This window comes from Tympanuchus pallidicinctus, unplaced genomic scaffold (assembly GCF_026119805.1).
Source record: "Tympanuchus pallidicinctus isolate F22 unplaced genomic scaffold, pur_lepc_1.0 scaffold16, whole genome shotgun sequence".
NCBI lineage: Eukaryota > Metazoa > Chordata > Aves > Galliformes > Phasianidae > Tympanuchus > Tympanuchus pallidicinctus.
This window is the reverse complement of record NW_026294679.1, coordinates 31,011,903-31,156,081: the sequence shown is the minus strand read 5'-3', so window position 1 is coordinate 31,156,081 and position 144,179 is coordinate 31,011,903. Positions and strand designations below refer to the sequence as shown.

Below are 144,179 nucleotides of genomic sequence, written 5' to 3'. Positions count from 1 at the left end.
ATTTGACCTCTTCTGGTTTTTCTGAAAGTATACTTTATCATTGGTACAGAGAACACAAGTGTCTCTATGATTAACTAAAATGATATCTTGTGCAAGCGATAAGAGCTAGGACTACATGTTGATAAACTGCTGGAGTGCTGCAGTGCTGCAGGTCAAGAGCAGCTGAAAGGCACAGGAGAGGAGTCCTGAAGAAATGGAAATTTCAAGTCATAAAGCTAGTAAATAGTAGATGGGTCTTTCTAGTAGTTGAATAATTAAAAATGAAAACATACCTGCTTTCCTAGTTGCCTGCTAAATTATGTAGCTTTAAACCTCCATTTTCTCACAGTGACTTTTTAATATTCTTTCCTGTAACAATTGAACTAATGCCTGGTCTGTAGGAGATGCAGAATCTCCCGTAAATGTGACTGCGTGCCACACAGAGGAAGTAGTAGGCACTGCCATTAACTGGAAATTTAAATCTATCCTTCTGACCACTTCTAATAGCAAGAAGCCCAAATCCTCCTTCGCAGCCTAGATTGAAATCCCTAAAGATACAGTTTTTCTTCATTAAATATGGCTATTTGGGTTAGGCACATGCCTTGATTGTCTGAAAGAAGCTGAATATTTTTCTTAAGGTCAAGAATTACATGAACATCTAGCAGTAAAGTGGAAAAAACAAGAGAATGAACACAAGTGGGTCGGCATCTTGTTGCAATGTTTGGAGTGTTGGATTTTTAACACCTAAGAACCAATCTCTTAGGCAGGAGAGCATTGAACGGGGCTGAGGGGCAGAGGGAGTTTACTGCGCTGCTGGTGTGTCTACAATATATGCATCGTCTGGCCTTGAACTATTCCTCACTCTCTCTGAGAGCTGTTGATTACAACCACTCAGCCTTTATTCTGTGGGGTTTGGTTTTGTTTATCTGCTGTTGGGCCTGCAGTCTGTCTGCAGAAAGTGTAGTTCTTGAGGAAAACGTGAGTGTTGAACTTAAAAATGTGTATAGTTAGAGATGTAGGAATGTTGCATGATTTACGTGGCAATGGTCAAAGCACAGAATTTTACAGTGCAGTGTCTGAAGCACAAAGCTGCAAGTGCATGGTAACAAACATGTTGTTGAGGGAAATGACAGCTGATTTTGAAACAGAGATTAACAGGAAAAAATCCAACCCTTCTTTCTTGAGGAAAAAAAGGGGATTTTGGATAATTGAATTTGACTGAGGAGGGAATACAGGAAGGGTGGGAGGATGGCTCTGAGGCTGGCAAGGGGCAGGTAACCAATGCTAAAGGCTTATGGTTGATGTTGTGCACTGTGGAGCCTTCAGGAAGAATGGCTTCAGAACCCTATCTGAAAACAGCTAAGAGGAAGAGTATGTTTGTTTATCCTAGGATAACCTGAAACAGATCAGTGAGATAAGTCAGAAGAAAGCCAGCCAAATGCAGTCAGGGAGAACATATGTGCTGGAGGGATGACCCACAGTATGAAAAGCTTCTTAGTTGAAGTCTGCTAAACTTATTCCCGTTTTGAGGGCTGGAAAACAGGAAGAAAATTCACTTTGAATATGAAAGAATAAAAATGTTTGAAGTTTGTGCACAAGGATGGACATTTCTACATTCTTGATAATTTAAGTATGATACAGTGCTGAAGGAGTAGGTCTGTTTGTTACGCTAGCTTTATATGCTGATCTTGAGCCTGAGCTTCCAGGTATCCTGACCTATCCTGACCCCTTACACAAAGTAGGTATGCAATGCTAGCATGCAGGTTTACTAGTCAGACTTGAAGGAACAGGAGCAAATATGCTATGCTCAAAAGTAAAGAGCAGTACACCTAAAAAGTAGCATGTGATGCATCTAAAAATATTTCACCTGCATGAACAGCAGTTCGTGTTTGGGTCACATTCTCTGTTTTTTCTTTGTAAACAAGGTCAGAAAGCTTGCTGGTTGAAATCAAAATGTGGCTTTTTCCTTAGGGGCTCAGTTCCAGCCAGGGCTGATTTCACCAAATACTGTCAAATGTGAGGTGAGTTGTTAGAGCTGAGAAACGTGCATTTTGACTCCACAGCAGTGTGAGCTGAGAAGTAATAGGACAAATGGTGACAGCTGAATATAAATTGACTGATTTTATTTATGGAAATGAATGTAGTTTCGTCTCTATCTCGCTAGCCCCCTGAAACCTAGCTCTCTGAATTGGTTATGAGTGATGTTGGTCTCTAAAGGTATTGTTGGTCACAGTTTCTATAAATCTTAACTGGCTTAACTTTACATTATGGTCTTGCTGTTTGCTTGCATCTGTAGTCTTGCAGCACAAAGTGAATTAAAGGAGCCCTTTCTGTTGGTCACGACGTGTATGGGAAGTAGGCCATAATCTCAGCCAAATAGCATTCAGTCTAATTTCCCTGGCTCACTAAATTTAGCTTGAAGAGCTGTCAGTAGAGGAAAAACCAATTAGACTTCACAGCAGAGAAAACACTAATTTCCTTTGGCTGACAACTCCTGCAAGTTTTTTTTTTTTTTTTTCTTTTTCTTTTTTTTTCCAGCTGGGTAAAAGAACAGCTGTGAATAAACAAGCCTTTGCACTGATATCAAAGCATCAGCTCAGCCCACAACTATTCCTGCTGAACAGTTTTTTGGGAGCGTAGGTGGAATTAGAGACCACAGGTGCGCAACAGTGATGAACATAGTCATTACTGTGGAGACCCCATCATGTGCTGTCATGAGAAAAGATGCTGGCCAGTGCTGGAGGTGACTTTGGAGTGGTAGGCTGAGCATCTCAAAAGGTTTGCTATTCCTGCTATCCGGCTGCCTGCCTGCCTAACTAGTAGAAGAATTTCTTCCTTGGCTTGGCAGTGCACACAGGCCAGGTGTCCACAAGGATGGGTCTCAAAGCCACCTGTTTGGCTGTGGATGTTTTGGTTGGCATATGAGCATTGCTGGATCATGCTGATGTGCAGTGAATACAGCATAGTTACATAGGGTCTGGAAAAGAGATGTTAGCGGGAGCACTGGGGAACCAGTCAGGAAACTGAATAGCCTGAGAGCTATCTGAGCATATGCTGGGGAACATAGCAAAGGCACGAACCGGGCTTCTCTGCGTGGACTCTACCTAAACAGGCATGGGACAAAAAGATCCCACACTCCATTGCCTGGACCTCATCCTTTATTTGCACCTGGTATGTCTGATTGCCTATGGGCCTCCACCAAGACCTGCAAAATCAAATTGCGAGAGGAGACTCTTGTCTCTGAACTCCTCGAGAAGGTCGGAGTTCCACCTAACATGGCCTACAGTGCAGTTACCATAGTTTCTTATTAGTCTCAGAGGTTCCCAGAATAAAAAAGACTCCAGTGGCAACTTGTGTAAATTCTGGCAGTTTTTTTTTCTATGGGCATTATCTGAAGCTTTTGGAGTACTCAGTATTACAGTGTGAACCTGACCCCACTGTACTCTCCATAGGGATGTAAAGGAGACCCTTGGAAGATACACTTGAGGTAGATCATGTGATGGATATGCTAAGAATATTCTTTTTCCAAGTTAGTAGCAGAAGATGGCTTTTTTTTTTTTATGCAGTGTAAGATACCACATAATGAAAAAGGAGCATTCTGAGCTCTAATACGTTTTTAAAAATATGGCTTTAGAAGATCTGTTTGTGCTTAGTGCAAGTAAGGCATTGCTATAATGCATGCCCTGTATTTTAAGCCTCTGCTCCAAACCCTGAGTTGCTCAGCAGTATCTGCTTATTGATACATCACTTGATTGGTTCCTATCAAGTATTAATTTTGTGCTTGTTACCAGTGCTAGAAGAAGGGTCAGATTTTAAAGGCGTGTAGGTAGACATGGCTGTCCTAACTTTTGGAAATTTGATTTGGGTAATTTTTCTTGTTTTAAACTAAAATACATTTGCCTGCAGTTAACTCTGCTGTATGAATGGTTTGAGCTCTGCTGCACAGAGGGTTGGCATTGCCTGGGCATACAGGATGCTGGCATGTATCTCCCAAGCTCTGCAGGGAACTTGCTACTGGGAGCTGCTAGTAGCTGTTCTGGGAGTAATAGAGTGATTATATCAAACAGTGCTGTTTGAAAGGGAGCACGCTCAGACGTGTTGACACCTTGAGAAAAAAATGGATGAACTAATGAAAGAAATATAACAGTGTAAGCATTTAGTTGAGATGCAGCTTTAGACTTCACGTCTACAACAGCTGCAGCCTATGCTAAGTAACTTGAATCTCTTCTGAGTGCTTATGGCCCTTTAATATTATGCTGTGCTCTATCGGTGTCCCAGAACTACTGAGATTTTGACTTCACTTGAGCAATTACTTAATTGCCTAGGAAGATAGTTATTATCGAAAGCTGCTCAGTTGTCATACTCCACTTAGAGGCAGATTATTTCACCTTTAAACATGTTGAGTAATACTAAGATTAGTTCCGCTGATGTCATGGGATCTAATTGTGGAGTAAGTTACCAACATGTGAGTGAAGGTGGAAGGCTTTGAACCCTTTGATCCAGTTACCTGAAACTTTTTGATTATCTGGAGAGTAACGAAAACTAAAATCTCAGAGTTGTATTTTAAATCCAGCCTGCATGTCATTAATTTCTTATGGAATGATCATCTTTAAAGGCTTACACTCAGTCTGTATCTAGGTTAAGAGTTGAGTCATAGCAAAGCATTCACAGGCCTGCCTATATAAACGCATCTTCTGTGTTGTCAGTACTGCTTGACAGTGCGGAATAAGAGGCATGTGAGCAGCTTTGCTTTGGTGCACATTGTACTGTCAATAGAGAATGACAAATTTTAATTCCCCTCAAAATACTTACATTCATAAGAAGTCATCATTTTCCAGTGCCTTCTTCAGTTTTCATTACCCTCATGATTTTCTGGTGTAATTTAAACAAACCTTAGTTTTCATGTGACTTCAAGTGTAAAGCATTGTTTGAAATAGAACACAAGATTTCAGGTCACCTACAGCGTTGCATTTATTGTCGAGCTGCACTTCTATATTTAAATGACCCTAAATTTGTTTCCTATTTCTAGCACATATATTTGCAGTTCCTATATGAGAGAGAAAATTAATCCTGTCTTAGAGATCGTATCTATCTATAGTTAACAAGAGCTTTACTTACCCATAAAAGCTGCAGCTCTCCAGGGTGGGGACAATAGAGAATAGTTGGTCTGTGCTGTGAGTCTTTGTCCTTTACAATCAGCAAGCTGTGAATAAGGGTGATATTTTATAGCTTTCCTGCTGATGAGCAGCCCACAGCACGCTTCACTCTTTTCTCCTTCTCTTTTCTGTGACCCTGCTTTTCAAATGCATCTAATACTCCATAATTACTTAATCCTCCACCACCGCTTGTGTTTCCAGTTCTTAGATGTCATTAACAGAAATGGAAACACAGCAATTATCATGCTGGGAAAGAACCTTTCAGGTTTTCAGTATAATTTATAGTGAATTTCTCTTTGCTGTCATTCAGTAAAAGTGATTTTTTAATCTAGTAAGGGACAGATTTTCAAGACAGTCCAGATGCCTTATTGGCATCTAAGTACACTGGCCATTTTAAGAAGTGTTTGGTTCCCTGAAGCACTTTCTGAAGTCCAGCCAAGTTGTATCGACACATGAAACTCACCTGGTGGGAGCCGAGCACTTGAAAAAGTCTGATCCAAACTTGTTTTGTTATTACTTCTGCTTTGCACTCTCCTTTCAAGCTTGTGTGACAGAAGCATATGGAAGTATTCTTTTATCTTTCGTAACGATAACGTTAGAACCTGAAGTTGCCATTTCTGGCTCACTGTTTTTGATCAAGTGGGATGTGTTTAAAATGTTTTGCATTTGGGGGGGAGTAGTTGTTATGGAAAGAGAACATAATATATTTTAAGCAATAGTTAAAAAAAAAATATGTTGTTTCTGTTGCCTTTTTTCAGCTCTCTTTATTCTATTTGAGAGTTGGGCTTCTAACATACAAGCCAGTTACAGGATGGCTCTCCCCAGGATCCTGTACAACCCCTGGCGTTGCTGTAGCATGAGTTTGAAGAAATGCTGTCTGCCTGCTAATGCTATTTAAAGATTGCTCCAACAAGCAGATTGAGCTTCCCAGTGTGGCACGATGTATTGCAGCGGGTTTACCATTGGTCTCTCAGTCTTTAGTGCTGTAAAACTTAACTGCACTGTGGTGCTGTGATGACTGTGGTGGTTATAATGCTGGAGTTGAAATTGCTGGCTGCTACAGATGGAAGGCAATCTGATAATGAATTTGGAGCCTGAGGATCCTGTTAAAGAGGTTGGGACTTTTTCCTGACTCTCTTCCTAGGTAATTAAAAAGCTGGTCTGTTTGGCTGTGAGGGGGAGGGTAAACAGAATGCATTTCCCCCCCCCCCCCCCCCCCCAGTCATAATGGGGTATCTTGCAAAGCTGCAAATGGAAAATTAAAATCCTAAGGTAAAGATATCTACGTTAAATTTAACAGGGGAAACTGGTTGTGTATGTATCAGTTGTTTGCATTGTCACAGTTGGGAAAAGTGTGTTCCACAGAGAATGGAGAAATACAGTACAGAATCTCTGAATAGTAGGGGTTGGAAGGAACTTTCAGAAATCATTGAGTCCAACTCCCCTGCTGAGGCAGGCTCCCTTCAGCAGGTCACATGAGTGAGCATCCACACGGGTTTCCAATATCTGCGGAGAAGGAGACTCCACCACCTCTCTGGGCAGCCTGTTCCAATGCTCCGTCACTCTAACAGTAAAGAAGTTCTTCTAAGCACATGTGTTTGGTGATTGTTTTAGAAGGACCAAGATCACTCATGGAGTAAGCTGTTTGTTCCAACCCAGTGAGACTTTCTGCCTGCTCAGGGATTTACAAGATGAACTGGTTCATGACCAGTTTTGGCTATCTTTCAGGTACTGCTGTTGTGTTTGGGGTCACAAGCTGTCGGTGTGGGCAGAGACTATGACCTTTCTGAAAGGCAAGGGAGGAGGGTAATTGCTTGCATTGTGTGGGCAGGCATGTTAAAGGGGGAAGCCCTTAAGGAAGTAAAATACAAAGTACTACAGGGAGAAGTAGGTGGTAATGCTGCTGTGGCATTACATATGCCAGAAGCATTCAGCCTGCATAGCGGCCGGTTCCAGTAACTTCTGAAGTTAATGGGAAACTTTAAAACATTTCAGGTAACGTATCGGACTCATGGATAGATATAAAACAGTTGTAATAGGGGGAAAAATAACACCTGTCCTTGGTAAAAACTGAAGGAAACAAAATGAGGTGCACAGTAAGTTGATGAAGACAAGAAATCACATCAGATAAACTCATCTACAGTGTTATTCATCAACTTGCTGCAGAGAATGCTAATGGGAAAACAGGTTCATAATACTGCACAAAGCACTGACAAGCAGCCAGATATGGAAATCCTGTCCAAACGAATTATGATTTTTATATGCAATATAATCAGTTACATAGATTACAGCAAAATAAGACAGGTGGTAATCTAGATTTGTGGAACAGCACTCTGAAAGTTAAAATATTCACGAAGGTAAAAGGAATGATCTAGAATAAATATGAGTGTTCTTCTTGATGAATGGATTGTATCTTCAGGAGAGAGTCAGCAACATATACCTGTGTTGGTCATTACACCAGGATGCCAGCAGACTTGCTGAGAAGGTCTCTTTACACAGGGAATACCGTGTTTTCAGGTATGATATCATTTTTCTTCTCTGCCTTTGAATACAAATGAAAGGATATTTTAGTCTGGTTCACAGGTCTAGTAGATGCAGTTATTTTGGGAAAATCAAAAGACTTTTAGTAGAGGAGTTGTCATTGGCTTACTCACTTAACACGATGTTATTTCTGTAACTATGATGAAAATAAACCAAAGGAAACAGAAGGGAAAGCAGAGGAGTTAGAGTGGAGGATGAGAACATCAGAGGACAGAGCTGGAGCCTGTGGTCATGCTTCAGCAAACTATGTGGAAAGGATTGGAAATAAGGTGATCTAGAACTTCCCTTTGAGACCCCCCTCCTCCCTCCCAGCAGACCTCTCATTCTCTGTGGGTGGGGCCAGATCCTGACCTTACAGGGCACAGGAGTAGTGGAGGTGCATATTGTCAGGCTGCTCGAGTGGCACATTCAGGGCTGCTCTTGATGTTGCTGTGTGGAAAAATGCCTTTCTTCTCAGCCTTTAGTGTGCCCATCCCTATAACAAGGATAAGACTTTTCCTCGCGCCCTGAAACACTGAGGCTGAACTGACTAGGCAGAAAATTAACTGGCTCATAGAGAATTAGAAATCTAATTGTGAATCACAGGAAGGGAGTTAAAACCTATGCAGTCTTAATGTGCTCTGCTCACTGGCACACGAGCTGTGCATCTGTGTGACCAAAGAAAGTGCAGTTAATAACTTGAGCAGCCTCCTTTGCCTGGGAATCCCTTATGGTTGTGAGTGTGATACTGATTTCCATTCCTTGATTCTACAACTATAATATACTGCATAGATGAAATTCTGTGTTGTCACTGACTGAGCGTGATATAGTTTCTTCAAACAAACAAACAAGAAATAAGTGTGCATTCAATTTTCTCTGGGTTTCCTAGCTATTTCTGAAACTGGGAAATGTCATATTGGCAATGATCTGGGGGCTTACTGAGCAAATCTCTTATCTACTCTGCATTCGCAAGATGTTTTATGTGTTTTGTGTACCTAGCAAATTTTATATTAGAAATAGATTTTTTCATTCATCTTGCCTGGTTCAGGAAGAAAATTATTTGCCTCATAACATGAGTTACAGTAGCAGCTGCCAACACACCACCACTTTGGTTTCAGATATTTTGTTGAGGTTTTGACATCTCTTTTTCTTATCTACTGGGAAGATTTTGGTGTATTTTGGTTTCCACAAAAATAATCTTTCACTGTGGTGACATCTCTGAAATGGAAACCCTGGGATTTCAATTAGAAGACCATGTTACACGTATACAGCTATGCGGGTAAAGCTGGTGTGGAAATGGGCAGATTCTATTCAGATTGATATCCGTTGAGAGTAGGGATTGAATGAAAATTCATCCAGGTACCTCAAAGACTTAAATAATATGGCCAGTGCAATGAATGTCTGACATACGTATTTAGACCTGTACTAGAAATGCTAAATCATGGCCTGAAGCAGTGATGGAGCACCTGCTGAGAAGGCAGGGCCAGCCCAGGTGCACACAATGCAGCTGAGTGACTGGAAGGGCTGGAGCCAGGATCCACCCCTTCCCAGAAGGGTTGGCAGGGGGAGGGGGGAGCGTATCTCTTGCTGGAGATCCTTGCTTACCTGAGGCCTTCCAAAGGTAAGCAGCTCTTTTTTCTTCATTTCTGAATATCTGGCTGCTGCATTAGGGTTCCTTCTTATTTGCTGTAGCCAAAGACTTTGCTGCCTTGCTGTGGTACTGTGGTACTTTGCATCCCATTATAGCATTACAGACCTAACCCCGATTATCTTTTCTTTATGATACCTGTTGATAAATACGAAATATTTAGGTTTTCATAGGACTTGATTTAGGAAAAACTGTTCTGATCAGCTGTAATTATGTCCATCTAAGCAGTAGCATATGCAGCACAAAAGGAAAGACTGATTATACTTTCTACCTAAGTACATTTCTCACTCAAGTTATTTCACCTGTTATGCTCAGTGAAACCACATCTTTGATTTCATAACTTGAGCCAGATAGCAGAAATTAATGCTAGTGAGATAATCAATGCCTTATACGTCACTTTTCAACTATCTAAAATTATATAAATTCTATTGTTCATTTTATGATGGAGATTAGAGGGATTTCTTCTCTGCTAAGACTAATTTTTAGCATCACTTGTTTTCTTCAGTCCTCAGAGAATAAAGTTTCACTTCCTTTAATATTCGCTAATAGCTGCTTATTTAGACCAGTTCTCCCTCAGTTTCGAGAGCTAAGGCTCAAGAGGCAGATTCAGTGCCAGCTGAGCAATTCTGACTAGAGGTGCTCCCAGATCCTTGCTTCATGAGAGTGTGAATATTCTAACATTAAGGGAAGGAAGCAAACATCATACAGCTCAACCATGTAAGAACTGACTGTAGTTCTTGCTAGGGATGTTGGAGGATTGAGCTGCTGGATTTAGCAGAAATCTAGAAGTTAAAGTGAACCCAGCCTTGGTTGTTATTTGTGGTGTTTCATGGATTCCTGATGAAATACTCTTCTGAATAGTTTCACGTATGAATTGCCTGTTCTTGAACAGATATCTGATGAGTAATAAAGCTATTTGGTAGCTGCTTTCTTTGGAGGAAAGGGCTTGCATATTATGCTGATGGTACTGAAAACCTCCTTGAAAACTAAGAATTTGCATTAGGAGTCAGTGCAGTTTTTTAAAAGAGGGCATGTGGCATGATTGAAACTGCAGGAATGTCTGACTTTGTAAGATACAGGGTAGCCTGTAAGATGCATTGTAAATCCACAAGAAAGATTTATTCCTTTATTCCTGTTGCACATGAACTCAGGAAAAGAAATGTCAAGAAGAGAATATGTGCAAGTGTTTATGTTACTCAGAACTGCCTGTGTTCTTCTGAGGTTGCTGTCGACTTTCTTCATCTCGTTCCTCTTCAGTGATGACAACATATTTTTAGATATAAAAAGTTTGTGATTATAAGGTTTCTTTTTTTATAGTGGAGTTGCTTATATGTATATATATATTGATTTACAATGCTTATATGATAAAGGAGTATATAAAGATGGAAACATACTCCAGTATATGGTGCTTTATTAAACATTAACCAAAGACCATGAAATGTCTGCTTACAAGATCAGGTGCCATTAATGGTGTGAGCTACTTCGACATAAATCTGGAAATTTCATCAATTTCTGGAAGGCCCTCATCATTAAATCTGGCCCTTGGTTTCAACTCCAGTTTCAGAGTTTCTGCCTTACCAGCACGTCATCCTTAAGCCACAAATGAATCCCTTTAGCAGAAGATTTTCTATGTTGCTTTTCCAGACTATTGTTTTTATATGGTAAAACATGAGATTTCACCTTACTAATCTAGGATACCTTATTTTTCCTTAATTTTATTTTCAGTTATTAATACTGTTAGCTCTTCCTTTCCCCCTCTGTTTTTAATGCAGCTCTGACTTTAAAATGACTTCCTATATCAAACATCTGCATCATCCTGCAGCTTGTTTTCTCCTGAATAGGCTGTTGAGTTCTGTTCCATGTGATGAATGTCTGTAGTATCGCTTGTAAAGAATGCAAATATTGTCCATGTTTCTCCATGATGTATTTTATTTTCTGAAAATAAAAAGTTCTAATGCAGCATTTTGGTAACAATGATAAAAGCTAAAGAAATACAGCTTCAGAACATGTTTGGAATCAAAACGAGAGGAAGTTGAAGTAAATAAAGTAAAATAAATAAAGGATATTTGACAATATCTAGGTCTTCAAGTCTTCAGCTCCTTGTGTAGAGTTTTGTAGGAAAGGTCTGAAGCGAAGTTGGGACAGTTCAAGTAGCTGTGTAACATAGGGAAGCCTCAAGTTTGCTTTAGTGCTCTACTTGCTAATCGTGGCCTCAAGAGACCTGGATATATGATATCTTTGCCTAAGAAGCCACCTGTTTACAGCATCCTGTTGATGTCTTGGATCTCAGCCTTGAGCCGATCTGTTTATTGATTATTTTTTTTTATATACTTCCGAAGATTTTATAGAGACTATGGAGTGACACAGCTTGTGGGACAGAGAGCCTCCTGGAAGTTTGCTATGCTGGCTATATGCTCCCTGCAGCTTCTAACAACATATATGCTTATTTTTCCTAAGCTTTTCATCAGAGTAGTGTCTGATGGCAATTCTTCAGTGACCTACAAAACTGGTTAATATTGCACACTGTAGCTAATTCCATTGATTTTAGTAGTGTTGCCTTTATTGTATCAAGTTAAGTGCTTGCTTCTGTCTGTATTTTCATTAACAGCTGGGCCAACAAAGGAAGGACTCTGATGGTGACAAAGCTGCCAGCAAATCCAATAAATCCTGGAGAGGGATAGAAGGCTGCTTTGTTTTCATTTCTCTAATGGTTATTATGATTATAAGGATTATTACTTTATATGATCAAAGTAAAGACTGAATAGAATTATCAGTCCATGTACTGCATTACTCTGGTGCCTTCTGGCAGCTATCATGTTTAAGTCGTCCTTTGTGCTATTCGGTGACAACTCCATTTGGGAACAGTCCGTCTGACTCCTGGGTGAGTATATAGATTCACAGTAAATAAGTCAGAAGGCACTGTTAGATCATCTTGATCATCACAGACCATTAAAAAAATCACCCAGTTATCCATGCAACATTTGTTCCCAAGGCTAAAAATAACAGTTCTATGACTTCTTTGAATTCCATAGGAGAAAATGGACTGACTTCACAGGAACTACTGGAGTACTCTAGCACTCAGGTATTGTGCTTAATTTGGTTTGCAAAGAGCTGGTTGTGGAGTCAGTGGAGAAAAATGAAAAACTGGCTGATAAGTTGGGCTTTAGCTTTATGAGTAATCTCACTAGGAGACTGATAATCATCAGGATAATGTATTCAAAGTTGCTGCTTGTATCAGTAAGATATAACTTATTGGATGGCTCAGTTCAAACTTAACAGTATTAATGTTAAAATCACATGGCATCAAGTGGGAGGGACCAGATCTACCTTGATATTTCAGACTGGGAGCCAGATGGCTGTTTATGCTAACGATTTTGAGACTTTGGGAATGACTGAGTACTCTGATGCCTCCCCTTCCATCAACTAATTTGATCTACTTGTGTGCTCTCATGAGGAGCAAATGAGCTCTTCTGCCTCATAGTTTTAGCTGAAAGGTAGAAGTGCTCTCAAGGGTGGTGTAAGACCATTTTCTATGGGAGGGCCAGCCTTGTGAATACACAGTGAGCTACAGAGAAAATGGTCATAAGATTGTGTGCCATCCTGACCAGGATTTTGGAGATATTAGAATAAATTGAAAGAAAGGTGTAAGGGTAAAAAGATAAGTTTCTTTGTAGTTTAGAACAGAAGAGTTAGTTAGTGAAGGTGTCGTGGATGGAGGAGATCTCTGAGCAACTCAGTTGTGCAGTTCTGGTAAGAGGCCTTTGGAAGAGAAGACAGGATTGAGTAGGATGGCAACTACTGATAGTGTGTAAAATTTGTTATGAGCCATTGGGTTCCTGAAAACAGGAGCCAAACCAGCCATGCTAAAAGGCATCATGGAGTTCCAGTCATTCCATCTGTAATGGGATTGTGCCTGCAGGCAGCTGTGTGCAACTGGGAGCTGGAGGCTGTAGCCATTACAGCCAGAAGAGAGCTCTGAAGAACAGAATATGCTAACAGTAGCAGCAAATTCTTATAACTGAAGTGCAGCAGCTAACCTGCTAACTGTCCTGCAGATTTCTGAGGTTGGCTGACAGCAGCTTCTGTCAGTCTGTACTTGACAGAAAATGAAAGAGATTTGAACTGCTGAGGAGCCATATAGGTAGCAGAGAGACAGGAGAGAAATGTGGAACAGTAATAGTTTATTATCTCCTTCCTGGGTGGCATACTTACTGCCCTATGATAAGCTACATAGGTACTTAAAGAATTTTAAGATGAACACACGGAAATAATCTTGTTTGGCAATTGGATATAATCTTATTTTGGGGAATCCCAGGATATCCTCTTCAGATGTGTAGGTGGCTTAATATGGCTTAGTGAAAGGAGAGAAGGGACCTGGACCACTAGCCATCGCCTGTTTGAATCCATTCTCACTCAAGAATGGCTAGAGAATTTGGCCAACATTGCCCCTTCATGGGAACTAACTTGTGTAGAACAGTGACAGTTTTTTCCAGGCAAGAATTTCTGTAGCAAAAACTTCCTCAGTCATGTGAGTAGGTTAGTCATTTTGCACTTGTGCTGTACAATATATGTTATGTAACACAGTGTATAACCTATGCATCTTTGAGTCACAGGGAATGTAGACAAAGGTCACCCTTCTGTTGAGTTAGAGTCAAAGTGAGATGCTACAGGGATAGCACAAGCCTCTTCTGCAGTAAGAAGTTCTGGGGGAATTTCCATGAGCTGGTCCTCTTTCTCTGAAGGAAGCTGTCAAAAGTGGCTGGAGGCTTAGCACAGAAAGCAGCAGTGGGGAACCCAGTGCAGAAGTTTGGAAGAAAGGAAAAAATAAGAGTGTGAAGAACCGCGTTGAGTGACACTGCTGGAAAAAGCTGAGGAGTTAACTGTTGTTACTGAGAGTATGCTGAGGGAAAAGAGGATGAGGAGAAATGTATATATATATATATATATATATATATATATATATATATATTTTTTTTTTTTTTTAACTTACATGTATATCATAAGAGACTGATGGGGCACATTCCCATTGTGAAACTTGGATCTGTCTTAATTTTGCTAAGAGCTTTGAAGCTTGTGTTTTCTCAGCCAAGCGAATGGAATACGGGCAGGAATGCCAGAGGTGCTCAATCTTGTATCGTGAAAATGATTCAGCAGGCTTAATCCAGGTTTTGTAGCTTGAAACTGTGGAGATGACTAAAGTCCAAAAAAAAAAAAAAAAAAAAGGAAGAAAGGTCCCAACAATGTTGAGCTGTTCTTTGTCCTACAGTGCATGACAAGAATGGAGAAGGTTTTAAAAAGGCTACGAAGTAAAAGAGAGCAATGTTCAGTTAAATTTGGTTCTGGTCTTTTAAACCTTTTGCCCTTTTGCCCAGCACCCAAGTGTCAAAACACGGAAAGGGCTGAATATGACCTGCAGCAGAAGGCTAGGGATCTTGTAGCAGAGGATTTTCTTTCTTATGGGATGGGCAGCAAGTGAAGCTGAAAATCACACAGCCTTTTAAAGAATAATACAATGAAAAAGTGCTTGTGGCTATATTTGACATCTGAAAACAAGAAGTAGTCTGACTTTTTATGTTGAAATATGTATTAAAAAAAATTACAAAAGCAACAAACAGAAATCATCACAAATGGCAGCTAGCTTGTGCTATCAGAAATATTGATCAAGTCCTGCAAGCAAAAGTCCCGTGGTTATAAGAAATCCTGTCCAGATTGCCTTGTTTAAGTCTGTAGGATCTTATTGCCTGCAAAGATGACAAGAATAAGAAGTGGCTTAAATTATCAAAATGCCACGTCCTGCAGGAAGATCACTCGCATGATGCCACTAAGGCAAGAAAATACATATGAAAAGCTGATGAGTCATTTAAATGATTAAAAATTCTCCTACCAGTGGCCTTCAATTATACCGGTAATCAATTTAGCTGCCATAATGCAGTGTCTAATATGATGAGAAGTTGATATGATATGACTGCTGCATTATACATAATGCGGATAAATTGTACCAGGGAGTATATTAAAGAAAATTAGACCTCACATGATACATTTTGATGCATTTACAGTTAGATAGAAAAAGGTGAATTTAGCAAACATCTTCAAAAGTTAATATGTATCTGAGAGAAGAAATTCACATCATTTAGAATGTGGTATCTCTTGGGTAGCTTATTGTAATGGATTTCATTGAAAATATACCAAACTCTGGAATAATTTAATATTGTAATTGGGTCATGGTATTCAAAGGTCTCTTGGGCTTTGCAGATACACAAAGTGAATAATTCATGTGAAGGAGAATACCAAATTCTTTCTTAAAGGAATGTATCCTGTTGTTGTGCAGGTGTGTGCCGAGGGGTAGGGAAGAGAAGAGCTGACAAAACCAGTATTTTTAGGAGGCTGTCTGTACTTAAAGTCCCACCTTGGTTTAACAGTTCATTACAAAGACTGTAGAGAGGTGATTAAGTAACTAGAGAAAAAGAAAAGATGTGCAGGGTCTTGGGAAAAGCCTGTCAATCCTGAGTTGAAAGGCAACCTATTCTGCTTTGAAGAGCCACGGATGGCCTCCCTCAGCTACAGAGACTTCTGCTGAGAAACAGATGGACTGACGCATTTTGTACTTAAGTAGCACGAAGCTGAACTGCATCATGCAGGGGAAGCACATGCTGCATCTAATACAGCGTGGTGTGACATCGGAGTCTGACATAAGCAAGAAAGTGTAAAGAGGAGAGCAAGGGGCATCGTGTTCTGCATATATTTTTAACTAAGATGTTCCTTGGAGACAGTTGCCCTTGGGCCTTTTAGTCTACTTAAGGCCAGAGCAGATCCCCGCAGACACTTACTGAGCTCTAATTGCTTCCTGAGCAGGACCTGCTGTCTGCCAACCAAGTACACCCTGCTCAGAGCTGAGGGGCTGACCTGAAAAACTTGGTTACTGTTTTGTAAATGAGATATAACTGCAACTGAATTAGACAGCACAGTGCAAGTGAGAGGACAGTGGTGCACTGAGAGCTCTGATTGGGTTCACTGCAGTGCAAGTGTTTTCCCTTCCTCTTTAGCCCCTACCCTGTGAGTTAAATTTTTCCACTGCTAGGCTTATGGGATGGGAGCTTTGTTGCTGCAGGCCAGCAGACCTTAGGGTGACTCTCTCAAAGAACCTTGACTTTTTTCTGTTTGGTATACCTTATTAACTTTCACTCAGAATAACTTTGGTGGGAATTTTTCATTCTCCAGTTGGAAAACTGTGATGGGACTTAACAGGTCTTTCATACATCTTGCTGTTGTGAGTGTATTAATAGCATAAACACGCCATGTTCTATATTGGGTTATAGTTAAAACAAGTCTAAGCTTAAGAAAGTTGACAAACTCGTGTTAACCTCTGACATTGGTGACATAGCTCAGAATTTCATATATCAACTATCAATTTGAAAAAAAAAATTGGAGTGCTGCCCTTTCTACCTGGCTTCTCAAATCTGATAAATTGTGCTGAACCATGGAGGCATTTTGGGCTCCAGTGTAATTGTGCATACAACAGCTGTAGCACAGAACACAAAAGGATAGGCCTGAGGTAATCTTGCTTGGTAGAATTGCTATGCTGCTAGGCAAAAATCACTGATGTGATGACTTCTGAAGGCCAAGTGGTGTCGCAGAGTGCAGAATTAACCCTAGGGAAGTGGTACAATGACAGATCACTTTATAGACTGTACCTATGGACTGCTTTCTCTGGATTAGTTTCCGTCCCTCTTCTTTCCCTATTGGCAGTGCTATCTATCTTTGGGATTGTCTATTTTTTGTGCAGAAGATGGAGTTTTAGGGGGGCTGTGGCATTGCTCCATAGAAATACCAGTCTTGAACCAGTGAAGAGGTGGTAAGCATACAGAGTAAGTTCATAGTCCAAAAAAACCATTGCTAGCTCAATCTGGAGAAGGAAGGCCTGGAAAACATTCACTCATCCTTATTCTATGTGATGCTTTGTAATGGAATAGCAGCTTCGGGGGAATGATCTGCTGAACGTTCTGATCCCTCTGCAGATTGTGCTGTAGGCTTCCAGCCAGCTTTATGAGTTTGTCCTGAGTCCCAGCTTGTTTTAGCCCTTAGAGGGAGCCACAGACTTGAATATGGAACTGGAGAAGAAAGGCACATTTTGTTACATCCTATCTCTGATGGAGGAGGTGGGGAAGGGATAATTCTCAATTGCTTATTTCTAGTTTTCAATTGGCAGCAATGTGCATACCAAATGCAAGACCTGTTTGTTGTGGTGAGTGCTCTAATGTACTTAATTTCCTAGTGATAGGTTTGTTCGTGTTTAGAAGGCCTCAGAAAAATATTAATTTTACCTTTCCTGTGTCACAGTCAGCTCCTTCCTGCACTATTCAGTTCCAGCTTCTTTTCTTCTCATTTTGATGCTGGCACAGTGGGACTTGAAAAGTACAGATACTGTGCACTGCTTCATCTTGGACAGAGGGGGGGGGAAGAAAAATGTGTTAAAGGTATGAAACACATACAAAGATTAAGACTGCAGAGTTCAGCACATTTTCATTGCCACATTTTTTTTCTTTATGTTTTCTTTCACAATTTCATTCCTTTCTTTATGGGTAGAGGTGTATTACTCCTGCATCTCTCCTCGTAGTATGTAGGTTATAGCTGAATATTTTTATGTAAATGACATGGCTAAAGTAGGTTAGGTAGCTGTGTTATAAAATCTGAAAGAAAATGCTCTTCTGCTGGTTCAGCATTCATCAGCATTGCCAGTGAGCTGTTCAGCCCAGGGAATAGAGGATGCATGTGCTTAGAAGAAAATGGAGGAAGAGATGAAAAAGCCCTGGCCAATTAAATACCTTTTTCTTCAAAATGGGGCTAAAACATCTTTCTGTGCTTCCTCTTCTTCCTTACTTCCCCAGCAGGTGAGTTCTAGTGACAGTGCTGAGCATTGTTTAGCCAGAAAGATGTTATACCAGAGGCTGTGTGTCTAGTCCCACAAGATGCTGTTAAAGATTAAAGGAATCTCCAGTCTAAAATTTTAAACAGCTCTGAGCTCCTTTCTGGGCTAGTAATAATTAGAGCATCAAGGTATATGGAAGTTATAGTAGGGTAAGAATTGCCAGCAAGGAACTGCACTGATAGTTATCTTCTATTTTGTTCATAGGTTCTTGAGATGTAATCCTTGTGTAATTATTTTAGCTTAGTTTGGAGTGTTGTGGTAGGGGTGACCAAGGTGAAAGGGTAATGGAGAAATCATTGTCCATATAAACTTCTCAGAAAGGCTGGGGCGATGAAGAATGCCCACAGTCAGTCAGTCTTTCTTCAGATCTCCCTGCTCTTGCCAGTCATTAATTCATCTATATCGTAATCAGGTCTGAGAAAGGACGGAAAGAAAAATCTTGTTTGTCAGTAGGAAGTTTAATTTCATGTTTTCTCTGAATAGCTGTCTTCTTCCTTTGAATTGTCTGAATCTGCTGAGTCAAGCTATTTCTGTGAACTAATCCTGGAAAAGGGAAAAGTTTTTAATATCAGATTTGGTGTCTCCTCAAGGTTGCCTTTTGAGTTTCAGACCTTGTAAGGTTTCTACATTTTCTCAGAAATCAGAAGAAAAGGTTGAGGGGACTGGACTTGTTTAGTTTGGAGGAGAGATGCCTCTGGGGAGACCTCATTGTGGCCTTCCAATACTCAAAGGGAGCGTATAAACAGGAGGGGGAATGGCTGTTTACGAGGGTGGATAGTGATAGGACAAGGGGGAATGGTTTTAAACTGAGACGGGGGAGGTTTAGGTTAGATCTTAGGAGGAAGTTTTTCACCCAGAGGGTGGTGAGGCACTGGAACAGGTTGCCCAAGGAGGTTGTGGAGGCATTCAAAGCCAGGCTGTATGTGGCTCTGGGCAGCCTGGTCTGCTGGTTGGCGACCCTGCACATAGCAGGGGGTTGGAATCAGATGGTCATTGTGGTCCTTTTCAACCCAGGCCATTCTATGATAAGAATACATGGTGATTTCTTAATGACAATTGAGACTTAGTTTACCAATTTGGATTATTTAAGGTCTGTTAAACTATATAACAAGATCAGTATGTAGTAGATTAAAAATTCAATTTTAGGTTTCCTAGATGAATGTCTCATATACTGCCAACAGGTTCAAGAGGTAGTCAAGAGAGAAGCAGTCCTTGCATCACTTGAATAGAGTCAGACATCTCTTTTAGATGTTATTGTTGAGTAGTCTGTGAAAAAGTCCACTTTTAATAATCATTAAAGGCTTAATGTGAGGAGAACATTAATGTCTAAAATGATTCCAATGGAGGAAGAGAATTTCTGGAAAGATTATTGCTTAAAAATGTTCTCTACAGGACATTCTACTAAGAATGTCAGGATGATCAGCAAGACGCAGGCAACAAGGCAGCTTTGCATCGTCTTCACCCTCTTACCTAGGGCAATAGAAGTCAGATTAAACTAGAGGAAGTTTAGTGGTTTAATTTCTGTACTTATATCACTTGCACATGTGAACTTAAAAAAAAAATTAAAAAAAAAAACAACACAAACTAATTCTACTCTTATTTGATTAGTGTGTTAGTGTTCTCATATGTTTTGAGTTAGTAATTTTCAGATAGTGGGTTATTCATGAAGTAGTTATTTCATCTCCTTGTTTTTGCTGTTTTTGTTGTGTGATTGATCATTAAACATTACTAGTAGCTGCAGAAAATTTGTTTGTATGCTGTTTTGCATCTCGAAATCTCCATCCTGAGCTGCTTCTGTAGCTGAATGCTGTTCAGAAACAGCTCTTGCTTCTTATCATGCTTAAGCGTACGTAGTCCTTGATGAAGAGTTTGTTCTTTGCACTGTGATAGCTTGTGATCACAATTTGATTTTTGTTCTGCAAAGTCAAGTAAAATAAAATTGGAAAGATGACAAATGGTTAGAACAGCAAAACTGCTTGCCCTGAAGCCTTTACAAAGGCGAGTCTTTTTCAATTAGTGCCAAAATGTGAAGCCACAGTTTCAGTATAATTGAATAAAAGCAGAGAAAGGAAGGCCAAATCCCTCAGGCTCTCCTCTTTCTATACCTGACCAAGAAAAATAGAACAAATAGAAGCAAAGTGTTTCTTTCTCTAGGTATTTTCTTGCCAAATTCTATTTCTTTAAGGAAAACAAAAATGTACAAACAAACAAAAGCCAAATAAAATTGAAGCAGTTTGTTTTACGAGACTAAACCTGCACGTAAGAGAGAACCTGAAGTGCAGAGTGAGCTGGACTCTGTACAGAGCAAACAGCTGAAGGCGTTCAAGGAGAATCTTTAGATTTGTGCTTCCACACAATACAGTCTCTTTACTTGAAATTTAATTTAAATCAGAAGTATTTTCTGCTTAAATTGTGATACTTTGTTTACTTCAAAAGAGCTTAACATGAGTAAACACAATAACAGTGTAAGTTTTTGAATACAAGGACCATGAAAGCCATGTAAGAGCTCAAGACATCTATAAAGTTATTTTCTTCATGAGGAAGAATGTAACGTATCTTGCAGTTAAAGGACAATGTTGTTAAAGGCAAGTGGAGCGGGTACACAGTTTTTTTTCTAAGTGAACTCAGAATTTCTTGAGTGTTTGTTTTAACTTTGTGTGACTGCATATGAATGTCACTAAGATAAGTGATGCTCCACTCTGCAGCATAAACAGCTGCCCCTGTAATTGGGAATTACCTGCATTAACAGGGGAAGAGAGGTCAGTGACTGAATACAGGTGGTTAGTAAGTTGTGTTGAGACTGATGAGTTTGTGTCCTTGCCTTCTAATACTTCCACATATTTCCTGGAGCAAGGAAAACAGGGAAGAACTCTGAGGAGTAGGGGAAGGAGGAAACAGACTCCAATTTTGTGTCCTCTCTGCTCAGGAATCGGTGCCAGGGGCCAGAGGCAACTCTCCAGGGAGGCACCTGCATGTGAATTTCCCTGGTTTGTTTCTCTGTGCAGGAGGAACGCATCATTCTGTGGTGTCTCTGCCCTGAGTCTTTGTACCATCGTTGTGAGAAGATCTTAATCTTTAGAACTTTTCATTTCTGGTTTGACTGAGGGCAAGCACCAGAAATAATTAGTAACTCAATACTAATTCATTAAGTGAGCAGGCATCTTCTTGTCACTTGTTGTGCATGCCAGTAAGGAACCATTGCAGGTGAGGGATGGGGTTAAGCATATTAGCAATAAGTGATAGTATCTAATTTGAAAAACGATACAGGTGAATGGTGGATGGATCATCTGTGTTCCTCTTCCCTTGCTATCTAGTACTACTGCAAATTAGATAACTTGCTTCTGAAAATTGTTAATGACAAGGAGTGGAAAAGTGCAATGACTGCTCTGGAGTTCTGCTCCATGGCAGTTCCACTGCCCTGTTCTGAATGCCACGGGAGTGGCACTCCAATCCCTCTGGCAATAGTGTGGGTCTTCCCTGTACAGTCTACCTTCTAGTGGTAGACCCTAAAAGAGAGATGTTGTGCAAGTATCATGAAATGGGATGCTACAGCCTGAGGTGTGTTCTTCATTTTGTTAAAACTCAGGATGGCCCCATCTTTTCTCTTCTTGGACAGTTTTCCCTCCTCATGGCGTGCTGCTGCTCCTTGGAGGAGTACCCAGGGAAAGCTGGATGTGGAATTCAGCATTTACTTTTCTTGTCTAATTTAGTGGTTCTTGGCCCTGCTGCTGAAACATTATTTTCCAGACTGTGGTAAAAACTCTGTTGAATAGCATAAGGTCACAATTTGCTTGAAGAGCAGCATTATATCTTTCTGCAGTCACAAAGCAGAAAGTGAATTGCCAGCAGGATGTGCGTGTTCTACATGAACTGCTGAGAACTACCTCTTGTTTAATTAATATTAATTTACTATTTATAAAGTGATAACAAGATTCTTGCGGCTTTTATTACATCTGCTTTTAATTTTAAAGACATTTTAATCACTTTGCATGACCATATTTGTCAGCACCAGGTAAATATGAGATGATGTGACCTACCCTATTGAGACCAGTTAACAGGTTACACTGGGAAATAATATGCAAACTCATTTCTCCTCTCTTATCAGAAGAGATCAGTTCCCGAAGTGACATAGATATTGTTGGTGTAGGTGATACCTTAAACCATGACATCACTTTAAACCCCCAGGGCAACACTAACACCCTTGGGAGTGCATTATCGCTTCAGCCGAAAGTCTCAGACTTTCATTATATTGAATTTCCTTCTACTCAAGGGAGCAAAAATGATGGGTGCAGTCAAGAATCCCTTATTTTTACCTGTTTGCAGTCAGGAACACTGAAGGGTCTTATTTCTTTTGGTCTTTTCATTTATTTCATCATCATTCTCCTTTCCTCCCCCCTCATTTCACTCGACACCTGTCACTACCTTTGTGGATGAGATAAGCAGAGAACTCTGTCAGTGTAAGAGAAGAGGAGCAGAATATGCCTGAAAGAAGAGGGACAGAGGAAGAAGAATCGAGCCTGTGCTGGGCTGGCAGATGAGGGAGAATTCCTTTGCTGCAGGTTGCTTTCTGGAGTGCTGTAGGTGGGATCTCCTCGTTGTACTGAAGGTAGTTGGGAGCAAGTTTCTCTCTTTGCTTTTGGAGTAGTCATGCTGCAGCAAATTTTGCGTGATATGTATATCGACCCTGAGCTCTTGGCAGAGCTGAATGAAGAGCAAAAGCAAATCTTGTTCTACAAGATGAGAGAAGAGCAGCTGAGGCGCTGGAAGGAGAGGGAAGAGAAAGCACGAATGGAGGAGGCTATGCTGACAAAAACAGCAAGGCGCAAACAAAGTAAGCTTGTAACCTCCTCCTATGCTTGTTCTGGAGCTGGGGAGATGGGCATGCAACTGGCTGTGATACAGCATTTCTGAAACAGATTACAAGGAAGCTTGCCAGTTGTCCCCATAGGCAAAACAGGCTTGGGCAGCAAAAACACAGTTCCTGCTCTTTGTCTCTCAAGGCTAATTCTTTCTCCAGGGAGTAATTTAGTGTGGGAGCAAGGGGAATTGTTTCAAAGTGACTCTTTCAGACAGAAATCACCGCTCCCATTTTTTCAGTGGTAACTGGAGATTACCAGGTCTCCCGCTACTGAGGCTTTTTTCTTTGCCTGCTATCCCTTTACTTGCTCCTCAGTCAAGTGGAAGGCAGGCTTACCTGTGCTGTTGAGGTTTCTTAACTTGGCGCTAATTGTTTACATGTGATTGGATCAGAAGATAGGTTCGTGAATTGGAGCTGCTTGGGAAGGGTTGACTATGAATAAGATGTTATGTAAGAACAGCCACACCATGTGAGTTTAGATGTCCAGCTATACAGTTTTGAATAGATGATAGAAAATAGGACAAAAAAAGAGAAATTGTGGGGAAAAAAAACATGAAGATGTGTTTTCATGGGATATTTAGTGAAGCTGCAGAGCTCCATCCTCAGTCTGCTACGTGTGCTGAATGTGTTGGCTGAGAAAGCAAGTGAAATTGTGGGGAATAAAAGAAAAAAATTTTCCACTTGGTCATTACCGAGTGTTTGATCTTGGGTTCAACTGGTTTAGAATAAATAGAAATATTTCCTTGTTTCTTTTGTGTAAGTGGCTTCCAACTCTTTCCTCATCTAGAGGATGCATGATAGAAAACTATTTTCTCATGAAAATGTGGTTGCAGCCATTCCTCACTCAGCAAGGAGGTGTCACAGAGATGTGTCAAACACTCCCTGTGAAATGCTAAAGATCTCATCCAATCTTTAAATCGATTTAAGTCTGAACATTCGAAATCACTAATAATCCTGGGTAGCTGATTACAGCTGCAGTCACTATGTAAAGCGTTGCTCCTGTTAACTATTTGCCATAGCAGAAGGCTTTGCTTTGAGCACCTCAATGCAGATACATTATTGGATTCAGTTGTCAGACTTCTTAAGAAGTTTAGAGCAGCTGAACCTTACAAAGTACTGGGTATATCCAGTCGGATACTTGGCAATTCAAACACTATGACTAAAGAAATTTCAAAGCAAAATTAGTTTTCAAGACTCACTTGAAGCTAGGGCCTTTGTAAAATGACTCCAGGGTAGGTAACAATGGTAGCCTAGAAATGAGGGGGGGAACATTAAGAACAGTCTATTTAGAAGTAGTGAGTTTGAAGTGTCCCCTGACAGATGACAAGGTAGAAGTTGGGAAACCAAGTTGTGTCTAATTTCTGTTTTCTTCATCTTAGTGTTCTTACAGTGAATATCTCTCCTCTAAGAAAGATGGCATCAGGATCGCTTCTTTCATACAGCACAATAACTTTGTTCATCTCAATTGATTTGTAGCTGGAAAAAAATATTAAAAATGTCTTTCAGATCCTTAAACCAAAACAGCTGTTTATCATCCAGATAATCTGCATTATGCTCATTCTTTGGGAAAGATGGATGCAGCAAACTCTAGCTGCAAAAATATTTATGTGATGATTTGTCACAGTGTTGACATCTAAATTTCCATATATAAACTATGCATTAAACCTGTTCAGCTTCCTACTACAGGAGACTATTTTCTGGGTAATTAATTTTCTGATTTATAAAGAATTAGAGGAGGAGGAGAGGAGCAACACAGTAACTTTTAGATTGCGTTTGTACTGACAAAAATGTTCACATTTGCCTAGAGTAAAATGTCACATCAACTTTCTAGTTTACATATTACCAAGACTGCTCTGAAAGTAGTGCCTTGTATTTTACTATGTTGTCTCACATTGTCAGAGGCAGATGCTCATAATATGGCATTAGGGCCACCGATACCCATTACATGTTGTTGCCATGAGACAGATGGCAGCAGAGGGGCAGTTTGACAGAATGGTGTCTGACATGGAAGGGCACAAGCAGCAAAGATGTGTCATTGAATTCCTCTGTGTAGAAAAAAATTCCAGCTGTTGACATCAGTTGTCACCTTTTGAACACATATGGAGACCAAACAATGGATGTGAGCACAGCGAGGCAGTGGGTTGTGCTTTTCAGCAGTGATGTGAAAGACGAGCCACATATCATACACAGCTGTCACACCACCAAATGAAGAGCATCTTCATCAGCTCATCCATGTGAATTGATAGATTATGACAAGGGAACAATGGATGGAGCAGAATCTTGGCTTCAAAGCATTGGAAACCATGGTGGCAATACACGGAAAGGGAAAGAACACCATATGGTATCTGTGAGGACCTCTTGAACTAATAGGAAGTTGCAGATGATAGTTGCCTGAATTATGTCATAAGAAATGATTAAATGTGGTGTTGCTACTATAAGCCACTGTCAAAACTGCAGTACGTGGGGTGGCTACATGGGTTCCCTGCTGAAGAAGTTCAAGACACAGCCCTCGGTGAGTAAAGTTATGTGTACAGTTTGGGATAGAAAAGGGGTGATTCCTCTGGATTCCCTGAAACCCACACAAACCATCAACTCTGACTGCTACACTGTGACCCTGACTAAGCTGAAGGCTTCAACTTCCAGAATGTGGCAAGAATAGAGGATGACCTTTCTCTTGCAACGTGATAATGCCAGGCCCTATACTGCTTTGAAGACTGTGGAGCACACTGCCAATCTTGGCTGAACTGTACTACCATGCCTGCCATGTTGTCAGAATTTGGTGCCTTCGTGAGTTCAGTCTATCTGGGCTGATGAAAGATGGACTGCATGGGCAATGTTTTCCTAGCAACAATGCCATAAAAACAGCTGTGAAACAGAGGGTCACTTTGCTGGTGTGGATTTTTACAAGTGTGACATATGGGCTCTTGTTCATTGCTGGTGAAAATGCGTAACTAGTGATGGTGACTGTTGAAAAATAATGCTGTGTAGCTGAGAATGTGCTCTCTCAAACATTGTTATTCTGCTCTGTGTATCTGTTGTAGTTTCCATGGAAATGAATAGGAGGCATTACTTTTGGAGTGACCTACGTACCTTCTTAAATTAACAATTTGAATTATCCTTTCGGTTTGACTGAAGATAAAAGCATACCACATCCAAAAGAACTGTACTGGAGAGCTGATCTTACAGAAGCTTTTGAGAGAGAACTATTGAAATTAAAAGTTGAGGAAGTCAGGCATTTGGTTCCACTGAAAATATATCTTAACTTTCATGATCTAATGTTTCTAATCAAATGGCTCTTCCATTTTTCTCATAGATAAAATATTTACTTATGAAACCCATACCCTGCCTCTTTGGGAGGGAGTAGGGTGAGGCAGTGCAAAAGGAATTGGTAATAATAAACATTTCTTCAGAAGTGTTCCAGAAGGTGCTTGGGCTTGAGCTGCAGTCCTATGCAATAACTGGTACAATTCTCCTCCGGTTCAAGAGCTCACCTTTTATTACTCTGCAAAACAAACAACAAATCAAAAGGGGTGCATTTCTCAAAATTTTGCAATGACGGTGAATGCGATTTTGATTATTTGGCATTACCTTAATGTCTCTGCCGGGAAGGTCAGCTCCATAATCTTCTCAGGCATGGAGCTGAGGCTCACCAGCCTGTAGTTCCCCGGTTCTTCCTTTCTCTCTTTTTTTAAAATGGAAGTGATGGTACCAGGGACTGCGCTTGGCAGCCATGACTTTTCAAATAGGACAACAAGATATCTGTGAAAATGAGAGTGCTGATGTGAGGTGAAGAGTGGTTACACAAACCTAAGAAGGTTTCTGGTCTCTAAGAGCAGGACTCTAAACTTGCTGGAGAAGGGCCTAGAGGAGATGCCTTGTCTGCTGCAGGCCGCTGGAGCCATTCCACTCTGATCTTCTTGAGCGTCATCCACGTCAGCTCTTTCCTGGAAGTCCTGGTTTGAAGTACAGCAAGCTGCACTGTGTAACTGACTTGCCATACAAGGCAAGATATGTTGTCTTGCAGAAACCACGAGCCCAGAGTTGGGGAAGAAAAGGGTGGCACTCATAGGTCAAATAAAAAGATTATTTTTGTTCTTGAGTTAAAACCACCCACAGGTTTAGGGGATATTGCTCAGTGTGATAACTTTTCAATTGTTGTGGAAACTAACTAGCCAAGTCCCAAGGCCTACAGTGATTTTTTTTATTATTTTTTTTTGTGGGGACAGCAAAGAACAGAGATTGTCTTAGATGTCCTGTTAAATGCTATGAAGCTTGATGTAAGTTGTTGAGAGAGTTTAGCAGTAAAAACAGTATAGCATTCTACATGAAATCAGTCTCAGTCTTTGTGTCTGAAGAAAATAATATTAGCCTTCATCAGTAACAGCTAAATCATACCTGCTTTTACGTTTGAGTTGGTTGGTTCATGTGTCTTGAGGAAAAGGTCACAATTGAGATTTATATCAGACTGAGCTAATGTTAAAGATAGTATTTTATTTTGAGCGTGAATGAAATGTTTCCATGGTCTTCAACAGCTTAAAATTCCTCCCTTTTTAAAATATAAATCAAGGTGTTAAAGGAATACTATAAAGGAGTCATTTCTCTGGGATGAAGTATTTCCTTTAGCTGACAGTGAATTGCTCTGATGCTTTTACTGTTTCTACCAAGCCTGTGTTTGTACTTTCCCTAGAATGTATTGGTAGAATTTGAGCATTGCTTCGGGGTCCTCCCAAAACAACATTATTTAATGAATTTATTCTAAGTTCAAGCAAGTATTTTGAAGCTTTTATTATGACTGATGGCTTTTTCTGAAAGAGCTTGAAAAAGGAATAGAGTTAGTGGAATTTAGAGGTTGTCCTCTATTTATAAATAATTCCTTAGCTGATCTTTCAGGGATATTTCTTCATTGTAATAAAAACAGGTTGCCTTTTCTCGTTGTGCTAATACCTCTAAGGGAAGCCTCTTCAAAAATTCAGGATTCCTTTGGGATTTTTTCAGCGGACTGACAGGCAGCTTTGCAATTTGCAATGAAGTGCATTTATGTCATTAGGTAGAAGCCCTTTAACTATTATAGTGGAGTTGGGACTAAGCGAAGAACGCTGCCAGTTTGGATTTTGACTCTTGTGCTATCCAAAGCTGTCAGAATACCTAAGGTGAGATTTCAAAGCCTATTGAGCTCTAGGAAGCTGAAGAGCAGCCATGTGGGAGGTAAGACAATGTGGGACTGCTGCTACTTATGCTGACATTTACTCATTGTGAACTGCAGTTCAGGATGTTCAGACAGGAGCTATTTGTAAACTCTGTTATTTACCTGTCTTTAACAAGCATAGCTGGGAGAAAATTAGGTAGGTTTATCACAGCATGGCTAGAAAATAATTTCTCCGTCTAAATGACATTTGTGTTGGAAAATCATTGGAGAATAGATGAAGCAATTTGAAAGCAAGTATTTCAAATGTCACAAATGGATCGTTGGAGGATAGATCACTGTTGCAGGTGAAGACCAGCAAGTACATGTTTCACTGTTTGCATTTAAGGGTGCGTGGATGTACACAGTGACATTCCTCTACATTTCTGAACTCAGGAACGTATTCCTCATTTGTAGTAAATCTTCTCTACATCCTGGTAATGCTTAGCTAAGGCTTGGCTAACACTACAGAGACATGCTCCTGGCAGCCTTCACTGTCTTGTTCCCTGTATCACTGGATCTAACCAAAACTATCAGACTTGAGTATTTCCAAAGTTTCTGGCTGTATGTGGTCTTGAATTCTATCAAGTCTCATAATTGTTTTGAATTCAGAGAGGACTGAAAATGTAATTAAAACATTCGAATAATTTTTATTAGGGATTTGAGCCAACTAATTTGAAATTGTTGGAAAAGCTTTGATGTAGCTTTCACAACATATATATAGTAGCCTGTGATGCGATGCATTGTTGTTAGTACTAGATACCTTGGGGCTCAGATACCTCAGCTGCTCAGGGTTCATGCCGAATGTGGCTCTGTACTGAGCTGTGCTTAAACAGTGGCTTCTAAATGTTTCTAGCCCCAGCTTGAGAAAAGTAAACATCTCTGACCCAGATATGTACCAGATGGAACAAATCCAGAGGGACTTCTCTGCCCTCCTTGGATTAGCCCTTGAGTCTGTGCTTTTTAGTCTCATCCTCTGCCCTGCAGCTGACTTCGCTGTTTTGCAGAAACATAAGAGCAGAATATTGCTAGCTACGTAGGTCTTATTTCAGCCAAGATTTCTTTTGCATCTGTGTTCGGAGAGGCTACTGGGTTAATTGAGTCACTGGCAGGGAGACAATTGCTGTGTTCCTTTGCTGATGGTTCTGCTGAGCCCGCCGGGACACAGAGGTGGTAGACAGGCTTTCTTGTACATAGTTGTGCTCTGGTAATGATACGAGGTTGTGACTGGTTGCAAGCTCATGAATACTTCATATGGAAATAGAGCAGCACTGCAACCAAGGGGAGAGTGAGGTTTCCCCAAGCTAATTCCGTATATTCTTGCAATTTGTCCCTGTTTTCAATAAAAGCACTGGGTTTTGAAGGAAGGATTTGGAAAATATAGGAAAATTTGATGAGTTCAAGTGAGTGATGGGTTTATTCAGACACTGATGATGGTTCATTAACTTCCCAATGCACTTCTGTGCCTTGATGATGGAAAATCTCGCTGTGGTGGGATACCAATGATTTTCCATCAGCCCTTGAAGTAGCCATGCAGACTTGCTTTAATTTATTCTGTGGTAGCAGGTAAACTTGGATGCTTTGTGATAGCTCTTAGTGAGAAATAAGCTTTTCATATAACTTTTACTGTGTATAAAAGATAATTGGGATTGGGAATCAGAAATTATAGTGCTTTTTCCTTTCTTTTTTTTCAATGAACGGAAAATAAATGAATGCTATTGATGTAAATGAATTCATAAGCTTCCTCTCTGATCTCATATGCATCTGCACTCTTACACCATTTCCAATGAAAGGGGCATGAAAATGGAGTGACTTGAGCTTGCTGCTAAACTGTAATTTGTAGAGTTACAGCAACGTCTTTAAGCTCTGAATGTTACTTCCCAGTTGAAAGTGGCAAAGCATAAAATTAATAGGCATTAGCGTGCTTTGCCCAAGGAGCCAAGAAAATATTTGGGGCATACTGGAAAGAGATCAATTAAGTGCTATTTTATTTTTCATTTGTTCACAGTATTCAAACTTCTGATATTGCAAACCCATTTTACCTTTGAGTGTTATGCATGGATATTTTTGCCACATTTGTTAATTACCGGAGTCTGATTTGGGTAACTGTCTCCTCGCTTTATGTTTGCTCTCTTGCAGTCACTCTTCCTTTATTTAATCCTGCAGGGGTATATTGCAGCATAATTATTTCCATGGCAACAGGCTGTAATTCCATAAACATAAGATTGGGTTTGTTATATGATCAGAAAGCAGCTGGAGAGCCATGAAGGCTCATTTTTCAGTGGTGCTGAGATCCTTGCTGATAGATTAATGTAAACCAGCTGAATTCTCCTGCTCCCCCTGCAAATCCTCCTTCAAATAGGAAGGCACACAACTCAGTGTTGGAATTGGACAGCATATAAAATAAAATGCTGGGGGGCTGCTTGAGCAGTTTAGAGTTTTTCCCCATTTTCTTACTGTCTCAAAGATTAGTTTGAAGCAACGGAGCTCTCAGAATGTATTCTTGGAAGAGATGGGTTTGTGGCCCTATGACTACTAGCAGGGGTAGACCACATAATTAACTGTAGTATATCTGCAGCTTATTGTGGGATTATGTTACTTTCATTGCTTTCATCATTAACACCTGTAGTGGAAATGCTAAATCATGGCCTGAAGCAGTGATGGAGCACCTGGTGGGAAGGCAGGGCCAAGCCAGGGGAGCTCAGGTGCACGCAATGCAGCTGAGTGACAGGAAGGGCTGGAGCCAGGATCCACCCCTTACAAGACCTCATTTGGCAGTGGAGGTGAGGGTTCTTTTGTTGGAGATCTCTGCCTACCCGAGGTCTTCTGAAAGTAAGCATTTCTTTCTGACAGCCTGTAGTTGTTGTGTTTGAGCAAATTTTTGCTTGCTGCAGCCTGGGACCTTGCTTTCTTGCTGTGCTTTTCATTGTGTTATACCACTTAGTTATTCCGTGTGTATTTTTATGGATCTACAGATGTTAGTATTCAGGAAAGTGCATTCTGTCATTTTATGTCTTTCAGAAGCATTCACAGAAACATGGATTGTCTTTTCTCCTTAAAAAGAAGGGAAATGGTGAGTGGCTAAGCTCAGGAAACTGATAGCTTAATATCCTCACCATCATCTTTATCAATGAGTTTCTAGTATATGTCTGGTACCTTATAAAACTGAGCACAACCTCATGTACTCTGCTGACTATGAAAATGCAAGCCTCTACCTTAAAGATGTAACAGTTGTTTTTTCAGAAAGCTAAGACTAAAATCTTATATGAAACACATAGTGCTCAGACTAGAGTATGCCACGCAAAGAACAACAACAGCGAAAGTAACCCCATGAACTGCATTTATCTCTGACCAACAAAGGCAGATCAGACCGATCAGTTTGATGTCAGCAGTGAATGCTCATGCAGCCTATTTCAAATGCAGAATAAAGCTCAGGAGCATTCTTCTAGTGCAGAGCGAGAGAAGGAATGCTTTTAAAGAGTGGGTCAAAAGATATTTATCTGACTACAAAGCTTTTCAGCTAGTGAGGAAATCAAGTAATTTGCTATTGCAGAGATCTGTAGCTTCCAAGTGGGAGAGCTGTGGTGGGAAACCAAACCTCAGAGAAACAAGGCTGTTCATTGAAATAGCAGGCTGTTTTGAGAAAGTGACTTTTTAGCAGACTTAGAAAGCCCTTCTGTGCTTCTCAAATTATAAATCAGTGATCTTTCCATTTCCTCAATCTACACTTGACAGAGCTTGTAATATTCCTTGTGCTACAAAGGCAAGGGGGATTACTGGTGCTCCTCCCTGTTTGGCAGGGCTGAGTGGGCAGGTGCAGGAAAGTAACAGCACAGCTGGGAGGCCTGACACCATGGGCCTTCGAACTCCTCCCATGAAAACCAGGGAGATGGATCACAAGTAGGAATTGTCAAGGGTGTTGTAGCTGTTAAAACAATAATGAGTGAGCTCAGAGGATGGAACCGATTCCAACGATATCCTGTTTGCTCTGATTATTGCTATTTTTAAAGCCCTTTAATTGCAAGCGTGTTTGAAAATGAAGCTAGATAAAACCGAACTCATTAAAAAACCAACTGTGATTCTCCTCCTCCATCCTGATCAGCAGAAGCGATGAAAGATGGGGAGACTTGTGCAGTTCCATTTGCTTTAAGCCTCAATCTCAGCATGGAAGCCTGAACTAATGCAAGCTGATCCCTCGTTTAGTATAAGTGTTGCCTGCAGCGGGGTCCTCCTCACAGGCCCCCTTCCCCTGATGGCTTTCACTCTTGTCTAATGTTGCTAATGTTCATGTTCTCTGGCAGTGCTCGGCCGTGGCAGTAATGATATCCTGCATACACTGAGGATTTCTTAAGGCAAGCTTAAAGGGCATCCTGTTGTGATGTACAGCCCAGCCCATGGTTGAGCTCCAGCTCAGTGTGTGAGGTTGGCGTTATTGCTGGTAGAGAGAGACTAGCAGTGCTTGCAGGTGAGACACTTGACTTGCTCTCTAGGGTGTTGTTTTATACTTACATAGCTTCTATGCCGTTTACTGAATAAACGCAAATAAATAGAAAGATGACTTGGTCATCTTTGATCAGTTTTGATTGTGTGTATGCATTTGTGTTTATAAGTGCAATTTTATGTTGCTGTTGCTTCAGGTTGTAGGTCTCAAAGTTTGCATTGTTATCTCTTTGTGCTGCAAATTTAGCACGCTTGATTTTGCATTTGCCTAGTGTAGGAGGTAATATGGAAAAACCTATTTACTGGTCTTATAGCAATATAGCTGTAGCTTCGGGAGACCTCAGTAAGAGGTGCTCCTCCATTGACAGGTTAAGAGAATTGCAAGAAGTAATGTTGATTTGTTGAGTTACTATAGAGTTGATGTAGCCAAAAAACATGATAATATTCTGTACCTTTATAAATTGTTGGTCTGAGCAGTAGAGCTAGAAAAAAGTCTTGGTGAATTATTCAGTACATTTTCCTGATAAGGTAATTCTTGCTTCTGAAATGCTTGTTTGTTTTTTTTCTGTCTTTCTCTTCTGGACTAATCTTGATGTCCAGTACTTCCTAATGCTAACTATTCACAGCCTGCCACAATCTGCAGGAAAAGAGAAGTATTTCCGTAATCCAGCACCAGGCTGGGACTCAAGAGATGATTTTATTTCCTGATTTTGTATTAGGTTTTGTTCCTGGGCTCAGATGTCTCTGTTTCTGAAGAAGAGAAATGAGATTCCCTTGTTGCTTTCTCACTTAGACTTCTAATTTATTTAGTTAGGACCTGTCTTTTCTTTTTAGACTTATTTGAGTTTCTCTATTTCAAATTCGTTGCATTTAGAAATAAATTATATGAATAGGATATGTATATTCTGAAAAATGTAACACTTTAGAAGTGTCTCAAAGTATAAATTATTTTAATATAATCAGCCCTCAAAGGTAGTAATTCTGCACTAGTAAGGCAGACAACGCTAGTTTCCTGAAAATATTGAGGAAAAGAGTTTTCTGTGCTCTCAGCTCATATCTTGGAGTTGGTTCTACAGTTTGAAAATGCAAGCTCAGTATTGTTGGCCCAAAAGGCCTGACAGTGACCACTGTGAACTTGATCTTGAGACTGCAAATGCCTCTTATATGGCAGGAATTCCATTTTCACAATGTCAGATCTTCTCCCTGAGTTATTTCTTTTCCTGACCACTCATATTTTTTGGTTGTTATTTTGTGCTAAGAAAGTGCAAGGTTTTATGATCAGATTGTGCAGTAAAGCCAATCTCCAACTTTATAGGGAATAAAGCTCTAGTAGATTTAAGGTATGATTTGCATGGGAGTCATTTCTTGATGTAAAATGGAGAATAGTTGAATTTGAAAGTTTTTCTCATGCTCTAAAGAAAAAGGTGAATATAAGTTTATGTGCTGAAGTTCAAACATAATAAATTTGTATGTGTAGAAATCTACCTGTTTAACACTGGAACTTCAAATTGCCAGATTTTTGATAGCTCTTATCTTCCAACTTGAACTATGTCTGTTAATATAGCAGTGTACGGTACTGCAGTATAGTACTTAACCTACAATATATTGCACCCATGTTTTTCAAAATGCTTTGTGTATCTATTGTCTGTAGACTTACAAGACAGATCTATTGTTTTAAAAGGAAGAGAGAGAACAATATCTCAGTATGGGTCTACAAATCAATTGTTTTAAGTGGCTCGGTAATTATGGTTAAATTGTGTGTCTGAGAAACATATTAGAATCACAGAATAATTTGGGTTTGAAGGGACCATAAAATCATGAGCCACCTTTTACTAGATGTGGTTGTTTGAAGCCCCCCACGCTAGCCTTGAGCACCTCCAGGAATGGCGCATCCACAACTTCTCTGCACAACCTGTTCCAGTGTCTTGCCTCTCTCATAGTGAAGATATTTTTTTCCTATTTCTAATCTAAATCTTCCTTCTTTTATTTTAAAGCCCTTAACCCTTTTCCTATCACAGCATGCTCCTTTAAAAGTCCTTCTTCAGCTTTCTTGTAAGCCCCCTTTAGGTACTGGGAGTCAGCCATCTCTTCTCCTGAGAGAAAAGGTTCCCTGAGCCTCTCTTCACAGGAGAGAGGTCCTCCTGCCCTCTGAGCATCCTAATGACTCTCCTCTGGACTTGCTCCAACAACTCCATATTTTTTTGGGCATGGGTAGAGGGGGGAGGAGCACAGTAGTGCAGGTGAGGCCTCATGAAGGTGGGGCAGAGGGGGATTATCACCTTCCTGATCAGCTGGCCATGCTGTTTTTCATGCAGCCCAGGACTCAAATGGCCTTCTGGACTGCAAGCATACGTTGCTTTCTCATGCTGAGAAAGTACCTGACACAAGTGCAGGATCTTGCACTTAGGCCTTGTTGAACTGCAGGAGATTTCCGTGATCCTACTTCTCGAGTTTGTCGTGGTCTGTCTGAATGGCATCTTTCCCTTCAGCATGTTGACCGCACAGTTCAATTTGGTGTTGTAACAAACTTGCTGAAAGTACTCAATCCCACTGTCTGATGACAAAGATAAAATTAGTGCTTGTCCCAGTCCTGATCACTGATGTCCACCTGGATGCTGAGCCATTGACTGCAAACACTGTGAATGCTACCATCCAGCCAATTCCTTACCCATCAAGTGGACCAGCTGTAAAATCCACATCTTCCAGATGTAGAGCCAGTATTCCTAGGAAATCATTCTGTACTTCTCAGGATGTAAAATGCGTGAAATGCAGTAGATGACAGCCTTAGGGACACATACTGATATGACCAATCTGTTCTTGGTAGATGTTTCTCAAATGTTGTGTAGAAAAAAATACAATGCTAACAGAACACAATAGAACCACAGTAGAATACATTCACATTTGTATCCTGAGACATAATCTGATAGACTGTGAAAGGACAAAGCATTTGGGGGTTATTGAAGGGAAACGTTACTAGCTTAAATTTTTCTACTCAATGAAGTTAGCACCATTACACCAACAGAGGGAATTCTTACAAATCACTTTTCAAATTTGATGTAGAATATCAGCTTTCATTGAGAGATTTGATATGTTTGTTGCCTTCAGTTTGCATTGTAAACATTTATGAGAGAGGCTTGGCACTGGCGTGACCTGCTGCTTACAGCCCTGCTTCCTTCTCTTCTGCAGTTTTCTCTCTTCAGTTTTTGAGATCTCAAAAATACTTTTGATTATACATTGGGAAACTTTAATCTGGTTAAGTGGATATTTCCCTTCTTGTAGAACAGCAGATAGTTAAAGATGGTAGGAGTAGCAAAGCTAATGAAGTGGAGAAAGTTGTAAAACAAACAAACAAAAAAAAAGGTAAAACAAAAAACTGCAAGTGAAGGTTCAGATAGGACCAAATTTATTTTAACTCCTACAAGATTGATCAGAAAAAAAACTAGCTAGGAAAATGTGGGCTGTCCAATTCTTCATGTCTTGAAGTGAGGCAGAAATGAGGCAGAAGACTTCTGGAGGGTAATAAGTGGCCACCGAGAATTTACTGGTCTCAATATGAAGGCAAGAGGCTAAAATCTAGTGGAATGTATGAGGTCTGCTCTGAAAATAATGCTTTTTATTTTATTACATTGGCCCACAACCTCAGAAGTGGGTGTTGGTGGTACAGCAGTAGAGGCTGAACCTTCCCACCAGTATTCCATTACGTTTTCTTGCTGTGTCACAGATTATAGCAGAGGGGCACTCTGGCAGAATGTCATGGGAGTGCATATGAAGTTAAGATGTGTCATAGAATTCTTCTGTGTGGAAAAATCCATTAACAGTCATTGATGTTTGCTGAATGTTTACAGAGGCCAAACAATGGATGTGAGCACAGTGAGGCAATGGGTGGTGTGTTTGGTTACTTCTGTTGATGCATATTTGTACAAGCATGGCATGCAGGAGGCTCTTGTTCATCACTGGTGAAAATGCCTAGGTAATGGTGGTGACTATGCTGAGAAATAGTGTTTGTTAGCTGAGATTTGCTCTAGAAAACAGTATTATTGTTCCTTTTATCCATTGTCCTTTCCATGGAAATAAATAGGAGGCATTACTTGTGGAACAACCTGCTTAATGTAGAGCAAATGAGATTAATTGCTGATCCCTTGTGGCCTTTTAGTCTGTATTTTTTTTTTAAATGATTTTCATTATCTATCTTGGCTGTAGTGTTTGTGATGGAATGTCCTTTTGTGAAGGACAATTTCAATAAATCAGCAAGAAGTAAAAAATGGATGCAAAGGGTGTTTCCACTTATTCCTTCTTATGAATTTCTAAAATGTATGAATTAAATGTACAAGAGTGAGGTGGTGTATATGACTTAAAGTTTAGTCACATCGCATCTAATCAAGTACTCTTTGTACTCAGCAGGAAGCCTTTCACAGATGTTTTGGAAATGAATGCTTGCCAAACATTTGTATTGTCAAGAGTGCACAAGCTGTGTTGGTGAAATCTCTCTGCCAACACAGCAGCCGTAGATTTTTGCATAGTATCTTTGGTGAAAACTGATCCCTGTGAATTGCCTACTGGAACAGAAACTCTTCTACTGTTGAGTGGTGTGCTCTAATGTGTAGGCTTTCTGTAACTTCTTCATACAGTGGAAGCAGGGAATTCCTCAAATTCTGTGAAGGTTCAGCTTGGGTCTCTGCATGCCTGACGCTCAGAATTCTCTGTGGGCTAAAGCATTTCTAGTTGTATAATGCTACTTGTTATTTCTATCTCTCCATCTCTTTTTCTCTTCCCTTTGTTCATCCTTTGCTGAATTAAGCAAGACAATATAGTTTTGCAATTAATAATGGGATCATAGTCCCTAAGTTCTGGAGAATACAACAGAATTTTATTTTTTTTTAATTATTATTTTTGGTAGAGCAATGAGTCTTTGAAGATTATATGCTTTGAATTGTACAAACACTGTCTTCCCCACTTGTAGCATGGTGGATGGGTCAAATCTGTAGATTTCATCAAGCCTGATGTATCTTATTCTGAGTAGTAAATTGCTTCCCAATTATGGTTTTCTGGTCTTTTCTTCTATATTAATGTAAGAATTTGAGCCTGCACTTACGTGTTTGCTTTTTCCTTTTTTGTCTTTATTTCTGCTGTTGGCTGTTGCAGGTAATGGCAAACATGTGCAGTGGCTGCGTGGGAAGGATGGTGAGGTCTGGGTCTGGGTTATGGGAGAAGCCCCAGGTGACAAGCCGTATGAACAGATATCAGAGGAGCTAATAGCTGAACGCGCCAGGCAACAAGCACAGAAGGAGGCAGAAGAGCTATGGTGAGGATTTAAGAATCTGAATTCAGGGTCCACTTGGCATTATGGGACACATGGCCTTGTAGAAAGGTGTGAGGTAATGGTGGGTAAAAAATGGTAAGTATGTTTTGTCAACATTTGCTTTCATTTGTTTTTGGTGATTTTTCAATCTATGAAAAAATAAATTTTATTTTAATATTTAAAAAACAGAAATCTTCTTGCACAAAAAATTGTAGTGAATATTTTTCTTTTGGGGAATTTTGCTAAACTGTTGTCCAGTTTGTAAGTAAATAAAAAATAGGGAACTGGCAGAGGAGATTGCCAAGTTGCTCTCTGCTGACTTTGAAAGGTGATGGAGAATGGGAGAGATGCCTGAGAACTGGAGGAAAGCCAATTTATATCACTTTTCAGAAAGGAAAGGAGGGAGGACTCACCTGCATCCCTGGGAATGTGATTTTTTTTAATGTCATCTCCAAGCAATGTCATTTCCAAGCAGGTGAATGAGAAGCAGGTTATCTGGTGCGTAAACATGGATTCACCAGGGGAAAGTTGTGTTTGATGAGTCTGGTAGTCTTCTATGATGTCATGATCTGCTGAGTAGATGTGGGAAGAGCTGCAGATGTTGAGAACCTTGACTTAAGCAAGGCTTTTTACACTGTCTTCCATAATATCCTCGTAAGTAAGCATAGAAAGTGTGGGATAGATGAGCAGACAGTGAGGTGGATTGAGAACTGGCTGACTGACAGAGCTGAGGGTTGTGATCAGTGGCACAGAATCTATCTGGAGGTCTGTAGCTAGCAGTGTTCCCCAGTGGCCAGTGCTGGATCCCATCTTCAACATCTGCATTGGTGATGTGGATGAAGGGATAGAGTCCACCCTCAGCATGTTTGCCAATGATACAAAGCTGGGATGAGTAGCTGACACACCAGAAGGATGTGCTACTTTTCAGTGAGACCTGGTCAGACTGGAGAGGTGGATGGAGAGGAACCTTCAACAAGGGCAATTGTATAGTACTAAAATGAAAGAGGAATAATCATGCACATTGGTATGGGATAGAAGCTAACCTGCTGGAGAGGAGCTCTGCAGAGAAGTACCTGGGTGTCCTGGTGGACAACAGGTTGGCCATGAGATAGCAGCGTAGATAGCCCTTGTTGCTGAGAAGGCCAACAGTAGTCTGAAGTACATAAAAAGAGTGCGACCAGCAGGTTGAGGGGATTTATTCTCCCACCCTACTCTGCGCTGTTGAGGCCACACTTGGAGTACTGTGTCCAGTTCAGGGCTCCCCGGTTGAAGAAAGACAGGGGACTACCGGAGGCAATCCAGTGGAGGGCCCCAGAATGACTGAGGAACTGGAGCATCTCCCCAGCAATGAAGGGCTGAGCGACCTGGGGCTGTTCAGTCTGGAGAAGATGAGACTGAGGATGGGTCTTACCAATGCTTATAAATATTTAAAGTGTAGTAGTCAAGTGGATGGGGCAGGTTCTTTACACTGGTGCCCAGTGGCAGAACAAGGGACAGTGGATGCAGGCTGGAACACAGAAAGTTTTACCTGAACACAAGGAAGCACTTTTTTACTGTGACAGAACACTGGAAACAAAGTTTGCCCTGGCTCAGTTTTCACTGCAGCCCCTGCCTGTCCCGTGATTCTGTGTTTTGAGATGGTGAAATCAGAAAATATTTGTTGCATCTATGCCCACAACAGAGATTTTGTATGTGTAATGCTTTTTTTTTATTATTATTTTCCAATTGGCTTAATGTGCATGCTGCTTGTGTTAGTTCTTAACCCAGCAGTTCAGAAGCTGATTACTACAAGTGCCATGCTGGTGTTTCCAGTAGGGCTAATTCCAGCTTTCGTAAAGATTGAAAAGTCTTTTGATGCTTGATGTTGTGATGTTGTTGGGACGTAGGCCACCTGCTTCCTGCACTTAGTTTTGCAGTTCAGTGCACAGAAGTAACACATTAAATATTGGATTATTCTGTATTATTGCTTTTCATATCAGATTCTTCTTGCTTATAATGATTGCAGATTTAAGCAGGGATTAAAACTTCACTGTGTGTTCTGTGCTCCTTTTAGGCTGTCACAATTAATAAATGCTCTACTGTTAAAGTTTTGCTGACATTTTCACTGGTTTCACTATTTGAGAGAAAATAAATTCCCACGGTTTGCTAGATGGATAGGAAAAATCTGTTTTCAGCCAAGGAAGACAGGACATGACTGGAAAATAATAATAATAAAAAAATTGATCTCATTTAGAAGATGCTATATTAATGGGACATTTACTGGAAATTGAAAAAGTTTCTTGTCCAGATGGTTATCTGAAATCCATTCCTCAGAGGTTTCTTGTTAAGTGTGTTTTCTTTTGTATTTCCATGACGTTTAATTCTAATTATTTGTTGCAAACAAGGATCTACTACTGACTAGAATTTGATCTTCAATTTAAAAAAACCCTCAAGAACCGTGCCTTGAATTATCTTCAATCATTTTTATTTTCAAATTCTTTTCTGAAGGAGACAAAAAGAAGCTGAAATTACAAAGAAATTCCGGGATGCTATGGCTCAAGAAAAAGCCAGAATAGTAGCAGAAAAGTGGAAAATAGAAATGGAAGATCGAAAAGCAGCAAAATTGGAGGAGGAAAAGATTCAGGAGGATCTGAAGGTTTGCACAATTGTATTTAGGCTTTAAGTGTTCTTACAGAGATTCAAAATTCTTCTCAGCTTTGGTGCATGTTTATTAATAAGTTTTAAGAACCAAACTTGTGTTTTTTCATCCTGGAATATGCAAATAGCTACATGGTGCTCACCGGCACAGCTGGGTGAGTGATGGGGGAAAAAATTACATATCGCATTCGAAAGTGTCAGGACAATCATATGGGTTATTCAGCTCACACACTGATGGAATTGTTTAGTCAGCTCTACTGAGTGAATCATACTGGGGGAAAAATGTTCAATTGTGGAACGTATCTTTTTAAGCTAGTCTTTTTGAACATATTTGATGCATTTTGTGTGCATTGCTCATACATTTGACTTAAAAATTCTCTCTCCACATTCATTAAGGTAATGAACAGTGGATCTTTCTCCTTCTCAACATATGGGGAAAAGCTTTGTTTCATGAGGTTCACTTACCTGATTTTTATTGACACCATTGTGAATTATCCATAAACTCGGTTACAGTGTTTTAATGTTGGTTTGAAATACTTTTTTAAGATTCTCTTGTCAATGATAATTTGAAGACAAGACAGGAAATGCAGATCTCTGTTTCTTTCAATTTATTTTGTAATGATAAAAATAGGAAAATACAATTGTCTTAGTATGCAGAGAAATTATTCTGAGCCTGAGATGTGTGTTGTGGGACTGCACAAGATTGATGCAGCTGGGTTTCCATGGAGAAAACCTGTAGCAAAGCATGACTCCTAGGAGATCTACATGCAGCCATTTCCATCTACACCCTGCTCACTTTACCCAGTTGACAGTTGACTACTGTCATCTTTCTCTTCTTGGGATGGTGATTAAATGCATGGAAACTGTGGATGGAATCCTCACCTTGTCCCTCTGTAACAGGACAAATTTTGAAAATCTCAGTGTTTATTTATAAGGTTTGATTCCCAACTAAAGTCAGCAAGTTACTTGTCTATCTATAAACAGTGGGGTTGGGATTTGAGGATGGCTATATAGCAAAAAGCCTCTGCAGCATAAAGTTGCTGATTTACCTTTGCACAATTAATTTGAACTCATAGGAGAGAACAAGGCTTTTGAAAATTGATGTCAATGAGTAATGAAACTATACCTTTCAAGTAGCTTTATTAATGTGTGAATAATGAGCAGAGCAACTAATTAAATTGCTTTCCTTCCTCTACTTTCCAGAAAGCAAAGCGCTATTGAACTAAGACTGCTGCAGGCCTGTTCACTTGTGGCTCTGTGGTTGTTTCACAATGCATTTGATGGTCTAAATGTCCACAAGCTCACTGTTCTTTTGTTTCAAAGAGATTTTTTCAAAAACCTGAATGAGCAACTTATGAAAATTCAGTGGCCAGCAGTCGCTTTTTTTTTCTTTTAAGGAAAACTAGCCTTCCACAATTTGAAAAGAGTGGCACCAAATTCTGCTCATTGTACTTAGCTTGATGAGAAGGTCATGGGTCATGTCCTAGCAGCAGCAGCTTCTCTGTCCAGCAATTTATTTAATCTCTCTTGGTTCCTTGTTGAGAAAAAGATGAATTAATCAGTTTCATTATGTATGACTGCAATCATTGAAATCAGAAAAAAATGCACCTTTCATGAATGATTCAGGGAGTGGAATCAAATGCAGATCAGTTAGCTAGCCCACTTTAGCAGGTTTAAGATATTTAATGTGTTGGTACTCATCCTTCTGTGATAACAACCAGTATGTAGTTAAAGCAGTCCCCAAAACTAGGGAATGAAAACATCAGTGTCTGTTAAGGCTTTGTCCTCTTGAAGAATTTTGACTTGAGAGATTGGAGCTCTGTCTGTTCTGATATGCTGATATGTTTAATTTCTGACCACGCTGTATCACAAACTCTCCTTTTTAAAACACTTTTATATTCTTGACTTATCATGGGACTTTAAGGCTGCCTGCACTAGATAAATGATATCTCACATATCAAACTGATGATTCCTGTCTTATTTTTTAACACTATTGAAAAAAATATTGCATTCCTTGGTGTTTCTTAAACAGAAATGTCTTTAATTTATGATGTTAGAATATAAATGTTCACTGCTCTATTTTTGCAGTTCAAGAACTGCTATTCTTTTATGCATCTATTGCAAAGGACAAATAAGAGAGCCAATTACTATCATTAATCTTTTTCCAAATTCACAAAGGCTATGAGATCATAGACATCATTTCCTGCTTTTATCTGTCATTAAGAGTCTTGAACAATGTACAGAGCTAAGATAAATTAAAGATGTGATCTTCAGTGAGCCAGAAGAGGATAATATCCTTTAGCTACGTTTAGGAATGAGAGATACTGTCTCAGTTCTTTGTGGTCTCTGTAAAGCAAGAAAATATTAATAGTAAAGTGCTATCTGTATGACAACAACAGATACCTGTCAAATGTAATTATATAAGCAGAACTGACAATAAAGCTAGATTGTCTCTTGCAAAAATCCATAGGTATTAATCAAAAATTATGTATTGGGTTTAATTGACACTGTGTGTCTTCATGTATAAAATATTTAGTGGGACTTATAATGACATTGGCACTTTGGGAGAAATAATACTTATTTTTATCATAGGCAATAAGAGAGGAATAGCATTACAATTTCCTGCCATTATTTTAATTTTTATTGTTATTCAAGTGTTTATGACTAATTCCCATTGGGACTGTGTTGAGTGAAGGGGGAGTTTCTGCGTCCTGGCTGTTTTCATTGCCATGAAAGAAGGCAGGAAAGTAATAAGGACCACTTGTGCTTAGTAGACAGAGTACACTTCTGTCCCGCTGGCTTGGATGGGCTTTCAACATGTGCTTTGTGAGTGCTTTCCTGTGCTCGGAATGCTGTGGACCTGTTTTTTTTTCCAGTGGTTGCTGCCAGATATACAGATTAGAAATACAGTAAAATGTCACAGTTACTACTTAGAGTACTTTGCACTTCTTACAATCTAGCAATGAGCATTCTGTCCTACTTTAAAAAAAAAAAAAAAAAAGTTGTTTCCAAGTAAATATCAGGTAATTAAGTGGGCCTGTTGTTATGTTTAAGTGCAAATAAGCTGTAATTTCAGCTATGTGCTCTGTGCCAAGAAAACACTGAACTCTTTCCCAAGGATAGTGTATTCAGAATACAAGAATAAGACAACAGCTTCTTGACCGGATTTTGCATCTAACTCATTCTGAAAATCCTTTGAGTACATTCAATACCAACTGCAATATTTTGGTAATGCTTCATTTCTGTACTTTTTTGACACCACAGTTAAGATTTTATTTTTTATTTTTCTATGCAAATGTTTCTTTAGTGATACTGTAATAAGGCTGGTTTTTATCTTCAGCTGAGAAACAGATCTTAAGTTTTCCTATCCTATGTGCAATGAATTGTGACATGAACTTTAAAGAAAAATCCTTTCCCTACTAATGTGGGTACTGATTATGCTGCTGAAGCTGATGTCCTTATTCTAGACGCAGCATAAATATGACCTTTCCCATGGGTAAATGAGAACATATGAACCACTGATGGGGATAGTTGATGTACCAGGGATTTGAATTGTGAAAAAGAAACAAGCCATTAGGAGATTGTGCTCAAGAATGGTCTGCTCCAGCTCATGTAATAAATCTCAGATCCTTCCTAATCAGAATGAGTCCTCACCTTTGTTTTGTACTTCATCTAAAACATGGTCTTTGCAAAGCAGAGTGTGATGTTGGCACCTGCCCATATGAGATGTATGTGAATAGCATGTCCTGGGGCTCTCTGTTAGTGAAATGTGAATTTTACATAAAGCGCAAATGCACTGATGGTATTTGTCTTCATGCAAATGCGTGCATGGACTAGTGAAATGATGCAAACCCCCCGTTCCTCTTGAGACACTGATAGTAGAGAAAATATGTTTCTGCAAATGTTTTTCTTTCTGAGGCAAGTGGGAGGATTTTCTCAGAAAAACGTTGGGAAGTGGTTGGATGTATTTTTGCTGATGCATGCACACAGCTCTGCTGGAAACTGCCAGGTGGATTTGTGGAGAATGCTGGTCTCTGAAGTCCTGGTGTAACAGTGCTGCTGACAGCACACTGTCCTGGAGCCGAGGACCCTGGTTTTTTCAGAATCTCTTACTGAGGGCTGGGAGACCTAAGGCCTCAGATGTGAAGATGAGCTGTGCTCGCAGTACTCTGGCAGGTGGCCTGGACATCTGCCCTAGCACAAGGCTTTGACTGCAGGGAGTCCAAGTAAATGCATAGCAGCTGTGCTGCAGCAGGCTGCCTTTGGCTCTCAGGCTGCCAGGAACGTTTCCTGACAGCTTTATGCGTGGAGGGAATCCAGGTACCCTTCGTCTCAGAGAGGGCTGCTGTAAAAAACCCTCTGTGTGGGTTTTTGCCCCAAGCAGAACGGCAGTCGTTCAGCTGCCCTGCATCCTTCCTCCCGAGAGGAGCCCCAAGAGCCTCAGCAGCCAGAAACTCCATTTTCCATTGGAAAACAATGAGGTGATGTTTGTCTTGTCTCAGGGCATTTTAAAAATCATTCTGCAGCAGAAACTGAATACTGACCTAATCTTCTCTCATCCGTGTTGGACTGAAATACCTCAAGCTAACCCTGGCTAGGATTAAATATTATTTAGAGCTGGCTGAGGTAGAACTATCAAACACTGTGTGATGCACATTTACAATAACAAGTTTGTGGTAAATGCTCAAATGCCAGGGGCTAGATAAAATCATTTAGCATGTTCACATTCTTCAGTGGAGTTTAAGCTGTAGAGGATTACTCCTGACTATTGAATTGCCAGCATGATTTGTTGCAGCAGGTTGGTATTTGTTGGCAACTTGCAACCATGCACAGAATTGTCACCTTCCTAATTATTCTGGAAGACATGAAAGAATCACTGCATACAGTGCAGTCTCTCCCAGCTGCGAGGCAGAAGGTGATGGTTGGAGATTATTACAGCTCTTTTCTTTCAGCTCTATGTGAAGGATTAGGTTCGCAGGGAGAAGCAGATAAACGTGGTGCTGTTCTTTTTCCATTGGTGTAAGTGTGAAAAGTCCAATTGTTCATTTTCAATAAAAATTCACACTTTTTATTCATACTTATCCAAATGCTTACTCATCTGTCCTGTGTTGTGCTATGAATTGTCATTTCTCCTCACAGGCAGTTGTTCCCAAATATACTTACACATTAGTGCATTCAGGCACTAATTTGAGCAAATGCTATTTAAAATCAAACTTGCTCAAAAATATAAAATGGTGCAAAACAAGTTTTGTCAATTCAGAGTCAAGTGCTAGTGTTGAATGTTTTTGTTATTATTTCTTCTTTGACCTAAAGATCCTTGTTCCCACTAAAGAAAAAAAGCTACGCTTTTCTTAATAGCCACTGCTGCTTTCCATAGAGAACTGAATTGGGTTCTTTTTTTTTGTTAGGGATTTTCATCTTTATACTACAAATTCTTGAACAACAGCTGTATTGAAACCAAACTTCTGACAAATCCCTTGTGTGATTCAGGGAAATTGCTGAGGTAGATTCTTGTGGGGTTTGTTCTGGTAGTTTTTGTTTTGTTTGTTGGTTGGTTTTGTATTTAAGATGTTGAATAGAAACATTTTGATAATTGAGGATTACCTCTATGCTGATCTGCCTTCCTGAAAGGATAGACTCCATGTGGTGGAATTTTTTTTGAAGCAGTGCAATTGGGTGGATAACATTCACCTCGTAAGAATAAAGCACAGCTGATTGGATGCTTTTTCCAAGAAGGAATTAAAAATGTTTGCTAGCAACTGAAATAAGAAAAGTCTTGTTCTGCAGGAGATGTAAAAGGGATTTTTTTTCTTCTGAAGAAGCTTCTGGGCTTTGAAATCAGTGCTTCATAAAAGCATTGACATTTCAGAAATAATGAAGTGTCCACTCAACTAATCTTCTTAAGACTCAGGAGATAACAGTGCGAGGACAATGTTAGAAATAATCAGAGAGTCTGGCATTAATATATGAAAAACTGAGTGAAGAACAAAACTGGGCTTTTCTTTCTCAGAAACAGTAAGATCAGCCTAATTTATTGTTCATCATGTATGCTATAAAACCCCTATTCACTACCAATAAGTTTTTCAGGTCTTTTGATCTGGTTTAGTAGAATCAAAGGGACCTCCTCTGCTTACTAGCGGTGCTCAGCTGAGCTAAATGGAGAAATGTTGTTTTCATTTACTTGAGGAAATGGAAAAATTGCAGAATTCTTGCAAGGGTATAGATTTGCATTTGTTCCATTTTCCCACTTAAAATGTTGATTGTTGCTGCTAAATTGCTTACTACTTCTCAGTCTTTTTTAATTGTCAACGGACAAAAGCATTACAGAGCTGTGTCAGCTGTCTGACTGTTCAAAAATCAAAGCACCCTGGTGAAACTCAAGGCATCTGTCCTTGTTTATGCACTGTTATTTCCACATTCATGCAACTACAAGATGTTATTTTTCTTAAACATGGCATTGTGTCATTCCTAACTGGAACAACCAAACAGTATTGATTCTTTTTGGGTCTTCATTAAGCTTCTATGAGTCACAAATGGTGAATAACAGTATTATTTGCTTTGAAAAGCTGTCTTCAGAAAAGAAGTTGAATCATGCTCCTTTAATTCCGGTTTTCAGTTAACAAAAAATTACGTATGCAGTGCTGGAGAGAATTAAAAAAGCAAACAAGCAAACAAACAATAACCCTTGCCATGGTGGATAAAATTTTTCTTGATTCTCAGATGAGTATTCCAGATGTATTTCATCACTGGAAAAACACAGATGATGGTTACTCTTAAATGTGTTAAAAAGCAATGTTGTTTGGTAACATCTTCCAACAGGAAGAACCAAAATGTGGAAAATTAGATGACTTTTTGCAGGAATAACAGCTTGGTTATGCTTTTCCTGATGCAGCCTGTGAGTTTAGAGTGTATTCAAAGTCAGGTTTTTCATCCATCTCACCACTCAAATTTGTAATTCTTATTGAGATAGAGCACATATTGTGTTGGTCGTGCTGTGAATCCTGCTGTGCTGAAAATTATGAAGATACCTGCTTTCAGATTGTAAAGTATGGCCTTAGAAAAAGTTCAAAGTGCACAAACAGGGTGTGAAGGAAGCAAAATATATCTGATTCCCCTTCGAAAGAAGGAGCAGTCTCATCTGAACTTAATTTCAGACTGTGTCTTAAAGAAGAAAAAGAAATAACTCATGCAAAGCCCCATAGTTAAGACCTGCTCGCTGAATGAAATATATGAGCTCTGAAAATTGATCAGTCACGTTGTTGCATTTGAGAAAGTTGTTTTCTGGTTTAATCCTATTTTTTTCTTTCTCTGTGCTGATCTACTGCCTGTTTCATTGTAATTAAACATTAAAATCCCACCCAAAAGAAGTTAGTAAACTTCTGGCCTTTCACAAACCAAAAAAATCCCACACACAACTGTTTAAGGAAGACAGAAGTATCTCTCCCAAGTCCCTAATGTAAAAGCAGTTTCACCACAGTTTATTCAGCTGGATCAGTTGCTTCATGCTAGACATTTGATAACAATTTACAATAACTGACAATCTACCTGGGCTTCATTTCTAGTTTGGGTTGAGTTTAGCTGAGTTTGTAATTGAGGGTGGATGAATACTCAGAGACTACTAATGAAACTATTCTGCATAAGTTTCTTATTGTTGTGGTTATAATGTTTTTTCCATTATTCATTCAAGACCTCTGTTCTTAATGAGATAATTATTTACACAGCACAAACTTCTTAGTTTGTAGTAGCAGTCTTCCTAGTTCAACAAAATAAATTCACTTCTCTTCCTAAGGTAATAGTGAAAAATACAGAAAAACAGATGTGGGTCCCTATTCCTGCACTAATTAGGTACCTTAGTTATTGATAGTATGTAGAAGGGCATCCATAACATTACTCTATGAGGTTTCCATCTCTTTGATAGTCTTCTTGCACAGGATATTTTTGTGTGTTTAAGTTACATCTTGCAAAGTGTTTAGCATATGCTGGAGGATCTGACTTTCCTCCTGGAACGTAATGGTCTTGATATTTGAAGAACATTGTTCTCTGTGTTGGTTATGAAGACACACAGTGACAGTTGCTCAAGTAAGAACGCTAGTAAATCTGATTCAGAGTAGTACAGATCTTAGAAAAGATGTTATAGCAGAAATGCTAAGTCATGGGTTGAACCAGTGACTGAGCACCTAGTGGAAAGGCAGGCTAAGCCAGGGAAGCTCAAGTGCATGCCATGCAGTTGAGATTGGAAGGGCTGGAGCCAGGATCCACCCCTTCTTAGTTCTCACTGAAGTGTTAGCAGTAGATGTGACGCTATATCTCTGGAGATCCCTGTCTAGCTGAGATCTTCCAAAGCTCTTTTCCTTCATTTCTGTTTCTGTGGTTCCTGCATTTGTGTTCGTTCTTATTTGCTGTAGCTGAAGACTCTGCCACCTTGCTATTATCATCCCATTATATCATTACAGATGTATATAAAGCTAGAGTGGGAGCGATGCCTCCAGTATAAGTCTATGTGTATTGAAAACAAGAGTGCTACTTCTGAATTATAGGATAGCGCAAGTTCAGGTGCCATGTGATAAGGTGTTTTCCTCATATATTTTAGATCTTTGGTCCTTTGAAGTTCCTTATTGCTGTGATTTCTATTATATTATATGGGATAAAACTCTTAAGTTAAAAGAAAACTTTTTTCAAGATACCATAGTTACTTTGGTCAGAAACAACTGAAGCAGTATCTGTACAATCAATGAGTATACAGATTATATAGTATGCCCAGGAGTTTGGCTAATGTAGCTATTATATTAGAGTAGGAAAGAAGAACAATCACCCTATCTTGGGCTTCTGTGGTAAACTCCAGTGGAGCAGGTCTCCAGAAGAGATCCATCCCTACTGGCGGTCAGCTCTTAAATGGTTCTAGGAGAGGTGGAGTCAGGATCCACCCTTTCCTGCAGCACAGGTGAATTGCCTTCACCTGTGCTCCTGTGGCTGACTTACTGCTCACCTCAGGTGATCAATCAGAGGTTCAGGCTGTGATTTAGCAGCCCTGTAAAAGTGTCCTAACTTGGCATATTCTTCTGTTTCAGTCATTTCTGTTTTGCTTCGTTTTGCTTAGAAAAGAGAAGAAGAGGAAAGACAAAAGGGTGAAGAACAAATAAGGCAGCAGGAGGAAATCCGAGCAAAAGAGCTGTATTTGAGTCTCAAGCAAGCTCAGCAGCACAGTCAGCACAGCGATGATGACCAGGAGTGGGAAGAACAGTGTGAGTAAAACCATCTTCTCAAGATTTATGTGTTTCTGGAAGACTCCTATGTGCTTCTAGAGTGAAAGGAAGTGTTGCAAAAAAATCTCTTGTGCCTAGAGCAATGCAAAATGCTGTATTATTTTTCAGAAAATCACAAACTTATTTTAGAAGTGAATGCTTCTATGAGTTTACCGAATACGTTTCTGATTAACAGTCTATGTCAATGACTCAAAAAAATGTATCAACTAGAATGGATGGACACACTTATTCAGATGCCTTGTTCTCTGCTATCTCTGAAGAGGTAGAATCTGTCTTTATCTGTGTTTTAATTCCTTCTATATGTTAATGGGATTGAGATATGATTTCAGCTCTTCAGTTTGAGGGATTACAGTAAATAATACTTACATTGTTTCCCCCCCCAAAAAGCTTATGGAGATGCTCTCCCTGTATGAAGACAATTTCTTTTTAGCCACTCTGAAATCATTTACTGTCATCTTTGTGGTTAATTCATAAATACAATTTATTTTTTTTTTTTAAAGACAGTAAAGAACAGGGCAAGCATGTGACTCAATGTATAGACATATATTGTAGATATAACCTTAATAGATTGTTGTGAACAAAATGTAGGTCTACTTGCTCTAGAGTCTACTGTAAAACTAACTGTAGAAGTGGGAAATATGCATTTTCTTGGAGGAAGAATATTATTATTTCTTGCAGCAATACTTGTTTGATTATTTTTCAGAAAATGTGATGTTTGTAATGTTATAGCTCACTTGGGTGTATTCTATTAATTATGTGCAGTGCAAAGTTTAATCAACTAATACTGAGAATAGAGCTTTATGGAAATGACAAATAGCATGTGCATTATGTGAAATACCTCATGAAGTAGGAGAAAATATTGCTTTACTGTTTCAGAATATGCTAAGAGTTTTTTTTTATAGCGTTGGTAATCACTTCAGCAGTTCCTGAAGACTAGTTACTGAAGTCCTATTACCTGAAATTTATGTGACAGAGAATCGTGCTAACAAAGTGAATTAAGATTATATAAGATACACTGGTGCCATTTTCCAAGGTGGTAGCAGGCTAGGCTTATTTTTGATCAATAAAACTTCTGCATGTTACACTGTCAATAAAGAAAAGGTAATGATTCCTAAATCACCTAAATCTGGGTGTATGTGTTTATTCTGAAAGGAAAACTGTAGCTTTCTGTGTTTGGACTAAATTAGGTCAGAAATGGTCTTTAGTTTTGTTGAAAATTAGATGTTGTCAATTACTACCAGCTACCAACATAGCATAGAGGATGGGATTATGTATTCCATGGTAGATAAGGAAAGAAAATACTTCTGTAACCGTGTTACAAAGAAAAGTGCAGCATATTTTTATACTGAGAGTGGCAACAAAAAATATTCTAAAAATTACTAATAAAAGATATAATTTTTTTATTACTGCAATTATTTTACTTTGATGCATTGAAGAGAGAAGTGAAGGTTTTGAAATCATTTCAGTTTTCTCAAGGAATCCTAGTTGTACAGGGACAGATATCAGAAATGCAACAAAGGAATTATGAGAAGAGGCAGAGGGAAAAGAAACAAGCTGTGAGAGACTTGGACCATTTCTTTAATAGCATTCGGTGTCAGTCCAAAAAAGATTTCAAGTACATCATATGTTGACTGACATAATGGTTATTTTTTCTTATGTAACCTTTGGTTGGAGTGTTTTATGTGTTTATGTGAACTCTAAATTACTGGTCCATCCCTTGTCACCCTCACTCTATATACTTTGCTACCTGTATGGATGTATCTTTGTGCTCAGAAGAGTGACTGACTGCAGCTCAGATAATTTGAGATACCAAGTGTTATCACCAGTAACAGTGCTGCTGTGGCAAAACAAAAGGTCAGCATGGTCTGGTTGGCTGCACCATGGCTAATGTTTGCAGCCTGCTATAAATTCTATACTCTCAGAGTTTATGCTGTTATCAGGAATTGATTTAGCATTAAACTAACTGCAGGGTAATGACTGGAGTGTATCATATCTTTGTTTATCCTCTTATGCTTATCTCATTGTCTCAATTTATCCCAGTTGATTTGAGGGCTTAGAACTGTGTTCCATTAGCAAATAGCTGTGACAGTTTAAGATATGAAGAGGTAGTGTTTAGTGCCTTGGTTGAAACCAGTTCCTGGGCTGGTTTAAACTCTGCCATCCGACCGCAGTTTCCTGAGGAATGTTCATATCTTTCATTCCCTTAACTTTGCCAAAACATAAGAACCTTCAGCAAACAGACAGCAACAAATATTTGGAAGAGGAAACGTGTTAAACTGCTAGGGAATGAGCTAGTGTTCAGGTTCACCAGACTTCTCAGCTTTAAGTTCAAATGACATTGTTTTTCTCCCTTTTCATGGCAATCCTTTCATTGTATCTTCATGTATTTCTTCAGCACACTGAGAGGAAATTTAGTCAAGGTGGGCAAAGTTGTCCATTTGTCATCTTTCCTAAGCAAGAAATAAATGCATGAATGTGTGAGAAAGGTCTAAGCAGGCATAATATTAACATGTTTTGTCTCCTGCCCACCTGCTATGGAGACCTTATTGCCCAGTAGGAGCAAGGTTAAGCTCCTTTGTGTCTTGTGTCCTTGTAGCTAGTCCTTCATATTCAACAGTACTGGGGTCAGTACCGAAGAGGAACAGAAGCGCCTAGTGCAGCTATTGTGGAGAGCAAATGTAGCAATGATATTGATGACAGTAGTAATTTATTTAGCAGATGAAATTTAGAATGTGATGAGAATTCATCTCTCCTTGTTGCATTATCCCCTCAGTTTACTGCCAACGCGATAAGCAAAGTGCTGCTAATATTAGTTTCTGTTGTTCTGTTCAGTTTGCTTCTGTGGTTTGCTTGATTGTGCCAAATAACAAAAAAAATCCCGTAGAACTGCTTTGTTAATTGAAATAGCTAATTTCAGTGCTTTTTAATATAATAAATGACAAATGTGGAAAAGCCTGAAAAAGCTCCACTTTATGTGCATAATTGCTACTAAATCATTTTTTCCTTCGTATGTGTTGGGGTACTATAGAGGGCAGTTGCAAGTTAATATGTGGAGTATTTAGGTTGGCAGATGGGAAGATGAATAGTATAAAGGAATTATTCAGATAGTCCACTTTCCCAAGCTCTTATTCTGAGAAGTGAGAACTGAAGCTAAGCTTGGATAGAAGAGAATGTATTCTGATTGGTTTTGAATCTTTCTACAGGCTGGTCTATTTTGTATGTTTCTAGAGTTTTCAGGAAACGATACTCTATGCTATGCTCTCTTAGTGTGACTCTGTTGTGTGAGACCGGAAATGAGGGTTTTACATAGCATAATATGAAAACTTGTAGCTTAAACATTCCTCTGCTTGAATAGTGCAAAAGGCATTCTGTCAGTACATTGCCAACTTCCTGCAAACTGCACCAAGGAAAGAAATGCCTGGATACTGTCTGACCAACCTTACCCCTCTCCAGACAGTTAATAAGCCTGAAAAGATGCAAATAGATTTGAGTGACTTGCTCTGTTCATATTTTTACATCTTTTCTGAAGCACCCACCTTTGGTCTCTGTTGGAAATGGGATATCAGGCTGATCTGGTAGAACCTCTTCTATAATTTTGTGTTTTACCACAAGGTATGCCTATGAACTTGTTGAGGTTCAAAGGATTTTATGTTCTTCTGATACTTCCACAGAAATTCAAGTGGAGGAATTTACTGGCAGGAACACTTGATAAAATGCTGATTTTTAAAGCAAACAGCTCCCATTTCAGCTATGCATTACATAAGCAAATGCTCAACCTGAAGTATGTGCTCATAGAACTTCAATAGATCTCAGAGCACATTGCTGAATAGGGATGGAATTATTGACATACTTTCAGATCAAAAGATTGCTGAAGTCAAGTCCTGTTGCAGAATATTTGTGGGAAGTTATTTCCCAGTTGTGGAAGAGAAAACACCATGTGATTTTTGGGTTTGCACTCAGAAAATCTGCGAGTTGAATTTTATTTATCAAGCACTCATTTTGAATTACTCATGAACAAGCTTTCAAGAATAATTAACAAGGGTAAAACTTAAGAAAAATCTCTTAAAAACAAACAAACAAACATGTCTGTGGCTTTTTTTTTATTTCCATATATCTCCATTTATAACTCACAGCTCTTCAAAATCATAACATGTATTATAGAAAATGGAGAGTTCCTAATCTTACAATTGACGTGCTTCACTGACCACACACAGCACAAATTCATCCTAATCTGAGTTAAAAGATTTGTTAATACAACTTTTCAAGGGCTAGATAAGCTTATATAATATAAATAAGGATTCCCCAGCCCGAACTCAAAATATGAAAGATGGTGCTGCATTTTGACTCAAAAGATTGTTTAGACTGGCAGAGAGAAATTATAGATTCTCAAAAAGCGTCCAAGATGGAGCAAACTCAAGTTAAGACCACATAGATACAGGTCTGCATTTCTACACAAGGTACAGTGTAGAGCACAAGGTACATCAGGGGAAAAGTTGCTTAATTTCACCCGAGCTGCAGAAGGATGTACCTGTTCTTGTTCTTTGTACTTAACCAACATCTGAAGAAGAAACCTGATGGTGGAGGTGGACGTATGGGCTTGGCTGAATGGTAAATTTTGTGCATAAACTTGAAAAATCAATCAAAATCCTCCTTTTCCAGGGTTGAAATTATTCTGAAGTTATTCTGGGATATAAATTTGCAGTAATTCTTGATGCTAGATAGATACCTACAGTGATGATTCAGATATTTTTGAGGACAGGAGATATTTAAATATCTAGTCTTCTTACAGAAAATACCGATTATTAAATGTTGTGCTTTGCATAGGGGTCACGCCAAATGTACACTTACTGTAAAAGCGTCTTCTGTCAGCAAGTCAATAATTTAAATAATCAATTAAGAGACCTTGTACACCCCCATGTTCAGTGATGCAGTTCTTCAGACATTTCATCTGGAGAATTTTAATGAAAATTCTTCATCATGGGAAAGAGATGACTATATGTATGTGTGTGTTTATGTATATATATACTTTTACATATATATATATATACACAGAGATGTGTAGACTTGCATATGAATAACTATACATAGATATCTGACTACAGTTTTCTCTATTCCTACACATTTATAAATGTACATGCATATGTATATGCGTTTACATACATGAACACAAGCATGTGTATCTATATGTATAGGGATGGGCAAGGCTGCACATCAGATATCCATTCTGAAATTTTTTGGAATGTTAATGATTGACAGTTGAAAAATATGTTCTTTTTTCCCATTATTTTGCCATAAGAAACATTTATATTTGATACTGCTTGGGAAAACATAGTTCAGGTCTCAGGCATCTGATGATATAGATTTATTAGCTAGCAAAAAGACAGTAGGAATGTCTGTTGAAAAATCTATTGCTGAGGAAACTTGAGCATGAATACACCTTGTTGTTTTTCCTTTGCCAGTCAGTCTTTACATCAGTAGAAAGGAATTCTGAAAAGCTCCATGCAATCTGCCCTCAATCTGTTTGTAAGGAACAATGACTGGTTTCTAAATGTCCTACCCAGATGTACTGTACTCATCTTCCTTGCTCTCTCTCATATTGCTGCTAACACAAAGTCCACATTTAAAGCAATCGCTGCTCGCTGGCTTTGCAAAGGATAAATCATAGAAATTTTGTATCTAGTACACTTGACATACTGAAGTAGCATATTTAGATAAGATTATCTACCCTTAAAAAGAAGGACCTGTAAGATAAATAGTGGAACACAGTACTCAATTTTTTGTACTGTATGGCTGTTACTGCATTTAGCTAAAATGACAATGTGTGTATTTAAGTGAAAATACATTGAATTTGTGCGCACAGGAAGTAATGATGACTCGTTTATTATTCTGTCTTGGTTTGTTTTAAGTCGTATATATCTTTCTACCTATAATAATACTTTATAACTAAACTTAGAGGTCTTCTCTCATTCCTTCATTTGCCTAGAGTGTTTTATTTTGTTTTCTGTTAAGCACTTTTCATAATTCAGATAAATCTATTATAGCCCGTGCTTGCTGTAAATCAGGAGCATAAACCAGAGGCATGCAGCCTAATGAAATGCAGCTGTCTGGTATTATATCATGCATTCCAAGTCACAGGTACAATCACAGCAGAGTAGGAAATAGCATGTGCACTTCATGAATTGGGTATGATCTGACCCAGGATAGTCATGGCAGGATTGATAATTGCTGCTGGAGGCAATAGCGTGCTGCTTTAATATTTGCTTCACTGAATGTTAAAGGTTTGTTTTGCACTGGAATAATTTTCCTGCCTGAAGTTATTTATGTCTGAAAAAATCATCAAAATGGAGCTTGAAGCACCGGGAAAGAGCAGATAGATGACAAATATTTGCATATTCTTAGTGCATTTAAGTCACACCAGTTTGACAAGGAGATTGTTAGTACGCTGTTTTTAAAGTAAAGAAGCTTTAGTGAAAGATGTGTGATCTGCGATGGCCAGAGCTGCAGGTCCATCATTTTAGGCTATGGAAATTAGTTTGCTTTACTTAGGTATTCCTGGTCAGTGCCACTGATACGTGTGTATTAGAATGATAAAATATCCTGAGATGGGATATTCCCATAAGGATCATCGTGTCAATCGAATGTGCCAGACCAGACTCTGGGTCTTTATATATAATTTCAGAGACTGAAATAGGAAACGATAACACCATCTGTAGCATCAGAATACCCTTTACACTGACTATTCATTTTCTCTGCTGTTCCTGAAACAATTTTTTCACTGGAGTTTTTAAGATGGAGATGTTTATGATTTTAAACATTGTAATGATGATAGCGTCCACTTTTAGAAAGAGAGCAAAGTTAACAAATACAGCAATCTAAATACCAACGCAATTGTATGTTTTGGGAAAACCTCCTGCAGTTCTAGTTATGTGCATAGCTGCTCAAGCAATAATTAATATTCTCTCTTGAAATGCATAACTTGATCAACCACTAGTGGAAAAGATGTCCTGCAGCAGAATTTCTCTTATTACATCCAGTGCAAGCCTCAGATGTAATCACAGTCTGTGGAGGCTCAGTTTTTGCCTGTAGCGATCAAGCCATTGATAGCACAAATTTGGCACACTTCCTCTGCTGTTGGGCCTGTATTTGAAGCATCAGGGAGGTTATCTGCTTAGTTTTCTCACTGATAGCGCATTGTAATTGGTGTGTTCTTAAAATCAGGTAACATGAGTAATAATGACATAAATAAGGGCAAATGTTAGTATTTCATGTATTTCAAAAGCTTCTCCTCCTGATCCCCCTCCTTCGTTGACTCAGTGCGCCGTTCCAAAGCTGCGGATGAGGAAAGGAGCCACAAAGCACGCAGAGCACGGGATGAGTACAGGCGGCAATCCTTGCGGGCCATCCAGAAGGGCAGAGTGGCTGATCTGAGTAATTTGTTCCAGGGAACCAGACTGAATAACGATCAGGAGGCAAAACTGAACAGCAACAGTGCGAGTCCTTTGCTGTCTCGTGCTGTGACATCCAGGTTAGTTTGTGCAAGCGTAACTTGAAAATGCATATTCTGTTGAACTGTTCCCTTTCCAATTACTGCCTGTCTAAACAAGTTCAGTGTTTTTTTTATGTTCTCACTGTCTTGTTCTTTCACTACGACCAGAGCAAGAGTGTTTTTAGGGTGGAAACAACTGAATACTTAATGCCAACTAAATTATTTTTCAGGCAGATTTGTGAGAGCCCATACAGAGAGATGGGCCCATCAGAAATCATGATCAGGTTAGTATACAAGGCTCTGATGTAGAGAAAATCAAATGGACAAATTCTTAGGTGAGTCTTAACACTCAAGCCTGAAGCTCTCTGCTTCTCAATGGATCATAGAATCATAGAATGGCTTGGGTTGAAATAATGATCATCTAGTTTCAACCCCCCTGCTATGTGCAGGGTTGCCAACCACCAGATCTTTGACAACACGTTATGAATAGTTGTCATACTCCTAAATTTCAAAGAGTTTTCTCTTGGCAAACTCAAATGTTTTTGGTGTTTTCTGTTTATTAATCTTTCATCCAACCATTCAGGGAGTACTGTGTAAAGAATTCAGCATATAAGTGCTAGAATGTTTATTAGTCACTGTTTTCCTGAATACATCTTCTGTCATTAATTTGGCTTCCTGCAATGATAATGACAATGTGAATTCTGTCAGAACAGTAGCATTAAATGCTGAAAGTGACAGTAGATCAAACTTTGCTTTACCAATTTGTGTTGCACCAGTGAGGAGTCCCCTCTTGTGTGGAAATCTGTTCTGCTCTGACAAATAAGTTCTTTTCTGTGTTATGTTGAATCAGAAGACCTCTGACAATAATAGCAAGAGCTGCTTGAGATGGAATCAAAATATCACTGGCTGAGAGATAGCAGAATATTTAAAATTGCCATCAAATCAACTTGTCAGAGGTGTTATATTTTTCTGAGCTACTTAAATAAAAGTCTTCTTTGAAATGTAGTACTATAAACACTAATGAAAATGATGTATTTTAAAACAGATGATCTGTAACTTGTAAGAAGAAGTTCTGTGCTTCTGAAGCGAGGATACTGTCATTAAAATTTGCCCAGGGAGGTTGTGGATGCCTTGTCCTTAGATGCGTTCAAGGCCAGGCTGGATGTAGCTCTGGGTAGCCTGGTCTGATGGTTGGTGACCCTGCACACAGCAGGGGGGTTGAAATTAGATGATCCCCAAGGTCCTTTTCAACCTAGGCCATTCTGTGAATTTGGTAGTACCAGACATGAATGTTTTGAAAAAGGGGTTGAAAAAATACTGAGGTATGTTCTGATGGTTATACAGCTCATGTTCAATACTGCTTATCTATTATAAGCTATGCTTTAAACATGTATAGTGATTCAGCATATATGTAAATGTATATAGATCAACTTCCTACACTTAATACAAGTACGGTGAAGAATGAATGTAGGTATCTAAAATTTTCCTTCTCTTGTGAGGTGGGAATTCAAGGGGGAGATGTACAGTATGTGGTTATTTATAGCTGGTCTGAGGCAGACCTTCAGCCTAAGGGAATGCAGGTTTAGGGTCATATCTCTAGTTTTTTCTATGTGGTGCACAACCCCTGTAGTTTTACCTTCTCCTGTCAGTTTATTCTGCTTTTTCCTTTTGTTCCTTTTGCATACTGTGCTTACATTTTACTTGTACTTTTGTGGCGGTATTTTTCTCTTCTGTCATGTATGAACATGTTTGACAACACTAATGCTATAGAAAATGATAGTGATTTTGAGATCTGTCTTTGGGCAAAAATAAATAAATTTCACAAGCCTTTCGCTGTTAAATAGTATAAGTAGAGCAAAATAAGTTAAAAAATGGAAATGGGTTGAAGGGCTTTGGAACTCAAATGGCTTCCTGTTTCTTTATCGAGGAAAGCTATTAAAAAAACAGAAATAAGAAACATACATAGGATTTTTGTTTATTTCATTAAGTGCATATCTGTGTCTGAATCTTCACTTTCTCCACTCACTCGTATGTTTGCATCTTAAAATTTGGTTATGAATGTTGGTCAGATCTACCCATGTGTTGATGGAATTTAGCAGTTACTTTGGGCTTCATCACTCGATGTTAACAAACTCAATCACTATTTTTATTAACTTTCATATCATCAAGCAGACATCATCTATCTTTTTTCTCTTATTCATTTCTAAAGATAAGTTTATTGACATGAATTACTGAACCTCACATGTCAGTTTCATGTTTGGTGCTTTCTGAGTTGACGTTTTATTACTAGTTCTTCCATTACGTTGTCTGGAAATACCTGATGTTAAATAGCAGCTTCGTGGCAGGTGGGCTCAGAAAGCAAGAAATAGGTAGCTGGCTACTGTACTGCTCCGTATGAAGAGTATGTCTGTCTTGCCAAATGAAAGTGACGTTATACTACAAGTGGACATACCTGCACCAGCTTGAAGATTTGATAACTTTCGTTAACAATTTGAGCACACAGAATTCCACGGGATTTCAAACAGAAATCCATAGTAAAACCTCCCTTCTATTTGTGTTACCAGGGTAAATGAGACTGTGTGCTTGACTGGAACACAATCACGCTTCGTTTTTGATACTATAGAGCTACCTTCAGTCCTTATGTAGGATTGCTGGATGTGTTTCCCATATATTTTACCTGACTTGCCTTTTACTAGCTAGTATAATCTAAAATACTTATAAAGTTGTAAGGGAAGCTGGCAAATCGAGAGTGCTAAGACAACATAAGGACTTAAACCAAACATTTCCTCTCTCATGCTCGGTGATTTAGGTAAAGGAAATATTATAGGTGATTCTGGATTAGAATTTCTTGCCAGGGCAAAATTCTAAGCAGGAAAAAAAACTACTTGTGAAAGTTAGGTGGAATACAAAGGCTGCCTGAAATGCCCTTTGCAACTTTCGTGATAAATTGTTTTTTCAGTTGTAGTTCTTTGCTTAAGAAATTACTTAGAATTCTGTTAAATTCTGAAAATGTTTTTGTTTTAAATAAGAACCCAAAAGAATTTGAACAAATAAAAAAGAACATAAAAATTGTTCAGTGATCTATGCTGAACAGCAATTACACTGAATGTGCTGTACTTTTAGGTGTGTGTTGTAAAATACATACAAAAGAGATTTTGAATTGTACTGACCCTTGCTTTCTTACACTGCTGATTCCATATGTGACCACCTTCTTACCTTTTGACATAGTAAAATCTGGGAACGTCCTTCTAGACCCTTTTCAAGAGAAGTCATCATTCGCTGGTTCAAAGAAGAGCAGGTCCCTCGACGTGCTGGGTTTGAGAGGAACACCAACAGGATTGCTCAGTGGTTTCACGGTAATATCCTGATCTTTACTTTCCCATCTTATAGACCTGTAAGCATACCTTCAGGAAGTAAATCTTACCGACCTTTCCTTTCAGAAAGGAATGTTTGCTGACAATGTGAAACCTGCTGCATGTTTCGTATTTTTTTTGCATCATTCCTTTTTCTTAGCATGTGCTTTTCCTATTTTCTTTTTCTGATTAAGTAGATTTGTGACTCAAATCACTGATGTTTTTCAGGAGTATTTTGATTAAAAAAAAATAATAAAAAATGCTTTCTGTAATATGGCAAGCCAAGCAGGAAGAACAGACTAAGATGGGATGAGGGGGATTTAAAATGAAGTGGCGAATACTATAGTGGTATGTTATGTGAATGTCTCACATTAAATCTTTTCTTTCCCTGATTGGCAAACAAGATTTGAACTTATGTGTCTAACACCTGTTGCGCTTTGCATACCATGGTATCTTTTATTTTCTCTTTGTTTTGCAAAGAAGAAATATTGAGATGTCTTCATTTTTTTCTGAATGTCTTGGAGAATACAGGAGAATGTGTCTGTCTTGCATAAGGAAATGGCAATACAAATGAAAGTCATTCTGCAAAGCCAGAATTATGGCTAACTACTTGAGCCAAATAAACAATAATGTAATAATCATTTGGATAGGTGGGTGTTTCTATGGAAAAGACTACCACCTAGTATTTAATATTGTTAATATTGTGATTAACAATGGGTTTTCAAAACCTCTATAAAAACATCATTGAAGAACTTCTGTATTTTCTTCTATCCCAGTTTTGGACTTTAAAATGGGAGGATACTGTTCTGCTCACATTAAGATCTTTTTGAATGCAGTGCATTAAGATATCTATTACAGCATTATTAAAGAAGTGCATTAGTTAGGTACAGAATTACATGGTTTTGCTGAGGTCAGCAGGCCCTTGCTTATCAGATTCGACTGGCAAGTCCTTCAGCTTTTTTTTTTTTTTTTTTTTTTCCTTCAAGATTAAGCACTAGCTTATTTGCTGTCTTCAAATTGTACTATAAATGTCTGATATTTTCTACTCATATAGAGATGAAGGCTTTGGGTTGTTGTTAGGCTATATTTAAAAAAGACAAGTAATAAAAGAAAATGTAGTTGCTGTTATATCTTTATCTTGTGTTATGTTAATATGATAAGGTGCTGATCTCTTCTCTCTATTGACCAGTGATAGGATCCGAGGAAATGGTATTCAGCTGCATCAGGAGAGGATCAGGTTGGGTATTAGGAAAAAGTTATTCACGGAGAGGGTGGTCAGGCCCTGGAACAGGCTCTGAGGGAAGAACTCCAAGCTGCTGGAGTACAAGGGGAATGCTCTCTGAAATAGGGTTTGATCTCTGTGTGGAGCCAGGGGTTGGATTCAGTGATTCTTGTGGGTTTCTTCCAACTCAGGATATTCTGTGATACTATAATTTGTTTCCTCTGTTTTCCCTTGTCCTTTAGCCTTTCTCTTCTACTTGAAATCTGCTTAATAGTGTTATTTTTTTTTTCCTTTTCCAATTGGTTTGCCAGCCGTTATGTTCAGAAGAAACTTCAAAAATGTAGGACATTGAGCCATCACGTATTCTGTTCAGCATTTGGTTATTTTTCATTCAGAACATACAAGAGAGTTAGTTCCCTTCTTGTCTGGGGAGTGGTTGATTTCTAAGTATTTCCCCAGCTTTAGTTGATTCTAATGTCTTACTACTGTTGATTTTATTTATCCACTTTTTCCACATTATTTATCCATTTTATTTATCTGAGAGAGTGGGATCTCTAGGAAGTATGCTGAGTGTAATGTGAGATGACTAAATGAGGAATTTGCGAATTGCCTGTCTGTTATGTGGCTTCATGTATGTTTGCTAAGCGCTTTATGCAGCATTGTGTCAACTCTGCTTGCCTTGAGGTTGAAAGAATAGTTCAAAGACTGCAGTTCAGAATATCACAGAATCACAGAATGGCCAGGGTTGGAAGGGACCTCAAGGATCATGAATCACCAACCCCCCTGCCACAGACAGGGCCACCAACCTCCCCATTTAATACCAGACCAGGCTGCCCAAGGCCCCATCCAGCTTGGCCTTCAACAGTTCCAGGGATGGACAGGGCATCCACAACCTCTCTGGGCAGTCTGTTCCAGCACCTCACCACTCTCATAGTAAAGAACTTCCCCCTGACATCCAACCTAAATCTTGCCTCCCTCTTAAACTTAAAACTGTTTCCCCTTGTCCTGCTGTTATCTACTCTTTCAAAGAGTTGATTCCCCTCTGTTTGTAGGCTGCCTTTAGGTACTGAAAGGCTGCAATGAGGTCACCTCACAGCCTTCTTTTCTTCAGGAAAAGAATATCTGTAAATTTCATGGCTTGTGAGTGCTGGGGGAAGGTACCAGGTGAACACAAGCTGATGGTTATTGCCGTCTGGTAGAAGGAATGCACAGGTTGCCTTCAGTCATCATTCCTATTCCACATAGATATTACCACAAATGTTTTTAGGACTTGCTGTCACCTTTTCTGGAAGTCTTACTAAGAGCAGATCTGGAACAAGTTTGGTCACCAAATTATGTTCTCATTGTATAACTTTACATCAGAGAATAGATAGAGGCATACTATTAGGCATGAGTAGAAAGGTATACATTTTTGTCATCCATACCGACCCTATTCTGTGCGTACACAGAGCACATTAGTCTCCAAGGCTGTTAGTCTCATGTTTTCATCACTGCTGAATTCACGCACAGAGATGAAAGATGTTCATATGCCAGCTGTTATGCAGGATGAAGAAGAGCCCTCTGTTGGATAATATGGAGCTCGTTACATGCTGAATGAGGCAAGTCAGGCTGAAAAATCTGTCTAGCATTTGAAGGTCTGATGACAGGGTCACTCCGGTTTTGCACCATAGCCTGTAGATAATAGCCATACTGTAGTTTTAATTTATTTTAAATAATTATAAAGTAGTACTGTTTATAACCTCCATGTATAGGTTTTATGTTTTGGAATGCTATGCAAGAAGAAGATTGTCCTTGCAGGGCTCTACATATTCTCTATATGGGTGGATTTAAACATAGCTATTAGAATCATGTTTACCTATTCATTTTTTGGGAGATGGAATGATGTTTTTTATGTTCCCAGAATGGTTCACTATCAAACATTTACTGCATTTCTAATAGTGCTTTTCTGAGACAGAATTTGGAGTTGTGTTTAGATCCTGCAATAGGTTCCTGCATATGATTATGGATGTTATGAGTAAAGTCAGATACATAAATTATGATCCAAATCCTTCATCAGCTCTAGTTCAATTCTCAGCTTCTTCCTTAGGAAATAATAGATGTTTTGCTGTTTCTGAGAACTAAGATGATCCTTCATATACCACGTCACTCTACCTAGTTCATAATGATTGTTTTAGTGTGTTGATTCTTTTGAAGGTTTTGGAGTTGTATTTCTAGTGCCATTACAGTTCCAAAGTGTCTACACAGGCAGGTTATTAGCAAACAAAATAAATGTTTTAGACTCATGGCTCCACTTGGAAGGGAGCAAAGTATCACGGTGAGGTAATGTGAGCTGTAGCGTGTGGCAAGGAGAAAGGAAGCTCAGAAGAGCAGCAGGGAAATTGTAGAATGAGGTAAATGAATAATTAATGTGAATAGGCTAATTGCTAGTGTGGAATTGTTTTCTTATTCTTCTACAATACATTGTCCTTCTTGACTGCTTGTTAACTGGAAACTATGTTCTAAAGATGTAGATGAGATAGAGAAAGGCAATTTCACTAAGGAGATACTGTAGGCACTAAAAATGTGAGACTATAAATAACAGGTGACTACAGGAGTAGAAACAAGTTTATAGTGTTAACAGTTTCATTAATACAAACTGATCAGGTGCCATGCCTGATCAAAGATTAAAAAATATGGTGTTTTTTTTTGCCAATTATGTGCTTTCGAGTTTAAGCTTGTGCCAGAAAGTTCTTTGAATCTTTTTCATAGAGCTTACTTCTGTGTGAGCTCATTAATCGCTTAATGGAAAAATATTTTGCTATTAAAAATGAAATTGATTTACATTCTGGAGACTTGTTGCCCCTTCTATTTAAAACACTTTTAAAGATTTTCATCTCTGTGTGCTTCTATTACAACATGAGCACTTATGATTTCATTTAGTAGGCCACAGTGATGGCTTAGTGTATTTGCCTGTAATTTTACGTTAGTGCTCTGTGTTGTGTCGCCTTAGTGAATTGGACTGTAGGTGGTTAGTTTTTCTCAATTACTATATCTATTTCATTCAGACTGTATGTAACATCACATTACATAAAGTAAAAAGGAGAGATTGTATAATCATAGAACTGTAGAGTTAGAAGAGACCTTGTAAGTCTTCAGGGATGGGGCATCAACCACATCTCTGACCAACCTGTTCTTCCGTCTTCCCACCCTCAGTGTAAAAGACCTTTTCCTCGAACCCAATCTAAATCTACCTTCTTCGAGCTTGTATCCATTTCCCCTTGTTTTGTCACAACAGATCCTGCTAAAGAGTCTATCTGCTTCTTTCCTGTAGCTCCCCTTTAGATATTGAAAGGCCACTATCAGGTCACCTCGCAGCCTTCTCTTCTCCAGGCTGAACAGCCCCGGCTCCGTCAGCCTGTCCTCGTAGGAGAGGTGTTCCATCATTTTTGTGGCTCTCCTCTAGACGCACTCCATGAGGCCCATGTCTCTTTTGTACTGAGGACTCCACATTTGGATGCAGTACTCCAGGTAAGCCCTCACCTGCACAGAATAGAGGAGCAGGATCGCTTCCATCGACCTGCTGGTCACGCATCTTTTGATGCAGCCCACTATACATTTGGCTTTCTGTGCTGCAAGGTCATGCTGCTCTCTCATGTTCAGCTTCCCGTCTGCCAGTATCCCCAGGTCTTTTTTGACTGGGCTGTACTCAATCCTTTCATCCCTCAGCTTGTATTGGTAATGAGGGTTGCCTCAACCCATGTGCCATGTCTTGCGTTTGGATTTGTTGAACATCATGAGGTTCATCTGGGCCCACTGTTCAAGCCTGTCATGTCCCTCTGAAAGCATTCTGTCCCTCTGCTGTGTCAACTACACACCACAGTTTGGTGTTATCAGCGAACTTGCTGAGGGTGCTCTCGACCCTGCTGTCAATGTCACTGATGAAGATATTGAAGAGTATCAGTCACAGCACTGACCCTTGAGGGACGCCACTCACCACTGATCTCCATTCAGACATGGATCCATTGACCACCATTCTCTGGACTTGATCCTGCAGCCAGTTCTTTGTCCATTCAACATTCCACCAGTCAAATCAGTACCTTTCCAGTTGGGAGAGAAGGATGTTGTGGGGTACTGTCAAAGGCCTTGCTAAGCCTAGATAGATGATATCAGTGGCTCTTCCCCTGTCCATTGATGCAGGATGTTCCTGAGCTGAAAGCTCTGCTGTTCATCTATGGAAATGAAAGAAATATCTATGTAAAAAAACTCAAACAAGTGAGAGCATAGATTATTTGGAAAAAAAAAATAAAAAAACATATATAAGGACCTAAAACTTATGCATTTTAAAGAAAATAAGGACGAATATGTTCAAGTACAATGTCCTTCTACCTACAAAGGTTGTGTATTCTATGATTGGGGGAAAATGATGCTGATCACGTATTATGATAAAAGTGAATGCAGAAAGCCTTGTTTTCCTGACCAACTCCATGAATCTGAGCTGTGCTTCCCTTTTACATATACTGTAGTGTGTTCCCTAGACAAAGGATCATGTTTTTTCCTTTCTGTGTCAGTCATGTGTTTTCATTAGTTATTTCATCTGCACACAAAGTGCACTTAGATGTCAGCCATTGCCAGCATAAGGTATTCAGCTCATACTACATATCTTTAAATACTGGATCTGGATATTTCTCCTTTTCTAGCGTAGCACGTGTGTTCTGGATAGAACCTTGTTAGTGTTGGACAAACTACTGATATCATACCTATTAGTAATCCATATCTGATTGTCATGTGTGCCTGCAGCCCTTCTTTCTTTGCCTGCAGCATTATGCTAACATACATTCTACTTTACAAGCATCCACTTGGCCGCCTTCAGCTTACGCTAGAGTAAGTCACATTTATTATTTTCCCTGCAGTATTTTCTCTGTGAAGTACAACAAATATCTTTAGACTCAAGGTCAGAAAATTTTCCTGGTCGCTCAGCAGGTGGCCGCCTTTCTGATCCTTCTGTCTTACTACTCAAAGTACTGAAACCATGATGCTATTGATCCAGCCTGTAGGCAAAGGATGACAAGTTATCAGTTGGATAGTTCTTTTAAAACCATGCTGTTTTCCTGCTAAGCAAACCTACCTCTCTCAAACAAGGTATCAGCAGGTATGTTGTGTAGTCATGTGGGGGGGGAAGCATGCACCTGCACAAAATTACGTTGCTGGTTAGTCTTAAGTATAGATCAGCCAGTTAGAAACAGATTGTGACACTTAAAGTGCTCTCACCACGGGAGATAAACAGTAGGAGATAATATGAAACAAAGCGAAGAGATTTCTATGAGTCTGTTGGCAGCTAAACCTTTATGAGCAGCTTCTCAATATGATTCTGGATGAAGGCAGAATGAGTTGCAGAGTGGGAAACACAAATTCACTCTTTTCCTGCAAGGGAATGACAACTCCTTCTCTCTTGAATTTCAGAAAAGTCAGTTCTTCTTTCTACTTCCTTGTCTTTCAGTGAATGGGACTGTCACATCACCATCTTGTGAAACTTTTTGAGGTAAAACTCCAAAAGAGCTTGACAGAGTAACACACTGTATTGTAACTTACTTCCGCATCCAGGATGAGTACCTGTAGTATAACACATAATAGACCTTAATCCATTATATGAAAGATTAAATTATATAGAATTCCACGGAAGATTCTGCCATTGCTATTAATGCTGTCACTGTTGTATTTCTGGGGAGCACATGGATTTTTGTAAATCCATTCCACTGTGCTTGATGGAAAAAATGTTTTGGATTTGTAGTGAGATGCAAATATTTACAGATGTTTCTGTGCAAGATATCAGAGAATTAATTAACCGTGGGACAGAACTTGCTTCTGTTTTCATTCTTAACCATGCTGTTGTTTTCGGAGTAAGCTTTGAGATCAAATCAAATACTAATTTTTAATGACTGCTTAGTTAAAAACTAACAAAAAAAAAAAAACATGTAGAAAGATCCCTTCTAAGTCCAGTAATGTGATCGTGAGAACAAATGTAAATAGACTTCAGATTTGACTACTAAAAAAAAAAATAATACGGATTCTTAAACCTTGTATATATTCAATATACTCTCAGGCAAAAACATTTTCTTTCACCAGTGAAAAAGCTTTGAAAGTGAAGAACTCAGTATATTTTCTGCTTAGTTTCCTGCTATAAGATATATTGTAAAATCTCATTTTTAGGTCTGCATGTTATCTGTGACTTTTTCTCCTTATATTGAGTGAGCTCTTCTGTTATTGTGGTTTGCTGTTACAGTTGTCATTGAGATTTCAAAAAAAAGTCTTAACAGCTTCTTCAACATCTATGAAATGTTCTATGTACATTGTGAAATGTGTTTTTGAAGACCATCATTGACATATTTGTTTGGTAGTAAATATGATGTGATAGGCACGTGGCTATTTGTACACATATAAAAAAAAAAAAATCCTTAAATTTTCCTATTTTTTGGATCTGTTCATTTCGTTATAGAAAAGTAGATGGCTTGAGTGATTATTTTTTAGTGGTGGATGTATTTTTGTCAACAGCCAGATGCCTTTGTATGTTCAACTGCCTTTCTTCTGTGTCTAATTCACAATGAATAACATTATCACTAGAAGCTCTGGGAAGTTTTTATTTACCTGATATTGTTAAGTAGTTTTGGTGATCTCAGAGAAAATTGAACTGTATAATTGTCATTACAACTGATAACATCTTCAGTGTGTTTGTGTTAGTGTGTTTGGCTACAAACGGGGGGCCAAATTTGTAGCACTACTCTCTCTAGGTTCTTTTTGAAGTTAGTTGTTTCATGCTAGGTTCATACAGCAACTGTCAACCTATGTTGTAAGGTGCAAGGAAACTTACCATGGGAAGGGAGAAGCTGGATATTTCTGCAGCTTGTTGACAATGCCTTTCTGGACCCTACCTGATTGAGCCCTGGCTGACTTCCCAGGGCTGCTGTATGACAGACTCAGAATGAAAAAGTCAGCTCTTGTTTATAGGTCAAACTGGAACTTTAATGACTCTTGTTGGATGCAGTGAAGAATCTAAACTTTCATAGACTCAGATAAAAAGCAAATTAAAATTAAAATGACATAGGTATATCAATACAAATTGGTATCAGTGTAAAAGGCCAGTGGAAAATATTAGCAGCTCTAGTAAATTAGAAGTTTGTTCAAGGCTGTAACGTGATATTCTGTTTACTACCATGTTACTCAATTAACTTCTAGACATTTCAGTGTCTATTCATTGGGCAAATGCTCTTACAGTGAGACTGTTAAATTAATGAAATCGTATTCATAATGCATCCTCATTGTGCTGAATGACAGATCAATATCTGCATAAAATAAAGCCAGTTAATGTAGCAGTATACCGGGAAGACTCTGTAAGAAGGCTCTGAATACAATCAACCTGGTTGTCACCTCTCCATAGTTAACTGGTAAAATTTAAAAAAAAAACCACTTTCCATACATCTGCACACTTTATATTACACCACTCAGGATGTTTTTTTACAGAAAATGTTGAAGCTTGCCTATTTACAGATAGATTTGCTTTTCATTTAACTCATTAGCACATTTTCTATATCTAGTATTCCTTACTTATGTTGAAATCTTACTGTTCTGTTTCATAGTAGTGACTGTGAAGCTTCATGTTTGCTTTAGGTAGGACTACAAATTAATTGCCATTCTGTGAAGCACTACCACTAAGTATTTGTAAATATTATTTCTACAGATACAAAATAGAAACAAATTACTTGGGCCCATAGAAATATCAATCATGTTTCCTAATCTAAAGCTCATCCAGACTTCTTCCTTTTATACTCTATACATATTTCTTAATCTTTTAACAAACACTTATGAAATTATACGCTATGTGAAGTATTCCAGAATCCAGTCAGTAATGCTTATTTTGGAAAATGTGTGCTTTTTTAAAGGACTGTGCAGTTTATCCTTCTAGATAGATGTTCTGTCTTTGACTCGTGTTTCTTGTTCAGATGAAACACTTGTTAATTTGCAAATATAAGTGTTTCTTCTGGCACTGTTTTTTTTTTTTTTTTTTTTAGAAGAATTTCTTGTTAAATGTACGTTTATAGTTGAGTGAAGTGAGATTAGGGAAGCTGATAAAATCCAATTCATGCCAAAATAGAGAGAAGTAATCTGAAAAAAACTAAAGCAGTAAAATTAAATGACAGAGATTGTACTATGCAACTTAATTACTCTCGAGATATTTTCTGACAGCTTCACGCAAAGCATAATGAGGACAAGATGTTACCTTTACTGAGATGATAAAACACTGTTAACAAAGGGATCCAGATATTTCAGGTTAACAGTTGTCTTCACATCTGAAAAGGAGAAATGAAATGAAGCCCATCTTTGGTGGTTTACTTTATGTATTGCTCTGAACATATTAAGAAATGACTCTTTTGTAAAGCACTTAATCCCCTAAATAAGATAGATTTAGGATGTACTGGATTTATGCTCAGTGCAGGGAAGGCTTTGTTCATGTTACTCTTTCTCTTAAACCCTTTTTTTCCTTCTTCTCTATTGCCACATTGGGACTCAACATCTATTTCTTCTTAGTAAAAACTTCTGAGCAGCAACTTGTGTAGAAGCAGCACAAGCACTGTTTCTGTCCCATGATGCTAAACATTGACGTTAACAAGCATTCTTCTTATTGGTTAGGTACATATGTCATCCAAATGAAGAGGAGAAGCTCCATTTAACCAAAATTTAAAAGCCTAAATATTCTGATGGAGTGTTATCCAGAAAAGTGCAAGCCACTTGCATGTCTGTGTTTGCATATAGGTATAAAATATTTTTAGCCAGCTGTAAGTAATTCTGTGGTATAGGTAGATTTCAAAACATAACAATTGAAATTTAATTGATATTATTATTTGTTTAGTTTGTTTCTTCCGTCTCTGTACTATGTTGTACAGAAATGCCATTTACATGATGCGGTCATCCAATAATACTTGTATTGAATCTGAATCCTAATTGTTCTTCTTGTGCTTCAGAAAGAGGACAGGGTTTAATTTGGTTTGTGCCACTTTAACAAGTGATTGAACCAAACTGTCAAGCACTTTTAGAAGTGACAGTGCATGAATATGTCAGTAAAAGCAAAAATGTATAATAGAGTTACCAAATGCACTTGGACAGCTTTTGGAGTAGTGTTTTCTTGCCTGTGGATATGATATATTAGAAACGTTTTAAACATAACAATTATTATGGCTTTGAGCGCAAAAGTAGCAGTGTTGGTTCTTGGAAATATAAAATTTAGGGATATAAAGAAGAACCATTCTCAGAAGCAATTTATCCATTTAAGAATCTCTCACTATGGCTTATTAGGACATAAATTCTAAAACAACTTTCTGCAGGGGCATTGTTCACTTAAGTTAGTTAGGAACTTCAGTACTTGCCATGAACAACTCATAAATCCTATGCCCCCCTCTGCTTTTATCTTGCTCTTTCATCTACCTACAGTAGATCTACATTAAGATCTACTGTAGTCAATATGTCTGCATATTTAAATGATTAAAGCTTACTTGTGTCAAAATTAATAAAGTCTCTTTTCTGGGTTAGATTTATTTGCAGGTTTTCTTGTGGAACACTTGAAATTTGGAAATAATCGTTGAAATGAGAACTGTTAATTAGAAGTTGTTAGTGGCTTTTATTTTGTGGTGAATCTTTTGACTTGGAAATACCATAGAAGTATTAGAAATAATGTTGTCAGTTTTTATACAAAAGCCATTCCTTCTGAACAGAAAACCTTTGCTTTGAAATTTCAATTAATTTATAGATTTAAAAGTTGAAAAAAAATGCAATAATATTTAAAAATATTATGAAACTGGAATATTCGTACTAACTAGCTCCAATATATTTATGGATCATCAATTTGACTATTTCTTTTTCCTGACATTAATGATTTACAGCAAATTTTGCTGGGGTAAAACCAATGAATTTCCCCATCTGCCAGGTGATGAGATGCCCATTCATTTTTTGTCTGTTGTTGAAGTCTTGCTCTGAACAAAGATCTTAAACTAAAATCTGGTTTCTCCAGTAGTAAGTCTGTTCTCATTTGCAAACATTTTGTTTGCAATTGTTCAGACTTGTTGTCTTCCACTTACAGAAAGTAGTAATATACACATACTAAGAGAGCAGATGCCTTGAGTTCTAGGTTCCAACTGCAGCTTAGTGCCACATAAGAGAACTTGCACAAAATTCTGATTCTAATGCTTTCAACTTTCAAAATTTCCTGTAATGGATAATTTTGACTTGCAAATGGTTTCCACTTTTTATATTACTTTTTCTGAGTTGTTTTTAAAATGAACTTTTTATCCAAAGAATAATTTCCCCCAGCCTCACATACTTCACTATATGTTGTACGTGTTCAGAACCATACCTCCCAGCTTAATTATCTTATTGTAAACATCTCTGTGTGGATGTCATCCTGGCCAAGGCTATTTAATAGTAGCAATATTCTGTGCACCACTCTTGTTTATTTTCTACCTCTGGAGTATAATCTGACAATGTTGCTTCAAAATTGGTTGTATGAAGCCAGGAAGGAGCTGTGTAAAAAGAGACTATTTTTAAAATTAATTCTTCAACTTTGTCTTTTTACAGAAAACTTGATCAAAAGAGTCTCATCAAGAAGTTCATTTGTGTAATTGGCTTGACAAAAGCTTGATCTTCTATATTTTCTTGTGTCTGTGCTGCCCTCAGAAGTAGTCAGGAGGGGCAAGGATTTATGATGGCTGGAGTTATGAGAACATAAGCAGATCCTTGGAGGGCTTTTGATCTCTTATCCTCTCCTTTTGCAGACCAGCTTTCTTATCTTTTCCCTTGATGTAGATTTCATTTGCATATTGGAAGATTTTCTCTATCCTTTTTGAATTCAGAAATTCAAATTCAGTAAATCAAAGTATGAGGATTTAAATGGGAGATTACAAGATGAGTAACTGATCTGGTTAAGAAGAATGGCTCGCGAATGATGCCCACAAGCTAAAATTTCTTTTTCTTTTTCCTCTGTTATTTGTGTGATCAGGACCAAACGAATGCAACTATTTTGCCTACCTGGAGAAAGTATGGTGAGTTTTGTCCAGCTTTCTAAGAAAGTGCCAACTGTTTCAGTGTTCGTGCGCAACACTTTATCAGTACTGTTGTACTAGAGCAGAGCTATTTCTCTTCTATTACTCGGCCAGGATCAAAGCTTAAATCAGCTTCTTTCCTTCAGATATTTTTTTTGTGTGTGCACTACACCATCCTATAGTTTCTAGCCTAGTCAGGCTGCTCAAGTGAGCTATTCCTGTGAGTGCTTTACTGTTTTTACAAATGCTCGTATTTCAAGAGGTACAGTAAGGTTTTAGCGTCTACTTTGCAGTAGTCACATCATACCTCTATCACAAAAGTTTATTGATAGTTTGTTTAGTGGGTTTTTTCACACTGAACAGGAATAAAAATACACTTCCATTTATATGATAAAGAGGTGAGTGTATCCTACAGGAGTAATGTTTGTAATAAAATTCCCTATTTGGATTAGCATATTGATATTCTTTCAAAGACTGCTTGTTTCTTATCTTCAGACTTCTCCATGAATATGCTTATTTCCATGCTATAAAGGCTAGTCTGACAGTCCTTGAATTATAGAATCATAGAATCATGGAGTTGTTTGGGTTAGAAGGGACCTCAAAGATCCTTTAGTTAAAAGCCCCATGCGATGGGCATGGTTGCCACCTGCTAGAACAGTATCCACTGGGCACCATCCAACCTGATCTTGAAAACCTCTAGGGATGGGACATGTGCAGCCTCGCTGAGCAGAGTGTTTGATCATATCACCTCCCTCCCTGTGAAAAATTTCACCCTGGAATGTATTCTAAATCTCCCATCCATTAGTTGCCCTGTCCTGTTACTATTTAGTCATGTAAAAAGTTACTTTCAGAGTGACCTGTGCATTTTTTAAAAATGTTAACTAAGTACAGTGGTGTCTAGGTTGCTTGTACAGGACGGATGTGGTTTTTTTTTCCTTTTGTTTGCTTTTTTTTTTTTTTTTTTTTTTTTTAACTTTCAAAAAACTTTTATAAAACTTTTATTTTCTGTTTTCATCCCAACAGAAAAGAGAAAAACACAATTATGAAGAATATTTGCATTGTTTATGAAGGGCATTCCCTGGTATCAGTCTTACCTTGACTTTACCAGAACGTAGAAGCTTCCAATTTAAGTCAGTGTGAGCATTATGACATAAAATATTCTTGCCTCTATTTTTTTATTAAGTTATTGATACTAAGTAGGTAAATTACACTCATGGAATATGGTTGAAGAAGACATTGAGAATATAAAGGTAAATTGCTCCAATTTTTGTATGACCTACTTTTCAAAAACTGTATAGATGAGAAAAACTAAGGGATAATAGCAGAGGTTTAATGCAGGACAGCCCATCCCTAAAGAAAAGTTCAAATGTATACATACAGATGAGGTAAAATTAGAAACACAAAAGATTAAATCCCTTTATTGTACAATCTTTTCTTTTATGATAGGCAACAATAATGTACAAAGAAGAGTTTGAAATCTGTTTTCCTTCTGGCTAATGCATTCTATATGCTGATCTGAAAGTAAGGAAAGAAAGAAACCAGCACTGTGCTTTGAGGAGACATTAAAAGACAAATTTATAGCTCTATTATACCAGTGGTGTATTCAGGCAAGTAATGCAAACGCCTATCTTTTATGTGCTGCACTGCTTGTTAGTGAATGCGGTGTAAATATTTTGACAGTGAGTATAAAAGGCTTTTTACAGTATTTGATAGTCTGGATGTAGAACGAACTTTAAAGGAGACAATTAATGAGTATGTTTTCAGCAAAGTGCATAGGGAATTAACTCTGAGCCACACTGGCGACAATGAATGTAGCGCATCTGATTTTCTGTAGATCTGAAGGAAAATACCCATTATAATTGTATTACTCATTTAGATAGAATTTTCAGAGATCCCTGGGAGTGGAAGGCAATCATTTCTTTCTGAATTTTAGTAGCTTTTTAATTGCTTTAAGGAATCTTTACTTCAGAGAATTAAGGAAGCTTCTGAGATCTGAGCTTTCCTTCTTTTATGAGCTGATCCTGATAGAACAGAGAGATGAATCTGTACTATAAAACAAAACAAAACATCAGTAGTGTGTATTTATTCCTATGACACTTTGTCTTGGTGAATTTCTCCTGTAAGTAGAGGCAAAGGGTAGTTCTGTTCACCTTACGTCTTCAAGGAGAGCTTGTTCAAAAGCATAGTGTGTCATTAATATTCCTCATCCTTGCCTGAAGGGATCTCAAGCCATCAGAAGCACATTATTCCTCTGAGCCTTCATTTTCTATATGTCTCTGTTTGTAGCCCAGAACATGCTGTCCATGCTGAGCAAGGCTTACAGGGGAGGTAGCTGAAATTCACTGAAGTGTTGTTTCCCAGTGCTGTTTGTATCTTCCATCTACCAGGATGGTTAAAAAGAAGAACAATCAAGAAGAATGGGTAGTGAACTCCTGCTTACTTTTCCATAGTGCAGATTAATCTCTATTTCAGGCATGCTACTTGATACATTGCTGCTGAGCTTGCACAGTATAAAAGGTGGTGAATCTGGAATAAAAAAGGTGTCTGCAGAGGCTTCCTAACCAATGTTTGTTCACTTTGCCTCTGTAACTCAGAGAAGTCTGGCTCTTTCCTGACAGCTGAGTACCAGAAAACTGTCTGTGAAATGTCCAGTGTACTTCAAACTTACATTCAATCAGTTGCTTCCTAAGTACATCCTGGCTTTCCTTCCCATTTTTCTTCTTAACATACAGGAAGGTTTTAATTTCAATTAAACCTGTATTTTATGTTTTGCTTTATGTGACCTATTGTCAGTCTTTCTTTCTTATCAGCACAAAGACCTAGGGACCCTTGTTTCATAACTGTTGTGGCCACTGTACTATTTACTGGGACTTAAATCAGATTACCAGTGTGAAGAAAAACAATAATATCAGCATTATCATCCCTGTAAGTAGGAAGAGCATTTCATAGGAGTGCTGCAATCCTGGACTTTTTGGGTTCTTGTGACACTTGTCAGATTTTGGAAAACAAACACAAACAAGCAAAAACCTCAACTGTTAATATGATGGTGTGTGGCATTTTATTTTCTCTATTATTATTTAAAACCTGGGCATTTATTTTGATGCCTAAATGGGAGTAGAACTCTTTTGAAGGTCTAGTCCCATGTGAGTTTATTCTCCATTAACAGCAGATGGTGAATGGTTTCAGCAGCTTTGTTTCTATTACCAGCAGGCTTTGATTTACTCCTTTGCTTTGCTTTTTTGTCTTTATTGCTTCTATTCTGAAACAGCAGAGATAGAGCTATTGTTATGTCTCAGCCATAGCTTTTCTCACACAATACTATTGATTTCTTCTTTCACTGTTTGTTTTTTGTACCATATTTAAAAAAACAGATTTGCTTTAAAAGGGAAAAAGGAAATTAAACCTTTTAGTTAGTTGGTACACAGCAAGATCCCACTGCTGAAAATACTTGTGCGTATACTAAATGGTGTATGTTAATTCTGCTGTAAATGCCAGAGATTTGACCTACAAGGTCTACTCTGAGAATAATCCCTCCCATTTTATGATATTGGTCTACAACATCGGAGGTGGATGTTGGTAGTATGGCGGTAGAGGTTGAACCTTCTTGCCAATATTCTTTTAATTTTGGTTGCCAGGTGACAGACGGCAGCCAAGGGGCGCTCTATCAGAGTGGTGTCTGACATGGAAATGTATCTGGAGCAAAGGTGTGACATTGAATTCCTCACTGTAGAATAAATATCACCCACTGACATTCACTGATGCTTGCTCACATTTATGTGGACCAAATTGTGGATGTGAGTGCAGTGAGGCAGTGGGTGGTGTGTTTCAGAAGTGGTGGCAACAACAGTGGGTCACCTCTACTGGCACAGATTTTTAAGAGCGTGGCATGAAGGCTGTTGTTTGTTGCTGCTGAAAATACATAGATAATGGTGGTGACTGTGTTAAAAACCAGTGTTTTTCAGGCAACATTTTATCAAATAGTGTTAACATGCTCTTTTTAGCTTCTGTAGTTTTTATGGAAATAAATAGGAGGTATTACTTCTTGAGTGACGTATGTTCTATACTATTTCAGCTACAGATCAGACCATAAGCCACTGTAACTGGTAACAAAGTTCTTTAAACTCCATGTGACATTGGTAGTCTCAAGGATAACATAAAGAACTCATTCTAGACTTCATAGTTTTTTTGATGAATTGTGCCCTTCCCAACGAACACCAGTAATGTGTTCAGTTAACTTCAGAGTTCACACAGAGAATTGCACCCGTGGGAGTGAATCGAAAACTGCTACGTGAGGAAACTTGCTTTGAGTGATATAGAGGCTGCTTTTCTTAAGAGCATGAACTATAACTTCAGTTCTTGCACTGAGGGAAGCAATCACTTCACCTTTCCTGCTTTTATTCTTTTTGTACTTCTGAGTGACTGAATGATTTGTATGTTTGACTTTTTCCTAGACCAGGGCTAGTAGCTACTGTCATGCATTTGAACAATTATTTTAAGCCTTTTCTGTTCCACCTTATTAGGTAATATTTATTAAGAGTACAAAGAAGAAAAAAGCGAGTTATATTCTAGTCCTTATTTCCCCAGCTTCAGTTTTCTTCTTAGCTACTGTTTGTTACTTGTGCATATCTTCATTTGTTGTGGTCTCCAGAATCCATGACCCTCCTCTTCAGTTAGTTTCATGACATACTATCCTTACTAGCTGTTCTTGTTCTTCCTTACAGTGGTTTATATACTACTGCTGGTATGCTACCACTGCCTGTCAGACCGCTCTACTCGGTTGGAATTCTTATGCAGAAGGAGCAAGAGATTTTTCTGAAGAACTTGTAGCGCTGGTTCAACATAGGCTCAAAATAAAAAAAAAAATTAAAAAATTAAAAAAAAAGAAAAAGTGAGGTTTGTAACGGTTTCAGTTGTAGATGATCTTTTTTTGCTCTGTGTACGTGCAGAGTACACATACTGAACTTATCCTACCACTATCAGGAAGGAGGTGACGTTGCTACAGCCTTTATGTCCTTTTAAAATCCCTGCGTTTTGTGGTGTCGTTACTGCAGGAACAGATTTAAGTGCTTTTACACTGGTACAATCACGGTTCACTTTATGATTTTGTACTACTTTTTAATACATACTCTTAGCTCAGGTACTGAATGTTTTCCTTTTATTGTTACATTTTAAAACACAAGAGTGTTGTTGTTGTTGTTGTTTATGGTATTCTCCATGTTAAATAATGCAATTTGAAACAGTTATTTGCTTTATAATTTTTAGTTTTATGAGATGAATGGGTATATTTTTTTTTGTTTTTTTTTCCTTTGAATATTCACAATAAACAGATTTCACGCTTTTTTTTAGCTTTTGTCGTACCTTGCTCGTTAGAAGGACACCTTTACATCTCTTTGTGGATCATAGCAATTACCTGTCACAAGTGCTTTCTAAAATAATCTGGGACTCTCAAATTAATATGGAATGCATCTATTGAAATTCTTTAGGTGAGCTGTGTATGTAATAATTTCAAATAAAGAAATACAAATTCACCTCTACTAGATATGTGTCAATATTGATCTTCCACTTTTTTTTCCTCTGTATTTTCTTCACACTTGTGGTCTGTAAGCATTTGTGACAAAGTTTCTTCTTCTTGTATTCAAAATTTGAATGAGTCTATCTTTGAAAACAGCTTTCTATGATGGATCTGTGGGCTATTTACAAGACGTTAAACCATGTGGGGCTAATATAAAAGCAAGATATTGCTGATAGATATATTTATAAGAAGTATAAGAGGTGAGAATTCTGTTTTGTTTTTTTTTTTTTATAGAAGTACCTTTCAAACTTGTATTTTGATTTTTATCCACCCTGCTATTTCAGTAAACATTAGGAACAAACAAACCCATGTAGGCTCATCTAAAACCATCCCAGATGCAGTAGGATCTGTTTGCAATTTTAGCTCACTTTTCTCATGATTTCTTTCAAAAGTAATTGCCTTTAGTCATAAAATTCTGAGTAGGTTGGCTATTTACATCCAACTATATGTTTTTATCTTTGGGATCACGTAGGCAGAAAAAGCTGTAGAAATTTCCTCAAATCACAACTTTTTCAATTAATAACTTTTTTATTCCAAATGTTGTGTCTGTCCAGCTGACTTATTCAGTTCCAGAAAAGGGAAGATTAGCTTAGAAAATTCTTTTCTAATTCAATTATTCTCTCTCAAAGTACAGTTTAGACCTGCCCGTGTAATTGAACAACCACAGTCCTTTATATTATTCTGCTAACTTCTTATATTTCTTTGTGTTTGCTCATTTGTCATATATACTTTCTCAAAGTGCTGTGTCCATATGAACTTTAGCATGTAAATTATTCATGCGATGGTAGCCAAGTAATATTTAAGTTCGTGTGAGTTTTGATCTAATTCTGCCGAAGACAAAGGAAATAATAGCATTGGCTTGTCTGTGTTTTGGATCTTCCTTCCTAATTTTGACTGTAGAAATAGATCACACACTTCCCCAGTTATATGTCTTAAGTTGCATAAACAGGATAAGTCTCTTTCCTATTATGTTATTATTATTATCTGCAAATGCTCATGATTGTTCAACAAATCAATTTTTTCATGAAATAGAATTCTTTTCATAATGGTAATGAAAGCACTTTTGGCATGAATGCTCTCACAATTATTTACTTAAGCTTGCATTTGTGTTGCTTTTGCAACACAAAAAAACCTTTCGCACTGAAGTGAATTCAAACTGAGGAAAAAGTCAATGTAAAGCGAGAATGCATCAGGTAAATGCATAGTTTCTGTTGCAAGGGGGGAGGTGAGCATTTCTGGGCTGTTTATAACTTTTGTCCCTCTAATCTCAGTCAACCTCTGATTTAAATCAGTGCATATGAGTGTGTTAAAGATGTCTTGATCATTAGGGGCAAGTTATGTTTCTGTACTGACATTTATATTACACATGGTAGCAGGGCAATCTCAAAAGTAATGTCTCCTATTGTGTTGGCCCACAATGCCAGCATGTGGAAGTCTGTATGAAGCAAATTAAATTCCTCCATAAAGATATAATGGCACCCACTGACATTCATCAATTCTTGCTGAAAATTTATTAAGACCAAACAACAGATTTCAGCACAGTGAGGTGTTTCAATAGTGCAAACAGTGATGTGTGAGAGAAGCCTTGTGACGGATGGCAGTACAGATTATTATGACTGGCATGCAGGCTTTTGCTCATCAATTCTGAAAACACACAGCTAATGGTGGTGACTAGCTTGAAAATTGTGTTTTGTAGCTCTGAATTTGCTCTCTCAAATAGTGTCATCATTCTCTTTGTTTCTGCTGTAGTTTCCATAGAAATAAAGAGGAGACATTAGTTTTGGAGTTACCAATGTGTTAGGTCACTGCAAGATCACGTGGACATGTTCACAGTCAATGGACATGACTTTAATTGAATCATCAAAAAATAATTTTAGACTAGTAGATTTTCTTGCCTTCTTGACAAATTTTATCAGCTTTTTTAGTTTGGGTTCATTCTTGTTACGGCATTGTCTTAACAAACGTTTATATACTTCTCCTGAGTTTCAATCAAAGATGTGTGTAGGATATTGCTGAGAGAAGAGTGGGAAGCTGAAGTATCACTGCATAATATTTCAGAATAGTATTTTCTTGTTAATGAGTGTAGTGCAAACCTGAAGGCAGCGCCAGAACTTCTCGGCTGTGCCCACTGAACTCATAATGGAATCTGCAGTTGTAGTATGATCTTATTATGCTCTAAATAACAGGATGTTCTTTTTCCTTTTCTGGATGATTGGTGGCATTATATATATATATATATATATATATATACATATACATATATATATATATATATACATATATAATGTTTACAACAGAATTGTTAAGATTTGCATATCATCTACAAATGGTCGTGATGTGATCTATATATAAAAAGAAAGCCAGTAATTGGGAACAGATCAGTTGATGATTAATAAGTTTCTGTTCTATGATTTGAAAAATCTGTCCTTCAAAAAATTAAAATGCCTGTTCTACAGCATTGCAATTAGAATGTTTTAAGTGGGCATGTAGATTTGTATAATATGATGGGTGCATGCATTGTATGTAAGAGGGACTAAAATCAAGCCAGATGCTAGGATTTATGTTTTCAAGAGGAGTTACACCTTTGATCCTCTCCCAGTCAAAACTCTATTGCTCTTCTGCAGTTTGCTGTAGACAGTACGTAGCACATATTCTCTGAGATAAATTATTTGAAATGACAGAGGGAACATATAAGGCAGCACTGAAATGAGTTTCAGTGGGGTAGCAACTTCTATTCAAACACACTGGTACGTGTTGGGGCACCCAAAGTTAAAATGCTGATACTGATGTTTGTGAATAATTTTTTTTGCTGTCTATTTTAGAAACTCATGCATAGAGTACTGATTTTGCTACTTTGGGCCAAATATTCAGCTGTCATACATAAATGTAACTCTTTTAATGTTATTTACAAAAGTTTGAAGTACACCAACAATTTTTTTTTTTTTTTTTTTTTAAGAGACTGGCAAGGATTAGAAAGAAAAAAATCCCTTTCAAATCACCAGTGATTTCCTTTTCCAGAGACCGTTTAATATCCTAACTAGCACAAAGAAGAGCATTGGTGATTCTAATCCTCTTACCAGAGCCTTGGGAAACCAAAGTTTCTTGACTTCAGTTCAAGCTATGTTAAATGTTCATAAGGGTTTCACAGATGTTGTTAATTTCTCTAAGCCACTCCAGGAGTGTGCAGTGCCACTCTTTTGCTACTTGTCCTGAGAATAGTATAATATTTTTGAAGGGGTGAAGGAAGACTTTCAGTGCTGTGATCACCACCCAATGTACAATTGACCCATAGAACAATAAAGTAATTGGAAGATTAGAGAGAGAAGGGTGTGGGGAAGAAACTGCACTATTTGAGAGTCAGGAGAAAAAGAGAGGAAAGTATCTGGCTGACAGTTTATTGCACTATCTTTAGTAGAAAAGAGAATTAAGCAAAAAGAATTTGGCTGTGAGCAATGTAGCTTTTCTCACCAACTCAATGACAAAAAGTGCCCAGACCAAAAATACACTCTGGCAAGGAAGATAACATCATGTGGAAGCCTGCAATGTTTTAGCTCTACTGGTGGGATCTGACAGCAGGTCAGCAGATTCTTTAGTATTAAACTAACTGATGCTAAAAGAATGTGATTTTATATACCTGATAGTATCCTGAGACTTCTGTTCACTATATAATGCAAGCCATTTTTTGTTTTGATTTAATTTTTTGATTTTATACAATTTTTTGTAGCTGCCGAATTGCCTAGGCCAACTCATTCCTCACCAGAGCTGTGTAATCATTCAGATCCTGGTTAGGCTTAGATAGGGGTAATTGTAACATCACCCACTTCCTATCCCCAAAGTTAGCAGTGTGTTTTTAACCTAGAATTACTGTATAAACATTGGTTATTGGAGCTAATGTGCTATTTGTTGCTGATGGAGCTGATGGTTCTTTCCTGCGCCATTGAGTGCTGTGAACTCATTATGGTTTATCTAAATTTGTTTCTAGGAAGGATTTTTCGTGGAAGTAGGCATTGTAATATTAATAGAAATCTTTCTTAGTGCATTCAAATTCAGTTAGTTTAAAGGCTGGATGTTTGCCTTAACGAAGAATTGGATTTCTTGGTGTGTGTCACCTGGTATATGGCTCTGCATAATATGCTGTATTGTATGGATTCATACTTCTACTGTCTTTTCATCTGAGCAGAGTTTGAGAGTTACTTTTAATGATTCATCTTGGATTTCTCCAAGTAACTCCGTTTTTAGTATTGCAAAGTGTAGCAATTGACACTGATAACGGAGCAGTTGCATGCTGTTTCTAAACAAGTGTGTATGTTTGCATGTTTACTGCTTATTTTGTGTGGCAGGTGTAAAGATTTGTACCTTATTCAGCAGAGCGTGTATGCATATTTTTGTCCTCAGTCCGATGATATTTCATTAGGGATCTCTGAGTCCCTCTGGGTCTGAGCCTTTGTCATCATTGTCAACATTGCAGCAAGTAAAACTGTAAAAGAAAATCATTGCCTTAAGGTAGACAAAAATGGAATGAGAAAGAACTTTCCTGTCTTTCTTAACTTTCTTAACATTACTTGCTATTAGAATCGAAATCTCGTCAGTCCCTTCCCACACCTCCCAGAGTGATCATTTTCTGCATGGGCTTAATTAGAGCATCCCATGGTTTGGTCTTTGAGGTAGGCTCTGCTTTGTACTGACTGTCAGTTCCTGGGATATGCTTATTAATGCACTAAAAAACAGTGTGGTTTTCAGCACTTGAACTCCATGGAATGTTCACTGGGACGTGTGCAGGGTTATATAATGACAACCAGTTCCTTTAAATATAATATGTATTGTAATATTTATGTATTTAGCTTCACAGAGATTAACTTTGGAACATGTATATATATTATTTATTGACATTTATGCCTTTCTTGCATCCAGGATGGCCTAACTCAACATCTGTTCTTGATTAAAGTGAGCATCTGGTATTTTACAGATAATTATGAGACATGAGCTTATTGTCCTCTAGGCCTATCAGACAAATTGGAACCGAACTCTCTATGTGGACAGTGAGATATGTTTCAGATCACACCTTTTGCGTTGTACTTCAGGGTTTATCTGTTGTACCCTGTTTGCCAGCAAAAGTACCAGCAACATGAGTGCTATATCCTAGGACCAGAAAGGAAAGAAGTGATGAGGATGTATCCAGCACAGAAGAATAAAATGGGAAAGTTGAAAGCTCTGCTGTTGTTAAACTTTCTCCTTTGTTTACTAATCTGAATTTGTAATCCTTCTTAATTCCTGAGAAATAGGTTTGTCGTACAGCAAAGGAATGAATTCAGGGAGGGGGAATGTAAAAAGCAAGTAGTTAGTGACCAGGATGTTGAGAGTTTTTTCCCTGACACGTTTTCTAGAAAGTTAGGTTGACTCAGGAGGAAAAATAGCATAAAACCACAGAATGACAGGTATGTACTGCAAGAAGCCTCACAAAATTTTGTCCTCTCTTGTTCTAAAGCAAGGTGCGTAACTCATTGTTCATTATGAGCCATAAACACTAGCTCAACTATGATTAACATATCCAATATCCACTTATTTGTGTACCCTAGTTCATGGCTACACATGTATTAATTAAAGGAGGTTATTACTCTGAACTTAACCCTAAAAGAAGAGGATTGCAATCTTTGTTTCTTGTTCTCCTCTCTAACAGCATTTCCTAGAAGAGCAAGCCTGTGACCAGATAACCTAATATGTTTATCTCTGTTAACAGTTCTGATAGCTGCAGGATTTGGTTTCATATAATCATGGAATCATACAATGGCCTGCGTTGAAAAGGACCTCAGAGCTCATCTAGTTTGAACCCCGCTGCTGCAAGCAGGGTTGCCAACCACTAGGCCAGGCTGCCCAGAGCCAGTTTATTTTTGCTTTTGTTTATCTGTATGCATTTGAAAGAAGTTGTTGGGTCAAGGGAACCCCAGCAAAATGCTTTTTCTTCAGGCACTTCAGGCACTCGCGTAGTTTTCATTCCTTAGAATCTGTTAAAACACTTGAAAGTCAGAAGCATACAAATGCAATCACAAATATCAATGAGATAGTTCAGGTTCAAATTGCAACGCCAAATTGTGCTAGTTCTAATAATTGATCTCTTGCTCACAAACCAAGTGTCTGATGTACCTGTTGTGTTTATGCACTTCCTCTGAAAGTATGGTAAGGTGGGAAAAAGTGATTCTTAACCAGATAGTTTAAAGACATATCTAATGCAACACCATCACATCTTCTATAGCTAACTCTCAAAAGCAGATAGCAGTTACGTAGTCTCCGTAGCTGTAACTCCTCCTACAATCATTTGAATATTTAGTAGCTAAGCAAGTTTAGTTTTACTTATATTTTGCACTCGTGTCATTGGTTCTGCTAAGTTCTGCCAATCTGTTGTCATCTTAACTGCAGCTTTTTTCTTTGCCAGGTATTATTAGCCGCCAGGAAGCAGAAGAACTGCTGATGAATAAATCTGAAGGAACATTCCTGGTGCGAGTCAGTGAGAAAATCTGGGGCTACGCATTGTCTTATCGCCAACAAAGTGGGTTCAAACACTTCTTGGTTGATGCTTCGGGGGATTTCTACAGCTTCTTGGGGGTAGATCCAAACCGACATGCAACACTGACAGACCTTATTGATTTTCACAAGGTAACACTCACTAGGTAGAGATCAATAGTTGAGTGGAGGTGATTAATAATTTAAAGAGTAGCCATGTAATTTGAAACCACACTAGAGAGAAGTAAGGATAGCAAGGAAAGGAATATATGTGTGTATATATTCTAGAGTAAGCCTTGCTTTAACATTTATAGTTGGTATCTTTTGTTGCAGTGCATCGGAAAGCTGTTACCCTTTCTCTGTAGACATCTCATTTGTGTTTTCCTTTAAGCAGTCTTATGCAATGTATACTTTCATAGGCTAAAACCAGACTAATAAGGGTTGAGAGAATTAACACTTTTTGAGCCTCTATGCTTTACAGAATTGCATGGGAAATACCACAGAAAAGGTCTTTGAATGAAGTTTCAGCATTTTTAGAGCCTTTGATGTGAGGGCTGTAATGTGCGAAAGCAGAGCAGTGGAGCAGAAAATAAAGGAATATAGAGGTTTTCTGTTGTAGGGAGGTGCTAAGAGTTGTTCCTTATCATCCAAAACAACTTTATGAGAGTAACTTAACTGAGGTCTTTGCCGAGTTTAGATGGGTTTGAATTACTTTGTCTCTAACTCGTGTTTCCTGTTTAGCAAAAGGAGACAAAATAGAAGCACTGTTTCTGGTAGCATAGGCTGTTTTCATCACTTCAAATCTTTCTCCAAACTTCAAACTAATTCTATTATTTTTTTTTTGTTCTTTCATACAGCATTTAATTTTTCCAATATTCAGTCTCACAGTCACTAAGCAGAGATGATTTTTCTTCTAATCTCCCCTTCTGAATCTTTGGTATTTCACTTAGTTTGCAACTTCTCCTCAGTCAGACCTGCAGCTGTAATCTTTAAATTACAACTGTAATTACCAGTACAGCATACTGTAAATCAATTCTTTTGGATTTGATTGGTTTAACAAAATGAACCTGAGTTTCTCAGAATTTGCATGTTATGAAGGAAGAGGAATTATAGCGTGACATTCTTCATAGAAACACAGATGGTCATCAAGGGCAAAAAATCCCAAACTCATTCAGGTTGACTGAAAACAATTTATTTGTTCTGGTTTTGTTATGACTTTTCGCTGTACTAGAAATCTATTTACAGACAGCAGTAGAGTACTTCTCAGAAGCTGAATAGATTTTAGTTCGCGCTGTCTAAATTTTTTTAGATATTTCTTGATAATAGGTATTAGTTCCCCCTGTATTAAGCCTATCAGAGTAGCTCCTTCACCTTTAATGTCACCACACAGTTCTCTTTTAAATATCTAGTGTAACAGCTACATTAAAATTGTTCCCTTTGACAACCAGCTCCGTAGGCTTCTTTATCCTCTCTCTCATACGGTTTTCTCAGAAGCTTCTCTGCCTGCCTATTCTGGTGATATACATTGTCAAGAGCCCTACAGCCTTTTGGTAACTGGCTATGCAATTTTGATTTCTCCAAATCATAAACCTTTCTCTTGCAGCTATTGCAATATTATTTGGAGCAATTGCTGCTTCCTCATTACTGTTTTTGCCGAGAGTACAGCTTCCTAATGCAAAAGATGCCAAAATTCCTTGAAGGTTCCTTTTCACTTCCAATCAAAATGAGCAAGGCTGGCATAACTAGTCCTGCAGTTATTAGCGCTTATTCATTTACAACTGCTTCATTTCAATTACAAAAAGTTAATACAAAGAAATCAATCCACTGATTGTTAATGGGAAGAACAAATATCTTGCAGAAAGAATGTAAATTTCCATTTTCTTTGCACCTATGTACTGTGCAGCAGGCAGCAGTAATACAACCATGATATTGCTAAATCCTTGCATTTGCTTTCTCATAACTTTCTCAAAAGCAGTTAACTTGAGTAATAAATTTTCTGAACTTAGCTTGATGAGTGACTGGGGTGGAACCACATCTTGGACTCTGCGTGTGTTCTGAGGAAATCAGGCACCAAATTTCCACTGCATTTTAGTAGAAACTGGATGCCTTTTGAAAAATGTAGGCCTAAAACTTGGATCAGATTTTATTCCATTGCAGTCAGTAACAATGCATGTGTAAATCTCCAACTTATGCAATAACAAAAATGAATTATTATTACTCTAGAAGTAATGCAAAGACCACGTTCTCTACTGTTTTAGTAAGTTCTTTACTATTATTATTCATCTTAGTGATAAATTACTAGAATTACAGGTTTGTCATGCGAGTATCTAATTAATGAAAAGAGGTGCTATTTTTAAAGATTATTTTTGCCTTAGCAAGATTACTATCTTCAGCTTCTCAGCCAGAAAGCTGTTACGCTGTTGTGTGTGAGCACTCAGCATTGCACTCTTGCTCAGTCTTCTTGGGAAAGTTTCCAGCATCACAAAGGCTGTGGGAGTAGCACAGTAGGACTGCTATGTCTGTTAAATTAATCATTCAGAACACTTTTTACAGACATTTATAGCTGTTTGTCTTAGCATAGCAACTTAGAGGTGAGTCAAATCACAGCATTTTTTGTGCATCAGCTATTTGATACCACTATTTGATACTGGCACAATTTACACAATTTACCACTGACATAAATACCAAATAAAGCAAGAAGAAAATGCATAGTTGATAGGATCCCTTAGCTGATCTTATTTTTATCAAGTATGCTTTGTAGCTGATTACCAACAAGTGATATATTTTTAATGTTATCAGCTTTTCTTAGAATTCAGGGAAAGACTTAGAAGTCTATGAATGATACTTGATATGAATGATATGAATGATATGAATGATGATGATTTGTTTTACCTTTCTAGGAAGAAATCATCACATCCTCAGGTGGGGAGCTGCTACTGGAGCCATGCGGACAGCAGAAGAATCCACCAGACTACAGCCCTTTATTTGAGTAACCAGGACTCATTGGAATGTGTTCTGGGTAGCTGCAGTAACAATAGATAGCCACAAAAGTAAACACCAAAAAGTAATTAACAGACTTTATAAGCCACTGGTCGTGTGGCCAAAGAGTGTCCTCATTAGAAGACCCCAAATGTGTCTGGTTCACATGTGATTTATCAAGATTATTCATATTGCAAGCTTTTTAAAGATGAAAAGCTACTGACAGATTACAGATGAGAACTATTTCCAGAAATTTTTAAAAGGTTGTGGCCAATTGTAGTGAAAGCTAAGTTGCTGTCCTAATTTTCCTGACATTTAAGATTGAAAATGCAAAATCATATACTTCTAACAGATTGAAGTATGGTTGGGAACTATTCGTTGAGCCTTGTGTAATGCACCAGTATTGCTGATCAAGCTCTTTATTCCAAAGCAAAATTGTCAGGTTCTATGGATGATCTCTTCACTCAGTTGTGCACTTTCGGAAGCAAGCAATGCAGTCTTAAAATCTCCTTTTCCAGTTTGTGATTGCTCAAATGACCAGATATAGCTGGAGTCTTTGTATCCTGCTTTTCAATACAGACTGGCAAAGTTCACTGCAGCAGAGACAATCGGGACAGTCATTCTCATTCTGTTTACAATTACATGCAGTTGAGCTGCCCCGGAAGGAATTCAGTACAAAAAAACAGTCAGTTCGAATAAACTTGTTATTCTGGTAACCACTGTTTGATTTGTAGTAGCAACCACAACTCATACTGATCTTATCATGTTTAGTTTTTTTCTGATGTACAAGATACGTGCTGGAGATTCCTACTTTTACTTTGCTATAGTACTAGATATCTTCCTTGGTAGTACTAGATATCTTTCTTGGCTGAGCTGTAAGTGGTACTGTAACATCTCATAACAAATCAATTCAGGAAATGCAGTAAATAAGCAATGCTTATTAGCTGGAGTTGCTCTTAGCATACAGTTCCCAGATAAGACATCTGGGCTTTTCACAGCAACTGAGTTTTCTGAGATAGGACATTATTTAGCTGCAGCTGATAATCTGAGATACCAAGTGACTTGGAAACTAAATAAAGAGCCAAGATACCCAAGGAGTCTTGGATTTTTTTTAAAAGTATGCTCCTCTGCAGATCACCATAGTCTGGATCCTCAAAATGGTATATAGCTCTGCAATTCTGAATGTAGACTTAAATAACTCCTCTAGTACAATCTATGGTCTCTGTTAAAGGAGAAGCCTGGTGTGGTATGTCTAATCTGGGACCACAGTGCTCCAGATCATGGAGGTCAGCACAGTGGTGATTCACTGTGCATTTCAAATATGGACACTGTAAAAGCCATAAGTAAGCTGCTTTCCCCTCTGCCCTCAATAGAACGTTCAGCAAGAGCTATCTAAACCCTCTAAGGAGTTCCCATATCTACTACCTGCTTTCTTACCTTCCAGAGGTATCTGTACTTGTAAGTACCCATACATACCTGAGGCCAGAATGCGGAAGAAAGGAATTCACATTCACAGAGACTGTTGAGAATAGTTCAATTCATTTCTAATTAAGAAGTTCTCAGCATGTTCCCTTTATTTATTTATTTATTTACTTACTTATTTATTTTAGGGGTAAGAAGGCCTGGGCATATAGCTTTCTATCCTATGTGTCCTGTTCTGATGTAGTCAACATCATAACAGCATCATCATTTTCTCTTTGGACTACATTTCCTATGTTTCCTTAGTTTTGTTAATTTTTCTGCTGATTCCATCCACTTCTCGTTCTACGTTTTACCTGGCTTAAAAATAAATTTCTTTTAAGTTCCTCTGCAAATGAAATTGCTGTCTGGAAAACTGCGGTTTCATCTGAGAAGTTTATTATGCTAATAAATGTCAGAATTCTCAAATAAAGGAATTGCTTTTTTTTCCATAGCTTCACAGAAACAATGAAAAACAACCAGCCAATTCATAGAGTATCAGCAAAGAAAAACTCAACAATATATAACCAGAAGCAGCAGCAGCAGTGAAATAGAGTGCAACTTGACTTAAGATAAATTTTGAAAGAAACAAAGGGAGATCATAGCAAGGAGAAACTAAGAACAGGAACTTCTTGGTAGATATGTGTGGTTGCTCTCTGCACGGATTTAAAAAAAAAGAATAATGGGGAAAATATACACTGATAAATAATAGGGGAAAATGTGCTTATCCCATAGTTTTGGAAGCATTTTGGCAGTCTGCTGCCCTTGGAGGAAGAGTAGGCACTGCTGCCTCTTCTTTAAAGGTTGCCTTTTTTTCTGCTGGCCTTAGAGCTTTCAGCAGTAAGGTGAGTTTGAGCTCAGTGTACCTCTACATTTGCTGTTTTCTGAAGCTGTTCATCTCCATGTACTAAATTTTTTCCTCTGCTGCAGTTTCACTGTCTAGAATGGGCAGTTTTATTCTTTTTTGCAGTGACCTTTAAGCCTCGCTTTCTGATCTGTTTTTCTATCAGTAGCTATTATTGGGTCATAAGAGGTAGGTGTTATGGATTTTCATTATAAAATTTAGAGGCTTTTTTTTTTTTTTTTTTGGTCAATGAGATCACTGGGAGTATGATGAGAGACCTACTACAATAATCCCTGTTTCACAGGGAAAGATGTTACAGCAATAAGGAAAACTTTTAAACGCTTCCCTTTATGCCTGTTTCATAGCAATAAAAAACATGGCATGCAAGTTCCCATGCTTATTGGCACACATCTTTGAAAAAGCAGCTCCTGAGGGTTATTCTTACTTTTTCTTGCATTTGTTCTTTCTAGTTTTGTTTTAATCTGTTGTATGTGCATACATAGATATTTCCTATTTGCTATTGATGTCTCCTCTAAGGAAGGGCAAAAATCAACCAAAGGAATTGACAGTAGTCATGGATGAGATTTTCAAGGCTCCTCAAAGAATATAGGTGGCAGCCTATTATTTCCTGTAATTACTGTAATAAAGTAACTATCTAGAATGAGTGTATTTACATATTACTACTTGTATAAAAGCATAATCCAAACTAGCTATTAAGTTCTGAATCCTTTTTGTGCTGATGAAGTATTGAACAAAAGATAGCTCCTGCCTCAACACATATCTACGTAAAAATGTTAGCTGAAGTGGAGATTAGTTTCAGACTTACTGAGTAGAAACTGTTCATAAACACCATGAATTCAGAGAGAGAATTTCTACTATATTTCAATGGCTTTGAATCAAATCCGTAAAACACATTTCTCTGCTGAAGTGAACCAGGGTTAACTCACTGACGACAGTAAAACAATTCAGTTTTCAGAACTAGAGATCTGCTTCAGTTCGTTCTCTTAAGTCCCTGCAAGCCTGGCTGCAGAGCATTAATGGAGTTACACTGCATTTCTCTGCAGTCTGAATTCTTAAAGCAACAAAACAAACTTGATCTCAAGTAAAAAAGGGCTGTTTACAATGAGAGAAAATTTTTTCTTCTTTTCTGTTAGTGAATTTATTTGCATCATTTACTAATTTGAGTCTATTTTTCAATGACTTTCAAGGACTGACTTTCTTTTGTCTTATTCTGCCTTTGCTTTAGAATTTCTTTTTCTATTCTTGAGAGAATGGGGTTAGTGACCTCTGTGAAGTAATAATGTGTCCCTGGCTGAGCTATCAGTTGCAGAATGATGTGTTTGCACTTGACCAGATGTTTGATTTGTGTTTCCTGAGATAAATCTTTTGACATACTGTCTGATGATAATGATACTTAATTGATTTTTATAGCTAGTTTCTTGCCACGCAAGTGCTGCATGAAACCTCTTCAAATATTTGTTTACTGCTAGCAATTAGTCCTGTAGCTTGTACACTTACATTATGAGCCGTAGCTAATGCAAATTTTCTACTAGGCTGGAGCCTTCAGTGAATTTTGTTTCTACTCTCTTGGACTTTCTTCCAGTAGTTTTAAATTAAGGTAACAATTTTATAGTTTCTTTATTAAACGTTGATATTTTATTTTTCTTATGGAGAATAAATCAGTTTAAAAGAGGTTGGACATTAGTTTGGTCTTAATTGTGTCCTTTTGATGTGTATGTGAAGGAAACACTTAGCATGTTAATGTCTCCTTTAAAGTTCTGCTGCCATTTCTACCCTGTTCTCAGTTTTAATGAGAATTCTGTGTGGAAGAAGATCATGCACTCATGAACAATTGAGAGAATAGGAAAGAAAAGGAGCTCAGATTGTCTTTATTTCACAGAGTTTTACGTATAACAGTTGGCCAAGTCTTGTATTTAATATTTCATAAGACACGGTGTTTTACCTGCTTAGCATTTGGGGGATCTAGGGTGAGACTTACTGACATTGCTTTTATACAACAGCAACAGGAAGATACTCATACAGCATGTAACTCCCAAATGGAGTTGAATGAATAACATTAGGAATAACATTAGGTACTCCAAGAGTGGTACAAAAGTAGTGTATAGAAAGAGTAAGTGAAAATTTAGATCAAGAATACAGTAAAGACAATTTGTATATAGCTATGTAGAGCTAGGAGTGTTTACATATCCTTATTTGGTAGAATTTCCTTTTGTCATTAATGTTCAATCCATGTGAATACATGAGCAATATTAATTCTATTATTCCAAAAATTCCGGGGATGTAGATTGCCTGAAAGGGAGATCAGAAATAGTTCTTGCAGACAAATTATTATGCATTACTATGTGGTATTTGGGGCAGAGAATTTTTAGATTTATTGTACATAACTGCTGGGATGTGAGAATGTAGGAGATAAACACTGCTCACCACATAAACCATAATGAAATTTTGTCATTTTTATAGCACTTGAAATTCAACAAGGAATAAAGCTGTCCCAGGATATACTCCTCTCTTGCAGGAAATGCTGTCCGTGTCATAAAAAAACAGAAACTTATCTAGGAGATTAAACTTAATAATGGACTTAAATACTACAGGAAATCATTTCAGAGGCCTACGTTAAACACAGCACCACTCTTAGTAAGATAACCTATTGTGCTTTCTTCTTAGTTCTCGAACCCCTCTTGTTTGTGATAGCAATCCAACTTCATGGAGGATGTATTACAGTATGTAAGAAGTTATCATTTTTACCATTAACTTTTTATTTCAGAGTATCTGGGGGGAAAAAAAAAAGTCAGAGAGCAATGACAAAATGCACACAGTTCTGGTCTGTTAGACAGTATTTTGTTACACCTTCAGTGCTGCGTTTGCAATATGCTGATTGATCAGTTTTGAATTTTGGTCTGCTATGTGTTCCGTGGCAACCTACTTACACTTAAAAAAAACCAACAAGACAAACAAGCCACTAAGTGCTATGCATGTGAGTGAACTGTTGTGTGGGTCAAAAATTTTCACCCAGTTCCAGTGCTGAGCAACCACAACATCCACTGGAACCCATGTGGCAATTCTTACAATCGCCCTTCATTTTTCCCAGAAAGAAATGGAGTTTTAAAACCTTGCATTGACATTTTCAAAAGTAGGACTGTCCTATTTTCCAAATATTCAAAGCTTTTCTAAGCGTAGCCATGTTTTATAATTAAATAGCTTCAAAGTATGTACAGGCATTTTTCACTGAAGAAAATATGAGAAGTATGCAAAAGTTTATCTCGAACTATTTCTATACTTTAATAAGTTTTCAAAAATGTGTTGCGTTAGGCACCCAAGTTAATACAGATATTCAGTGATTTTGAAATTTGAGTAGGTATCCATTTGCTCCTTATTTTCCTTTCAAGGAGGAATGGAAACCCAGTGAATAGATATTCAGAGCTTCAAACCCATTAAATAATGTGAGTTGACAACTGGAGTGTATATCTGAAGGCTTAAATAAGATCCCAGGTAGTGTTTTCTTCAGAAAAAATTAAGCTAACAAGTTAGGTGATTCAGGAAAAAAAATACAATATCCATCACAATTTTGAATAATTTGTGTTAAATACTTGGATCTTTTTGGTATGATTTCAATTTATGCTCTTAGTTTTGAGTGCTGAAAAATCATTAAGAGAAATGAGACTTAATACACTGGAAATTAAAAATACTATTCCAATTTCTTAGAAAGTGGACAACACTTTCTATGCTGTAGTTATGTAAAAAGCTAAGCCTATTAATTAACTTTCTGTTGGAGAAAAGATATAATTTTCTAAGTTGTCATTGTGACTAATCACAACAGCACTCTCCTCATAGATGAAGGGTTCTGATTAGAGAAATATAAAGTTCTGACTACACAGCCAAATGTTTGATGAAACATTTGCAGTGAACCTGTTGCATGCAAATAATAAGTACTTAAAAAAAAAAAAAAAAATCCACCTAAATGAGAATTTTTTTTTACATACAGGGTTCATTGGAATTTCTGAACTGAGATTCTGTATGTAATTTTTATTTATAGACGTGCTATGTGTGGATGCGCATCCTACAGAATAGTCATCATTATATAGGAAAAATGAATAGCTCGACCTTCGGTCAAGCTAGAAACTGATTTCAGAGTTCCAGATCAGGCTGGCATCGGTTACTTGAGAATATGTGGGGTTATCAGAGAATGAAAACATATTTGAAATCTTGAAATGTTTTCCTGATAGGAAAAAGATTTTCCCCTCCCTGCTTTACATAAAAACAGTTTGCAGTATGAAACTGCTGCAGCCATCTTTTTCCTATTGGTGAGCAGAGATTTGAACAATTTGTTGAAGTCTGTGAGAAACAAATGGGTAATAAGGATTTCACAGCCAGGTCATTTTTTATTTATTCTGTTCTACAGAGCCGCATACAGAGTCGTGAAGTGCTAACCTAGCTGTTCTTAGAAGTTGTTCAAAATCCAATGGGCTAAAAATATTCCGTCTGCCAAGCACTCAGGGTGATTTGAAAAGGCTTGGATGCTTTTTACTTCGGGCCATAGGCTGCAGATAAATTAAGAGGCGTCAGGGTTTGTTTTTTTTTTTTAATTTAAATCTCGATCTTCTCCTGCAGCCCTGTTAATAATAAACTAAATTCACAACAGTGAAGGAGAAGCCTGCTTGCTGGCTAACACTCTGTTTGTAAAAGGGTGCCTGCATCTCCCCACAGTGCTAAAATTCATTTCAAGTTACACTTTAGTAATTGATGATAACTTGCCATATCCCCTTACAAAGCTTTTTTATCAGTGTCTTTGGTGGTTTGTTTTATATCAGCAGCAAATCAATGAAATTTTAATGGAACAGAGCTCCTACTGGAGGCTGAATTAACATTGCTTTACCTATTTCATTATCAAGTGAAGTTCTCAAAGTCTGAAAGGATAACTTTCTCTGACAACTGCAGACTGACAGAATGCAGCTGGTGAAATATAAGTAGGAAATGCACAAGAGCACACTGAATTATCTTGCTTTGTGGGTCTCCATCTTCTGAAGAGGACTTGCCCAGTTTGGACTGTAGAAATGGGGAGGACCGTAAGGAAGCACGCTGCCATGCTGCTTCAAGCTGAAGGAAGGAGCCCATTCTCCAGCAACATTTGGACTGGGAAGTGAGGTTTGCGTTTTGTTTTTACTCTTGACTTAGCTTTCCACCATTGCCAAGGTAACTGTGCTGGTGTTTAGGATACATATTGCATGGTGTCTGAAACAAGAATACCCACATGTTGCGTGTTTGTTGGTTTTAACTGCTTGGTGGGGATTTGTTGAAGGCAGAACTTTAGCTTATTCGTAGAATCATGGGAGATTGGAAAAGACCTTTAAGATCATCAGATCCAACCATTCACCCGTCACTACCATGCCATCTAAACCGTGTCTGTATGTGCCACATCTGTGGCATCTGTGGGTTTTCTCTTTCCTTAAGCAACGCTGATTGCAAGCTGCTCCAAAAGCTGCTTCTGGAGAGTGATGGAAGCACCTTCAAAAGTCAGCTTGCCCATTTTTTGGTGAAAATTCTGGAGAATTTTGCCTTTCTTTAAGCTCAGTGCTTTGTAATGACTGCTGTTGCGTCTGATAAAACACAGTGCTATAATTTCTGTAACAGTTATAGGTACAACTGAGGAAGTGTTAGAAGAGATATTAAAAAAAAAAAAAGTCAATTTCAAACCAAAGGAAGTAAGGAAAGAATTTGTCACTGCTGACAACAGGAAAATGAATAAATATTGCAATAGATACATATCTACTCAATGAATTTATATTAGTATCAGAGAGATGTCCTGTCTCAGGAAGGCTGGTAGACTGATGTTATTAACTTCCTTGATGGAGATCTTTCATTTTAGGCTGTGAATTTGTGGTGTGACATCATCATTATCTTCTTTGTAGTTTTGCTTGTAGTCTTCTACTTCCTAAAGAAGTATGCAAATTATTGGATTTTAAAATACTAAATGGTTGTAATTTTCATATTTGCTTGTTCTGAGCTGGGCTTCTGAGTTCACCTTTTGGCACCAACATAAAAGTGGCTAAGCTGAGAAGTCTTCAATATTCTATGTGACTTAAGGCATACAGTAGATATCTGTCATTTTGGAAAAGTTAAGGTACGATGGAGTTGCAAAGACTTGGTAAATGTGCAGTGTATGTTGAGTCACATAAAGCTTTGGCATTTGTTGTTAATTTATTTCTACACGCATCATGAGAGTCCCTCATCAGCAGGAATTGTAAGGCTATAAAAGGGGCAAGGGATCATATTTTCTGCAAGAATTTAACAGCTAATTGTAGCAAAACAGCCTATAAACTGCTTCAGGGTCCTTGTTCAATTCTTTTTCAGTTTCCTGACAGCAGGGTCCTCTGCTTCTCTTCAAAGACCTTTATCATCCCTTTCTTGATTCTCCTGCTTTTTTTTTTTTTCTTATCTCTTTTCCCCCACAGCTTAGAAAGCAGAAGTGTTTGCTAGTAACTTGTAGTCACTTGAGTGTACCATTAACGTGTGCTTGAAACCTCTGGCAACCATGCCAGAGTTGTTCAGAACTCTTTATTGTAGAAAAAGTAGAGAAGAAAAACAATTTGAAAGACAAACAGTTTGATTAAGCAAAGGAAAGCAATTTCAGGGAAGCTGAATTCTTTGTTTTTATCCTGAATAGTACTGAACTCTTGAAATATAGGAAAACCTCTGTGTCTCCTCTTCTGCTGTCCTTTGAGGTTCTCACAAGCTCTTGGTTCTTACTGGTTTTGAACTGAGTGCTATAATAATGCTCTTCCAGTGCCCACCTGACTCAAAACTCCTGGAAATCTGTGCATATCTGCTTTTAATCTCAATTTTCCAATGTATTAAGTGTCTGATAGAAGGAGATACATCAAGGATGAGAAACAAGATATTTCTGTGAATAAATCTGATGAACCCCAGACTTGAATTCCTTGAAAAAATTTCAGAGGAGTATCTGAACCTTTGTGCTTTATATAAAATCTTAGGAACATTCTGAGAACAGCCAATCTGTAATGATATTGTCCTTCTGTATTTTCTAATCCGTCCTGCTACTTTGGATATAAGTCCTCTAATAACTCTTTGGAGTGCATCAAAATGTCATTTTGTGCAGAGTGCCTGCTCTTTTCCCTCTAGATCCTAGCTTAAAAATGAACACTGTATCATAGGAGATCATTTTGGATTACAGAACAACTTCTCAAAATGTCAGCTGTAAACAGTCAGCAAATCCCTCATTATCAATAATACAGCATTGATATTCAGTAAAAAGCCATTTGTAATACTTTCCAGTCCGTATCCTAACAAACCTTTTAGCTAGTAGCAATTCCCCAGCATCACTCAGGTTTAATGCAAGAGAGATCTGTTTTTTTTTCCCTAAAGAACTCAACTAAAGGTTTTATAAACTCCTGTTGGATAAAGGGCTTTCATTTTAATATTGTTTTAAATGAAACCATTTAGAGATGTTTTTAATTCCTCATCTTTACCCTTTTTAAGAAATAATTTTAAAAAATCCATTATCTGCTCAGAAACTGTTTTTTTTAAAGTAAAAGTACATTACTGTTTACAAAATTATTTTTGTGCACTGAATACTGACTTGAATGCCACTAAATCTTGTTGAGAGCGTGAGTCTCTGACTTGTGTTAATTTCCTTATTCTACACTTTTCTTAACAGCTTGCTTTCTTGTATGAAGTAAAAGAGTCAGCGTTCTTGTGTTACTTGTTGTAATGTTACTTGAAACTGTAATGCAATAGCTATAAAGCTATTATTTTTTCCATGCATATCAACTTCAAAATTCTCACTGATTGCATTGGTAGAGAGTTCGGTCTATATGAGGAGCAGAGAAGAAAGGTCAGTGGAAAAAAAAACCAAAACGTGAAGTCTTATACCTTCAGAAAAAATGTGCTGACGTTCGAGACAATGAACATGGTGATAAGCATTGGTATTGGGTTGAAGATTAAAAAAAAATTCTGCATTGCTGGGCTTCCAGCACCATGTTACTGTACATTTTATCTTGTTTATGAAGATTTTAAGGCATGGAGAATGAATTTGACTGTTTTTGACTTACCTGCGGAGATTTTCTGACAGGATTAGATAGCTGCTTACTGGGAACCCTGTTAATATAAAACAGTTCATCTTACATTAACTTCTGTAAGCCATTAGCCTGTACTGAGCTGTCCTTGAACAAACGACTCACAAGGGTTGATTTAGATATTTGATTGCCAGCTGCTAGACAGTCAATCATACATGAAACATTAGGAGAGCTTGTAAAATGTAGTTCACAAAAAATTAATCTCACTGAGAGATAAGTGGATCTGTACATTTCTTTTTAAAAGAATATCAGTGAAAATTATCTTGAAAAAGCATCTGTTTCACGTTAGGTATCACTGCTGACAAGCATTCTTCTAGTAGCATGCAGCGCTAGATCTTCAAATAAAGATGTTTTTGAAAGGAAAAAGATCTCTATTTATTTAAATCAAACTTGGCTAGCTTTGATTTGCAGAAATGATTCAGTAAAACATACTGTCACAAATATATGTCAAAGTCATTGTCAAATACCAAACTATTTTAAAGCCAGATTGATGAGTAGTAGTAGCTAAGCTTCAAACACGTTTGTTTTTTTTTTATAGTGTTATTAGTCATGTGCTTGAGACCTCTAGTTAACTTCACTAGAGCCTGGAATGCCTGCACAGATTTTCTTTGTCATATTTTCGGTTCTCCAGTGTATTTTATGATCCTTCCTTCATCTTCTTTCTCCTTCTACACTGCTTGTCATGGGCTATTATTGAGCTATTGGGACATTGACAGCTAGGGGACTGTGACTGGGCAGCTGTCACTGCAGCAGGAATTGTGTGCACAGCACAGTTGAATCTTGAAGCACTTTTTAGCAGGAGTACAGATTTTGATGGTACATACTGCAGTGGTATGCCTCGTTTAACACCTGAGAAGAATTGCAAGCAGCTGGAGCTGTGTTTTCTTGAACAGCTCCATCCAAAAGGGAGACAGAGAATATGAGCTCCAGAGAATAATCTAGAGAAACTTCAAAATGCATAAGCAGGATGTTGATATAAAAAAAAATAATAATAATAAGGTTGTAGGGTTAGATGGTCACAACAGCCTCTGTAAAGTAAAAGACTATTAATGTACATCAAATCCTTTCATTTTCTTGCCTTGGGTATCATGATTCTGAAGAATGTAATCCTTAGCTTCAATTCATCTGTGACAGAGGAATTAAGACAATTTTTTTTTCCTTTGACATTCTCTGTCCCTCTTGTTCCACCAATGAAAAGTTCAGTCCTATTCAGAGGACCAGGATGCAGCTAGCACAATTTTGAAACAGTACAGTTTCAAAACTCCTGAGTGCTGCAGTAGAGGGCTTAATATACTGTGGAAATTGTGTTTTCACAACCCGTGGAAGAATACATATGCACGAGGACTGGCAATAAAAGTTAAAATAATAATAATAATAATAATAAATATATGTTCACTTCATGATGGACTGCGTTCCGGTGAAGGTCAACTGCAGCCATAAGTTAATGATGGAATAACTTCAAGCCAAACAGTAAATAATGTAATACAAACTGTTAGGTGACAATAGTTTGCCTTACAGTCATGTTACACAGATAGCACAGCATGTTTGTGATAATGTACATGCTGCCCAAGGAAGAGAAAACCTCATGAGAACAGATGTAAAAAGAAGGGCTTTAAAAAACTAACTCCATCAGAAGTTATCTAACTTCTTTTGGAACCTGGTATACACATTCTGAAAATAAGACTGTAGTCTGAACAGTTTTATTTATACAGATGTGAATGACTTCTTGTGCTTCGAGTATTCATGCAGCAAGCAGATGGGAATGTATTTGTGCTGTACTCAGAGACCTGAAGGCAGTAAGGAAAATGCCGAGTCAGACATATAAATCCTGAAACAAGTGAGTAAATGTTAACTCAGATCTGACCCTGTGCAAATCATCAAGAAAAGCTCATTATTTTGGATGCTTAGTGTGATGATTGCTTGTAATTCTAGCACCAGCAAACTACTAATGGGCCAAAGGAAGAAAAGGGAAAGAGACCTTGCCAGAGTACTTCGATTTTATTATCATCATTTTCTCCTTTAATGTGCATTAATATGCTACTTGGTTTTGTTCAACTTGCAGAATTCAACAGTGATACTTATTCTCAAAACTCTGTCACCTCATTTCTCGTAAGCTTTAGCCTTCTTCTGAAAAATGGTTGCCTGACAATATTTATTCATTTGAATAAATATTCAAGAGTTTTACTCACTAGGACAAGGTTCTTGAGTTTGGATTGTCCTGCTCACTCAGTCCCAGTACTTTGGTAAGCTGCCGCTTCTACATTGGTATTTTATTGAACCCGACTGATGGGTGAACTTTTTCCCCACTTGTTCATGGTATAAATAGATTTTCCAGCAAGTATAGCATCCAAGACCCCTTGCAACTGGCTTTATTTTGTGATCTTACAAGATAGGAATCCCCTGCTGCCATATGCTGTCAAAATTTGTCAAGTGTGCATAACTCAATATGTAATTAAAGTAGTTTTGACAAATATAAATCAGGTAGGTTGCATTCTGATTTTGTGTGGACATTTGTAATTGAACCCCTGTCAGAGTTTGGCAGACAAATAGCTGAAAATATTTTGGACGGTGTCGAAGCTGGAGCCGGGCACAGAAAGTCCCCTTTAGCTGGTGTGTTACTGAGAAAAGTCTGAGTACTGAAATGTCAGTGAATTCATTTTTCTTTTCTGCAATGGGAGACAAGTAGCTAGGATTATTTCAAAATAAATATTTTAATAGTGTTTTGTACTTTGTTGTGTATGCGGTGTTCTGTGTTTGAAATTAAAGCCTGAGAATAATAGAAAAATTGACTTGTTTTGTAGGTGCAGCATCCTTTTATGAGCTAGAATGATTACATTCCCTTCCAAGAAGTGTAAGAACAGAGAGGGATGATCTTGGCAGAAAGCGTTCTGTAGTTTGTATCGTTTGTATCTAAAGTGCCAATTTCAAAAGCAGCCTTTTGTCGGGAGCATACCACAGCCCAACTTTTCAAATGTGATGAGTTGTTTTGCATTGTCTTGTTTTGTTCGTTGGAGGCACTTTGTAGGGTTTTATATTTGCTAGTGTTTTGTTGAACAGATTCTTTCAAAGGAATTCAGGTGAAAAATTGAGGTATCTAAAATAATTAGTTGCTTTTGAACAATCTTTCTTTCCTTGTTATTTGATCAAATGCTTCTCAGAAATTCCTGATTAGAGCTTCTATGGGAAATTAAGATCCAGAATATGGCTATCAACAAGAATGCTCAGCTGACAGTCTCAATTTTGATTGATAATTTTAATGTAAATATGGCAGACAAATGAAAATACATTGGCCAGCTTAATCAAATAGATGATTTTTGAGAGAGCCTGGCTCCTGTCTGGCTCACCACCATCTTTTTGAGAAGGTGTAGGGATGTGCTGCCAGAACAGTAAATTCTGCTCCTGGTCCAAAGATGCATATAGAAGAGGCTGTTTATGCGGGATCGGAGATGCATTTGCCAACAAAATAAATAAATGCTAAGAAATGTATCAGCCCTTCTTGCTGACTTACCCTCAACTGGCTGTGAAACAACTGGAAAATAATGCTGCCTAGAGAGTTGGTCTGCAGGTGAGAGGGATGATGAGCACTGTTTTTGCCCCACCACCTCATTAGTATATCTATTGGCAATATTTACTCCCTTTAGTCTGGGAATTCCATAGGAATCACTGGTGCAATGTAGAGAGACTTGCAGACTGAGATGAAGTGGAAAGAAAATCAATCCCTGCTAGAAAATCACTAGGTGGTAATTCATCCAGGAGTCAGGCTAAAGTTCCTGTCTGCTTTTCGTGATTTGCTGCTTCTGCTTCTCCTCTCCTATGTTATCACTGAAAAGAGGTCTTCTTTCAAGGTCTTCAGAGAAGTTTTATTAGGAAAACTTTCTTTCTTTTTTTTTTTTTTTTTTTTTTTTTTTGTGAAGTCCAAGAGGGACAGACAACATTATTTATTTTAATATTGCAGATTCACATCACCCTTTGAATATTTCACTAAAAATTTGGAAGAGAAAGAGTTTCATAATTCTGACTATTGAAAATAATCGTGAAGACCACTGAGATGAGTGACCAGCAAGGCAAGGGAGGTGGTTGTCCCCATTTTCCTCTGCACTTATGAGTCCCCATCCAGAGTATTGCATCCAGGCCTGGAACCGACAGCACAAAAAGGTTGTGGAGCTGGGTCCAGAGGAGAGCTACAAAGACAATCAATGGGCTGGAGTGCCTCTTGTACAAAGAAAGATTACTTGAAGCTGGAATTGTTTAGCTTGGAGAAGAGACTTAATTGTGGCCTTCCAGTACTTGAAGGGAGCTTAAAAACTGGAGAGGGACTGATTTTTTACATGGTCTGATAGCGATAGGACGAGGTGTGATGGCTTTAAACTAAAAGAGGGGAGACTGAGGTTAGATGTAAGGAAGAAATTTTTACTTAGAGGGTGGTGAGGCACTGGTGTAGGCTGCCCATAGATTTTGTGGGTGTCCCATCCCTGGAGGTGTTTGAGGATGGTGCCCTGGGCACCTGATCTGGCGGGTGGCAATCCTGCTCACAGCAGAGGGCTGGAACTAGATGATCCTTCCAACCTAAGCTATCTATGGCTCTATGATTCCGTGAGAGCTGCCTTAATACTTGAATTTCAAGCTCTGTTATCAAGTTGCTCCTTTAACAATTAGCAGGCTTTTGAATATTTGTGATAAAAGCTTTTCTTCCTTTCTTCTCTTCCATTTCTTTACTTCTGTATTCAGACAAGCTGAATATATGTAATCTAACTTATAGCTTTCTGGCTGAGATATTAACAGTAGATGAAGAAAACAAATAGATTTGTTGTTTGTGTTTCTGTGTTGTTTTTTTTTTTTTTTTCCCTTGATGTATTTTGACCTTTTCTTCCACAACTTTGAGGAAGAGATTCTTAACTGAGAAAGACTGGGTTCATTAACTTAATCAAGGAGCAACCTGGAGGACGGTTAGCAACAGAGGGAGAAGAAAGTGCATCTATCTTGTATTATAAAGATTTATCATGTGATCAGAAGGCAGTTGTATATGTTTGTACGATTGCTTACATATCTCAAGTGAGTAACTACAGGGATAGGAAAAACACAAAGCAGTCTTAAATTTAGGGAATGTATTCTTGTGATACAGCACAGCACTGCCAAGGCTAAATTACAAACCTAATAATTTAAATAGTATAGTCTTATTAGTCACATTCACCAAATGATAAGATGGCACTGTGGTTCCCCAAATACCACTGGAGACAAATTATTGACAGTACTGACATTTCCACACAAAATCGACATTAAAAAGTGTTTTGTTCTGTTTTTCCTTTGGTAAGTAATTAAAGATGGGCAAACCCTCAGCAGCACTTGATTTCATGGCTCTCAGACATATGATATGAATGTACACTGTGAATCAGCGCTTTGAAAAAGTTGCCTAATGAATACTTCTGTGGTTGTTTTGTTTGCTTACTACAAACTTTGCTGAGGGTAAGTCAGCAAAACACCGCACAGATTTGAGCTATTAATTTTGACTAGCAGAAAATGGTTGAGTTGTTCTTCAAACTCTTTAAATGACTAAGAAAAAAAGCTTTTTGTTTTTTTTTTTTTATTAAAAAAAGGAAGTCAATAAGCTTCTAATGGGCAGAATTTTTATTCAGTAGTGACTTATCTATTAATCAAAGATTACTGATACCTATCATTCTCCCTGTAAAACTGTATAAATGGCTACAATCTTCACAGTTTAAAGGTACAAGAGAATGTAGACTTGATGAAGAAAGGAGATGTTTAATACAACTGAAGAACTTTAGGGACTATCTGGGCTTTTTATTGACTGCAAAACTGCAAATACCAATGTTTTCCAGTACTTTTTTTCATAAAAGATGCACAACTATGCATGTAAGTAATAGAAATGTAACATTAGACAAACCTCTTTACCTAGCTCATGTCCTTGCAATGAGATAGGCTTCATAGCAGGTGTTCATCCTTCATTTTCTAAGCATTTTCTGGGCAGCCTGTTCTGATGGTTGGTGACTCTGCACATAGCGAGGTGTTCAAACTAGATGATCATTGTGGTCCTTTTCAACCCAGGCTATTCTATTATTTTCTAACAACTTCTCTTCTGTTCTGATGATGAACAAAGGATGCTTCTGAATTAGATATTTGTTTATTATTTGGCACCAGAGTATTTTTAGCAACCTTGATGTTAAGAGAGCTGCTGTCATTGTTACCTGTAGGATTTCTCTGTTCTAGACTAACCCTAATGAATTCCTGCAGCTTTTCCTTTTAGGTCATATTTTTAAAACCTATTATTACAGGTTTTCTTTTTTGTGTTCTCTTTAGGACTCTGTAATTCACTTTTGTCTGCTTTAAGCAAACTGGCCAGTCGGTGTTCTGGCTGAACTCTTACCAGGAACACACAAAGCAAACCAATTTGCTTCGTTTCAGATTTACAATATTCCTGCTAGTACAGTTCTTAATAATTTTCCTGTATTGTTGACACTTTCTTGGGTTTAATCTTGACAGCCCTGATTCTTTCCTGATATACATTGATTGTTTGTTTCCCTTTGAATTATGCTCTTTATTTCTCTTCCTTATGAATACGTTTGTAAGATTGGAATGTCTTAGGGACATTTCTCCTCCTTATGCCCTGGTCTTAAATGAATGGATGTTCAGATTAGTTCCTCTCATCCAAAATGCATAATAAATCTCCCAGTATGATGCTTTGATTGCATTATTTATTTCATTTGTCAAAAAATTTACAGAGATTATGATTAAAACAGTTTAAACAGTTAAAAAAAAAAAAAAAAAGGAAATAACAATTTCAGATCAGACCTCTGGAAGACATCACTTAGAGTCTCTTAGTCTGATAGTAAACAGTTAATTTTAGAAATTTTGATTGCAATTCTGCAAGTGCTTTCAGTTTATTGCACTTCTACAATCCCCAAATTCCTCACTAAGGCCAAAGTTTGTCATCAGAGCATTCAGGGGATATCTTGTAGGCAAGCAGGTGTGCTGATCATGCTACTAGCTGTTAAGTCAGCTAGAAGGGTTGCTGTAGTCAGGTATTTATGATAAAACAGGGCATTAGGAAGGGTTTGATGTTAAGGGTTCTTATTTTCACAACACTTAGCAACTCATCAGGTTTTGAATAAGACTGAGTGGTCTGTGATTCTCAGGTATTCCTTTAACCTCTTAAAAATTGATACTGTTTTCTTCTTTTTCATTTACAAACCAGGTGAAAGTGTTCTCTAAAAATTAGGATCAGTTTTTGACATGAGCTACAAGTATGTACACCTGTGTTTCTGGGGGAGTTCCTTCCAGCTGTAGTTTTATTCACCATGCAGGCCCACTGAATTTCTCATCTATCTGTGACTAGTTAGATTTGCGTGCATTTAGTCTCTTGCAGAAGCCTTTGTATGAAAAAACTGACTTGAGAAAAATCAGGAGAGAGTCCAAAGAGTGATATAAAATTCAAAAATATCTGCTACAGTATCATTTTTCGAAGCATATTTCTAAAGAATTGTTACTGGAGATGGAAATTTTGTTATACTCTGTCAAATGGGTGGTTTACTTCCTATGGTTCTATATATAACATTCCTATACATGGATGGAAGTGAATATGAAAGGTATGGAATGTAGGATAATTATTTTCTTACTTTCTACACCCTAAAATTACTCAGGAAATGAACAGAAGCTTTCTCAAACAAAAACAAAAATAAAAACAAAAAAAACAACAAAACATGAGCTATGATTACCAGATTCCAAGTGATGCTTTCCAAGACGAGAGTGTGCAGAAAATTTTGGAAGCCCTTTCTGCATGCAAGCCACAGTCGCGGCCTGAATTATCTGATCTGGTCATTTTCACTGAATCCGTGCAAGCACATGAAGTGATAGCAAAGGCAGAATCACAGAAGAAAATGTTCAGGTCAACCCAAATTCCAATTGAAAGCAGGAAATATCTTATGCATGCAAAAATTATGAATAATGCCAGGTCATATTTTTACTTTATAAAAGTGGGAAAGTATGCACTTAAACTCTGGTAAGAGATGCATGGCTTGACTATTGCAGGTGAAATAATTCAGCAGCTAACAAATGGAGCAGACCTCTCTCAAAGGTCTTTCCCCTGCCCTGCCACCACTCCTGCCTGCCCTAAGATAATTCTGAGCACTGCCTTACTTCTAGTGAGAATCCTTATGGCAGGCTGAGGCTGACACAAGATTAGACAGAAGATTCTAAAGTCAGAATTGATTTTGAAATAAGTAATTTGAATGACTTTTTAGGTAATTAATATACAGCTTGGAGCAAGACATCTAGAAGTAGCCAATATTCTCTTCCACATCAAGAATTCAGCTGGAATCTTGCAAGGCAGTTTTGCAGATTCTCATAATGAGAAGTCAGACCTTCAGTGAAAGTTGCCTGACTCCTCTAGAATAAGTTGAATCGTTATCAGTGTGCATCAGCAGAAGATTTCTACTGTGGTGTAGTTGAAATGCTATGTCAGGGCCTGAAGCAGTCATGGAACACCTGGTGGGAAGGCATGGCCAACCCAGGGGAATTCAGGTGCACGCAGTGTTGCTGAGCGATGGGAAGGGCTGGAGCCAGGATCCACACCTTACAAACCTCATTTAAGGGCTGGCAGTTGAAGTGAGGGAATCTTTAGTTGGAGATTTGTCTACCTGAGGTCTTCTGAAGGTGAGTAGCTTTTTTTTCTTTTTTTCTTCGCCCCCACCCCCTTCATTTCTGTGTCCATGGCTGCTGCACTTGGGCTTGTCCGCAGTTGTTGCAGCCAGAGACTTAGCCATGCTGATGTTTTTACTGTAGTTTCTATCACATTGTAGCATTGTAAGTGGCATGGTCAATAAGACATGAAAACTAGTTTGCTGGGTTTTCTTTTTGGGAGCTACAGTTTACCTTGGAATTAAGCTTTAGCATTTCATAGGGAAAAATGTTTTAAATATGTAAACAATTAATGAAAATTAAATGTAAAAGTAGGTGGTCTTACATTTCACTGGTGTTCAGACATAATGTGTTGGGTTTTTTTTTTTGCACTATACAGTCAAATAGAATAAAAAAGAGAAGTAAGAAAAAAACAGCCTCCTATTTTAGTGGTACATACTGATTTTTACATTAAAGGCTCAATTTCTGATTTCCGTACTAAACAGAGAATGTTTCAATGATTTTTTTTTCTTTTTTCTTTTTCTTTTCTTTTTTTTTTTTTTTTTTTACCCTCAAGCCTGGCTAAGTTTTTTGAACTCCAGAATCTCCAGATTGATTCTGTCCTCCCAATATGTGGTCTTTCATCACACTCTCGACTTTGAAAAGATTCTTTCCAACATTTCAGAAATTCTCTAATAGTACAAATAGCTGTGGTTACAGTAAATGTCTCACCTAGCTCAGGGGGATTCTTGCTTCTGGTAACTGAGGAAGAAACATTCTCTGATAACTGAGGAATGTTTCTGTAAGTTGAAAGAGAAGAATGACACATTCAAGCTATGGTACATTTTATTGTCTCAGGCTTCATTGTGTTCATTAGGCCTTGAAATTAAATTTTCTTGTAAAACTGAATATGCTGCTGTTAAGATTTGCCTGGATGGATGCAAGAACGTAGTTATAATGAAGACAAAATGAGTGTTTTTTTTGTTTTGTTTTGTTTTTTTAAACATATGGAAAATTAGAAAGCATGTATGTTCAATTTTTAGGTTATGTCAAAATGTAAATATTGGTGGTAGATCAATATTGTTGTATTTGCTGTTACTTTTTTTTTTTTTTTTTTTTTTTTTAAACTTATATTTGGTTTTTGGTAATATGTGGTTATTTATCAGTCCTTAAGTGGACATAACTTCTATGTCTTCTTATGGCTATATGATGCTTCCTGAAGCTTTTGATTCATATAATAATATTAACAGTAAAAACGTTTTTGACTTCTCAAAAGTATATGGGATGGAGAGGAGGTAAAAAAGAGAGATTCTAAAAATAAGCTATATCCAACTTTCTATCTTCTAGCCAAGTTTATACAAACTTTCCATGACTGCAAACTACCATTCCTCTTGCTGTGGTTTTGCATTGTTTCTACTCTCAAGTAGTAGTTTTAAAGGTATAGCATTGTGATTAGTGTGGACCATACTAAGATTATCAGTAGTTAGCTAAATCAATATCCTTTCTAATTCCGAATGATTTGATAGAACATCAATGTTTTTTGCTTCCACTCTCACTTTCTGCTTTCTAGATTTATAGAGTTGCATACTTGCACTGCACGTGTATAAGTGTATATAATCTGTTGTGGTGAGTGTTGGAGATGAGAGGAACTGATAACTGTTCTAAGTCTGAATTCTGTCCTTCTGTAAGAGGAAGGCACGTTATCTAAGCTTCACTGTGAAACTCTTGTTCCAAAAATCAGGTAGGGGACTATGCTGAACCTGGAGAATGGTGTTAATGGTGAAAAAAGACAAGGAAGTAACATATGTACAACAGTCCCATAGTTAATGTAAAGATAAGATTTTCATACATTTAGAATAGTCTAACTTCATATTTATTATTACTTTAATCTTGTGAAATATTTATTTATTATGAGCCAAATGAGTCATCATTGAGAATAATAGCTTTAGATGAAAACATATCCATTTATCTGTTGATACTTGAATTAAGTGTACTGCATGTGTAGTGTATGGGTATTGGAAAATCCATTTGCTTGGAAGGCATATTTTATAAAGTTCATACTGCAGAGCCACAGTCCCCACACAGTGAGAGAGCTTCATGATGATTTTGCTGGGACTAGAACTTGAGTAGAGTAATCTAAATGTTTTTAGTCCATTTCATCTAGCTCTGATCCCCATAGTTAAGGGTCAAGTCTCTTCATCAGTTCTCTGAGAGTCCTGTGTATCTGATTTCATGATTACTTGAGCCCTTCTATAGAGAATTCTTGCAATCTTGCACTTACTGCTATTGCTATCAAGAATTTCTGTGGGCACCCAGAAAAATGAGGTCAATGGAATTGAAAGCAAGCCAGGAAAAAATCTGTGCATTTCAGGTAATTGCTGTTGTACTTCAGTGGACATCCTGTGGGCACACAGAAGAACCAATGTGAATAGTGGTGCTGTTTATTTTAGTAGATTAACAAGACTCAATGAAAAACAAACAAAAAATCCCTTCATTAGTTTGACTTCATGTTTGGGAAGAAAAAACTTTCACTAAGAACTCTGGGAAACTGAGAGAAGTCTGTCGTGAGATCAAGAATGGAGAATTCAAAACTAGGGAAGAAATCCCAGGTGATGCAGTCAGTGATAGTTGCAATATCTCAGGGACGTGCGGTCCAGGGTTTCTGTCTGCAAGTTTTTCTTGCATAATGTTACATGAGAGATAATGTATTCTGTACTGTGGAATGTTCATCTTTGCATTGCTGCTTGTAGTTGTAGTTTCAGTTTCTAGTTCCTTTCTAGTATTTGCAGGAGCACTGTGATTTTTTTGGGTTGGTGTAGTATAGCACGATAACACTCATGAAGTAAAGTCCTCTTCTACACAGTACCAAAGTAGTTGTACTGGAAAGGTGCTGAGCATATCTGTTGGTGTTTTCGCGCAGTTTACATGTCTGTCAAAATAAAAGATTATATGTCTGTGAAAATTGTGGAACTGCTGCTGACTGATAATCATACTACAACAGAAATGTTGAATAGGGCAGGGAGGAGGGAGCATGTTGTATGTTAAATGTATGTGAAATTCCTAATTAGTGAATGACCCTGATCACGTTCCTCAGAAGTCTGTGACCTAGAAGAACTTATCAAGTAGAAAATCACTTGTTGATTTTCTGTTTCCTTATCATGAGACAGTAAAGAAAAACAGTGACTCTTCACAACAACAGATCATGTTGCTCATTCTGTTCCTACATCCAATGATATTCTTCTTTGCTATTTTATGTACGTGTTCCTTGGCACAGAAGGAGACACATCCTTGATGAATTCTGGCTACTTCCCAGCGAGTATTCGTTTCACTTACTCAGCAAGGTTTTAAGATCTATATTCTGGCCTAATATTGTTCAACACATTTGAATACGAGGGAGTCTGGCAGCTTTCATTGCGATGGAAATCTGTTGTTCTTGGCTTTCTTTGGTTTTGGCTGTGAAATTATTGATAAAATTAAATCGAGTCCTTGCTGAAGCCAATTGCAAACTCCCAAAGACTGAAGTAAGGCCAATATATTTGTGGCTTAAGATAAAATTTATTAGGATGTCTTAAAATCATACAGAATTTTATGTTTCAATTAAAATTGTGAGGACTGGTCAAATAACATATAGTTAAAATCCTGTTCTCTATTATTTTCTACGGTGAAACCTCATATTAGAAGAACTCTTATAGCAAGAAGATTAATTTTCTTTAGTGATCTTTGAAGGGCTGCTCACTCATCTTTGCACAGGGTGATTTTGCTGATCAGAGAGTATTTAGTCCATATGTGTTTTCCAGTCTGGGGAAATGGAACTTCAATGACTTTTCTAAAAAGCTTTGTGTTGGACCTGGGTTATTTTTGTAAAGAATGTATGAATTTACACGTATGCCAGAATAGGCTTGACTAGCTGTTGTTTGTCATAGACTTGGATAGCTTTGGTCCCTCCAGCTTTCGTTATTAAAATATAAAAGCACTTTATTGTCATTCCTGAAATTGCTCTCTGATCAGAAACAGATCAGACCAAAGTTTTACAGGTGAATATTAAAAAAACGTTCTATCTGAAACTGGTTGAAGCCTTGCTACCACGATTTGTATCTTGATTTCATTTGGGTTAATAATGAAGGTCTGCAGTCCAAAGTAACCTTTTGTGAATACTTAATTTCATAATTGCATTGTGCCAAGAACACGAAGCGGGGATTAGCCAACCCGTGGTAGATGGTAGGGAGGTTTTCTGAAAGAAGTTAGTGCATAGTTTTCTCAGAAAGTCCATCTTTGCTCATATCCAACTGACTCTAGGTGATGTAATTTGACTGGAGTATAATTGAGTTAGCCTCTGCTTGAATGATGATGTAAGGTTTGATTCCTCTGCCAGCTCACTCAGGTTATATGGCTTTGTTCTGTTTGCTAAGAGGTAGCTGTTAGCACCTGGGCAGGTAGCTGCTGATACTGAGAGCCTCTCTGGATGCCCACCTAGGGCAAGGCAAGGTCCTGGTGTTCTGTTCCATCAGTACTTCTGCTGTATTACAGCATATGTCTGTATTTCATGGCATTTGGTGTATGCTTTTATTTTGTTTGTTTCCTCTTGGAAAACTTAGTGGAAGCTTTTCGTAAGAGCAGATGCTTCTGTGACTCTGTTCATTGGCTTTTTCTCATACCCCACCAAAACAGATATAGAAAATTGTGCGGAGAGAAGCTTTTTATTCTTTCTGTCAGCACCATACAGAGGAAAAAGAGTTATCCTGAAAAATGAATGCGCTATTTCTTTGCAAGATTTCATGTGAGTTCCTATCAGGAGAAAAAAAGTGCAGAAAGTAAAGGTTGAAAACATGCATTCTGCCACTATTTTGCCAATTAATGAGGCATTAAGTTTAAATGAAGTTGAACTCAAAATGAGCTAGTAGTGTTATCTCTGGAAGTATAAGAAAAAACAAAGTACTGAATAAAAAAGATGACAGAAAATAGTTTCTATGACTATGTTTTTGAAATGATTCTGTCTACCATTGTCATTTTAGATAGAATTATTTTTTTCTGGTCTCAATTTCTAGCTTAAAAGAACAATGAAAGTTTGAAGAGAAAGTGCAGAAAAAATGTGAGCTCTGGTAAACTAGTGAGATGGCAGTTGTCATCAGTTGACTTACGGAAGGAGCCTAAATAACTTGAGGAAAACAAACACTGTTTTGAAACTTAATGAGTTTATTATTTTTTTTGTTTTAAAATAGGACTTCAGTACAGACTATCTCGTTTATATTAACATCAGAGGAATGTCCTACCTTTAATTCTTCGTGTGATCTATAGGATATGGAATTCACTACTTTGCTCTGGCTGCCCCTACTGTGAAACTAAATAAGCACTTTGGTTGATAATTTAAGGTAACATATCATAGAAATCAATCCACAAAAAATAGTGCTTTTGTGCCTCGCTTGAAGTGCCTTGGTCACTTCAATGCATGTATTCCAGATAAATTTACGCATTCACGTTTGCATGTGCAAATTTGAAGTCAGGTGACAGCATCATCCTGCTGATAATTATAACAAAATTTCCTCATCATATGAAATTGAAGTGGAAATTATATTTTGACAGAGTACTCATCAAGACAGAATTAGTACAGACTGAAATATGTCTGGAAAAATTAAGTGCATGTGCCTAACAAATAGATTCATCTTTCTCCAAAATGGTATTGTATTTATATGCATGTGATAAAACAAGTAAGGAGTAGCATGGGGGAAAAAAAAAGGAACTTTTTCTCCTTTGGAATAAATTAAGCAAAAGATGCTTTATGTGGCATTCTAGAAAAAACAAAATTCAGTGTGTTTATTAAAACAGTTCTGCACGTCACATTTGAAAGCTTTCAAACACAATGCATTCCTGTGCATACTTCTAAATGTTCATGTCAGGGTTACACAAAATTGGGAGGGAGGCTGGGATAATGCTGTGAAGCTCAATGACAGTCTGCCCGTAACTCAATCTGCTTAATGCATTCTTGGGATCTGCTATTCAGAGTGTAATTCATTCTTCATCTTTGGAATATGCTCTGTATTATTTTTTTTCTTTCCAGATAATTGTTATAAGTGAATGGACAGGCAAACCTAGTGTGCTCTCATATGCATCATCCATGTATGTGGAACACAAATGTTCATGGGAAAAATATACTGCAGAGTAGAAAAAGCAAGATTGTGCTCTGTATGTCAGTGTAAGATCTTATTCTCTTAACATCAGTGTCTCAAAGCTTGCTGGGGACACAGATGGACTTGTTGAAGTCCAGGCAAGTCCTGGGCAAAGGTTGTAAAGTCCTTTGTCTGAAGTACACAGATGGACAAGGCCAGGGGCAAGAGAGATGAGCTGCAACTAAATAGCTGTGAAGTGCTCTTTTGTGTGGACTTATCTCATGATGATGGTCATGTTGGGGTTGGGAGGGTACTCACATGACCCTCGCTCAAGGCCCATCCATGTCACACAGGCAGGAGGAAAAGGAGAATAAAAAAGGAACTGAAAACCATGAGGGTAGGTTTTCTGGCAACAGATTCCTCATGAAGTGATGCCTGCATGCTGAAGTAGAAGAAGAGGTGTCTGACATCAGGTTCCTCACACTAGGAATTCCTGTATGCTGACGGACTCTCCTGGGCCTGCTGCCTGAGTCCTGCTGCTTCCTCCCGGATTGGCTCTGCGACTGCCTCCTGCTACCTGCTTGTTGCCCAAGTCTGGCCACACTGCTGCCCCCCTCCAACGCCCCCCCCTCCCCGCTGCTTCTGCCTCAGACCTTCAAACGTCGTGCCATGGGACGCTGCTGGATCCTGGTGGTGACTATCCCTGCTTTATGCAATTCTTGCTTCTTATCTTTTCTATCTCCCTCCTTCCCTTCCACGTCTCCCTGATTAGGATTTGTAATAAACTGCTTGGGCTAACATGTGAACCGTTGTTTCTTAATCTCATGCCAGATACACAGATATTAAAAGAACCTCATCTCCCTCCTATAAATTGGAGCGAGACAGGCAGGAGTAATGCTACAGATATCCATATGGAGTTCCTGCTTACTTTCTACAACCAGCAGTCCATGTCTGCTGGAAATAGGCAGGATTTCTGATGTTTGGATTCCTTTCCGGTACGTAAAAACATCTTTCCCTGGTTCTGAGTGAGCATGGTGCCATGACGAAATAAGTTCATCCTGAAACAGGATTTAGGTCTTTAGCTGTGCATTTGCCCTTTGCCAGTGCACAGCCTTGACTGTAAGGGCTGTGTTTTGAGGTTTAACAGGAAAGCTCTCTTGACTGATGTAGAAGCTGAACTGTGTTTTAAAGACTGAGATCTTCTGATGTCAAAACGGAAACCCTCAGAAAGAGGTCTTTGGTTCAATCTGTACTGTGGTCTCTTTAGTTTTATGAGCTTGACGGTGTAAACTGTGCTTCGTGTCTGCCTGCCTCCCACTCCTTACCTCTGTGCTCGCTTTGTACCTTTCTTTGCAATAACTTGACTCTATGAGCTGTGAGAAAGGAAAAGAGAGTGTATTAGGTGAGCAGCCAACATCTACAGGGTGATAGAAGCTTGATTAAGCAAACAAAGGATGTCATATTAAGAATAAATAATATTAAGAGTAAATAATGATTTGAAGATATATTACAATGGCAGTTTTGAGGAATCTAAGGGAGAGACAGATAAATTACCACCTTGTAAACTCATAGCTCATCTGCACCTCAGCTGACACTGATTTCTGGGCGACTGCCAGATAGATGCCGTCCTTGCACGTGTTTGTATTCCTCTAGAGGAGGAAGAGAACTTGGCTGTGTGTGTTAGGCACAGCGGGACTGTGAAAAGATTCGGTCGTGAGCGGAGCAGGCGGTGTAAAACGGAACTGTCGGTGCGAGCCTCTGGCCGCAGAGGTACAAGAGCATTGAACTCAGCAGGTGGCACTATTGAGCTTGTCATTTTAACAAGGCCGCTTCCTCGCCGCGGTACCCCTCCTGCACGTTTGTTTTTTAATAATGAAATTATTTTAATATCACGGTGATGCTGCGTGAGTCTCAAAATGCAAGTCATGGCAGGGTATTCTTGTACTACTGTAAGAGTCGACAAAGTGCAAGAGTGAGGTTTCTTACTTTGATCGTTCCAGAAGTACATTGCTTTCTGCTGCAGAAATAAAAACTGTTATTGCATGAAATCCATTTGTAGGAGTTCTATTTTCTAATAACTAACCTTATTCTTTCCTTACTTGAAAGAAACTTATGCATTGAGGTGGAATGCATAATGGCACAGCAAAAAGTTGTGGAAGGCTGAAGTCCTCAAACTTATCCTGTGCTCCAATCATATGAGAGGTCCTACAAAGGGAACCTGCATTGTCTTTATGAATGTTTGCCTCATCCTTGTAAGCAGTTGCCTCCATGGCAACCAATTATCTAAGCTTTCAGTGACACTTTGCGAAAGTATCAATGAATGCAATACTTCTTTGTTAAGGACTGTCATGGTTACTCTGGCTAATGCTTTTCATTTCCTCCTATATATCAAAATGGTTTCCAATGGTTGAATGCTCACATATCACCCCTGCTGGTTCACAACCAAGAGATGTTAGATGTCTTTGATGTAAACCTGAACATAACAAGGCTCTAATCTTCTTCTTATATTGATTTGTCACAGCAGAGTTTGAGTTTAAAAGAGCTAACTGTTCCTGAGTCACTCTTGAATGTCTGCTGTCTGAATTAACTTCTTCTATTTGTAAAGAAGTATAAGGTATTTGAGTCGTGTGTATTTATTTTTTTTTTTTAACTTGAAAAGAGCAGGGTCAAGGGCTCATGATGACTAAGATGATTAGCTCTGCGTACAATTCGTCAGTGTAACCTGTAGGAGATATTCTACCTTGAAGAAAGTAGAAAGTAGATAGCTTGTCTCTTGAAAATGCTTACAACTGGAATGTTAGTATTCTTAGCAGGTAGATAATGACATCCTTCCTACATCCTCATTTATGTGTGTAACATTTTGCAAGTAGGCTCCACAATGCAATTAAATACGCCTGTGTTCAGCATTTCCAGGGGTAACCTCCATTCTTTTTTATGTAGATCACATTGTCTCAGGAGTGAACTGTGCCCGTGACAAAATACGATGTAGATGTGTCTGAGTTATTCCTGTGCATATACTTTGATGTCTTACTCGTTATTTTTAACTTTTTTTTTTTTTTTTTTCTGCAAATGTCAGCTATATCCCTATGCCCAATAAACAGAAACAAGAACACATTGCAAATTTTGTGTTCAGTTTTCTCAACTTATTTGCATGGACAAATAATAACAAGTGAGGGTGACCAAGAGGATGATATTGGTGGTTGACTGTGGTCATGATAGATTAAAATGTAGCATGGTACGCTGGAGTGATACTGACCACTTTAGCAAGGCTCTTGGAATTGCATTTAGAAAACATCTATTGACCTATCAGTTACTGCTCAGGTTTTTCACTTCTTAAAAAAAAGGATATTTACTCCTCACCTGTGAGAGACCAGCAGTTTTGGGGCAGATATTCCATCTGATGGAAAATATATATGGTTTCTAGCACAGGTGTTTCTGTAACACCTATAAATAATCGTGGGAGATTGCTTCAGCAACTGGAAGATGTTACTTATACATCAGAACTTGATTTCTCTTAAAACCAATAAGAAATAACCAAACTGCAGAGGTGCTGCCCAGAAACAGGACATCTTTCAAGGATCTGCCTCAGAACCTACGTTGCTCAAAGGATTTGTGAATCCTCTTGACAGTTTTTTTTCCTAACATAGCGTAGAATAACATCAGCACTCTCGTAATGCACAGCTGTGTATCTTGTACCCTGTGGAGTTTAATCTCTGCTCTGGAGAATTGCTTACATGACTGCCATCTGGATGCATACAAATTATTTTGTTCTTAGTTTTATAAAAACATTAGCCTTGCTGCTGAGGGGAGGTCATTCAGGGTGTCTTTGTCAACATGTACATAAAAACATGTTTCCTGCCCAAACAAGCTTACAGTGTATTACTGCAGTGATGCTTGAATTACTTGGTGCAAACCGTAGTGGCGGTAGGTAAAGAACGCAGTAGTTTGTCCAAACATATTTTACTAGTGAGGACTAGCACCGCAGCAGTCTTGTGCTTGCTGCAAACTACATCTTCTGTGATAAGTCAAGGTTACTAGATATGTTTCGAACTGTACATTTTGTCACGGTGTTATTATTTGTCCAACACTGCCTTTGCAATTATCAGACATCCTCCTCAGTGGATTGTGCTTGATTTATTTTAACTTTCCTTCAGTCAGGCTTCTAGCATAGAAGCTGCTCTGCTTATGTTTCTTCAGAGCTCATGGGTACATTTGGTCTCTTGTTTTGAGCAATCCTGAGCGGCTTGGGTCTTCTTCATGTTGCCTGCCTGTAAATTAGCGAACTGATTTTATTAAGTATAGAGAAGTGGAAATTCAAAACAAATGATTCCTTCTTTTAGGACAATTATTTCTGTATTCTTTTAAGTCTGTAATGAAAAAGTGCATTAGGACATGTTTGTAAGTGCAGTGATGCACACTTCAGGAATTTGGCATGTTGGATATGATGAGAAATTTGCCAACCTTGGAAGAGAGATTATGTTCTCCTGTGTTACTTATGGTCGGTGAGGAGATTGTGATTGTCACCTTCTAAGCCTTTGTTCCCTTGTTTTTTCTTTCTCTTTTTCCTCCAAGCTGTTAAAATCTAATGATGACAGCAGTGCTGAGACATGTGAAGGCTGAGGTTTGAAATTGCTTTTGGGAAAAGTCTGAACTTAAAATGTCAAATTGCTTCACACTTAGCTGTGCCATTCTGACTGCTCCTCTTGGATGCTGTATTAATCCCATTTCACGCAGGGAAACTGAGGCCAGATGAGCCATCATCTGCTACTGATCACCATACTGTAAAGACAGATTAACTGTCTTGAGTCTAGTTATTCTGGAAAACTACAGCTGTCTGAGCCAAGGTTTGGGAATGTGCCCAAGGATGGATTTCCACTTGACTTGTGGTTGGCAAGCAGCTATGTAGGGTCATGTAGATCAGGGCAGGGAGAGATCTTTAATGATCATTTATCTGGACCATTTAGGCTCAAAAAAGGACTTTTGCCATCAGTAGATCTAGCTAGTCTTGTCTTTGGCTGTCTTGAAAAACTTGCAAAGCTAGATATTAGTCAGTTTGGTGACCTGTTCTGGTGGTCTGTCATTCTCTTAATGAAACAAGTTTTTCTTGGATGTCCATCATCTACTTGATAGCATGCAAACTGCAACTGTATATAAAGAGATAAAGAGTGATGCAACACTCTTCCTGTGCTGAACTGTTTGTGTTGGCTCTTCTACCTTCAACTAATAAAAAGAATAATCAGATATCCACAAGCACCTAAGCTTAAGTAGTACTTTTATTCTTCCCTATCTTATGAAAAGGAAACATTTAGGCTATGCAGAGAGTTAAAACTGAAAATAAATTCTAGGTGAAAGTAATTCTTTAACATTATACAGTCTTAAATCTAAGTATGCCAGAGTACTGAAGTTATTGAAGTCATATACTGAAGTCATGACAGAGTTTGTTGAGAGCTACTGGATGGTTATTTAATTATCAATGGATTGTTGTTACTATCCCTGGAATCATAGAATAGTTTTGGTTGGAAGGGACCTTTAAGATTACCTAAGCCCTTAGGCGGGGACACCTGCCACTAGACCAGATTGCTCAAAGCCCCATCTGGCCTATCCTTAAAGTTCTCTGGAGAGAAGGAATCAACAGCTTTTCTAGGCAACTTGTTCCAGTGTCTCAGAACCCACACAGTAAAGAATTTCTTCCCAATATCTAGTCTAATCCCATCTCTTCCAGTTTAAAGCCATTTCCCTCATCCTGTTGCTACATGCCCTTATAAAAAGTCCCTCCCCAGCTTTCCTGTAGGCCCCCTTCAGGTACTGGAAGACTGCTACAAGGTGGCTCTGGACCCTTCTCTTCTCCAGACTGAAGAGTCCCAGCTCTCACAGCCTGTCCTTGTAGGGGTGGTGCTCCATCCCTCTATTCATGGCTGTCCTCTTGAACTGCTCTGTCAGCTTGATGTCCTTCTTGTGTTGGGAGCCCCAGATCTGGACATAGTACTCCAGGTGGGGTATCACAAAAGCAGAGGGACAGAGGGCTGTAAACCTCTATGCTACTAGAATGATAGAAGACGAAAGGATTATACCAATATACTGAATGAGTATTAGTCAAAATTGCTGATTCATCTAGTATTACCATCAGGTTATTATCTAGAAGTGTTTCAGCTCTTAAAGAATAGAATCATGAATTTCTTCCTATTTTGTGTGTTTATCCTCATGATGGATTTTATATGGTGTCATGGTTCTATGTTGTTTGTTTGTTTGTTTGTTTTTATTTTGAGTTTCAGTATTCCACATCAAAACATCATGTCGTGTATGGGGTATTAAAGTGTTAATGCCCAATCCCAGCTACCTATCCCTGTACATTACAGCAGCCACGGGATCTGGCCCTTCCGGGTGGGGGGGGCGCTCTCTTGCTGCCTGGCAGTGGGTGCTGGAGGTGCTTTCCTGGCCGTTCCAAGCTTTTCAGGTTTGACTCAGTCCCGGGAACTCTCTCTCTCATCTTGTCTGATTTATTAATCTCAATTTCAATTAAATTGTATATATTGTGTTTTCTTGTATTCCAATATTATAGTAAAATAAGTTTTCCTCCATAGATTGTTGCTGCTGCTCTTTTCCTCCCTTCCTTCCTTCCCATTTTTTGTGGGACTGGGGTGGGGGGGGAGGGCAGAGGCCTGTCGCCCCTGTCACGGACATAGATTGATCTGGTCAACTCTGTGACATATGGCAGTCAGAGTGGGAAAGAGAGAAGAAAGAAATAGACATGAAAACAATCAAGGAACAAGGAAAAAATCACGCCAGTCATTTGCCAGGAAGGTAATGAAATTCTCATTTTCGATGCTCAGTACTACCTATAATGACAGCTTCTATAATTCTTGACGTCTTATAAACTCAGTGTATGGTACAAATACAGGCAAACTGGTTTGGAGATAATCTGTTATATCCTTCATCTCAGCAGTTTTTCCAGATGTTACTTAGGTTTTCCTTCTTCCTTTTCAGGCTCAGAAATTTATTCCAGGCTATTATGAGTCTTTATAGGCTAGTAAGTTCCCCTCCTCTGGTCCTAAATGTAGAATAAATGCTAATTTCTACTAGCCATTGTTGTTAGAGGTTTTTCTTTGTGTACATGCATCAGCAAATGGCACAAAAAAAAAAAAAAAAAAGTTCATTCATCAAATGTTTTGTATATGAAGTGCTTTCATCTTCCTTTTGGATTTGCTTTCTTTTGGTCTTAATAGTAAAAGAGCTGTTCTGTTTGGCCATGCCTGCTTTATAAATAAGATGATTATCAGTATCAGTATTATTGATTCTACTGAGACCATGTAGCCTGTTAAACGTCAAAGACCGAGTCCATTCTGGTCTCTATTTATTGTACAGTCAATCATCTAAAGAACTTAGAGTGGCTAAAATATTTATAGATGTAAATGTGGCAGTTTATTTAGTCAGCATCTCAATCATAGAACTTCTCCACAGAATCTATGATCCTGTTTATTAAGAAACGCTACAAAATCTCCTGATTGCACAACACCTGGTAACATGATGTGGAAAGGACCTACGTGCTTAACACGTACAGCACAGGCTGTCCTCATTATTGAGAAAGAATTAGATGAGTGATGTGTCTGGGCAATTAACTAGAGCAGCAGAATGATTATGGCTGGGTAAAAAGTTTCAGAAAGAGTTGTTATAAGAATAAATATTCTTAGAAAAACTGAATAAAGGAAAGTCTTTCTCAGGTTGCTCTCATACTTCATATTGTTACTCAGCAGTGCTGTATTTCCCTCCTACCTCCCCTTGTTCATAGTCGTTAACTGCTGAGGTCTTCTTAGACATTAAATGGTTTTACCTGAGCTCAAATTAAGGCTTACACTCCTGCAACTTTGACAATGACATGTAATAGGTTATGAAATTGTGCTAACTTATGTTCCTTTATTCACCAATGAGAGAGAGATGGTGGATTTAGGGGATCACAGTAACCTTTTAGAAGCAGATAGAGGGCTATCAAAACTTCCTTCATATTCTTATTTTGTAAAAAGAATACAGAACAAGAGGAACAGGTGAATTTGTTTCTCCATCTCTTATAGAATAATTTTATGTACGATTACAAGAGACTATATTGAGCTGAGAAGTGCTGGTCTTGTCTCTTAGTTAAATTGAATGTCTCTGAGAAGTATTCTTGTTAAATTATTTTGGGTTTCTCAGGAAAAAGTAGCAGCAAATATGTTTTTCATTACAGAATGGGACTCCGTACTTCCTTTTTCTACAGGGAAATAGGCTACCTAAGCTGCTTCCTTTAGCCAGCTGAGTTCCCTTACTTACTGGCACAACTTTTCTTCCCAGCACAACCTGTCCTCTGTTCTCTGTAGAAATCCACTAAATTCTGTTTTGGCCAGAAAAGATATTTAAAAAAAAAAAAAAAAAAAAAAAAAAAAAAAAAAAAAAAGGAGAAAAGGCCTAAGCAGAGGTCTGTTGTTCTGTTCTTCCTTTCCTCCTTTACTATCTTATTATATGTTGACTTCTAGAAGACATAGCTGCCAAGAGTATTTTCAGGTTCAGAAGAGGACTTATTATTCTTTTGATCAAGAAGTCTCTAAACTCCATTGGATTATTGCATCCCTGGTTGCATAAATGATTCAATAATTTTTATTAGATGTGGATGTTGAAAATGGACTCCATAAGATTCTCTCTACTTTCTCTGAAAAGTGAAGAAGTTGTAGCAACCTTAGATGTTAAGATAGATGAACAAAAACAAGTTTCAAAACAAAGCTCCGGCAAGAGGCTTAAGGGAGTCCTTGGCTGTTTACTGTGTAAATTAATCTCTCTTAGCCAAAGGTAACAGTGATACTGAAATTCTATATGAAGTGCAAGTATTTGTGTTCTTCAAAGAAAGTGGAAAATCTTATGGTGGAAAAAATGAACCCCAAACCCTGAATTGGAGATTATTGTTTGTAGACAGAAACACAGAGGCTAACTTGATTAATTGACTACCAGGGAAGACTAACAGGTGGCATCCGTTCCAGAATTATGAATGCTTTCAAAGCAAAAAAGTGTTGAATAGGAAAAGGCTGTTCAGTGGAGAATTACTTCATGAAATTGGATGTTAGGAAACCGAATCTTGAATGAAAATGAAATAATCATAAAATGGAAACTTCTAACTTTGAGATAATATTTTACTGTCCCTCCACATCAGGACCCTTTTGTTAACCAAATTACTGATTCAGAACAGAGGGAAATGTGGCAGTCACCTTGGAAAAACGAGAGGGAGACATGCTAGAAGATTCATCAGGATTTTCTGTATTTCAGCAATATAATTTATTCATTGCAATTATGTCTGTCAAGGGACATCTAGAAATTCAATCAGTTCATTTCGTAGTTAACTTTTAAAAATATGTAATTGAGAAAATGACACTTTTCCATCTGACCTTAATGAACACTAACTTTGTATAGCTGCTCGCATTTCAGTCTACAATAAAATACAATTAAGTTAAAAGATAAAAAATATGGTGAGTTGAGATTTGGAAGAAATTATGACAGACTTAATGGCTTATTTGCCCATGAAAACTGAAGAAAGGACTCTGGGTCTTAACCAATGGAAGTTAGTGAAGGACACTCCTTACCAACCTGAAGATAGTCGGACCCTAGGGTCATCAGATCTTATCATGGCATCCTTATGTCACAGGTTATAAAAATGTGAACAAAAACACTCAACACTCAAATAGTTCAATATTTTGACATAAAATAATCCCTTCTACGTGAATGTCTTCAATGACTAGCTGCAGTGCATAATAAATCAACTAAATTATATCTAGAGTGTCTTAGTGTCTTATATCAGCTGTAACAAGGTGTTTTGTATGCTATGGTAGTGTTCTACTATGCTCTTATTTTGCTTGAAGACATCAAAATTCATATTCAATCAGATTTTTGCTCTTCACTGTTTCCTAGGCTACACATAGGACAATATATATGTTTTTTTTGTTTTTTTTTTTTAAGAGTAGGAATCAGAAATGGAAAGAAGAGTGAAAAAGTGAATACACTGAGAAACAGCAAAATATGTTGTCTCACCAGAAGTAAAGCAGTAATGTTTTGAGCAATAGCTAGGTTTCTTATGATGATTTCTTTTCTATTCCTCCAATGAATTCTGTATCAGTGTACAAAATGCAAACTTTTAAATACAGTGCCTGACTTCAGAGATCCTCACAGGCAGCAGAGTGTAACAGAATTTATTAGGGTTTGGAGCTCAGTAGTCTGTGATTTTCTGTTGTTCATCTGTTTCAAGCAATAAATTTACTATCCCATCACTACAGGCTGGGTCACTCAAAGCAAACTAATACGGGGCTTTAGGCAATGAGTAAGGTAATCTAGCAGGAATGACAGCCAGTAAAATTACTCTGTGTTTTCTTTTTCAATATGGAGGCAGCCTTTGATCCTTCGAATTAGCAGCATTATATTCTGAGGGGCTTCAAAGGTGTGTGCAAGTCCAAGCAATACACCGTCAGAAAGGTGGTCAGCTATTGCTTTCCAAGGCTCAGACATTGATGGAAAACAAAATATTGTGATCACTCTGTAACTGCTTCATTAGTTACAGTTTTGCCTAGGCAAAGAGTACATGGTCCACGACCAAGTGAGGATTCGCAACTCCCTGATGGCTCTTGTAACGTTGTGTTGAAGTAGATACTGAAGACTAACAGACCTAGAGAATCAGGGTTACGTGGTATCAACCTTATAATTTCGTGTAGTATGCACCTTCAGGGACGCCTTCAGCATGATGCTGTTTTAAAATGACATCTGTATTTTGACATAAAAAGATTACAAAGGATGCTAGTGCAGACTTAAATTAGAGGCATTACAAGCAATGTATTTGCAGTCATACACAAAAGAGATAGGCCTAAACTAAACTCTATCCTGGAGCCTATGTATCGTTAAGTTGTGCATCTTATTCATTTGGAGTAACTGGCTTCAAATTTAATGTTGTGGAAGCAATTTATGAAGCACACTTGTAATGACTTTAACAGAAATTTAGAAGGAACAGAAAACATGATAGGTAAGAGTGAATTTTGCTGAGAAGTTGCTTTGAACTTGTCCACTTGTAACAGATAGCATGTGTATTAGGTCAGCTCTGCAGAATAATATGTGCCTTTGTAGATATTGTGTAGGTGAACTGGCATACAGGAGAACGGAATCTATAGTAACACAACAGTCTACTCAGCTGGGAATCCAGAATGTTGCACTTTTGTTCTTGTCTCTGAATTTCCCTGAATTTCTGAAATTGAATGTGAATTTGAAGTCTTGTTCGTTTGTGCTATTAATGCTTTAAAACTTCAGAGAACAGACAAACTGGTTGTTTTGTTGCCTAGAAAAAACTGGCATAGTTGACTGTAGCAGTTTTTTTGGATCCATTATCATTCAGTTTGCAAATAAATAGCTTTGAACTTCTAATGTCTCGTATTATTTATGTGTGACTTCTCTAAGTAGCAATAAAATAAAAGGATTAATTAAGAAGTTGTTATTCAGTAGCTGGAAAGAGCCTCGAAAGGGTTAATGTTTTGTGCATTTGTGTAATTAGTAAGTTTTGCAAAACAGTTATTTCTTACTCCAGCATTCATTATAAGTCTTTTTAGGGTGGATGTGCACTGCTGGATGAAGATCAACATTTTTTGCTTTGTTGGTCAGCAGCCTTACAGAATGTGCAGTGTTTTGTATTTCTTTCCTGAGCTTATTTGTCAATTAAAATCAAAGGCACTTTCTGTAGGTGTTGTATGTAATGATTAATGACAGGAACTAACTAACACAAAGGCGAATCAACTCACATCCCCATTAAACTTAATTTAAGCAAACTGTATTTAATTTTTTTAAAAAATTATTATTATCCTTTGGTTTGTTGCTAAAGTATTCAGTAATCGTGTGCTGATTCTGTGTTTTCTTTGCTCCCTGCATGGAGCGAGCTATCTACTCTTGTGTAGTTAGGTGATTTGTAGAAGACTGCTCACCTTGTTTGTGCAAGTTCTTCTAAGCCAAGGCTTGGTCTAAAGATTTGATGATTGGAGTGAATGATAGCATGGGACTCGAGCACTTTTTTGCTCTTTAGTGCTAGGTGGCACTAGCAAAGTTGCAGTTTCAAGTGATTATGCATAAGTTTTTTAGAGTTAATCAACTATTGGCACAGGTGTGAAATGCAGAATATGTTTTCATAATGCTGAGTGACAGCTGAAGTTGCTTATAAGAAATAAGAAGGACTGGTTGGGAAAGCTGAGGGCAGCCTTGGATGCAGTGACCATGAAATAGTGGTAAGGGTCTGATATGAAAGAAACAAGACAATAAGTAGCATTGGAACCCTGGATTTCAGGAGAAGTCTATGAAACTGTAACAACTCCAAATATTATTGCCTTTTTTTTTTTTTTTTTTTTTTTTTTTTTCCAGCAGGAAGGGGTAATTCAGCAAGAACAACCTTTAATAGGATTGTTCACTCCACTTAATTGCTATGGATGGTGCAGAAAAGAAGGGGATATCACCAGTAAAAACAGTATGTCACAACCTGCCATCCTACTCAGATTCAGTAGAAGTAGTATCTGCAAATAGAGCCTCTGGGTTAAATGGTATGAATGTCTGAGCCTTTACTGCTATAATAGGGTTCAGGATTGCTTAAGATGATTCACTGAGTGATGGCAGCTTAAAAGCTCCCTCCCACTTACTGGTACTTTGCTTATTTTTTGGTCAAAATTAATGAAAAGGCTGGAGTGAGGATTAGGAGAGGATGGGGTGGCTGAGTGGACAGGGGGGAAGGTAAAAAAAACCCTTAAGATGAAGGAACATAACATCGTGACAGTAAGATGTCAAGAACCAGTGATGTTTTCACATGCTTAGATGCTGACTGATATTTACAAGTATAAGTAGAGCCAGGATGCTTAAGTACCAGAAGATCAGACCTTCATTCTTTTTGGAATCACTTGAGTAATTTTGTTACTAGCCGATCTTCAGGTGTTAAGGTAAACACCATCCATGGTTCCACTACAATTATGTGCTGTTCTGTCACTTATCATAAATGCCTACATGTATGTCATTGAAAAGAGTAATATAGAGATTTTCTTAGTCTTTGAGACGGGTGGAGTGAAAAGACTGTGAGATTTGCATGAGGTTAGATACCTCTAGGAGATAATGAACATTTGTTTTCTTGACCAATTTCTTCACTGAAATTTCTTCCTTGAAACAGTTCCGAAGCATTGGAACAGGCTCCAAGGGAAATAGTTGGGTCACCATTCCTGGAGATATTTAAAAAAAACTTTTCTGTGCCTAGGGATATGGTTTAGTGGTAGCCTAGCACTGCCAACCCCAATAATTGCACTTGATGATTTTAGAGATAATTTCCAGCCTGAATATTTCAGTGACTCTAATTCATGTGGTCCAATCAGAAGAGAATATTTATTTATTCAATAAAGCTGTGGGATTGTTTGATGATATACTAAGAACGCATCAAGTACTATACTGCAACTGTGAAGAAGAAAAAAAGATTTTGTAATATAGAAAGGGAAAAGGAAAATCACTCAGCTTCATGTTTTCCAGCATAGTGAACATTAAGTATGCCTTTGTTAAGAGGCTGAGGAGAAAAAGTGACCTCTTGGTTTCCTAGTGACAGGTAACATGTTTGTAGTATATCTGGAGAGCTGCCACTGTTTCTCTAGATGAATCATACAGGCCCTAACTTTTGAAATGTATTCTTTTTTTTTTTTTTTTCTTTTTTTTCTTTTTTTTTCTTTTTCTCTTTTTTTCTTTCATTATTTTTATTGTTATTATTATCAAACAACTCACTCATTAATAGAAATTATCTTGGGGATTTATAGATTGCTTTTCTTCTTGCCACACTGTGGAGCTTCTGACTGTGTGATTCTGTTGCAGTGCTCAAGTTGCTCTGGTTACTGTAGTGGAGCGTGCTGGTGATTTGATGTGGAGAATGGGTATTTGAAATAGAGCAGAGTAGAGAGATGAGTGTGAGTGGCTGTACTCATGGAATGCTAGAATGAGGGTGTTTGGAGTGTAGGGGAAGGGAGACAAAATTACTGTGTTTGCATTGCTTCAAAACGGCTTGAATAATTCTTATAAAGTTGCTAGATGGCTTTCTATCTTCTGTCAGACTATTTGAGTGAATAAAAACCAGCCTAAGAAAAGAGAGGTTTCTGTCATGCTTAATGATTTTGGAACTTTTATGTTGCTAATTTCTGTTTGTAGTTTAAAAACATATATGTATGTGTATGTATGCATATATGTGTCTTTAATATTTGCCTATAATGAATTGAATTCCTTTCTCTCTGAAATATTTGGACCACTCTAATGAACTTCCAGCTTCTGAAAATGAAACTATTGAAAATATTCCAAGATAAATTCTCTAGTCTTCCTAAATATTCTAAATTGTCTAATCAGCCTTTTAGGTGGTATATTTTCAGCTATCCTAAAAGGCAAGTACCATGGCATTAAGACTAAAGGCTCACATCACTTAAAATAAACGACCTTGACAGCAGAAATGAAAATGTTTTGTTGCAGAAGAGTAAATATCTAAAGTCTGATTTCAGCCTTTCCAGTTCTCACATGCCTGCCAGTAATCCCATGGTAAATAAGGAATAGTGCTTTGTGTTATGATAACTTTATAAATTCTAAAATGTTCTATCTTACATGTATTTAGGCAGTTTAACTAGTAGAAGTAGAGGCATACAGAGGAGCATAACATGAGCCATACACATAATTGAAGGTGGAAAAAAAAAAAAAAAAAAAAAGAAGCAGCATAGATTATATGATTTTAAGTATTAAGCATTTCAGAAATGAATTGTCTGTGAAATATTCAAAGGATTGTCTTTAGATTTCCAAAGCTGGAAAAGAATAGGAATTTCCATTCTTCCCACGTCTTCAGCACTTCCATCTCACACTTCAATCTTTCATTCATACATTATAATTAAAAATTAATTATTATTGCAAAAAACTAATTTATTTCAACCAGAACAAATCCTAGTCTCACAGGATTTAAAACATTTTTCATCAGAAGGGAGAAACCAATGATTATATCACATGCTGAGAGGGCGGAGATGCTTTTGTGTGCCATGTTTACTTGGAAATATCTTCCTACTTTGAAGTAATTATATTTCTACCTTCACAAAAATCAGATCAAACCTCTTACTGAGTTATGCTACTTCATTTTTTCTTCAGTAGCAAGAAAACATAGAGGATAAGAAAGCATTACTTTTTAAAATTCATTTTTGAATTTTAAACATAAGGGAGTAAGAAAGGAAGAAAAGCTTCAAATGTTCAACTAGAATAAAGAGTTTCTTAACTTATGAGTGATCAAGGGGAGCAAGATTAAATCCATAATGATCTGATAATTATCCTGCTTAAGAAAAAATCCTGCTTTGCAATCAAAAATAGATGGTTAGATCTGTTTTGTGAGAGCCGTTTGACAGATGTGTTAGAGGAGTTAGCTGAGAATACGTTGGTCTTTAACTCAGTACTAGTGTTACTAACACGAGTGATATATGAGTAGATGATAGTAGGAAGACACTACTTTGCTAACCCATTTTTCCTGCAGCGTGTCACTAAAGTGTTAAAATGGCAAATAAAGTCAAAGGCAAGGGGAGAAGAAAAACCCTACCTGAACATATATACATTAAGCTCAGATTTAAATGAGCTTTTGGGCTTTCAGTAGATTTTTGAGGCTCTGACTCAGTGCTTAGAAGTCAAATGGAATAAACCGAGTTTGGAATTTTTCAGGGACTACAATGTAGGAAATGTCTATTTCTACAGCCATGGTCTGTCCATACTGTCAACATTATGAACATCTGTTTCCTTAATCTGGTAGAGAGAAAGACCATCCCACAAAAAACTAAATAGAGGGTGAGATATTTCTGTTAAGTCCTGCATGGCTTCCTGTTTTGAAAAGTATCATCAGGAGGCAGACAAATCAACTATGAACAGGGTACAGCTACAAAAAAGCATTATCTGATGATGATGATGATGATTAACATTTTTATTTTATTACAGGAATGTTGTATTTTCTATTTTCTCATTGTTTATTTTAATTGTGGAAATAGATTTGTGTGTCGTATTTCGTACACTTGGAGACATTTGTATTCAGAGGAATGCAACCCAAGATTTGCCATGTGTTTGGTCCATGAAAGGTGTCACAGAATCTGAAACTGTTGCGTTATGTAATTTTATTGAATTTCCTTTTACTTTTTCTCCTGTATAACTAGTGCAGAATTAGTAGAGTGGGCGTGCAATAAAATAGATTTACAAAAAAAAATTCTGTTTCTGACTGAATTCACTTATGTTGAAATCGCATTTCAGAGAATAAAGAACAGTTGTGGTAAAATAGCAAATAACACTTTTTTTTTTTTTTAATTTTCTATTGCTGAGTTAGGTTTTAAATTTCACTTACACAACTTCATGTCTTTGAGCAATTTATCCTTAAGACTATGGCACTTTTAAAGTTTTGGGAACAGTACACCAGAGAATCCAAATGAGAAAATACAAAATGCCTTCTGAAAATGCTTGAGAAATTTTATCTTGTTTGCTTAACTACAGACGACAGACTTTTTTTGCATCGCTGTGAAGTTCTCTATGTGGACATGCATATTTTCCACTCTTACTACCGTATTCTGTGCTGTAATGTTTTTCACTATGGCACAGTTCATTTTATATGACATAACAGACTTTCCCATAGATGTACCAAAATATGCTGGACTTGTTTGATGACATCACTGAGCCAGGCTTTTTAACAGAAGGCTGAAGAGCTGAAGAGAGCAAAAGGTTTCCTAATTGTTCACTATGATCCTTGATGAAAATGTCTGCTTATCTACTTACTAATGGAAAGGAATTATATTTATATGTGTAATTAGTCAGTAACCTTTTCACAGCTTCTCTGTGTCTTACATTCCTGATGTCTTTTTCAGATCGCATTCTCAAAATGCCACAGATCAGATCCTTCGGTATGAGTGGAATATAGAGTGCATCTGATTTGTTATGACTTGAAGATTGGTTTTGTTGAGGTGTTTCCAAAATGTGACTACCTAAACTACCCTAAGGTAGTTTTTGTTTGTTGGTTAGGTTGATTTTTGTATGATTTGGTTTGTTTGTTTTGCTTCATTATGTTTTAACCTAGCACAAAAATGCTTCTAGCTAGTTAGAAGAAACACTTTGCATAACAACTGCTTATTTCCTTAAATAAAGGGTGAGTGGCAGGTGTGGATTTACATGACTTTTTCAGCAAAATACCTCCCTGTATTCCCTTCATTTATATCTACACTAACAAGGCTTCAAGAGAAAGAAATAAGCTTGTAACGCTGGTTTATGTTTATTTATATTTTACCAATTGCTCTGTCAGGCCATGGAAAATATTTCCTCTCAAAATCTCATTTTCAATTCAGCCAAACTGAATTTTAAACAAGTATTTTTATAAAAGGCGTCAATAACCGACTAAGGGTAGCAGCTGTTAGCTAATGTGATTATTCCTATCAGTGATATAAAGAGTACCACTGTCACTTCTGTTAGTTTGATACTAGAATCGTAGAATCATTAAGGTTGGAAAAGGTTTTTAAGATCATCTAGTCTTACTGTCCCCCTATCACCAATATTGCTCTCTATTACCATGTCTACCATGTCCCTTAGTACTACATCTACCCTTTTCTTAAATACCTCCAGGGACTGTGACTCCACTGCTCCCTGGGCGTCCTGTTCCAATGCATCACCACTCTTTTTGAGAAGAAATTCTTCTTAATGTCCAATCTGAGCCACTGAAGACTAGAATGTAAAACCCAAGTTGAAAGGCTGCATCAGGAAAAGCTACGCTTTTGTTGAGGAACTGCAGATAATGTAGCACTGATTAATCTGCAAGGTGATGCTTGTTTAGGTATTATTGGTTATGTGGTTGTTTTTTTTTTTTGCTGTTGTAGTGCAATAGTTATAAAGCATGTTCTAGATATTGTCATCAGTTGTCATAATTGTCACTTCCTCAGAGACAAGTTCCACTGTGAACATAAAATGTTCTCGCTGGACCGAAATAGGAAAAAAGTACTGTGTGATACAGAGCAGTATCTGTGAAAAGTAAGAATTATTCTTCTATTATTCAGTTATTTATTTACTAGTCCTCTGATGCCTACTTCAAGAATGTCAGACTCCATTAAAATAACTCTTGTTGCAAAATTATTTCTTCTCCACATACTCATTCAGGTGCTTGGAAAGATAGTGATGAAAATGCTTTGTACCAAGTGCGAATCATCTAGGGAATGTTTGAGTCAGTCCTTTCCAAAACCAAGCCTTTAGAAGGTCTTACTCCTTAAAACTTGTTTGTGCACCACATTGGTTGCCTTCCAGCATGAATTTGATCTCTGCCCCCTAATTGCATCCTGGTTCTGGCTCCAGGAAGGAGATCTATTCTACTGATGACAACTTCTGGCAGTTCAGATTGTTCTGTGTTATGGTGGTAACCTGTAATCCAGCCTGATTATTTACTTAGAAGACAGAGAAGGCTCTGCAGAATGTGCTATGAAAATGAAACCCCATGTCTGCTCCCTAACTTCTTCATCAGGCTACCAAAGCAGAAGGGTGTTGTGGCATCATCCTGGGAGTGTGCTGCAGTGTGGGAGTAAGTGGTGTCATCCCTGCCCTAGGAAAAAGTAACTGGAGGCCCAAATGATTCACTTCGGCTCTTCATTTTTTTCTGACAGCAGACCATTTTGTAATTTGAGAGTGATGCTCCTTATGACCTCTAATCCATTTATGGCTAAGATGTTAAGTGAGGATTTGAACCTTCTGTAGGCTTATCATCTAAAGCTGCCAAATAACCAGAATCATCCTGTCATACAGTTACATCATCCAGTGTTCTAATTAAAACATAATGAGACATACTAGTTTAGTTCCTTTCATTTCTAACTGCCTGTTTAAAACTCTTTCTTTACGAGGAAGGGTTTCCATTTGAGACAGATCAGGGAATTCACAAGATGTTCTTTTTTTTTTCATTTCTTCCCCTGTGCAAATTCTACTCTGCTAGTATTTGAGTGAAAGTAATTAATTTGAATTTAATCACAGTAAAGTTTTGTCCATACAGCTATGAACAGTACGGGAATTAATTACAAAAACACTCAAATAATTGTTACTGAAGGAATATAAAAGGAGGAAGAGTGTAAAACTAGCAAGCTAAAATCAAATGAACCAACAAAATTGAACCTTACCTCCTCCTCTTCCTTGCAAAAAACTTACAGGTTTTCAGGAATTCATTCTTTCCATTCCCACTCTTTCCCAAATGCTGTCAAAACAAGTTGGCTAGAAAAAGGTTTTTTTTACAGAACTGTAATTGAAAAGGGCATTTGCACATGAATTATGTCACTGAATACATTAGTGAAATATACAGCAGCCAAATCACTGAAGGAACATATATAACAAAGAGACTGTGAGCAAGTTCTAGTGATATCTGTATATTCATCTGTAGAAGGCCTTAAGCAGTGGTTGAATCTTCATCTTACTAAAAAGGTGGGTCTCTGTTTGACTTCAAAGATTTTCTTGAGGTCAAGAAAGATTCTATCTCACTGATACTTATTTTCCAGAGTGGATCAGAATGCCATCGAGTTCATAAGGGTGACAGAATTAAACATGTTGACACAGGTTTTCCTTATGCAAAGTTCACATGGTTGCAAAGTAAGTTGAGGACAGTGAAAGGACTTCGCTGTTGTCCAGCAAATCGCAAAATCAACCTTCTTTTATCCTGATGTTCTCATGGGATCGCTGAAACTTGTAAGCAACAAAATAGATCAGTATTTCTACTTTTCTGAAACAAATAGATTTCAAAGTAGATACTAATTTTAAAAGAAGGAAAGTGGTTTAAAATGACAGATTCAGAGCTGTGTGTAGCTTCAAATGTAATGCAATTTTTGCTTATGCAAATCTAGCAGTTTTATGATTATTTTTTTGGTAGCAGAAGATTTACAACTTAACCATGTATGCACAGTCATTCTGCATACAGAATTCATGAAATTTGCCCCGTAATTACTCAGTGCTTCGAAGATCCAATTTAATTTCAGTGCTAATTAATACACAATGCTTAATTGGAATAATAATGAAAGTAATGCCTCCTATTTATTTCCATGGAAAGAACAGATATGAAGATCACACTATTTGAGCAACTTCTCAGCTATGAAGCACTATTTTTCAACATAATTTCAACCACCATTATCTATGCGCTTCTGCCAGCATGGTCAAGAGCCTGTGTGCCACACTTGTAAAAGTCATCGTGGCCATCCAGAGTGCGGCCTGTCTTTCACATCACTGAAGCTAATGCTGAAATATGCCACTAGATACCAAAAGACTTAAACAATTTATGTAGTATTTGAAGAATAGACTTCTCAACCTTCTAGACAAATAAAAATACAGTGATATGTTAAAAGCATAGTGAAGATGAGTTAGCTCTGAGATGCACGTGCTCTAGGAAGTGATCCCATGCACTCAGTGCTGTAATAAACCTTTATCAGCTTTCTAAACTATCTTTTAGCTTGGAGAGTTTTCTTGGTTAAGTTTTTTGGTAGCACATCCACCACCTCACTGTTTTCCTATCTAAGGCTTGGTCTCCATAAATGTTCATCAAGCACTGATGCATGTCAATAGGTGCCTCTTCTTTCTGCGTGAAGGAATGCAGTTCCATATTGAATTGAAGAAATTGATGTATAGGAATTTAACAACAAAGTTTTATTACTGTTAAGTCAGGTATTCTTTATTAGCAGCACGGGAAGCACTTCAAAGATGATGTAATTCAGAGCCCATTATATTTCCACAGGTAGTGCATATTCATCAATTACCTGCAAGATAATTAACATATAAATACCTATAACAGGTAGTGATTTATGAGGTTTACAGTCTTCTATTCCATGGTCTCTTCTATTGTCTAGCATCCTTTTAGTATCCTGACAGTCAAATTGACAGCCTTTTATTTTCATCCAGTGATTTTCTTCACTTGCTCTCTAGATGAATTTTATTCATTGACGTATATCACTAGGAAAATGCCTATTGTAAGTAATTTATGGATACCAAAAACATAACATTTGCTCGCTCAGCGCTCTGCCATTATTTCTGAACATCTGCTCTTCCTTGGTTAGAAATAAGTTTGGCAAACTGTCTTTTAATGATATATACAGGGCTGTTGTAAGACAAGGAGGATAGAGGATAGTATCTTGACATCTGCCTTGTTGCATCCTGATCTACTCTTGGAATTAGAAAATTTGGCCGTGTGGGGAGGCCCTGGCAGTGATGAGAGTTGGTTAGATACTGCTGCTGATGTCAGCCTTTCTGTATGTGATTGGGAAAACGCTGAGTTTTGGGCGTACAAGTAGTGATGTTTTTAATTTTTGTAATACTCTGTGCTGAGTAGAAGATGGTTTTGTAGAATGAAGTGACAGAAGAATTTCATCACCAATTTGAGCATTATTTCAGAGTGATTTTAGGGAGGAGTGGTGTCCGAGGAATGACTGCAGTGTTTGACTGGAACCTCTCCAGAAATGTTGGCCTGGAATTACATTTATTCTGTTTCTTATTTTGTGTGTATGTATAATTTAATCACATTGCTCATTACTCAGACTTCTTCTAGAGCTGAAATGAAAGGTCTTAATTACAGAGTTTGAGAAGAGATGAAAGAGTAGATGAGAAGACTCTTGGCATTGGAAAAGAGATGGCAAGAGAGCAGAATGGCAATATAAAACATCTTATTATTCAACTTCATAAGGTGTTTGCTTCCTCCGTGTAGCTGTTTTGTCTTCAGATCACTTCCTCAGGCCCTAAGTTGCTGGAGACAATTGGGATGTTCTGCACCATCAGCAAGAGATAATTTCAAAGGGCAAAAAGCTGTTTGTAGCATAAATATAAATGCAGAGTTTATGGCATCTCTACATGTTTAAAAAGTTTATAATTATTATTAATTGTATTTATTGTCATTGGAATTTGGATGCTTTGTATGCTTAAATGAAGGTTTTTTAGCAGTGAACTATGATCTTGGTTTCCTATCCACAGTTACATTCCTTGGACACATAGGAAGTCAGAGAAATTGCAAATATTATTAATATACTGACTGTTGCCAACTTCAGCTTTGACAACTGAAGATTTTTGTTTTGTTTTGTTTTGTTTTGTTTTGTTTTGTTTTTTAAATCTATTTGTATGCTATGCTATGTATAATTGCTAGAAAGTCACCTGACTGAGAACTGAGGTAGGAGCATGTGTGTTATTAATCATGGAATTGATCTGTTTTTTTTTTTGTTTTTTTTTTTTTGTATTTTTATAAAACAGGCAAAAACCAGTCAAGCAAAAAAAAAAAAAACAAAAACAAACAAACAAAAAAACAAAACATAACAGGAAACCAATCAAGCAAAACTATAATCTAATTTGAAAGGAAGGCACAACACAGTTCACATGGAAATCGTGTCACAACTACAACGGAGGGTCAGAAGAGGAAGTCAAGATCCCAGTGAATGATGAACAATATATTGCTACCACAATGTATTAGAAGCTTAATGAACTCTAATAAAAGTTTCCCTTACTTCTTCAGTGAATTTATTTAACTTGTGAAGTAATGCACATTCGTTGGCCTGCAGTGGGAATAGAGTTCTAGCAACAATAATACATCCAGCACCGGGAGGATAAGAAAGATAAGGGCTACTAAGGGGAAAAAACACAATAAACCAGTGAAACCTCCAGGGCCATAAACTAGCCACGAACCTCATTGTTGATCTAGCAGATACTAGAGTTCCATAATTGCTCCTTCCTCATTTAGCAGCAATGGAGTAGAGCTACTATTAACGAATGGAATGATAATTGATTTGCAGTTTGGTCTCGGTTCTGTCTTTATTCACATGAGATTGCAGGCTGCTGTATGCTTTATCTTGGAAGAACATATTTAAGATAACACTTAGCTGTTTTTGGTGGAATAGTCTCTATTTCATAATTTGAAGATTTAGCTTATGTTAGCATTGAATAGGTAGTGTTGGTTGTGACAAATTTTTGAAATTTCCAAGGATGGAAATTTCCAAGTCTGACTGTTGTTATCATACTTAAAAATAGGCAAAACTTGAAGTAAATATACCTGTACTTCTGCGAAGTTACAAAACATAGGAAATGTGTTAGCATTTATTACAGTAGCTTTAAAAAACGGTGAGGAAAACAACAGATAATTGGTTTAAAACAACTTTTAGTTAGATGTTATCAATGTTTATTTTCCCCATTAGTAGTGAAAATGTTTTAAAAATTAGGCCTTTAAAAATTTAAAAATTTTAAATTTTTCTTCTATTTCATATTGCTTCCTAACATGCATCATTTTCTCAATTCAAAGATCCATGGAAGGAAGGAAAAGCTCTTCACCGTTTTCCATTGATGGCATTGTTCAGGAGAAACACTTTGAGAAGTGCTTGAATTTCTCATTTGAATTTTTTATTAATTTTTTTTTTTTTGTTGCTTTATTAAAATAACTATGACAGGCAGTACGACATAATTGTTGTCATTCATAAAACAAAACAAAACAAAGAAAACAAACAACAAAAAATAACCCAACTACTTAATTCTCTGAAGACATAGGTATGGGTTACAGATAATTATACCTAAAGGTACAGGAAGTTACATTACATAAACTTACATACTCAATATAGACTCAAATTTGTATATTATATGTGTATGTATAAATACAATAAAGAAGGCTTATTTGGTTAAAATAACATCTTTAAAGTGGAGCACCTTTAATTTAGTATCTGCAAGAAAGAAGACTGAATCAACTGTGCTTTTCCTTTTTCTACGTGAATTTTGTTTCAAATCTGTCTGCTCTTTTTATGAATTATATTTGGCTTAGGTTATATTACAGATGGAAGTATTTCTTTTTTAGGACATATTACAATGAATCATATTTCTACCTTATCAAAATACACTTTGCTTATTTCTCATAGGACAGGTGCTGACACTGAGATTCACTACCACAGCTGGCCACCGCCAACCTCCGTCATGTTTTTATCAGCCCAAGGCCAAGTGCAGACTTAATTTTGGTGCCTTCAAGGCAGCGTGGCCATACACTGCTAGCATTGTTACAAGCTACCTGACTCTGCCTCTTAGCGCCATTTTGTTTCTTCTTTTCTGTTTTGCAAATGAAGAGTTTTCATTGTTGGGATGCTGTGCCTGAAATGATTGTGTAGGCCTCGCTTCCCACATCCATCATATTATGCATGGTTTTCAGTGTGGTATGGGTACTGGTAAGAGAAGTTGTTTGTTTTGGATTTAGTGTACATAGGTAGAAAATGAAACTTTCACTCTTGTTAAAAGTCCTACTATGATTAAGTAGTTTACTGCTTGTTGTCCCAGACTAAATCAGATCATTTCTTCAATAAGCTCAAATTTACATGAGAAATATTATGTGGAGGTGCTTATGTTGAGGAGAACAGACATTAAAATAATTTCTGATGAGATTATGTAGCTGTGGTGAAACTGATGCACGGTGGAAATTCTCAGGAGACTGTTTTTGATTTACATGCCATAAAGATCTTCACGTTAGAGGAAGAGCAGAATTTTTTAAAAATCTGCAATGTTTGTTCATCCCTTTGGATAATTCTTTGGAAATGGGTAAAAGTGAGTAGATGGTTTTTACAAATTGAATTGATGTTTAAAGAATCAATATGTTACGTGTTTGTAACAAAATCTTATCCTTCCCTTTATTTTATTATCATTATTAGTAGTAGTAGTAGTAGTAATAGTAGTAGTATTGTTGTTTGCTTTGGAATCTATTGATAGAGCCCCAAGGCAGCAGAAGCGTATTTCAAATTTGGGTAGCTATGGCTGACATTGCAGTGAACTGGTGGAAAGTGTCAGGATGATGAAGTAGCACTCTGCAGTGCTTCATTTGTAGAGTAGAAGGAAAGGGGGAAAGCTGGAGTGAGCTATAAGTAGGGGCAGAAGAACCGTGTAGCCATAGATCATCTGCCAAATGCAGTGCCATGGGATGAATATTACCTTGAATCATTAGCAGAATCTCTCATGTGCTTATAGATGTCCTTTGTGTTCTGTTGAAACATTTCACTACCTTCAGTAACCTTGCAAAAATACTATTAACCTGTAATTTACAGAAGAGAACGGAAACTTCTTAAGAGAAGGGTATCTCTTAAGATACCATAATATTTATGTAAGAATATGTATGGTATAGTAACTATGACCTCTTTATTATTTGGCAATCTGTGTACTAGTTTGGGTGCTGCTTGGTATTATATATAGCTTTTCGTTGCCATAACTTTTACGTATAAAACTGAAAGTAAGAATTTTTCCCTTTTTCTTCTTTCTTTACCAATAAGGAAATCAATTCAAGATCTAACAGAGTTAAGTTTAAATTGATTGTTATGCTCTTTACAGTGGTAACCCTGAATGAGTCAGTAGTAGATATCACAAAGTGACGAGAGTATAATCTATTATTTCTTTGCCTGAATGCTGGATACTGAATTGTGAATGACTTACCTTTTTGTTTATCACTTATATACTATTTCAAATTCTGCATTTATGTAATAGCTTTGATGTTATCTTTAGAAAACCAGTGTTTTTTTATTATTATTTTTAATGGGAAAGCAGCATCTGTAGCCACAGCTTCTGAGCTGTGACACAACTGCATTGTGTAGAATGGATTAGAATCAGGACATGTTTCAAATTTGCTGTGGCTGCTCTTAGATATGTCTAAAATTAACCTCACAGGAGATTCTGTCACTTCCTCTGTGCAACAAACTGACCACAAAAACACAACAAAAACCCACTGCCACATCAAACATCAGAGGCTTAGAGTTCTTGCTTTTGTTTCCAGAAGAGAATGCTGCAAAATTCAGTTATTAACTATGTTGCTTCTCTCATTCAGTCTTGGTCAAACCTATTTTATACTTTTCTATTTTTGTCAGAGCTAGACATTTCTAAACTACATTAGTTTCATAACATCTATTCTACTTATACAGTAATCTTGGAAATACTGCCTTTTATAGTTCTTACCTTAGAATGGTATCAAAGTAAACCATACTCTACTAGTGGCTGTGATATCAAGTAATTAGCACATATCCTATGTGGATTTCCTGAACGCTCCCTCTGCTTTGTTTAATGGATATAGACACAGAACCATGTCATGTGTTCTGGCCTTCATCTCTGCCAACTGTGTGGAAGTTTCAGCAGCGTGAGATATTATTTATTAAGAACATTCTGGGTTTATCAAACCTGTTATTGTTAAAATTTCAAATCAGAGGTGATGCCTGTTCTGTCTTGTAAAGTTTGCTAATCAAATGTGAAATTTTGTGTGCTAATTGTAGTATTCAGAAGTGGGGTTTGCCAACCTGCCATAGAATTCTAATTGTGAATCTCACTTGAATATTGTGAGAAAAGTGTGGAAAAAATGCAGTATGAGAAGCACTTTTAACTGATAATTTGGCACATAGAAGATCATTTTCACCTTTTAAAATGTTGTTTTATTTTTTTCTGTTGTTACAATAATTATGCATTCAGGAAAAGTCAGTTATGTAGTGTATTAAAACAAAGTGTATTGCATTAAATATTACGGAGAGTGGTGAATCCAGAATCCAAACAAAACAAGAAATGCATAATAGTTTTGAGTTTTTCTTGTATGTTTTGTTGGGTAGAACTTGTTTTGAGGTCATAATTAGCATCATTTTATATCTCTTTATTTTGATGAAATCCAAATTACAGCTGATTTTTTTTTTTTCCTGAACTTCATTCATAATTTAGTTGCCTTTATCTAATGTTTCATTTAAATATTACAATTTTAAAAGTTGCTCTAGATGTCTTTGGAATTTTCAGGCTTTTAAATTGTTGTTGCAAGACCAAGTTGCACGACATAGGATGAGTAGAGCAGCTGCTCACCCTCATTCCTGGGGTCAGAATACATTGAGCTGCACGGTTGGATCAACAGTAAACAAAAGCTGAAATATCTCAGTTTCAGAGCACGGTGTATTGAGGTAAACCAAAAACTGCCCTTTGGATTTCTGTAATGCATCACTGTGTAATTTGTGGTTGTTCTGTAGCTGCCATGCAAGCAGTTGATTTTTCCCAGAGGATCTGCTACAGACAGCTGAAGCAGGACTGTGTGACTGCCACCTCAATGCAGGCCATGCATGTTCGTGAATGAGAGCCCAGAATATTTAAAAAGTTAAGAACTAGTGAATAATTCCCATTTCTCATCTCTCCTGATTAGATTTAAGAAGTTCTGTGAATTAATTCACTGAGCAGTCAGTAAATGTGGGAACCAGTATATTCAGCTGGATGGCAGTTTTGGATTAAAGAAGGCAGCTAAGGCGTACTTAATTTTGTGTTGCAGGTAATCAAGTGTTACTGCGTCTATCTTATTGGTGGGGAAACTGAAATCAAGGAAATTATACTGGTTTACAGAGGTTCCTAAAAGTATCTAGGACAGGTTTTCATTGGCAAGATGAAATAACTTGCCTGCAGGGTTACGCCCCAGTTGCATGACTTTGGACAGTTTTTCCCTTATTCTCCATAAATTCCCCACTGCAAACAGAGATACCAGTGATATGTAACTTTCCATCTAAGTGTTCTGAGAAGTAGCTAAACAATTTTGATGGAATTGTAAAAAGTCTGAAGTTATCCAACTAACCCAAACTACTACTTTTAGATACCATACTTTCAAAATGCATCTTTATTGTAATTCATTTTTTACTGTGCATTACAGTACTTCAAGTTTTGCATTATGTTTATGTAATAGGCTGAAGCATTATTTGGCTTACATGAATTAAGATTGTATTTTCCACTATAAACAACATTTACTGTTTGTTCTAATATATCTTTGCAGTGATATTCTGCAAAAACTTCAAAATGAGGTCCTAACTGAGTTTTCAGGCATATACTGTGGTGATATCAAAATAATTCCTTCCTCTTAGTAGGATCTGTCTTTAATGAACTTCTAATTTGTTAAACGCAAGTAAGAGGATATTTAAATGTTTGATCAATTTAACTTTGAAATCTTTTTTGAGTGTGTTTATGTGCATGTGTTTTACATGTTTATTTATTTGTAAAACTTAGATGGTGAATGGGAAACAATAACTCGGGAACTCAGGAGAGCATTGCTGTCTCCCTAGCTTAACCGTAGTTGATACTGTCAGAGATGCATGAAAATGACCAGAGTCTCTGTTTCTTCATCTTATTTATTTTATCTCTAGGCTTTCAGTGCATTATGTAGAGGAGAACTTGGGTATTATTTGCAGTGCTGATAGTCTGTAGGAGTGAACAGACTTAGCTCATTTAGCACAAGGCAGAATACATTCAGCACTCATGACAAGGCTGTAGATGGAAAATATTACAGCTCCTCTTGTGGGCTTCTTGTGAATCTTTAGCAGTGTTTCAGTGGAGGACTGAAAAATTGTGTCTGCAAAGACTTAAACTCCCAATTCATGTGAAAATGAAAGCAGAATAAAGTCAGTCTTTACAATCCAGAACAGTGATATTTTCTGCTCTCTTATAGCAGTAGAGGATGGAAATAAGAGGAATGAATTTGCGGAGTAGAACATCAGTAGCAGTATCCTGAGACTAGAGAAAACTATTCTTTCTTGTCCCAAGAGGAAATAATAGAAGAAGGGCTAAAACAAGGGAAGAGCTTTTTCCTTTTCCTTAGTGGTTGGCATTTTGCAGCGTTATGTCCGTCAGTGATACACACTTATTTTGATACCAAAAAGATTCATGCATTCTAGCAGAAATTACAGATTTCTGGCTTCTGGAACCTTCTGAGATAGTTTTCAGTCACTGATATTGCCGTGTGTTTCTTGTTTGTCTTTAAGTGAAGCATCTCATTGCTTTGTACCTACTTTGTCATTTGTGAAATGGATACTGAATAATTTCCTTTGCTTTTTTTTTTTCTTCTGTAAACTCCTATGCATATGAAAGAGTGCTGTGGGCATTAGACCTGTATTTCAGAATAAGTCATTTAAAAATCCAGACAAAAATGTATAATCTTGATTTGCTTCAGGCTGTTGTGCAGTGCAAATCTGACTGGACCAAGGGCCTTTATTATCAGCTTCCAGAAAATTTACTGAAAGGAGTCTCTATGCATCCATGATTTAAAAATAAATTCTTAAAATCTTCTAATGTAGTCAGGGATCATGTTATCTCAGAAAGCTGTGATGATAGTATGCTAATAATAATCATATTCAAGACTTGAAATCTATTCCATTTTTTGCACAACAAAGACATAACAAGCATTCCCCATAACCAAAAGAAAAAGAGTGAATGGTGTGAAAGCTGAGCTTAGGGTGCCAGTGTGCTGTGTCCTATGCTTAATATCAGAAGACTCTGTATATTAACCTTTAAGTTATTAGGACAGTGGGCATTCCCAAACTGTTGATTGTGTAGTTGCTGAGATTTTAAGAGCAGTGTGAAAAATGTATATGTTTTCACTTGAATTTTTGGTAACAGTGTGGTAGTGACAAATGAAAAGTTCAATATGCACGAATGGGATATATTTGCATAGGGAAGTAATCAACAGGGTGTGGAGAGCACAGGTAGGAAAAGAAAATGCTGGGAAGATAGCAGAGCACTGGATTTTCAGGTAATTGCTGGCTGGCAGATGATTGGCTCGTTACTTCTAGCATGATTTGAATAACTCAGAAGATGATCTAAAACTTATGTTCCCAGATTTGGTTAAGGACAGTTTTATTCATCAACTAAACTGATCCAAGAACTGAGCATGTTAATTCTCATTTGGATCTGTTAACTTTTTAGAACTATTTAGAATTGGTTCCCTTCTGCTATGACAAATGTATTCATCAGTTGACTTACTGCTGTATCCTTTGCTGAGTACCATAAAAAGACACCAGAATGTGACAAAATTGCCACAATTATATTTTAACATCATGAGTTCTAGCCCTGTAGCAGAACTATTTGCTGAAAGTCATACAGGGCAATATTCTACTGCCAATAGGAAAAGAGTAAAAATGCATGTTATTTTCATTGATTTTTTTTCCTTTTTTTAGTGTGAACATAAAATCAAAATGCAATATTTTGAAATGTAATTTTTTTTTTATTGTTAGATAGTAACAGTTAATTTACGGACAGGTTTTTATTACTGACTGTAGAATTCTGAAGACTTTAGTCTTCATTTAGAGTTAGGATGAATATACCTTTTGAAATCTCAGTCTTTGGTGAAACATCCAAATGATTATGTGACTATTATATGACTATGATCCTATGATGCATTTTACCCTCTCTACGTTTCTGATTGCCATTGTTATATTATGCACAGTGATTCTTGATTTTACTGTTTGAAACAGGGTTCAATTTGTATATAGAGATCTACAGGTTTTTTGCGTTTAGTCTCTGTAACCACTGAAATGAAAAACCTTTCTTCTTGGTTATGAACCTCTCTTCATTGGAGGACAAGCATAGCTATTTTTCTATGGCCACATGCTGACGTTCTCTGAATCATTTGTTTTCTCTACACTTTCCTTGTACTTCCTGGTCCTGTTACAGCCATAACAGTTTACAAAACTATAAAGAGAATGTGTAAAGGTGATTTATATTTTGTAGCCATTGAAATTCAAGGCCAGTCCAAAGACAGTGCCAGATGAGAGCAATGTATTCAAGACAAAACCACGAATCATCACAGCTGGAGGGGTGGTTCATTTGCAGATCTTCCAACTCTTTTTTTCCCTTCTTTTGTTGCTCTGGGACGTGTTCTGGACAATAGTGTTTACTTAAACACACTTCAGTGTGGAGATCAAATTTGAACTCTGATGCACTGTTGTTACTAGAAACAGGTCGCAGTAAAGCTACCGCTGTGAAAAAGCTGCTTAGAGAGGTTAGGTAGTTTTCTGCTGTGTCTTTTGAAAGTCTGAATTTCAAGAGGCGAAGAGACTTACATCTATTTATTAAATTTGAAAAGATCTAGTTTTAGTATCATTTCATTTGATATTCAATCTGTATTTTCACACCTTTTA

General features: G+C 37.7%; 1 protein-coding gene across 1 annotated transcript; it reads left to right on the top strand.

The window, feature by feature from the left end:
- Nucleotides 1–22,876: 22,876 nt before the first annotated feature.
- SH2D4B (SH2 domain containing 4B) lies at nt 22,877–90,324 on the top strand. Its single transcript, XM_052677650.1, has 8 exons — nt 22,877–23,060; nt 37,852–38,011; nt 40,496–40,643; nt 49,743–49,887; nt 57,223–57,433; nt 60,623–60,750; nt 85,035–85,255; nt 88,003–90,324. The coding sequence occupies exons 1-8, from the start codon at nt 22,877–22,879 to the stop codon at nt 88,093–88,095; spliced, it is 1,290 nt and encodes a 429-aa protein (XP_052533610.1). The 3' UTR covers nt 88,096–90,324.
- Nucleotides 90,325–144,179: the final 53,855 nt, after the last annotated feature.

What these genes read in the sequence shown, in the direction of transcription:
- SH2D4B (XM_052677650.1), top strand. Translation starts at nt 22,877, where the DNA reads ATGCTGCAGCAAATTTTGCGTGATATGTATATCGACCCTGAGCTCTTG. An exon ending in AAGGAGGCAGAAGAGCTATG is followed by an intron (nt 38,012 to 40,495) that starts GTGAGGATTTAA and finishes TCTTTTCTGAAG; the next exon opens with GAGACAAAAAGAAGCTGAAA. An exon ending in CCAGGAGTGGGAAGAACAGT is followed by an intron (nt 49,888 to 57,222) that starts GTGAGTAAAACC and finishes TCGTTGACTCAG; the next exon opens with TGCGCCGTTCCAAAGCTGCG.